The sequence below is a fragment of the Aulonocara stuartgranti genome (genome assembly GCF_965226115.1).
Source record: "Aulonocara stuartgranti genome assembly, chromosome: 8".
Lineage (NCBI taxonomy): Eukaryota > Metazoa > Chordata > Actinopteri > Cichliformes > Cichlidae > Aulonocara > Aulonocara stuartgranti.
The window spans coordinates 9,724,514-9,842,630 of NC_138959.1; the positions used below are offsets into that span (position 1 = coordinate 9,724,514).

The window sequence follows — 118,117 nt, forward strand, 5'->3', positions numbered from 1 at the left end:
GGGGGGGGGGGGTTCTTTGAATTGACAAGATAATATGTGTAAACATTTGATTTACTGTGCTTGGAAATTTTTACTTTTTGTTTGCTTCACTGCACCTGTTCAAAATAAATTTGGAAATTAAAACGTTTAAAAAAAAACATTTCCTTCTTTTCCTTATTTTCAGTCATACTTGTTATAAGTAATCTGCGAGGGTTAAAAGTGCAGGTTTCAGAGTGTTTTAGATACTCCAGATGGATTTTTCTGTCTGGATACAGAGAAGCTCCAACATCCTTCTCTCGAAATTTTTTGTATATGAGGGATACATGTTGACTTAATGGAAAAGGAGCTTCCATATAATGAAATTTCAAAACAACCAATAAAATTAAATTATAATGACAGCAGTTTAGAGGCTGGACTAAGAGCAGTGGCTTTTTGACTGGTTGTCTTCTGTCAATGGAAAATTGTACTTAGTAGTCAGTATAAGCTTTTAATGATATAAGTTTACATGTGATAGAATACTGCATGATGACCTTTTTATGACTTAGACTGTTGTCCACTACAAGACTTGTTTCTGTTTTATAAATTCTTTCCCACAGCGATAATAGCTGAACAAGCAGTTTCACTCCTACCAGGAAGAGGAGAGCTGGACACTTTTATCTGCGCTCCCTAACAAGAAGAGGGGCCGCGTCCTTCAGAATCACACACACACATACACCTGCATACACACATACATACGCACTAACATTCCTCTGTCTATGAATAGACGTATTCACTGTTGTATTATTTTTGTATCTGAATAAAGACAAGTGCAAGAACAGAGCGTGCACATCACAGGGCCCCCACTCTTGTGTGAGCGCTCTGTGACCGCCCTTGCAAGTAAAAACTACAGTGTGTTTCTACCTTTCAGACTCTCAGCTGAAGAAATGTCTTTTAGAATAAATTTCTTGACATCTTCTAATTTCTTAAACCAAACAAAGACACAATACTATTCAAATAATATATTTTTTTAATTTTAGGATACGGTGTTCTGGGAATCCATCCTACCCGTTGTTTCTGCGCATGCGCACGACACAAAATTAAGTGACAAATCATCCTACCTTTGTTAATAAGAGCTAGAAACATACTCTGATGGGTAAAATTAAGTGCCAAACCGTCCTGGCTTTATGAATATGAGCTACAAGCGTACTCTGATGGGTAAAGTTAAGTGGCAAACCGTCATACCTACTTACATTTGTGCTGGAATTACTCTGTGACAGCAGAAATGTGCATACTTATGGTAGGACGTTTTGCCAAAGTAGGATGGTTTGTTGGGGAGAAGCTTTATATAAGATGAAACAACAGGAAAGGCTGAAAGTTACAACTAAACTGTTTTCTGTAAAAGCTTAGAGTTTAGTAAAGTTTTTCTTTATTCTCAGCATGAACTGAAACAACCTGAAACATTTTCTGACACAAAAAACAGTTAAAGTTCAATTTATTTTGTACCAATAACAAGTGAAACTTACAATGAATTCTATTGGGTGGTGACGTCAAAGAATCATGAGCGGGACTCTAGAGCCTGAATTTGCCTGTGCAAGAAAAAAACACCAGGTACTTCCCCACATCACACACACACACACACACACACACACACACACACATGTAAGCATGTATCAGTTGCATAAAATTTCATATAAACAATGATTTTGTTTTATGCTTTACTTTTAGATGTCTGGTCATTGTTTTGACTACCCAAAAGCAACAACAGATGTGGAAAGGAAATGACTCAAACTGAAGCTATGAATGAAAATCCAAACGTTTTTGTTTTGGAGACAGCTGCAGAGCTGCTATAGAAAAGTTCACCCCAAATCCAAACCTACACAAATGGCCAACAAACTCAAACTTGGCAGCAACTTCATAAGGCCAACAAATAAAGTAAATCTCATCATCAAATTTAATACAAAAAGCAAACTAAATCATAATAGAGTTTTTTTGAGCTGGACATTTTATTAGATGAGAGCAATGACTTTGTAATTTTTTAATTTCGTTTGTAACTTATACTGACTGTGTGTGTCAAACTGTAATAACAAACAACAGCCCGGAGACTCTGGAGAAACTCTGAAACTGCTTTACTGGCATCACCATGTACCCCTGTGTGGGTAACACATTCCTGCCTTTTTCTGTCACTTTTTGAGATATTTAAAAGATCTGAAAAGAAGACGGACATTGTACTCTGGGTGTACAGAAGACATTTGGAAGGATTTGCATCTGAGCTGCCACGCCTTAGGAGAGCAGCGGAGACAATTATCTTAACTTACTGTTGTTCAAGGATTAAAGGGTAAAACAAAACTTGTCTCCAGACGTTTTCATTCATGCATTCATTCATCATGTGATATAAACCTAATCAATGTTATAAATAAGACTAGATAGAATAGAATAGAATAGAATAGAATAGAATAGAATAGAATAGAATAGAATAGAATAGAAAGTACTTAAACATGATCTGATAGAAAAAGGAAGTGCAGTAGAGCACTGTTCAGGCATGTTGTGTAATACAGGAAAGCACTGAATGTTCCAATAGGACGGAAAGTGTGAGTGTCTGTGTGTGTTGTGTTTGTGTGTGTCAAACTGTCCTAACAAAAACAGCCCAAAAACTGGAGAGACTCCAGAGTCTCTGGAAAAACTATACAAGAGACTGATTGACCCCTGTGTGGGTAACACAACCGTTGGACATTCCCTTTGTTTAACAGGAGTGTTTGAAGGAGTGGCTCTTCCGTTACTCAGGAAACAAAAGAGCAATTTTAGACTTACAGGAACTCAGAGTCTGAACCGACTACTGCGGGAGCTGTGTAAGGAAAATACACCTTTTCACCTAGAAGTTGAGTACATCTTGATTTAGAACAGAACAAGAAACATTGAAGGTACATGTATATCACCACATCACATCTACAGTTTATCAGTGGAACATGAAATTATGTAAAAATAATAATTGCTTTATGTTTTATAGATGCCTATTCGTCGTTTTCATAGTGAACCTCTGGAAAACCCAGAGGTTCTCTATGAAGACAGAAAACAAAATGGTGTAAGATGTAACCTCATTTTCTTCACCAACTCTGGAGCACACTACAAGGCTGCAATAGAAGAAGCTTACCCTCAATCCAACGCTATTCGAATGGAAAAAAACAAGAAATTCAAACTTGAGCTCTTTGATGGAGGCACTGTGTCTATATTTGACAGTGGAATCATTGTGATTCAAGGTACAGAAGAAATCCTTGATGCATTTGAGAACAGGTTTGACACAATTAAACAAAACGTAAACAGCAGAAGATAAGAACAGGTGTGGAAAACATTGGAGCAATTGAAAGTCAAAGAACCTGATTCTGAAACAGAAGATTAGGACAAACAGAAACAGTCTAAATAAAATGTGATACAAATAAGAAAAAGCAGGAAACAGCAGAAACAATACGGACATTAATAAGTGAATATTAAAGTTTTCGTTCCTTGTGTTTAAAAATTAGTAGATATTTTAGCCTGATTTTCAATACCTGTATAATCTTTATTCTCTTCTAAATTCTGCTGTTCATTTGATGTATCATTGTTTTTTATATCATATTTCATATTACAAATATGAATCTCTTTCAGTCTGTAGGTTTGAAGAATTATAGTTTTGTACCCACTGAGGTCCGTCTCATATCTGAAGGTCAGTTTTCCACAGAGATGAATGAGATTTAATCTTCAGCCACTGAAATTAAGATAATGTCACAGCATCAGCGTTCAGGTACATGTCCTGCAGATCAGTTAGGTTAAGATAAAACATGGGATATTATTTTAAATTTTATTGATTTTGCTTTGCCTTTGCTAAGTTATATAAATAAAATATCATGCATACAAAAGTCTAACCTGTGGACATTCCCTTTGTTTAAAACTTTTAAATAAGTATTACATCTGTTAATGGCTCTTACCAGTTCTTCTAGCTACTTACTGGTTGAGCCAAATGACACTGCTCAAACATGAATCTAAAGGCCTATATACAGTGGCTTGCAAAAGCATTCGGCCCCCTTGAACCTTTCCACATTTTGTCACATTACAACCACAAACATGAATCAATTTTATTGGAATTCCACGTGAAAGACCAACACAAAGTGGTGCACACGTGAGAAGTGGAACAAAAATCATACATGATTCCAAACATTTTTTTACAAATAAATAACTGAAAAGTGGGGTGTGTGTAATTATTCAGCCCCCTGAGTCAATACTTTGTAGAACCACCTTTTGCTGCAATTGCAGCTGCCAGTCTTTTAGGGTATGTCTCTACCAGCTTTGCACATCTAGAGACTGAAATCCTTGCCTGTTCTTCTTTGCAAAACAGCTCCACAACTGCCCTGTGATGGCCTCAGAAGTTAACTACAGAAGTTAGACAAAGCAGATTTCAGGTTTCTAAGTTTCAGTAATAAGTTGCAGGTTCCTTACTGGCCTGACTGGTTTTTCCTCTTCATCAGTTTAGTGTTGTTGCTCTACCACATGACAAACAGTAAAATCTCACATGCAAATGTACACGTTCACAAAAACTAAAAAGAAACACCTTCATTGGGCACACCCATGAACCACTCACAAATACTACATGCCATAATGGCACTGATCCATACTTTGAAGAAATGAGTGACAGCTGGAAGAAATAAGATCTTGGGTGTGTGAAGGCAGTTAGAGTTCTGCATTCTACTTGAACAATAACACAGTGTGGAAGGAAGACATATGGAAGTTACCTGTTAAGTAGTTAGAGTGGACTGCATGAACAGATGTGTAGAATGACTCTTAATGTGTTGTCAGGGTGGGGCTCCTGCTCTGGAATAATTGAGGCATGTACATCTTTTAGAGATAAAATTTTGTTTACATTAAAACTTTCACATTTTGCACATGTGGCCTATAGCGCAAGGATGTGATATTTGAAAATTCCATTAACTCTGCAAAATATATAATTACACAGTTTTTATTACAAATTCTACTACTCATGGTAATAGCATTTAATGACTATTAACCATTATACATGAAAATTCTTAATAAATGACACTAGAATAAGCACTAAACTGATTAAGAACTTAAATTTCACCCTAATTTTCCCGTCTGTCCTTCTCACGTCTCCAGTGGTTGTACATGTTGTCCAGGTTGATGGCCTCGTCTGCTTGCAGCTTTGACTTCATGCACATCAGCTGGTCCAAATGGTCCACTTCAAGACAATTTCTGGATGCTGTTTTGGTACGATTCATTAAACTAAAGCCTCTTCCACAATCTGCACTGGATGCTTGAAATGTAGCACAAATATCCACAAGCTGTGGGATGTGTTTTAGCTCCTCATATTTTACTGTTGCAGCAAATATATCTGAGAATGTACTGATTGACTCATGTTTAAGTTTTGCCTCATTATGTACTTGAATTCAGCATTTTCACTGTTAATGACCTCCACAGAATGTGAGTGATGGAAAATGGCCTCATACTTCTTTGCCAGCATGGCAATGTCTGCTGTTCCATACTCAAGCTGACGTCTGAGCTTAATGCCTCAATGTCAAATGCAGACCACTCCTTTAGTTTATCCTCTGGAAAACGAGCATCCAAGTGATCACACAGCTTACGAATAAAACGTGTAATCTCACCGGTATTTCTGCCATCAGCTTATCGCCTTATTGACACGGTCACTCCACATTAGGGATGCACCGATACCACTTTTTTGGAAACGAGTACTTGCATTTCAGTACTCGCCGATGCCGATACCGAGTACTTAATAAAAACATGATTTAAATTTACAGGTAACAGCTTTAGTCCTATAATTTAACAAAAATTTAAACAGTGACAGTGCAACTCAAGTATTTTTTTCAGTTTATTGTAAACTCTGCCGCTTTGGACAACACAAGGGGCATTAATAAACATCTTTGCTATTTAGTGCACAATATTTGAATAAACTAACAAAATCCACTGACATAGAACTGTGGCAGTCAGTGCAACTGAGGTAGTTATTAACATCAAGTCTAAGATGACTCACTTAATGGAGAGAAAAAGTGAATGGCAGGGTGTTTTTTTTTTTAAAGAAAAGTAGCTTTTCTGCATTATCAGCAGTCAGACTGTTTCTGTTTTCATCTATAATGTGTGACACTGAGCTAAAAAGCCTTTCACTTTCCACACTGCTACATGGGGCTGAGAGGTATTTTGTTGACACCCCAGTACTTCAGAGGACTGTCTTCACGAGGCTGAAGACAGAAGAAGGCTGAAGACATTTCAAACGTTAACATTTATCAGATGTCCATATCACAGCAAGCTGCTGCTTTTAAAATTCCAACATGTGTCTTTTGTTTTCACTGGAAGTGGTTGGCATTTTTTTAGTTGACAAAAAGAAAATCAACATTGTTTTAATTTCCAGCAAAATATAATCTTTTCAGTGAGTTTTTGTTTGGTGGGTAACAGCAGAGCTGTAAAGGTACAACTACCAACAGAGACCAGGTTCACAGATTGCATGTAATAGTTCTTTAAGATTTTGTAATTCCAGGAGTCATAACAGGTTAGAATAAGTTGAAGTAACTGTACAGGAAATAGTTTATATAGTGTTCAAATTAGATATTTACACATCGTATAAACTAGTCCTTTCTAGTCAAAGTCATCATGTACAAAGCAAATGAGTTTAGACTTCATCCCATCATAGACTAATAAAGCAGAATGAATATCAAATCAATGTTTAACACATACTGTTATAAAACAAAGGTTATTAAATTCATTGTAGGTCATAGAGCCTTTTTGGATTTGGTTACACAGTCTAAGTAAGATGAACTCTCCTGTGTTTACATTCCTGACACAGACACTCTCTACTTTTAAGATTAGGCTTCAAACTTTCCTTTTGAGTAAAGCTTATAGGTTGTGCTCAGTCAGTTATACTGTAATGGGCTCAGGGAACTTCCCATGATGCACTCAGCATTTCTTCTCCATTCCTTTTCCCTCTTGATGATCAGCCACTACTGCAAGTCACTGACATTTGTCTTCTGTCTCATACAGGTTGTTGTCTTGTCAGGCTTTTTGTCCTTTGCTCTCTCTCTTTCCTCTTTCTTTCTCTCTCCTCCCACCAATCACAGCAGATAGTCTGTTTTGCTAAAGGACTCTTCCTGTTAGTTTTCCTCCCACTATCACCAAGTCCTGTTCATGAAAGATCATCTGATCCTTGGGGCTCAGGAAAAAAAGGAAAAAACTCAGAGCCACAGGGAAGACAGACAGACAGACAGACGACTTTTACCCTATGATAGCCGGTATAGGCTCTGCGACCGTGACATAAATAAGCGGAGGAGAATGAATGGATGGAAGTTACTATACAATTTAAGATTTCTAGATACAAAAAATATGAAAGGCATAAATATTGAATTTTGGTATAAATCACATAAAGATATACAGATATAGATAAAACAACGTTTTGATAAACTGTTCATGGAATACATGTTTAGAAGTACCATTGCACAATCATCAGAATTGTCTCTTTTATTAGACTCAAAATGTAAAAGAACCCACCTGTCATGATCCTGGGTCTTTTGACCCAGCGTTTTAAGTTTGAGTTTATTTTGTTCATTAGGTTATCTAAGTTCATTTGTTTATTAGATTCCCCTTGTGTATCCAACCCCTGTTAAGTCTCCCTTGTCTTTCATGTGCTTCATGTCTGTGTTTCATATGTTGTCATGTTTGCGTTTCATTATGTTTCCCGTTGTTATGTTCATGTTGTGTCTACTGTGCCTTTCTGTTCCATGTTTCAGGTCCCTATGTTCTGTCTCCCCAGTCTGTTAAGTTGGAAGTCCTTACGTGGAAGCAAGATGGCGCCGGTGTGCATGGCTGACCGTCTCCGACCACGTCTTCGCCTTGGCGTTGTACTTCTCGTTGTTTTATCTTTGGTTTTATGTTCTCTAGGTGATTGTACACTAATAACTTATGACAGAGACACGCTCCTGAATCTTCGGTTTTCCTGTTCTCAACGACCTGACTGCCTTGGGACCGCCGGTGCCGCTATCCCCCTGATGCCTGTCTCCCCTACCTATGTGACCTATCCTCCTCTTCCCATGCTCCGTAGGAAACGCTTCAGGAAACGGGGTAGGAGGAGCGGCGTCCGTGTCCGCGTTAAGGCTTATATCAGAGCCATGGCTATGGACTTCCCTTCTACAAGCCGTGAGCTATCCTGTTTCTTCCACTATCTCAGCAGCCACTCTGCGGCTAGATTGCTAACCCACCGTTGGATTTGCTCCGTCGGCCTTCAAACCTACCCTGCTCGCCCAGTGGCTTACCACTCTGCCCGATTTTGGATAACACCGCCTGGCCGCGGTGTTCAACATAACAACCTTTGCTCCTTGCGACGGGTTACTACAAAGGTCCTGGCCCCCCGGATTCGGATGGCCTTATTTAATGTCAGGTCTCTTTCAAATAAGGCCTTCCTCCTAAATGACTTTTTTCGCACCTCGGGACTGGATGTCCTATTTCTAACGGAGACCTGGACTTCTCCAGGTGAGTTCATCCCCTTCTCTGAGCTTCTACCTCCTGACTGTGCCTTCTTTAGCTCACCTAGGCTAACTGGTAGAGGTGGTGGCTTAGCCTCGGTTTTCAATAATAAACATGATGCACGGCTGCTATCCTCTCCAACCTATTCCAGTTTTGAAGTTCAGCTATTGGAACTGACGGGCTCTCGGACCACTTTGTGTGTCGTGGTCTATCGTCCGCCTAAATATCATAAGATGTTTATCTCTGAATTTGCTGATTTTTTGGGATCCGTTCTTTTTAAATATGATTCTGTTATTGTTTCTGGAGATTTTAACATTCATGTCTGCTGTATGAATGACCAATTGGCTAAAGACTTTCTTGTGCTGACTGATTCTTTTAATCTTATTCAGTGGGTGAATGAGCCTACCCATGTTCAAGGCCACACCCTTGATTTGGTTTTTTCATTCAGTGTGGACATTTGCATTAAGGAAATCAGGAATACTGGTCTCTCTGATCATTCCCCGGTCATCTTCGATGTAGACCTGGGTGATACTGGACAATACCTAAACTCTCCTCTTTATCCTACGCGCACTATTAATGCCAATACTGTGGTCAACTTTACTACGTCTTTTGTTAACTCCCCATTTAGTATGCTGGATTGTTCTTCCCCACACACACTTGAGAACTCTACTAATACTCTTTTTACCACCTGTTCCTCGATTCTTAACATTGTTGCACCCATCAAAATGAAACGCCCTAGAACTTTCTCACAATGCTGGTTAAATGATTCTGTTCGTGCCCTACGACGTATATGTCGGCGTGATGAGAGGAAGTGGAGGAGTGATAGACTTCAGTCTTCTTATGATATTTTACGTATTAGCCGCTCGAAGTTCCAAACTGCTGCCAGAACGGCTAAAGCGGCTTTTCTCTCTAAAATTATTACCACTAATGGTGATAATCCACGAATTCTATTTAAAATTTTTAACTCTGTGGTGAACCCCCGTCCCTCTATGCCACTGCTGTCTTCCCCGGGTCTTTGTGGAAAATTCTCAAACTATTTTTTAGATAAAGTTTTATCCCTTAGATCTACTCTTCCTCTGGTGACTGATTGTATGTCTACTCCTGATTGTTCGGCCACCTTTTATCAATTTGAACCCGTTTCTCTCTCCACTCTGAAGCGTCTAATTGATAAACTGAACAATACTAACTGTGTACATGATGCTCTCCCATCCCGTATTGTTAAGGATTGTTTCAAGGTAATTGGACCTTGTTTATTGTCCATATTGAACTTCTCCTTGCTTTCTGGCTATGTACCTTCAGCTCTCAAGCATGCCATAATCCAACCTGTTCTAAAAAAAAAGGAACCTTGAGCTTAGTGATTTTGCCAATTTTAGGCCAATTTCTAAGCTTCCCTTTCTGGCTAAAATACTTGAGAAGGTGGTTCTGCTCCAACTGCAGACCTACCTTGATGAGAATAATATAAATGATAAATTTCAATCGGCCTTCAAACAACATCACAGCACAGAATCAGCATTGCTTCGTGTTTTCAATGATCTCCTACTAATGGCTGACAATGGACGCCCCTCAGTCTTAGTGCTTTTGGATCTATCATCGGCATTTGACATGGTTGACCATAATATCTTATTAGCGAGACTTGAGCACACTGTAGGCATCAAGGGCGCTGCCCTGGATTGGTTTAAATCCTATCTCTCCAATCGGCTCTCTACGGTACATCTGGCTACATCCTCTTCCTCGGCTGTACCTGTTTGCTGTGGTGTCCCCCAGGGATCTGTGCTGGGCCCTACCCTTTTCTCATTATACTTGCTTCCTTTAAGTGCCATCTTTGAGAAATACCATATTGCTTATCACTATTATGCAGATGATATCCAGCTCTATTTTGAGCTAAACGACGATCTTGCTCTGTCTCTGAATAGCCTCCGAGAATGCATGTCTGAGGCCAAGAAGTGGTTGTTGTCGAATTCTCTTATCCTTAATGAGAAGAAAACCGAGATTATGATTTTTGGTAGTAATGCCCTTCGTGCCAAACTCCGGGATGCCTTTGGTTTTCTTAGTTGTTCTCTCTCTGATACTGTCAGGATGTACATAACAACTGGACCCCAGAGGGTTAAACTTTTTTTAAAGTAACGCAATAGTTACTTTTCAAGTAATTAATTACTTTTAGAATCCTGTAACTCAGTTACTAACTCAGTTACTTTTTTGAAGAAGTAACTAGTAACTATAATTAATTACTTTTTCAAACTAACTTGCCCAACACTGGTCATGGTCCAGGTGAAGTCCAATGTTTTTTCCATGCCCACCCTGTGTTCATCTCATATCAGTCCTGGGGCAGAGCCCTCATCATGCCACCTGCTCAGTTCACCTATTCTTGATCCCCAAGCAATCAGGAGACATATTTTAGGTAAGCATCATCTTCTCTCCTTTGTCATTTCATCAGCTAACCTCACGTTGATAACAGTTCTCCTTGTTTCATGCTCATTAAAATCTCGTGTTTACTTGATCTACTCTGTGCTTCTAGTTGCTCCTGGACTCTGGTCTCCACGGCAATGTCCCCGTTTATCACGCACACTTCACTGCTCATGGTTGCATCATTCATCACTTCTTTTTTTCTTTTTTTTTTTCTAAATGACATCAGAAACAGCAGTATGCGACATTACGTGATGGCAGAGCTTCAGTTCATCCTTTGTCATTTTTTTTTTTTTTTTTTCATTCATCACTTCAACCTACTCACTCACCACTCTAGGAGCTCAGCTGGGCGTTCACCTCCCCCAGAGCAGTTTACACTCCACACACCAAGACCAGTCTAGCGTCCCCTGCATCATCTCTAACCTCCTTCCTCCCACAGTTTTGTCTAGATCACCTTTACGCCAGGAATCCCGCCTTTGTGTTGCCATTAATTCCTGTGTTTAAGCAAATAAATCTAGTTGAAATCTCATCACTTTCCCCTGTGCTTGAATCGGCTTTTGGGTCGTAGTTCTTACATTAGCCTCCAGGCTCCCGTGACACTGAGTGTTCAGAAACATCATCACACATATTATCTAATGGTTTTTCTTTATTTTCACGACTATTTACATTGTTTATTCTCACTGAAAGCATCAAAATACGAGTGAACACACTGAATTATGTAGTAAACATAAAAAGTGTGAAATAATTCAAAACATGTTTTATATTTTAGATTGTTCGAAATTGCCACCCTTGTTTTGCACACTCGTGGAATTCTCTCGATGAATTTAATGAGGTATTCACCTGAAATGGTTTTCCAACAGTCTTGATGGAGTTCCCAGAGATGCAGAGCACTTGTTGGTCCTTTTGCCTTCACCTTGTTTTCCCATCTCATCCCAAACCATCTAGACTGGGTTTAGGTTAGGTGATTGTGGAGGCCAGGCTATCTGGCGCAGCACTCCATCACTTTCCTTCTTGGTCAAATAGCCCTTGCACAGCCTGCAGGTGTGTTTGGGGTCATTGTCCTGTTGAAAAATAAATGATGGTCCAACTAAATGCAAACTGAATGGCATGTTGCTGCAAGATGCTGTGGTAGCCATGCTTGTTCAGTGTGTCTTCCAACACACCATAACACCTCCTCCTCCATGCTTCACAGTGTGAACTAGGCATGTAGAGACCATTTGTTCATCATTTCTGCATTGCACAAAGACACAGCAGGTGGAACCAAAGACCTCAAATTTGGACTTATCAGACCAAAGATTTCCACTGATCTAATGTCCATTCATTGTGTTTCTTGGTCTCACCTGCTTTTTACTTGTCTTTAGTAATGGTTTCTTAGCAGTTATTTGACCATAAAAGGCAATTCCCACAGTTCAAAGTTTTTGAAATTTTCCAGACTAACTGACCTTCAGTTTTTAAAGTAATAATGGACTCTGGTTCTTGTCATATGAATTTTAAGTTATCAGCTGTGTACCAACCTGACTTCTACACAACACAACTAATGGTCCCAATCCCATTAAGAAGGCAAGAAATTCCACAACTGAACCCTGACAAGGCACATCTGTGAAGTGAAAACCATTTCAGGAGACTACACGAAGCACACTGAGAGAAGGCCAAATGGCGACTTTGAGGGATCTCAAAGTGGGTTTGCTACATAATTCCATACATCGTGCTTCATATATTTGATGGCTTCAGTATGAATCCACAATGTAGAAAGTAGTAATAAATAAAAAGACATTAGATGAGAAGGTCCAAACTTTTGACTGGTAGTGTAGTCAAAAGTTACCATTCATTTAATTATTATTAACCCAACAGGGTGGCTGTGGAGCAAGTTGTCATGTAACTGAGAGGTTGGTGGTTCAATCCCTGGCCAAGATACTGAAGGCTTAGTTCCTCCCAACAGATCCGATGGAATGTCTATGAATTATTAAAAACGATTTTAAAAAACTCGACTGTTTGTGAATAAGGCTTGTACTATAAAGCACCATGAGCGTTCAAACATAGAAAGTGCTATATAAGTATTAGTCTACTTACCAACTCTTTAAAAACAATTCCAAAGAAAAAATAATTTAATAGGAAATTTTTAAATAACTTTCCTCAAGCCTGTTTTTTTCCCAGTAATACTGCTGATACCTCCTTCAGGTCTTATTAACAACTTTTATAAAGTTGCAGGAAAAACACCAGATGTTACAGGATGAGCTCACCAGAAAATAAACACTGATAACACATTTCTGTATCTGAACATTTTTATGATTTCCAAAAAAAAAAAAAAAAAAAAAAAATGAGTACAGTAAAAATAAAAATTTCCTCCAAAAATGCTGCAGTACTGAAACTGGACGGTTAAACTGAAGAATACTCAGGCAGGGATTGGCCGATCACAGTGACACCTCGGCCCATCCCTGCTCTTCTCTCTTGGCCAGTGGAAGAGTCGGGAAGAAGCTGCATTTACGATGAAAAAACAGGAAAGGGAGGAAAATAAAGGGGAACGGGAACATGAAAACACAACTATGAAGAACACTGAATCTCTGTTGTGAATTCTAAAACTTGGCAAAACCATCACTAACTTTTTACACCTTAAGAGTGACAAGACATACTCAAGGGTAATAAAATTACTTTTTTCTCTTATTCACATGAAGTTAAATCTAAATCTGTTTGAGTTAACATTAGATTGAAGTGGCCGTGTCCCTTTTAGAGCAGACCTCCTCCTAAAAATAAGGCATCTGTAGTGCTATCAACTGAAACAACTGCAACAGGAGGGTCACACATGCATTCAGCGATCACAAACACAGAGCTAAGAACATGGCTGCCATACAGCTGAATTATAAACACTTGTATGACGGCTGGGGGATTCTCTGTCTGTAACCTCAGGCAAAAAACAAGAACAGGACAATATTTAAAAAGAGTTGCAGAGATATAATGGCAGCACAAAGATCATGAAATAACTACGAGGCAAGCCACTGTGTCGCTACATGTGTGTGTGAAAGGAGCCAAGGAGCAGCGGTAAACAGTGATATGTTCTGAAGGCTGTTTTAGAGGTGGAGAAAGGCAGGAGAGGGGATTCAACAGCAGAAGGGTGGAGGAAGGGAGACTAGTGTGGACCATTGGTCAGCCATTTATGTGAAGGTGAGCCCAGCCTCGTTGTACACCTTGAAGACCTTCTCGATGGCGTTCACATAGGCAGCCGTCCGCAGGTCCAGACCGAGGTTGTACTTGCTCGCTGTTCGCATGATTTGCTACAAAAGAAGATGATGACACAGGTTTTACATGCTACACCACCAAGTTCAACATTTCAATGGATGCAGTTTCCTGGTTTAACCTGGTCAGTCAGACATTTAACGTTTAAATAGTGAAAAGTAAAAGGACGTCTTTCAGGACAATATAAAAACTTTAACTATCCTCTTCTTTTCTCAGTCCCTTCCCATCTCCTCCATCAAGAGACTGCATCTCTTGTTTAGGGGTCTAAATGGGTCCACATCAGGGTTGAAACCGGGTTAGATTTATCTCAAAGGTTAACATTTATCAGATGTCCACATCATAGCAAGCTGCTGTTCTGTTTTTATGTTTTGTTTGCTTTTTCAAAAACAGCCAATACCTTTTGATTAGCCTTGTCTCATGCTTTCTTTCTTTATGGTAGATTTTTGTTCTGTTTTCACTGTTTTTTTTTCACTGTTTTCACTGAGATTTGAATTTGAATGCTAATCAATAAAATCAAAATCAAATCAATCAAATCAAATCAGGAACTGGCTGGCATATATTTGGTTGAGAAAAACTAAATCTACTGTGTTTACACATCCAGCAAAGGAGTGTTCAAAGTCTTTTCAGTGAGTTTATACTAGATGGGTAACAGCAGTTCCAACAGTTTAGCCTTGACAGTAACAGTTGAAAAAGTTGAACTAATAACAGAGACCAGGTCGATAGACTGCATGTAATAGTTCCTTAAGATTCTGTCACTGCAGGAGTCAGAACAGGCTAGAGTAAGTTGAAGGAAATATAGAAAAGAGTTTATACAGTGTTCAAACTAGTACCTTCATAGAAAGGACTACAAAGAAAATGAGTTTAGACTTTATCCCATCAAAGTCTAATAAAACAGAACGAATATCAAATCAACGTTTAGCACATACTGTTATAAAATTTTGTTCCTGGAGGATCATCTGAACGTCAGCACTTTCCTTCCTAATATTGTTACCTCACAGTATAAAGTTCTCTGAGATGACTGTAAAATAAATAAAAGTGTCATCTCACTGGTTATGAAACATGGACTGGAGCACCATAACCACATTTACACCTGCCTCTCCATCACTTTGTTTAGTACATGCTTTCCGTCTCACATACCCACAGCCCATTTAAAAAAAATAAGGAGAAAACTCAGAGCCACAACGAGAACAAAACATCCACACAGACAGAAAGCTCCTCGTTTGAACCCCCAACATTTCTTCTGTGAATCGACACACAAACTGCTGCACCACCACCCCATCCTGGAGCTCCATTTCAGAAAGCAGGAAATGTGAGAGCTGTGGTTTAAGCACTGATGTCCAATTGACCATAAAACAAGCAAACCATAATTATGTTGTGTGTGTTGTTAAACAGGACTTAATGACACCTAACAGGATGCGCCTGCTTACAAGTGGAAGCATTGTGCCTGATATTTTGTCTACCTGAACCAGTTTTTCAAGGTGCAATTACAGTGATAAGAAGAAATAAAAAAAATGTTTGAGAACCACACCTCTGACCTTTCCTGCATGATCACTTACCCGAGCAGATCTCTCCATAGTGTAGGCCAATCCAGAGTGAACAATGTCCTTCTCTGAGGCACCCTGTAAAGGACGATTATGTGTTAACCCCACATCAGGCTGAGCGGGACACAATAGTAAAATAGTTCTTGGATTATTAATCAGTTGACAAAGAATAAACATTAGCTGGCCTGATCGCATTTATTGATTAGAATCAGTTTCATATGGAAGGAAATTCATCACACTGGTACGTGTGGTACTTTTACAACATTTAAACAAGAAATGCATGTGTATGACAGCAGCTGTTACTTACAGCAACTCTGGCCTGGAAGTCAGCAGTAGGTACGATGGGAATGGGTCCTCCCTGCTTGCCAAACTTCCTCTCTAAACTTTCCTGAACAGACACTAAAGGAGAAAACAGTAAAACAAAAATACAAATGAATCACAAATACTACAAATAGCAGTGATAACATGTCTGATTCATTGAGTGTATCATATAATTGGCTGTATGAGAGTGCCAATCAGAAAGTACATGAAGAAAGCAAAAGAGCGACACCAGAAGATAGGTGACCACAGAGTCAGTTGATTTTAAAAAAGGTAAGAAATTTAAGCATTTCTTCTCTAAATTCTTGCTGGCTACACGGTTTCACTCATTTTCTGTTTCTTTTGTTCTTTTTTTTTGTTGTTGCCCAACAGCAGCAAAAGATACTGCTTGTTTTAAAGAAGCTTATCTATGAGAGCCATCAGAACGTTGTTACTCAGAATGTTGTAAGTTGTTACTGTTGGGGGAAAGCAGCCTACCCTGGAACCACAAGAAATCAAATCGAGGACAAACTACATCTTAACCACGATGTAAAGGTGTTGTGTTTGTATTTCCTAGCGGAAAGATTTTGATTCAAGATTTAAAAAAAAAATTTTTTTTTAAAAAAGGGTACACAGGATGATTGTAAAGCATTTGAAGAAATTTTTCAGTCTATAAAACCTATTTACTACTCCAGAGAGGAATAAAAACTATAGAGATCTAATTCTGATCTGAATAAAATGTTTTGGGTCACATGTACGCACACACACAAAGAACTTGTACGAGTGATTTATTGCGTTTGTTTGTGTTTTATCATTATTTTTCATACCGATTTGCAGCATGTCTCTAACGAATAAAAGCTGTCAGACAATATAAATACAATCTGCGTCCAGACAAAAGCATGAACTGCAGGTTTGTACTCACTGAGGAGGTGGTAGTTTGAGTCCCTCTCATATTTGAAGGTTAGTCTTCCATAGCTGACATGGTTGAGATTCTTGAGCCACTCGAAATAAGATACCGTCACACCGCCAGCATTCAAGTACATGTCCTGCAAGTAGAAACAGTCTTCACTTCTCTGTATGGATAAGTGCACAGATGAAAAGGTCCTCTGTGTGGAAAATATGACTTTTAAAAATCTGATTATATATGTTAAAGGAGAAATTATTTAACAAGCACATATCGAAATTGTATTTTAAAGCAAGAACTAGAAACAACACTTAGTAATACATTCCATCATATTTCTAGTTAGAATTTATATTTACAAATGCATGTTTTCAGTCCCAGTCTATTTGAACATGAGGAAAATATTTTAATTTACAAAGAGTTTAACCCTCAGCAAATGAATGTGTTTTATCGAAACGTACGAGTGTGCTTTGATTAACCGTATTTGATGGATAGTAGTTTGTTTCTTGTGATCTGAGCTCAGAAGGATGGGACTTCGTGTCTTATTAACCAAGTCCTAACCAATTCAAATCTTAGACAAAAACATAATTACAAGAATATGTTTAAATAATAAAATAATATGCTATACTAATCTAGATCTAGCTTTTTGTATAAATTTGAAGATTTCATTTGCTGTGCTTTGCCCCTTTTTTCTGGAAAAATTTTTTTGAGGATGTAAACTGCTGAATGAGCAGAGCAGATTGTTTTTCCTGTTTATTTTTGCTTTTAGACTGTTTATTTCGTGTTACTGTTAAAAAAATAAATAAATGGAATGAAAAGATCAGCATGAAAATAAAATGAAATCGATGCTTTTATTCTGTGAACAAAACCTTGTTTAACCTGTCATGCTTAAATCTGTTCTACAGTTCAGCTTAATTAAGTCTGAATGTGTATGAATGTGCAATGTGTGCACATGTATTGTCATTCAGGGAATCAAAACACACAAAAAATAATTCACTTTAAACAAACCATAAAACTAGCTTGTATTTCCCTGTGTGTTTGGTGGTGTGTGTGCTTACAGGAATAACCATGACGTTGTTTTCCAGGAAGATTTTATCAGCACCTGGGGTGGTGGGACCATTGGCACCCTCAGCAATGATCTGACAAAAATAAACAAATATACTTAACCACTACCTGAACTGCTCAACCTTAATAATTTTAATCAAACTGACAGTTTAAATTACAGCAGCTTTTGTAATCAGACAAAGAGTTTACCTTGGCCTTGATCTTCGGAGCATTGTTACGTGTGAGCTGCTTTTCTCCAGCTGCAGGAATCAGGATGTGGCAGTCCGCTTCCAAAATGTTCCCCTCATAGGGTTTGGCTCCTGGGAAACCCACGATGGTGCCATGTTGCTGTAGAGATGGATGTTTCAGTGGAGAATGAATAAGTACAATTTAAAAAATAAAATTAATTAATTAATTAATTAAGAAACGACAGAAATGAGGGGAAGACAGCAGTGCTGATACCAGTTTATAATCCTCCAGCTGTTTGGGGTCGATACCATCTGGGTTGTAGATGGCTCCATCAATCTCTCCAATGCCCACACACTTGGCCCCAAACCTGTGCAGGTACCTCATTGAGTGGAGACCCACATTACCAAAGCCCTGTGAAAGTCACAGCACATAGTTACAAATAATTATTCCCCTTCCCAATCAACAAACAAAATGATGTTCATTTTTATAAGCTACATACTCTGCTGCCACCATGTGGCCAGATGAGGTTAAGAAGAAAAAAAAAATCATCAAATCATTATTTCATTTGACTATAAATGGGTGACAGCAGTACAGTATATATGAGATTTGAAATTTCTCTATGCATTCATCTGCACACACTACAAAACAGAACAAACATGTGAATATATATTACTAAAACCAGATGCAGCAAGGAAAAGAAAGATAATTAAACACTAATAACCAAGATTCTGTATATCCAACTCCAGAAATTGGGATGTAGAAAGAAGATGACATTGTGTATATAAGTTATAGATAAACCCCAAAGCAAGAGTCTCATAGTTTTAAAGCAACAATAAAGTTAATATCGCTAATATCGTTGCTGATATCGCCTTTTGGCCACTAACAGAGCTGTTGGATAAAGACAAGAACAGAGACAACTTTACAAATGATTTAAAAAAGAAAAAAAGAAGAAAAAAAAGAAAGAAAAAGCGAGTAAATATATACCCCTGCTTTCATCTTAATACCACATTAAAGATCTGCTCTGTCCTTTCTCACTAATAAATCTCTAAGAAAAATGTAATCTCAGCGCAGCACAGAGTAATCCCCAAACACAGACACGGATTAGCTTTTTGAACATCCACATCATGAATCAGCTGTCGTCACAGCTTCTTCACCTCCTCACCCTATCATCCCTCACTTTAAACCCACTCAGCAGTAATCATCAGCCTTCAAAATCTTTGTTTCTTTACAGTCACTGAATCTGAACTATCTGCCACTTTACAAATCTCAGTGAAGCCAGGACATTAAACTTCAAACATAATCTCAAGCAAATACAAGAAGATCCTTTAAAAAAATAAAATAAAAAATCTGAAATCTGCAAGTCTTGCAGCTAACTTCACGGAGATGGTTAACTAAATGAAATGGATGTAAACACACAGAGCTATTGATCGAGAGTATCAGACTGCACTGCTGTCATGAAGAGGGGAAATTACAGAAAGTATTCCAAGAAAACAGCAGACACCACTGCCGAGGGCTTTCCTGCTTAGTTTGCGTCAGTGACACGTGAGGAGCTGCCATGTGACTACTGGAAATGAAACTGCTAAGCAAAATGCTGCTCTTTGACTTTTTATCTCTGCAGGCACACTTCTGCTTTCACATGGTTACAGTTAAAATCAGCACAGCTTTAAAGAAAAGACAAGTTCCTTTTAATCAACACTGCAAATGATTCCAATACTGCATTTCATTGATGAGTTTTCATGCCTGATTCTAAAACATATTAGTTTAAACTCAAACTGTTTTTCACAAAACCAGCTGGAACTTGAGCAGCAGAGCAGCCCAGTTTCTTTAACTGGTTACTCTCGATGAATCATCCTTTTCCATAAACAAAGAAGGGAAAACTTGAGCTCGCTGCTGCCTGTGCGGTATGAGGAGATCAGGCAAAAACAGATGGCATGGCTCTGATTGAGGCACAGCTTTAAAACCCCTCATCACGACTTCAAATGAAAACTTAAGTCCTGTGACTATCAGGGAGAAAACAGCCGCACAAGAGTCTGCATCACTGAAGTCATTCTTCTTTGTTTCTCTTATCAAAGTGTACATGCGTCTGTGTACCTGGATAACAAAGGTCTTGTCCTGGAAGCCAGGAGTGAGGCCCAGCATGCTCATGTAAGAAGCCTCATTAATGAAGTTCTCAATGCCATGGAAAACTCCACGACCAGTGGCTGAGATACGCCCGTGGATTCCTCCTTGACTGATAGGTTTTCCTGTCACACATGCATGTGCGTTGATGTCCTGTAAGGAGAAAAAAAAGAAAAAAGAAATCAGACCACAGCTTAAAACACTACTATATACACAGCATCTTTGCACACAGATTATTGAAACCTCAGTTGGGCAGTGTTGGACGAGAAACCGACAAACACAAAAACTTCCAGCATTATAACGAATAATGTAAACCAAAGAAACCAAGATTTTTTTAATGAATCAGGTATCTGGTATGTGCCACATACAACCTTATTTAATCAGTAGGTAGGCTAGACCATTACAAGAATTTGCAATAATTTATGCTTAACCAAAAACACCTTGTAGTATTTAAAAAAAAAAAAAAACTAACAATATTTTAAATGTTTATGATTCAAAACACTTGCCTAGATTCAACTATATAATTCCACAAATTTAGACAAACTCTTTAAAGCTGGCACCACCAAAAATGAGCAACCATGCATGAGTAATTTTTTCACTGCAAAGTTCAGACAAAGCCATCCAGTAGGCCAAATATTTTGCCAAGCCAGAGCCAGTCTCCAGTGACCATGTCATAAAATGTCATGTGTGGCCCAGGTACCATGACACGTACTACACGTACTACCCAAGCTCCTCTTCCCTCAGATACCCAGAGTAGGAATTTGTGACCTACTCCATGGGGGTATCTGGAGCAGAGGTCACATGACTGTGTGAGGCGACCAGAGAGAAGAGTGGAACAGGACCAACACAGTTTTTAAATCATTGATATTCACACATGAATGAGCCAGAAGTGGTGACTGCTGGATATTGACCTTAACTGGAACATAGCACCCATCTCATGAATGTGAGCCAAAAAAAATGACTACAACACAACCAGCAGGCCAATTTGATAACGCTGGCATTACAACCTTTGTAGGGAATCTCCCAGTGTGAACTGGATCTATTTGTTTATAAACTAAACACTGATTACATTTAATTATCAGCATTCATTCTTGCACATCCTTTCTTAATTTATGAACATGCATAGCGTGCATCTGTATTATGTACCTGGCTATATTGTTTCATGTTTTTTGCACTTCTCTCAGATCCTGATCTCAATGACACAAACTGTTTTAAGAGTTTAATAATAACAAGAACAACAACAACAATAATTTAAAGTAGAAATATGTCTGTTACATGGTTTAAATCCTTAAGGTCTCAGTGTTTCTGGAACACCACTGTGTTCATCAATGTTGCTTGTCTCTTACCAACCAAGTATTAATAGGAAAAAATAAATGTCAAGAATAGACTGAGATATTACTTTTGTGTTTGCTTTTTGGATGTCTGAGGTTGTCCTTGAAAGGCATGGATACAAGAGTGTGCACCTAGGAGTGTTCCTGTGGTCAAAATGGCCTGCCATGTTGTGGTTAGTTGTAGATGCTTGCTGTGTGCCACAGTTGTGAGCTTTTTGTTTATTTGTTTGCTTTGTTTGTTTGTCGATTTAAAAATGAAAATAAATCTTATTTAAAAAAAAAAAAATAGACTGAGATGTGTACTATTAAGCACGATTAATGGGATAGCAAGAAATGTCGGTTTTCTGTGTCATAAAAGTGTTTTGTTTGTTTTTTTTAACTTGGCAAATCCCTATGGTGACTCATGTGCAGCACATAACCTGGTCTGCAGCAGGCTGTGCTCAAACTTTCGACTGAAAGCACCATGTTTTTTTTCGAATTCTTTTATTTAAAACAATTTTTCTAGTGCAATAATTGTTGGAGGAATACATTGTATATGTGCGAGTTGTATCTCACTGCTGCCAAGTCTCTCTTCCACAGCTGAAATATTTTAGCTATTCTTGACACAGATTAGAAAAATCGATCAGGCCATCACCAAGAATGCCTTCTCAATTATCAAAGTTCGTTCTACTTACTTGTAATAAGTGGCATTCATGAAAAGGCATATAATGCGTGAAATGCTCCTTTTCATGTGAGCATGCACAAAAGTGAGAAGCCCAGCTTATGTCATTAACTAATAACAGCAGTTATTAACTTGTCTGTCATCTGTGGGGGGATTTTCGATCCAGCTAATGCGCAGAGAGCCTGACTGTGTTGAACCTCCTTGGCAGTACAGCCCTCAGGATTATGCAATCAACACTGTTAATAATTTGAAAGGGATTATATTTTTTAACTTTGAAACAATAAGGTGTTGTAAGCAGAGAGAGGGTAAAAGATATGAGTAATATTATGGTCTTTTCTTGCTGCTAATAAGTAAAATATCAGTCAACAGAGTTCTCTGACAATTATAGTTTTTAGATCAAACCAGTTGTAAACAACACATGATCCCATGTGAAACAATAAACATGGGTAAATATTTTCCATGTTTAATCAAATAAGCCTTGTTTGACAGACTGAGATAGCACAATGATTAGCTGATAACACGAACAGAGGCCTCAGTCTGAAAAGACCCTTTTAAGACATGAGGAATGCTTCTGTGGTCAGCTGGAAAGGGCGAGGCAGGAAACCACTGTTCATGGTTTATGTATGACTCACTCCTTGTTTTTTTAACTTAGCCCATTTTAAAATTTGTGCCAAAACTGCAGCCAAGTCAGACAGACTGGCTATGCCGTCTACAAAATAATATATCCATTAAGTCTGAGAACTTACAGTATGTGCAATAGTGTTCGCATACGTGTCGGCAATCCAGGACATTTCCCTCTCGCCTGTGCTCATGTCAGGAGCAGGGACATCGATGCCAGGTCCTGTTGAGCAAAGACAGGAAGGAAAGGAAAGGGAGAGAGAGAGAGGTGAAGAGAGTTTAAAAAAGAAAAAAGAAAAAGAGTATAATATCACAAACTCTGAGCACCAGGCTTCACGTCCTTGTGTGACATAACCATGTGCCTCAAAGGGCCTCAAGATGTGAAAACAGCAGCAAGCATGCAGACAGAAAGTAACTGAATCTGTCCACTGACAGATAGACAGACAAGTGCTGCAGGCAGATGGTGGGTACCTTTTTACCTCCAAGCTCCACAAGCAGCAACTATTGTTGACTACAGACAGCGTCATATCCCTCAGTAGTAAAGTAAACACATTATGAACATTTTAAATGCATCCAGGTAAGGGTGAATAAACAGGTGGTATAGGGGCCCATTAACCCATGGAACCAGTGAACAAGTTTTCTGTGACTTTGCTCAACATACTAAACACATCTATGCCAGCTTCCTGGAGAAAGTAAATGAAATTACCATTTTATTCTCTGTGAGGTTGAGTTAAAAAATAAATTATTCTGCCAAATGAACAAGTAGTGACAAATATGCATACGTGTTCCCTTGTTTTGACCTTTTAAAAAAAAAAAAAAAAAAAAAGGTTCTTTAATGTGATCTTAAAAGGCTGATTTTGTCAAAAGGTTTTCCATCAGCTAAACTGGAACGACCTGTGCCAAACAAGAACAATTATGTACCCTCAAGAAACTAACCCAGTATTCTTTCCCCATATACTGCAATTAAGCAGAACATTTTATGTCAATTTGTACTTCCAAACTAAATTAGTTACTTTGCAGATTCTGATTAATAATACATAACCAAAGTTATGATTTACTATTAAAGTATACCTGGCAATATACCCAGCAGTATGTGAAGTTTATGAGCCCAAAAATTAGCCTCAACTTTGCCACCTACTGCCAAGCTTAGTATTTAAAGTATAAATCTAGAAAAAAAAAATCAATAAGACGGATTTTGAAATATATTAGTTTTACTTTTGTGACTTTTGATACTTTAGCACCCAAGTTTCAATTTTTAAAATGCCAACTTTTACTCTGTAGGTTATCCCTATGTACTTTAACTTAAGAAAAATATCAGTGTACCTGCATCTTGTCCTGACTATATACTGTAAATATGCATTAGCTAATTTTTTTATGATTTTTTGGCTTCTCCACCTTTATAAATATCAGAACTGAGTTTCCTTAACCATTATTAGTTGTCTGCCCTTTTACTTGACACAGACACACTCTGAAGGACCCCAACCTGAATAAACACCATTAGAAGACTGGAAATGTTTACCTTCATGGGTGCAAGTATTTACCTCTCACTTCTAAAGCCCATTAAACAGTTAAAACAACCAACCACACACTAGAAACTCACCAATGAAGCCCTTCTTGGCCAGCTCAATCGTGAATCTCCTGGTAATCTTCTCCAGCTCATTGTCCTGCAACAAAGTGTGGTTACATTACTTCCAGAAAACTAAACAGTTCATATAAACAAATTCCTATCAAATGTTAAGAAAGATGCGTAAGGCATCTGTGAGGTTTTGTGAGGGTTTTCTCTTCAGTTGACTATAAGCTTAGATGAACAGTTGATGACCTTTAAATAAATGACAGTGCCCTATAATTAAGCAATCAAAGACAACAACAAAAAAAGAAAAAAGAAAAAGGCTTGTCTCCTTTACCACCTCAAGTTTATTGAGTGATTGATCTCTTATGTTGTTGTTGTTACGAGGGTTTTATTAATTATGTGAGAATAGGCTTGCAATCAGAAGGCTTACAGAGTAATTCTTAGTATTGATCTTGACTCCAGCTTTGGCTCCCCCAAATGGCACATCTGGAAGATAATAATACAGCTTTATAACCACAAGAACATGCATACATTACTTTGCAAATACACATGAAGACATACAAGATAGAAGCAGGAAAAAAAGAAAACTATTTTTTGGCATTTCCACATAAGTACCAACCTCCTGTACAGTATTAATATGTGTACAGAGTTCAGGGATGACCTTCTGTAGACTTTGTGGAAGGCTAAGACTTTAATGCTTACCAACAACAGCACATTTGTAGGTCATCAGAGAGGCCAGGGCTTTCACCTCGTCCACAGACACATCTGTACTGTAACGGATACCTGAGGGAAACACACACAGAGGGAACAATTTGTAACAGGGCCTGTATAGAAAAGCTGAAAATAAAGATCTCAATGGTTTTCCATGCACAAAATGTAACCTTCCCCCATATTTTCCATGTTTTTATTAGCTCATTAATCAGTTCAAGTGTGTTATATATTGATAGAAGATTGTATATTCAGTCTGTAACCTGGATAAGTCCTTGACTTCAGTCAAACAACCACCTTTCCTTACAAAGGTTTTTCACTGAACTGCCCTTCAAGTATCTGTCTCCCAGCCATAATAATGAATTCTCTGAATTCTCTAAATACTAATGGAAGGCACTTCAGCATTTCCTTGATTATTTTCTTTAGCAGAGGATACATTGGACCTTTTTTTCCAAAGAAAGGGAGATCATGCCATCTTCCCAGTAAAGCACCAAAAAAACCCAAACAAACAAACAAACAAACAAACAAACAAACAAACAAACAAACAAACAAAAAGTCCCGACACATAATTAATATGTTAGTTAAGATTGAATTTGCCATTGCATGGCATGACTTGCTGTTTTGAAGCTTCAGTGGTAGGCTATTAAAGGCAGGGATGAAATTACTCTGCTGCAATAAACTATATTTCTTATCAAGCTGTTGCCATATGTGAAGACTGTAAAACAGCTAACAAGTAAGATTATGAGCTACATTAAAATGACAAGTGAATTTAGGGGTTACCATTTTCCATTAGTTATATTGCCAGCTTTTATAACCATCTTTAATTAGAGACTTCACAAAATTAGAAGTGGACTGGATCACATCTCAAGCATGAAGTGATAATGAGTGGACATGGACAGTATGGGCAACTAATCTCAACGCGATACCCATTTTATTTCACTTTATAGGGCATCCATTCCCCGTCTAAAACCACAGCCTCGGTGGGCATGAAGTCATATTGCTCACTGGTATTTTATTTTACTTTTTTTTTTTTTTTAACATGACCTCCATGAAACAACACGATAACAACAAGTTGGTGAAGGTATTTATAATGCACTTTTTATATTCCATTATCAGAACATTGCACTTTCACCACAGCAGCATCAGACCAATAACATCCACTGTCATATCATGAAGCAGCCAGAGTATTCTTGGTCTTAAAGTGTCTCCCCTGTCTGTAGAGGTTAGCAACAGCAAAAGAAAATGAATAACAGAAGGACTGTGAAAAACCAGACTAATAATGACTACAGAAGACCACATGAATGGGGTCAAAGATCGCCAAGTGTGTACGGCAGTCAGGGCAACATTAAAGGGTGGGTGGAGACCAAATGAACCAATCGTAGCCCCCCACTGTGACCCCAGCCCTTCAGCTGGAGTCATACCTTCCTGTTTTCTGGCGTTTACTAGCGTCACCGCAGCAACATGTGCAGCATTACATGAGATCATATAGCATGTCACGCTACCCCCGTCTCATTGGCACAGTGTGTGTGCGCACACGAGTTAGATGGCAATACCAAAAATAGTGCAGGGTCCAGGGTTAGCTTACACACACAAACCCAAGGACGAAGCGCACAAAGAGGAGACAGCAGCATGTTTTGTGTGTGCATATCTAGCTATGCTTGTTCAACTGAATACTGAAAACTACAGCACAAGTAAAAGCCCCTCCTACTATGGAATCATCTTACACAGAGGCCCTCCAGCACAGACAAACACCACCAAAGCAGTTTTAGCCAGAGTCAAAAGGGAACTCACTAGCATTTTAAGATTTCTCTTAACCAGGTTTGTTCATTTTTGCTTAACAGATGTTCTAAAATGTCAGGAAAATGCATACATTTCTGCCAAAGGCATCATATTCTCATTTTCTTTAGAGTGCATTTGTTACATACATAACAAATCCCACCAAATAATCATTAGGAAGCAGGAAACATCCTCGACTTCACTGGATTACGGAATTTTATCCGTACATACTAGTATTTTCATTACTGCAGTTAGAGCTTCTGCTTTCTTTTCTGTTCTGGCAATACTGCATTAAACTATAGTGAATGGAAAAAGGAGGTACTAAAAACATTTAAAAACAAAGCTCTGTGTTTCAGAGCATTGCCCCTGCTCTTATTTTCCATTCATCCAAAGATCAGCTGAATTCCCACAGCCAGCAAAGGACAATTGTATGTTTACTGATCAAATTAAAAAAAGGAAAAAAGGAGGGGAAAAAAAGCCTGACTACCAAACCATCCCCCATCCAACCATCTTTTCCCCACCCAACCAACAGAGACCCACAGCAACAAGTACCAAAACAGACTGTAAACACATTCCTCTAAAATGGGTGGGCAGATTTTTGAGTTTTCTCTCAAAGTTAAACTTCCTTCAGCACTCAAACTAATGGCTCTCTCTTGTCCAAACAAAAGTGCCAATTATCTAACATTAGATTTTTTTTAAATGTTATTTTTAGACTGCAAAATTCTTTGCCATAAATATATTTAAATAGTACTATAACCTGTACATTGGAATTCTTTTTTTAAAACCAGGTTGTTTTCTGTCTCAAACTGGGGAGAAACTGCACGTGTTTACATCATTAGTTCCCATACAGTGGAGATAAAGAGTTGGCGTTTCTTGATTTAATAAATGCATTTCCATGTTACTTTATTTGTTGACTGTAACTACTATTGAAAACTACTATTCATGGTGTTAAAAGCTCGGCTAATTATTTTTCAATTTTTCCTCAAGAAATATTAACAGACTTGAAATGATAAGGGACACACTTATTAACTTTCAGTCCTTCAAAAATCAGAACACTGAATAGACCCATTTAAAGGAATTTGGACAGCTGTAAGCAGATATTTTTATCAAGGTGTAATTCACAAGTCTTTTAGTGTTTGAAGTGTAAATTTGTCAGAGAAAGCCTCTGATTAGGAACGGAGGACTGTGACACCGTTTTGTGTTGTTAAATGTGCATTTTAATGAAACTGGTTCTACTTAATGTCTACAAGTTTTTATGCAGTATCAGATGTCCTCTGTATCTCCATTTTTTTCACAGTGTTGCACAGTTCACATGTGACATGAAATAACCTACAAATGTATTACACTTCTGCACAAAAAAGGAGAACAATGGTAATCACTATGCAGACTATACAAAATCTCAGTAGCCTTCTTCAGTTTTGCATGCACATTCACACAGACAACACTTCTTGCATTCACATATCCAGTTAAAGGCAGTGTGGTCCAGCCTGGCAGCTGTCAATCTATGTGGCTCTCAAAAGGGGGAAGATGAGCACAACATGCACACTCAGACAGCCTTTGCACTTTATAGTTTGATCTGAATACAGCAAAAGCTTCATACACTACATCAATGATTAAGCCATTGAAAGATAACAACTTCAAACCATATTCAGACCATTATCCATGGGACTGTCATGAAGGACCAATGCTTCAAGCTATTTCAAATCTGTAACAACTGCATATGACGGCTAAACCAATCTAAGATCATAAACTGGGCCTGATAAGAAATACGTTTAAATGATGTACTTTATTCTACTCATTTCATTTTTACTGGCTCAAAATGATAATTTCTGGACATTAGAAATTTAAATATGTATTTTATACTGAAGTTAATTAAACCCCACTTAAAAAACAGACAGGTGGGTTTCCCTTGTTAAAAACCCAGAACCAACCCAGTGGTAGGCCTTTAATAGCGTACCACTAAAAAGTGGGGAGACGCCCAGGCCCCTTTTTTGATATGCTGGGTGTAGAAATCACTCTTCTTCTCTTGAAAGTGAAACTAGGTGGTTGTTGCTTTGTGGTCATCAAAGTGCCAAATATGCATTTTAAAAACTCAGCAGCAATGCCACTTCCCAAACTCAGTTACTCCAAATTCCACAACTTTTGCTGTGAGCAACTTCATGTATCAACTGTTCTTTTTCTGTATACATCTGCCAACCAAAAGAAAAATGCAGCTAACCAAGTTACAGCTCAGCTGTAGGGGGCTGTTGCCATTAAACGTTTATAAGCTGTCACTACCATGTACCTCTTGTCAGTGGTACATGGAGACTTTCTTATATGCCTGAAAGGTGTAGTTGAATAGAAATAAATTGTTCCTACATAAAACTGCTCACAATAAGATCTGTATATTTTATTTTGATTAGTCATGTCATTATATTTGGGAAGAGATATTGCTGTTTTCATTTATTTTTTCTTTTAAATGGGACAGTTTGGTCGACAGGCAAATGCCATTTATTTCCACTCTTCGATTTTATGATACCTACAAAACTGGGTAACACACCAAATAAAGAAAAACCAAAAAAAATAAATAAATACATCTGATTTTGTGTCAGTTACACATTTTTATTACTACTATTGCGACTACACAAAACGTAATGAATAAGATTTAAATTTACTATATTACTAAATATCAAAGGGTGTAACTGTGTAATTTGAGTAGTTAAACAAGTAGTCGCAAGTAGCAAATAGTTAAACAGATTGGTTTCTTGTGTAGTGCAAACTACAATCAGCTAATTTGTAGGTGTTAATTATCTGGTTGGTTCTGTGGCTGCAAAAGTGCCTTACTGCAACAGTATATAATGAGAGATTAACGATATCTCACATGGATGAATAAAGTTTGTCTTACACAAAATTAAATACAAGTTGGCCTTGTCCACAAAAGACTAGAGATAGATCAATAGATGAATAAATATACTTTACACACATTCACGTGTACACCTTTGTGGTGAACTGTGCCCTGTTACTGTTACTGTAACCATAAGCTATTAGTCCAGCATGATCATGGCTTTAGATTTTCAGGAATAATGCTACTGTGAAGGGCAGTTCATGCAAGACTGTTCTGATTTGTCTTTGGATCGGGGAGATACTCGTGATGCTGGACAAGCTTATTGATTTTGAACGTCCCTATATTGCTTCTGAGTGCTGGTTACTGCCTGGACAGGCAGTAGTGCTATAAATTCATAAATGGGTTATATTACCGTTAAGTGGTTTGTCGGGTGGGTGGTGGTGGGTGAAACATATTTCATGTGGGTGCCACACTGACTCATCTAGGCAGATAGTTTACCAACCTTTTTTTTAACCAATTCTTTTGTACAGGGCTCAGTGGCAACATGCAATGACCATGTCTTGAACAGAAATAGGTCTCCCCTACGATGGGGCTGTGTTCACTAGACTAAGCAGCTGCTGTGGAAAGGTTTCACAGTGTCATTACCAGGCTAGTGTCTCTCCACACCACTGAAACTTGCCCTTTGTCTGGTCAGCAAATGAAATGCATGTCTTCTTTCTTCAGAGAATTCCTCTTCTCTATAACACCCTCCCCCATCTGTCACACTGACAAATAGGATGCCTAGAAACACAGCCACCCCCTCCTAAATTTTAATGCCTCATCTTTTCTTATGTACATTGAAACCTTCTGTTCACAGTTTACCCAGGGTGAGTCGCAGCAGTAGCCGATTGAGGCTTCTGGTTTTGAACCTTGAACTATATACTCAAGAGCAAATGCAATAGCATACCATGTTTTTGCAGTAGTTTTAGGTGGATCTTAATGTAGACTTTGTCCTGTTTTCCTGTGTTTTGTGCTGCACATGGGGAGATGTCAGCATAAAATTATGTATGACACCTGATGCCAGTAGGTCTGTTTTCTCCATAACATTTAGAGTGAGACTGTGCTTTAACTCTTGATCAAACCACAGGCTGACAAACTTAGTATGCATGCATAACTACCTTAAAAATTGAAGTTTTTTAAGACTGGACAAAGTATGGGTAACTGCTAGTTTGCAAGCTAACCAACTAGAGCAGATACAGGTGAGGAGGAAGGTCACTGTTGTTGTGACACATAATAAACAAACATAGGAAACATGATGCTAATTTAGCAGTAAAACGTCTAAGGTTCAATTACTGGAGTAATTCGTGTTTTTAGTTTATTTTATGCTTTTTCAAAGCAAGCTAGCATTGCTGCTAAATAGTGGTAAAAAGCTGGCTAAAGCTAGCTGTCAAACGGGTTGGTGGAGGTGGTTTGGCTCAGTTCTTACCCCCTTTGCACGGTGTCCTGTGCTGGCTGTGTTGGGCGCGGTAGCCCTCCACCACCTCCCACTCTCCGTTATCCCTCTTGATGGGGAAAGACACGCTCAGGACGTGATTACAGGGCTTGATGATGCGCAGGATGCCCCGCACACGGTTCCGCTTCTGCTCTGGGCTCTCCCTAGTCTTCAGATCCTCCACCAGCTTGTCCTCTACGATAGCGGCCCCGCGGTCGAAGAAGCCCTCGACCATCCTGAAGAAGTTAGGGTCGTCGGGCTGGTTTGCTGCGTCGGCATAGCGACGGACCCTCATCAGGGAAGAGGACGCCGGGAGAGCGGAATCCACGCACCCCGAGGCCAGGGCACTACCCGCAGAGCGGCTCAGCAGCTCCCCGAAATACCGATACATGACTGAAACTAGCTAACCGTGTGAACAAACTAAAGAAAAGGAAACTAAACAACAACAAGGACAATGGGGGTGACGACAGGAAAAGGGGTTAGAATGAGAGACACAAAAGCTCTTCACCGTGTCCCGTCCTCTGGCCGAGTGGGAAATGGCATGTCGTGTCAGTTTGCTTTAAAAGGCAGCGCGAGCCGACCACACCAACTGAGGCTCTCCCAGACGCACGCGGAAGAGGAGGGCCTACATGGGTACGCGCAATTGCCAAACCGTTAAGAGTGCGCGCTCCCGGGTTTGAACCGTTGTTTTATATTTCCAGTGAAAAGAAAAGGTCCGGGCACAAATAACCGGCACGAGCCTCCTCTTTCTCTCTTGAGTAATCAGGCATATAGATCGGTGCAAAATTATATCTAATATAAAACATAAACTGGTTTTCATCAGGATAATGCCATATTCAGTGCTGTCAGAAACTATTCTGCCGCTGCTTAATTTCTTTCTTGAAGTTAAAGACAGTGTTTATGATTCAGCAATAAGAAAGAGAGTGGGGAGAGTTAGCATCCATGGGGAGAATTCCAATGAGAAAGCCACCATTGACCAAAATAAACACAATCTGTCAAATGCCAGACGAGGGATTCTTGGCATCCTGATGATCCCCAGAACGATAGGGAAAATGTTCTGTCGAATGTCGAGAAAAAAGTTAAACTTTTTTGGAAGGTTTCAAGGGCAGCATTTCATGAAAGAACATATAGGCTGTCAACCATGGTGGTGGTAGTGTAATGGGGTGGGGCTGCTTTGCTGCTTTATGAGCTGGAAAACTGGCTGTTAATGGAACCATGAATTCTGCCCTTTCCTAGAAGGAGAACGGCCAGTCTGAAGCTCAAGTGCATTTGGGTTGTAACTGGTTATCTCAAACACTTTATTGCAGTTCTTGCTGCTGAGGTTGGCACAACCAGTTATTAGGTGTACAGGGTAATTAGTTTTTCCACATAGAGCCAGCTAGGTTTGGGTGGCTTTTTTGCTTCACAAATGAAATCATCCTATAAAAACAGCGTTTGTATTTACACTGTTTATCTTTGTCTTTTTTTAATGATGTAAAACATGTAAGTGTGACAAATATGCAAAAACCTGAGAAATCAGGAAGACCTACCAACACCTACACACTTTTGCTCCTCTTCTCTTCCTCTTTTTTAAAATTTCCATCTATCTAAGGATCTCAACATTTCCTCCTCCCTTTCCTAGTTCAATAACACTGTATTCTTCTCAGTTATCATCAAACCTTCTTGTGTGACATTTCAAGTGCTCTAGAGCCTCCAAGCAGCTGTTTAGTTTGCTTATGCCTCAGGTCGGTGCTGGATAAACCATAGAAAGAAAACCAAATGTTGTATAAAACTACAGCAGCTGAGCGTGTGTTTTAAGGAGCGGCACTGACTCTTCCATCCTGGTTTCTTCTGATTGGTAAAAGGCATCTACTTCTGCCTGGGAATCTCAGCAGCCTTATGTATTACTCAGGGGATGTATTTAACATGGTAAGAGACCACAAAGAGTGAGCAGTAAGACTGGAAATCAGTTCTAAAGTGATGTCTTGATACCGATTATTATGTGTATATTATTATGTTATTAAATGAATTGGAGTATTATTATAGAATGACTAGTACAGATATTTTAAAATGTTTACATGTATTTAATTATGTTTTTGTTTTTTTTGCTATCACAGTTCTCCCAGATTTTTCTGCTGCGGCTGATTTAGAAGAGATACAACTAAACTGCACCAGTCTGCAACTGTTTATCTTACACAAAGATCAGTGCTGGGGTTATAGTATTTGTGTAACGGCAACAAATCTTTTCCAAAAATCACTGATAACAGCAAGTTTGTCCACAGCCTGTCCTGCATGCATTTCAACATATTTCTGAACCTGGTTATAGGACTTTCAGCCATGGTTACCTTCAAAATGTTACAATGTAGTGATTATAAGTGCAAAATTACAATTGAATCAAATCTTATATATTGAAAAAAAAAACCAAAACAATTTGTAACAAACCCTGAAAGGTTGTAGAAGACGTAGACTGACAGCACTGTTAGAATCAAAAAATATTACAACAGTATATGAATATGTCATAAATGACCCCACCACTCCACTTTAAGGTTAAGAAGAACGCAGAATTAAATATTTCTGTCAGGAACGATTCAGATACGAAGACTGCAGAGATTTAAAGATCTGAAATGCCATATTGCAACTCCATTAGTTTCTGTAATAAATTCATGTTAGGCTGGAGGAAGCTGTAATATTTGAAGCCCATTTAGGTAACAAGTAAACAAGTTTATTTCTTGTTTATGGTTCAAATTATGAATGAGTCTTTGTTGTTTGTTTGTTTTTCTTCCCTTCTAAGTGAAACCTCAAGACATTAATCTTGACAGCAAGCTTGCAGCTACACGACGAGCACCAGCCTGGTCATTCATTAGCTTTTGTTCAGGGGCCACAGTGATATAGTTTTGTACTTTGTGGTTTGATCAAAGGATCTCTCTGCCTCGTCTGCTGTCATCAGCAGTTCCCTGATCTGCTGGGCGAGCGACACGCAGCCATGAGAGAAGCGAGAGGGTGAGTCAGACGCGAGATATTCAAAAGGCCCATTGTGCCTGAATCAGTCATTAACCTCAGTCACAGGCATCAATAATTAATGAGGGAAGTGATCTGGTCATTTCCAGTTTGTGACAGTTAGCACAAATAATTATTGTCAGATTCAGTTGAATAATGTGAAAAAGAAACTAAAGCCAATTTATCACTTCTGTTTGTTTTCATATTTAGCATGCTTTCATTTCAGAGTAAGAAATAATACAAAACAGAGTGAAAGTCTGGCTCACTAGGTTTAACAGGTGGCCAGTATGTCATAATGCCATATTGCCTTTGCAATATGGCATTATGACATAGCCTTTGTTTAAATCAAAAACATAAACATGTTTAAATAGCCTGGTTAAAATTTCCCCCCTTTTTCTCTCTCACCAGCTTTCCTGTCTTCTCACCGCTGTTGTCTCACAACAAAGGCTGTAAGCCCAAGAAATATATAAAGAAAGAACATAAAGCAAAGCTAAGGTTTATAGATATGGCCTAATTCGTGCCACCAGACATTAAATGCGATGCATCCACACCTTGCCCTCCCTTGACAAAGCTATAATAGGACTCCTGGTTCATGTTGTCCTCTTGCTCGACTGGAAGTCAGCATAAGCCCATGTTTAGTGGCACTAAATTGCTGGAGGACCACCAGAAATTTAGTTATTAATCTTGACCAAAGAGGTAGAGCAACATTGCAAACTGAGACATTCAGGTGAGATTCACCAGCGTGCTGAGAATAAAAGCTTAAAATTTGCAGTTTTGACAGCAAATGATTGGTTTTTGACAGTTTCAACACTGGATTTCAAGAGCTGATACAGGAAAAAAACTAAACTAAAACCTAATAATATAGCACCTGTAGACCTAGCAGTTTTGTTGATACGCCGTCGTCCCTACAAATGTCATTCTACAAGCAAAACGCCCACCTTTTATTTGTGATCTGTCTATGCATGAATGCTGTTCCTGCAAGTTTATCTGTGCAGCTGTTTGTGGTTAAAGTCATAATTTTGGGAACTCGTGGTTTGCACATGTGTGAATGACATTAGGTCGCAAATTCATCACGAATCCCTCCGGGATCCCCAGGTACATGTTTGTCTCCTCCGAGGACTTGAATTTTCCTCTTAATCCCATCCCCCACATAAAATGCTCCAATCTTCTCCATTTTCCACTATTTATTCATATTTTACCATGTGCTTAGTCCTTAAATGTGTAAGTTAATGTAATGCACTGAGATTTATACTGCTTATCTAATCTTATGACCACTCAGAGCGCTTTAGACGTGTCAAATTTTAACCATTCAGCACTCTGTTACATACTTACATCCATGGCCAAGTTAGAATCACAAGCATGTCTCTGGTCTGTGAGAGGATGTATTCAAAAGCATTCAGAGGAAACCCATGCAGGCAAAGGGACAACATGCAAACTCTACTCTAAACAGATACATGTAATAATTTTCCAAAATTACTCTTCTGTTCTTTTCTAATACAAATTTTGAGTGGGTTGAAAATTTATGGACCTATGAACAAAAGGAGTACAAAGGATCTGTTGTATTTTTAAATAGTACTTAATTTGTGTGTGTCTGTGGAGGTGAGGCTGTCCTGGTGTCCTGGTGTCCTCCACAGAGTTTGACGTCACTACCAGGTTGCTCAAGTTGTCTCTTGAGTCAGCAGAAGGGCAGGGGGGTATCACGGGAACAACCTGCTGATCTTCCGATCAGCGAAGCTTTTTCTGGTATTTTATGCATAAAACATAAAAAACAGTCAGACCCAATGGAGTGCGATTTAGAGATATATCTGCTGTAAATCTCTGTCTCACTTCACAGCAGTAGCCATTATATCAACATAAATTTATAAAAATGCTAATGCTCCACACTTTTACTCGTTAAACATGACACTCGATTCACTCCCATTGATAAAGCACAACCAAGATAGCGTGACGACCTTTCCTAACATGCTGACATAATTACACGCATACACACAAACATATGTGTGTGTAAATGATCCGCTACTCTACAAAGAACCAGTGCTGAGCTTGTCTGAACGACCTGTGCTTACACATGTGGACTCTGCACATAAGATAAGATTAGATTCACTTTCTGCGTGCATGTGCAAATGTATTCAATCCCATTCAGGTACAGAAAAAAATGAAAAAAGAAGATAAAGATTTTCCACATCATCAAATTTAAAGATACAAAATGCAAATCAGCAAGTCACATGATAGTAAATTCAAACCAAGCATCTGATTGGGAAGAAATGGGATTTAAGTGAGTTAGAACACGACATGATTGTTGGGTGTCAAACAGGTTGGTTTGAGTAATTCATCAGCATCTTTATTTATAAAGCACTTTAAAACCACCACAGATGATGCAAAGTGCTGTACCTTGGAACTAAATAATAAAAATACATAATGTGAATCTGGCTCAGGCCATTTGCTGTCTTCCCTTTACCCTCTAAAACAGGATAAAAAAAAAAATCCAGGCACATTCTCACCATCATACGGGGCACGTCTCAAATTAGCTTATTTATCGCCTCTAGCACCTTGTAACATTTTGAGCATACTTGCTCTTCTTCAGACAGTAAAACACATCTTAAATCACCTGTGACAGGTCACATGACTGTGACCAACAAGAACAATAAGAAACACATCTTAGATCTTACACAAACAGATGATAACTGAAGTAATACATGTTGCCGCATCATAAGCCTGAAAAACCAGACATATAAATTCTCAGGCAATATCTGTTGATTAGACAGATTGCAAACCTACTCACCATTTAACCACAGTGTGACATATACATAGTTCTTCTCTCCCAACTTTCCTGTCCATGCACAACTGTCATGTAACACAGTAACAAATCTTTGAAAAAATGACAAGCTGTTATTTTGTTTGTTTGTTTTGTAACAAGAGCTTTTACTCCACATACTGAATGAAGTAGCAAATTCCAACTTGCAGACAGTTTCTTCCATTAAGCACACAGTTGTCATCACTGCATAAGACTGCGTTGTGAGATTTAAGATACAAGTTTCTTCATTTTCTAACCAACTAAGCAAAACATATAAATGCAAAATGTAAGGAAGTCGTGGTTATTTCTTTGGCAGTGAATCCTGTTCTTTGGCTGACACGTAAAACCGAAATCAGTCCGAGAACTTTGAACAGACCACCAGAGGTCACTTTCATTCATATCTGTTTTCACGCACTTTTCCATCTAGATATGTTTTTATAATTCCACAATAAAATAATTACTAACAGTTACATGAAACTGTAGGTCTTCATTTCATTAGGATATTAGTGCAAAGTTCTTTCTCATCACTATAGCAATGCTTTCCAGTTTATCTTTAAGATCCTTCCCTCTGCCTGTTTTCCTCCCTCCAGTGACACAGATTGATTTATCGTGGCTTGTTCAAAGGGTATTCGCTGTAATGTCATTGGCTGAGGGCCTGACAACACCCACCCAACCATAGGGGTGTGTCGGGGGAGGAGAAGAGGGTAGGAAAAGGTAATGGGGGCTTGACGTAAACAGGGCTAGACCCAGAGGACTCATGTGTTGCTCTCCCAGGAAGCACATATGAGTTTAAACCTGGTCTTCCTGCCTTCCTGCGTGAGAACGTTGTGAAACTAGAATGTAAAATGGGATCTGACGAAACTGGACTCTGCCTCCTCCACCTCTTATCTCCACTCTGTGTGGCTGAACACTTGGTGAAACCGCAGTGAACAGGGCTCTGAAGCGATGTGCAAGGCAGCAACGGTCATCTGGGTCACCTTGACAACCAATATGGTTACAGTACACCTAATAAATCTGATGAACTATAGCATGTTGAAAAAGATTACAAAATATTATTTCCCCATGTTTTCTTTGATTATGGTGTTATGTCATGATGTTGTGATTGCTGCGTATGTTATGATATCCTTCATTAAAGAATCAATATTTATAAATATGGACTTATATTGGTTATTAATGTTACTGATCTTCAATTCCCTTTAATTTGTTTTTAAGTTGGCCTATTTCACTTTTCATTGGTTTCTGTATACATGCTTTTAAAAAAGGTGGATGGCCAAAACCTAATTAATAATAACAATAATAATAGTAAGATTTACAATTAACGTCTGTGAGTCTAAGGCTCAGGATTCAGACAACTCTGAGGGCTCTTGGATTTTTATGATGTCACTGAGAGCAGATATTCTTAATATGGTCATTTCAAGCACTGTAAGCACAGGGGGGTCCGCCCACCTGCTATTCAGACCTGTTTGTTCTCAGTCAGAAGAGAACAAAAACAACTTGTTTCAGGAAGTTGATAACCTGAGGGTCTTTACACATAATAGCATATGAAGAAACACTTTTTGCATTGCGAACAGGTAGTTATGTTCCATGCAAAATGTACTCAATGGATTCAAAGATTTTCTGGAGTGGGATTAATTTGTGATTTATTAGTCTAATAAGCTAAAGAAAACGTCAGATATCTTTCGTATTACTGTATATTTGAAAGGTCTTTGTAAAGACATGTATAGTAGCCCTGGGAGGTCGAACGCAATGCAACTTAATCACTTGGAAAAATGCACAACAGAAGTGATTTAAGGGAAACAATAATGTGGCAGAAAAGCTGCGGAAGTGTCAAAAACTAAAACGTGAAGGATTTCGCTGTGACATGCTTAAAAGACCTCTCAGGGCCACTGTAGTTATGATAAGAAATTTACAATTTAGCAAAATAATCCTCTCAGATTCTCTTCAAGAATCCAGAAAAGCTCTACCTCTGGTGACTCTTTCATTAAATCTATCCATAAGTTTCGGATAGTAAAAAGGTAAATACACATTAAAAGTAATATGAATGTTTTTTTATTGTGCTTTTTATGAGCACGTAAATAAAAACTATTGTTGTTGGATGCTTTCCAGAATCACAAGTCACATGAGATGGTTTTGATCCATGCAGAACATTAAGCTGTAGCCAAAACTAAAAAGACTGATGAAAGTTTCAACTAACACTGCGACTGGGTTTGCTTCAGTGACTAGCATTCAACACTAGATGGTGCAAACATTGTTCCCACATTCTGGTGTCACTGCATCAGTGTGAGGATGAGAATGCAAATCATTGCAGGCCTTCTACTTTGAAACTGCAATGAGCTTCCTGAGCCAAGAAAATGTGAAAGAAAATGTACAAATAACATTAAAACATAAATTTGGTTTCATATGTTTGGATAGTGGGACAATGAGATAAGATTAGTTAAAACATTAAATATTTGCTTGATTAATAATTTTACCTTCACATCTGCTGTGATATTGTGTTTCTGTTTATTCTGTTTCTGTTATTCTGTCATACCACTTAGTGACAAAGCTCTAAAAAAAATGACAAGCTGTTATTTTGTTTGTTTGTTTTGTAACAAGAGCTTTTACTCCACATACTGAATGAATTAGCAAATTCCAACTCGCAGACAGCGTTTGACTTTTACATTTCCTTGTTTTTACTTTCCCAGATTTAACAAGAACTACCTTTGCAAAGAAACCTTCCATTAAAAAAAAAAATCTAATGACCAGAGTTATCAGTTGGAGCCAGTATTTTCCAGTGCTAATTACCCAAAGCTAAATGGGCAGAATTTGAACAAAACTACAGGAAAAAGTTGTAAAATCTAAATTTATTCTGGTCATGTCAACAAACGTGCTTAATCAGAACCATTTTCGTGTATGTGCCACCTTTTTCCCTTTAGGCTATCAGCACTGGAGGCACTTGATTCTTTTAGCATCATAGATGAATATGCTGGGAGACTGCATCTTCTTCCAACACTGAGACAGCCAATGTCCTTTGCTGAGTTTTCCCCAAATAAGAGCATCATTTTTGAGATAGTCTCGATTATGTCAGTTTTTGCTTTCAAGTTCCCCCAAGTTATGAAATAAATTGTAAGTTTAATGAAAAATAAGTCTGGAAAGTTCTGTTTCCAATGTTATGACAAAGTCAACGGCCGTTAAGCCTCACAAAAGGTGAAAGCAACTGACATTTATTTACAGATGACTAAGATCCTTGGTGAAAAAACAGCCCATGTTTGTCATTCAATTTAAGCACAACTTAGCAGAGAGACTCCGATTGTACACCTATGATATCATCTTCTTGTTAATCTAATGTTATACGCAGTTATGGGGGTTCTTTTTCATCTCTCACATTTTTTTCTTTTCTGTTTTTGGTTTGAGGTTGCACTTGGTGGAAAAAGTATTTTAAGCTCAGGGTACATCGCTAAAAAAATGTTGAGAAACAATGGTTTGATGCGTAACAAAGCATTATAACTTCAAAGGGTTCAACATATGCTGAAATAAAGTCAGTGAAACACTAGTTTTATATATAACTATGGTGGCTAAAACGACTTTCAGCACAGTTATGTTTTACCAGAGAAGTCTAGACACCGTGAATAACCACATCAGTGCTTCCTGGATCACAGTTACAGCAGAGATGCAAAGGAGGAGCTGAAGAGCATGCTCATTCAGCAGGTGCTATGTTGGTATAACAACATATGTTTGTGAACAGCGGACACAGAGAAATAATTTGGGGTTTTCATAATTTTCTTATTAACAAAACTATATTCATCATGTGTTTTTTGTAAATTTTCGGACTGTTTTCATTTACAGAGAATGTTTTGATTCACTTTGATTCAATAGTAGTAAAACTAACTGAACTGAAACTCGAAACAGCCTGGTGTGTGTGTGTGTGTGTGTGTGTGTGTGTGTGTGTGTGTGTGTGTGTGTGTGTGTGTGTGTGTGTGTTGCGTGCATTTAGAGGCCAAGAGGTTAAAAGTTGACAGAGTTCCCATGAGAACTTTCCTATCGTGTGTTTCTATTCAGGAAGCTGTGGCTTTGACTTGCGTCTACTCACATCTCCACATCAGCACAATGCGTATCTCTCTCTATATAGCCTGTATGTGTGTGTATGTGCATGTCTGTGTGTCTGTGTGCGCGCTGCATTATGGCTGGCAGTCAGATGTCACCCCACGTGTCAGGTGGCTCAGAAGGAAACCCCAAAGGAAGTAAGGTCAGGCCCAGGGAGGTCAAGAAAAAGTCAAACTGCCTGCTTTCATCAACATATTTGAACTCTCAGAACACCCCGTCAACTGACTATCAACCACAGTCTACACCTAGGCTTTCAGTTTTTTGTTTTAGAGAATGAGAAGCTGTCATACTGCAGTAATTCTGCAAAAGTGTAAGACAGAAACTGTGAAGGGAAAAACTCCAAATACAACAACATATCTACCTGAACTAACAAAACATCCTTTTACAAGTTTGTGGATGTAATTAACAAACAACAGTCTAAATCCAAACACTCTTCATCAAATAATGCATACAATAATCTGCATCAAGACACAGAGTCAGCCACTCTGATTTTAAAAGTCAAAAATTTTATGAAATTTGATTAATAGAAATAATCGATGAGGGCTCCCAGAAGGACGGAGGGTTTCGCAGACATCTCTTCAGATCTCGATTTCAATTCAAATATCTGTGGATAGTCTGGTCCAGGGAGAGCTGCAGAGATGGCTGCTCCACACCACTGTGACACACACATGCACACAATATTAAACATCTGTAAATAACAGCACTCTGAGTTGTATTAAAACAGCAACGACAAAAAAACATTCTACCTTCAGAGTTTTCACTTTTATCTGAGTTTTTGCAAAGGAGATATTTTATATTTTATGAATTTCTTTAAAAGAAAGTTCCCAAGTGCTTTGGGAGACAAGATGGAGAAAAAAAACAGCTTATCTCAAAGAAAGATTGTCTCAAAGAATGGATCTCCTAACAGAAAAAGCCAGATCACCATTGACTCTCAACCGATGATTGTGGGTTGCCCAGCAGCTTTAAACCAGGCAAATATGTCAGATGCCAGCTGGCCTTAAAATTCAACAACAACATCAGTTCTAAAATTAACAGTTAACCAGTGAAGTGAAGCCGGAACGGGAGTGATGTGTTGTTTTTTTTATTTTAGTAAGAAGTTTCAGTTCTAATCAGCAATAGTTTGCGTATGAGTTTTACTTATCCAACCCAGAAATGTGCGATTTTCTCTAGATTTCCTTTGAATAAAACTGAGCTGATAAGTTTCCTAAGCTACTTTAACGAGACTGAAAAACTGAACTGAAAAGTTATTCAGTGTGACCTGGTTGTTAAAGCTGATGCCAAAGATTTTACAGTACTGGCCCAACTTTACAGACACGGAGTTCAGGTGCGTCCATGTGAGCGTGTCAGATTCACTGGGGCCAGTAACAATTACTTCAGTTTTAATTATCCATATTTTGTTCCAAGAACTTCTGTATCATCCAGCATTTAATATATTGGATGCAGTCACTCAATGATTTGATTTTAAGAGAATGTCACTGAGGTTAAAATAGACGCGCATCTGTGTGTCATCTGCATAAAAAGGAAAACTCACACCATTGCTGTGGATGACATGCCTCAGGGGTAACATGTATAAAGAAAACAGGAGGTCCAGGCCCAGACTACTGAGGAACCCTACAGGTCATCATACTACATTTCTCTATTAAGACATAATCAACAAATTAATTTTCAATAACTTATCATCCTTAGTTACAGCCTCAAAGATAATAATATGTTGCTTTAAGTTATTCGATTCATATTCTCCCCTTCACAAATAATAGATGCTATGGCGTACAAATCTACCTGCAAACACCTTTTTTAATCCCTTTCCATTAGCACGTTTCCATTTGGGACATCAGTGCTCCAGGTTGTGCAAACACCCTGGATGTTATAAAGACCTGTGGTAGGCATTTTTGTGGACTGGTTGAAATTGGTTGACCATTAATCACTGAAAGGATCGTTTATTGTCAGAGTCGCATGTTGGAAGTTAATGCATCACTGTAGTCTGGGTAAACCACCAGAAATGATTCTTAAAATTGATTTGGGTTAAGAGATAGGGCCTGGTCCTGGGTCAGGAGGTGACAATGGAGCTACCAATCTGGTTAGAAATAAAGCCAATAACATGTTTACTGTGATGGCCATGCTAAATCAAAGCGGTTTCAAAAATAATGCACACACCTGAGGACGTAGGTAACGCTGAGGATGCAGAGCGGCTGGGGGATGCCAGGTCTGGACCTGGAGGGTCGGACGCTGGGGATGACAGCACTGTGACTCTCCACCCAGACGTAACCTCCACCTTTCACCAGCATCCTGTACTGACCGCTGACTGACTGGTTCTTCAGACACACTGCGGGGAAATACGTTAAGTTAGTTAGTTAAGTATTTATAGGAGTGTAGTGTGTGCGCGTGCACGTCTGTGTCTGTGTGTCAGTGCTTACGGTTTAGATGATTTTTGTTCAAACAGCTTGTGTCCAGTGCGTGACAGAGATCATAGATGGAGCGGCCCAGCAGCTCCTCAGGTCTGTAGCCCAAAAGAGAAGTCACTCTGCACACACAGAAACACACACGAGGCAAAATGATTTTATTTTGCAAGTCAGCAACACTGAGGATTAAAATCATGTTAATAAACCAGTCACTGTTGCCTTTACAAACAACTGCACAGTTTTCATACAGTCACACATTATGCTGTGCACTCATTCTCAGCTGGCAAGGGTTTGCATTATAACCACAGAGTTGTTTATATAAACATAGGTCAGGCCCTGAAATGTGTTACACTGAAGGTTATTAACTACCAATCTGCTATAACTATGACATATCAGGATTTTCTAACCAGAATCATAATGAAACTTGTTTTAATGATTTCTACTTTAATGTTTGAACTGTATAGTGTAGCCGATTTTTTGGTTGAGCTTTCTTGGCTGAGGGTTCAGATAGAACACTTAATGCAGCACAGTTTTTAAATGAAATTGGCTCCGAATTGGCTTCGAAAATTGTCCCTTTTTGAAAAAATATAATTTCATAATATCCAGCACTGCATAATAAGATTACCAGACATGTTCCTGTTTTTCAACTTAACATCCTGCATTCATTTTAAATGTATTAAAGTAATATATATGGTGGTTAAAAATGCTTCTGCATGGGGGTTTTTTTGTTGGGGTTTTTTTCCCGTTGTTACTTATTTCCGCTTATTCACAAGCACTAATTAATCTAAGCTACTAGTTGAAGAGTAATTACAAAAAGACAATCCTTTTAATAAACAACAAATTCCACCTTTGGTTGAATGCATGTACACACCTCTGGTCACAATAGGTAAACCTCATGTCCATGCTGTGCTGGCTGGTGAAGGTGTATCTGCTGAGCAGGGTGTGTGAGAGAGGCAGAGGCCGACAGGTCAGGAGCAGACAGGAAACTGCAGACGGGTCCACGCACACCTTTGCTCGGCCCTGACAGTGCAGAACCTGAACTCACAGAGTTGGAAATGGGAGGTGTGATAAAAAATCATCATGATGTAGACCAGGGGGCCATTTTTAAAAAAGATATTTTTAAGCGATACTGTTTCTCACGAACCTTCCAAGTAGCCGACTTGAGGTTGGCGGTTCTTCCTCTGTGAGTCAGAGCACTTTTTATCCTCATGACAAAGTCCCTCTTCTCACCGTACCAAACTTCCTCTAAAAATAAGTAATTAATTTAGCCACATGGACAAAGCTGTATGATTATATACTCACTGGACACTTTGTTAGGTACAATATGCTAAACCACCTTTATGGCTTCAGAACTTCTTTAGTTGCCGGTTTATCAGCTACGCATCAATGATGGGAATCTCCCATTCCATTGAAGAGATGTGGTGACTGTCGAGACTATTTGAGTACAGTGAACTCATTTTCATGTTCAGGAAACCAGCTTGAGATGATTTGAGCTTTGAGACAAGAACCTGTCATCAGTACATGCTCAATGGAAATAGTCAGATAGGCTCTGGTGTTTAAAGTGCGTCATTTGGTTCAGTGGGTCATAAAGGGCCAAAAGTGTGACGAGAAAAGATCCCCCGCACTATTATACGTCCACCACCAGACTGAAATGTTGATTCAAGGCAGGATAGATCCATCCTTTAATGTTGTTTACACAAAATCATGACCATACCATGTGAATGTTGCAGCAGAAACTGACACTCATCAGAGCAGGTGATGTTTTTATAATCTTCCTTGTCCCATTTTGGTGAGTCCGGCAGAAGTGGCACCCAGTGTGGTCTTCTGCTGCTGTAAACCAGTTGCTTCAAATTAACATGTTGTGGATTTAGAGATGCTCTTCTGCGTGTCTTGGATGCTACGAGTGGGTATTTGAGTTGCTGTTTTAATGCTCAGTTTGAACTTCCGTGGGTCGCCTTGACAACATCTACATGCCTAAATGCACAGAGTTGCTGCCGTGTGATTGGCTGATTAGCTATTTGCTTTGAAATGGTGTCCAACATATATGAAAAACGTATATCCTTGATGTTCAAATACCCACCTGCTGTTAGACGCAGATTACTTCTGATTTCTTCATGGTCACAGGGATGAGTATATTCAAAAATGTTGTGTCCCATCAACTCAGTCTTTGAGAAAACATAGAAGAGTATTTCAGTCCTGAATCCTACTGGTTATTTAAAAGAATAGTAAGAATATATGTGGGTTTATTTACCTGAGTCAGGCCCATGTACTTGCTGACATTGTCAGACAGAAAGATCATGTCTCCCTCAGTGGACAAGACCATGACAAATCCCTCCAAGATCCCCAGGTACATGTTTGTCTCCTGCGAGGCTTCGAATTCCTCTGTGTCTTTCTCCTCTTCGTCCTGTGCTCCGTCACAGCCGCTCTGTTCATCTCCACCTTCCACCGCTTGCTGATATGTTATCATGTGCCTACTCCCGGCATTTATCCCATCATTTTCTAAGACAAACAGAGTGTTTTTTATATGACAAAGCTTTCTAGTCTACATTTTCAGTGGATAACAAAAGATGCGTTTCCTTTTTCATTTTGTGTGTTTGCTTCAGCTGTTAGTACTTGTGTTATCTTAGACTTCCTCTTTCTAAAACCAATCTGAATCTAAAACCCACAAGCCCGTTGAATTTTTTTTCTTCACTTTTTTTTTGCATCTCCACATTTTAACAATGTATTAATCTGAAAACCTTTTAAGTAAGCAGAAAAAACTACACGAGCCTGTTATCCTAACTTGTCTTTATTAGTCCAGTTCCTTTTTATGAATAGTGTAACCCTTGTTAATTTTTTGTATATACAATTGACAGATGTTTTCTAAATGCAGCACGTGCGGCAAAGCATCAAATTTTATAGGTGTCTAATTTTAAAGAGATGGCCAAGGTGTCTGCTCACAACACGGCTGTGCAGAACTGACAGATTGTGGTTTTTAGCTTTCTTGAGAACTGATGATCTAAACGGCACGACTGAGTGAAATTAACTCACACAGGAAACAAAAGAAAAAACAATTTGACAAAAACAAAAACAAAAGCAAAAACAAAAACGGGTGTGCTTCTCTGCTCTGTGAGAACCAGCTTGAGTTTTAGATTTTCAGAGTGACTAAATCATTTTGGTTTTTCACACATATTTAAATATCTGCCGTGCTAAGACTTGGTGTTGGGGTTAAGTTATGGTAGTGGTTTGTGGACACTGAGCCACTGGAAGTGGGGCACTGAAAACCACATAATAATAATAATATTAAAATATTAAATCAAGTTGAATTAACCCAATATTCTGGGATGAAGGGATGAAAACATGAATTTGCACATGGCCTTACATAACCCTTTCATACTGCTCATATTTCATGTCCAAGTGTGGAGCCAAGATTTGACTCAGAACTACAACTCTGTACAAATAGTCTCTGTGATGGTAATAAATAGAGGATTAATCTATTTATTAGATGTAAGAGAAAAAGAGAAAAAACACTGTAATCACCAAACCTCATGTCCTAAGACAGCCATAATGATTTAAATGTATTTTACTGAACGTGAACTGTCGAGCTTTATTATATAACCATTACAGCTGTTAACCATTTCCTCACTCTTACATCATTAAAACTGCCATTTATAATTATCAGTGTTAATTAGAGATTAATTGTTAGTTGAAACACACAAAATGCTTAAAAAAAGGATTAGTCTGCACATTAAAAGCATCAGTAGGAAATCTTGCATGTGGGACTCACACGTGTGTTTTCCACACTCACTGAACTGGCAGCTTGGTTAGCTTCATAATCTCAAATAGTTTCAACTCGAATCAGACTGATTTCAGACTTTAATTCTAACTTGTTTATTTTTAGATTATTTTGCTCCGTTGTGGGTGCTCACGTGATGTCCTTGCATTTGTGTTGTGCTTTTTTAGTTCTTCTGACCACACAAAGCACTTTTAGCTACAACTCACACTTTAACCACACATTAATACACCGCCTTATTCCATCTATTTCAAGCACTTTATTCTGCCTCACATCCACAACCAGTTTCGAATCACCAGTTAACCTAACATGGATGTCTTTGAACCGTGGGAGGAGACGAGGAGACGGGCCAAAAGGAAACTGAAGGAAACCCCTGAAGGCCCAGAGAGCACACGTACACTCCACACAGAAAATTTAAACCAGGAACTGTGAGGCAACTGTACTAACCACTCCACCGCCATGCCGAAAAATTTCAGATCTTGTGTTTGTGTCAACAGATCCTGTGACCCCTGTACGACTGCTCTTCCTTATGTGCTCCATATATGATCACTCTTATGCTGTTTTACTCTTACTCTGTTAGCAGATTTCTTTGGGTCAGGTGGTAGAGCTATGAGCTCCCCCTAATACTTCCATCAGAGTATGAATATGAGTGTGTGAATGTGTGGTTAACGGCAACTGGGTTTCGATAAAAGGCTTGTGTATGAATGTGTGAATGAGGCTTGGAGGAAGAAAACACTTTAAATGCTAAAACTGAGTAGAGAAACACCATATACAATTGTGTTGAGGTCCACCTTGAACTGTCACTACTGTCCCATATGAAATACACATAGACATGGCATGCACAGTTGCAGGATTCCCTAAAATTGATGTAAAATCCATTTGTAAAATATTTTTAGCACCTGTTAGTCATGTTAGTCATTTTCTGTGTGTTTCAGGTCACTTTAGAAACATTTAAAGCATTTGTGCTGCTATTAAATGTCAAAACAGGTCAAATTTAACCCAAACACAAGCTGAATTTAAAGCGGATGGATTGACTGTTGTGAGACAGGCGCAGAGCAAACACAAAGACTCCTGGGATTCTTGGCAGGATAATGGATTGATAAATAAATAGGCCAGACACACCTCAGCAAGAATTAAATAGTTTAAACAGCCCAATTGCATGTATTTATTTATGGATATCACCTTAATGGAAATCTGTTTGTATTATGAAACGCATTATTTTTGAACAGCACTGTTAACACTTCAGTTTTAGCTATTTTTGTGCTTGTTCTCTACACTTTGTGAGCTATTTGGGGGGGGGGGGGTTGTATGAATTTCCCAGATTTCAGGAGAAATAAAGGAAACAAAGCATTTACATCATTTGAAGGTTTTCTCTATATTTCACTATATTTTCTCTAAAGCCTGCAAACTAATATCAGTGCCGAGTACATAAATGGTGCCATAAATATGTAAATGCGTATATTTACTGACTTCAAGTGGTGTTTTTCTCCTTGTGATTCAGTTTGCTCTGAGTGTATCTCACACACAGAGGCCAGTGTTAAATGTCTTCACATGTGCGCTGTTACCTTTGAGCAGAGTGTGCATGCGTATGTAGCTGAGGGTCAGGCGAATGACGGAGGGCTTGTCCAGGTGAGCTCTGACGGAGGGCTGCAGCGGCAGGAGGCGAGACAAATCCCCAAACACGTCAGACTCCACTCGCCGTCTCCTTCGAGCAGCCTCACGGCTGATCGCTCTTCAGAAAGCAGAAGTCAGGAAATGCAAAGAAGGCTGAACTAAATTTCTCTCAATCAAACTTACATCAGATTTTACTACCTAAAATTAAGTTAGGTAAGTTTATAAACACCATTTTACTGCAAGTATGCTCTATGCTGCACACAACATAGATACATATAAACTAGAGAAAACTCACTCATTTAGTCACTAAAGTAAAAGTGAGATGATACTGGATGAAGTGCATTTTCTCAAAGACTATTTAAAATGTACTCTCTTTGATATCGGAAGATAATATTGTTCATTTTCTGCATTTTGCCTGCTAATGTTGTGACTCTGCAGACTTGGATTCTGTGTTCAAACTGATGTAAGGAAAAATAAAGAAATAAATAAAGTGACATTGTTCCTCAGCTTTACAGGAACTGTAAAAACAGTCATGTTTCAGCTTCATCACACTGTGAACTTTTGACATAATCTGTGTGAGTTTAGAGAATTTCTCAATATGTGACACTTCTTCAATCTCCATGCTTATTCCTACTTCACCTTCAGTGTTTTTACTGCTAACATTGCCTCATTTCTACTGAAAGATTTGATTCCAGAGCTTTACCTTGAAGTATTTGAATTCTATCTTTTGCAGTTTTTAGTGTCTTTGTTTTTTAATAGTTCCCCCACCACTGATGAAGAGATGTGGAAGGTCAACAGTGCACCGTGGTTAAGATCTGAGGCATCCAGAGTGGCCACAGCACTCTCTTTGACCTCACTTCTTTACCTCAGTTAGCTGGCAACTCACTTAAACTTGATCTATTAAGATTTATTGCTGCCAAATGAATGCCCCTATGAACAAAGCAACACGCTGCTTTACCTTCTCTTCTCCTTGTCAGCTGTCATCGTGCCTCGCAGATGTCTCGCATGGTGAATGACGGCTCAGGAAAGCAGGCGCGATGGCAGCAGGAGTTCACGGCACAACAGCGAATCTCTGCACTGCAATTTGCACCATCACAGGTAGACTAGTTCATCAGACAGGCAATTAGACCCACAGTGCTGCACAGATGACTTGAATGGATTCCAAACAGTCTCATCTCCCCTTGGCATGCAAATTACCTAGAGGGCTCCAAAAGTGATGATAGGTCAGCCTTGATGAGAAGCATCTCCCTCCCCTCTTCTTTCCTCCTCCCTCCACTCCACCCTCCCTCCCCTCTTCTTCTTCTCTTACATAAACTTTTGAGCATCCCACAGATTTGCCTCTGAACAGCAGCAGGTTAGAATCGATTAAAGCAAAGAAGGGGAAAAGAACAATAAGAAAAAGACACAATGTAGTCTGGGATTGATGTAGACAGCTCAGTGTTTTATTGGAATCAGACCAGACAGGACTAGCCCGGCTGTTGCACTACATTTTGGCACAGAGTAAGATAGTGTGACCAGGTGCACAAAGCTTCACTACACATCAACTCTACTGCACAGAGAGCAACCAGCTCATCTTCAGATCACTGTACAGTACGCAACAGTCCTTCTGTGTTTAGTGTGTGTGTGTCTGCACAATAGAAAGTGAGAAGAAGGGGGAGGTGGAAAAGGAGCTAGTCTGTATTGGTGCTTATTGTGTATGTGTGTGTGTGTGTGTGTGTGTGTGTGTGTGTGTGTGTGTGTGTGTGTGTGAAGTGAGAGGTAATTCAGCTGCTGGCTCTCAACACGTCTTATCAACCCGGCTGTAACAGACCTATAATAGTATAGTTATAGTATTATGCACAAAGGATTTCTCCAGATACACTTTACAATAATAATAATAATAATTCGATTTAGAATAAAAAAGAGAGAAAGAGCGAGCGAGAGAGAGCAATAAGAAAGAAAAAGCCATTCTTGAAAACATAAAGAGCAAAAGTCAGAAAAAATAAAGCGTGTGGTTTTGGCTGAAAGAGCTGCTGGATGTGGAAAAGGGGAATTGGTGCTTTGAAATAGAGTGCAAGGAAAGGGAAAACACTGACGGTTGCTATGGAAATGCTAAAAAACAGACAGAAAAGGGGAAAAAAGAAATTCACACATTCGCACGCATGAAAATATACATTCACAATAATAATAATAATAACAATAATATTAATAAAAAGGCCCACATTCACACAAAAAGGGCAGACCAAATCTCTGAACCTAACAGACGGATGAAATAGCTGGAAATGGGGCTTTTCACTGCTACACAGGCCGCCTCTAACACTCTGCTCGACATAATTAGTTCGATAGCCTGTAACTCGTAAGCTCGACATTCACTTTGTACACAAAGGACAGAGAATGAGTGAATACTTCAGTCATACCATAATCCAACAAAAACAATTTAAAAAACACATTTTGAGGAAGAAAAAAACCACATACACACACACACACGCGCACATGAACAAACAAACCATAAAATATATATAGTCAGGGTATTGCACAAAAGGGGATTTGGCCCTAACTGGTCCACAATAAGGACAGTAATAACACAGGTAGGGTGCTTGTCCATGCGCCACGACGCTCCTTTAATAGCAGACAACACCAGCACGATACAGCCACTCAACACAGGCTATATACAAGCCTCTGCATCCAGCACCCACAGTCCACATGTGTACAGGTGCCGGGGAGAGAAGCAGTGTAGGTGTGTGTATGTGTGTTTGGTTTTGTCTGAGCGTGTGCAGTGACCTTGTACTGTAGGAGTGCGCGAGGGCACGTAAAACTTGGGATTGTAGTGTTTGTACGCACGTGAGCGTGTCGATGTGTGCGTGCGTTTGTTTGTGAGAGCGTGTGCATATTCATATTTAAATTCATATTCATATTCATAATGAACCCAGGCAACAACAACAACACAATGCAAGTAAATTATATCTCAAAAGTAACAACAGCCAATAGCTTCAAAGTAAAGGACTGACCGTGTGTGTGTGTTTGTGTGCGTGTGTGATTTGTAAAGGGATTTTATGGATCTATGGAGTGTCAGCATGTGTGAGTGCGTGCATACCGAGTTTAGCGTGGCTGGATCTGTGTGTATTTGTGTATGTGTTAGGTATGCGTCTCCTCGGGGGCGCAGTAGGAGAAGTCCTTGAACTCCTCCTGGTTGATCTGTCGGATAATGGCCTCGTCCGTGGGCGTCAACACGGGGTCCTCCTTGGTGAAATCCTGGTCGAAGTTATTCACATCTCGTTTGGTCTTCTGCAGACGCATGCACACGAAAACACACACACAAAGGCACGGACGGAGGGAAGGATGTCAGAGAACGTTCAAAATTACATGACAGCGACACCTTCTGACCACTGTGACTTACTGTTCCTTGAAAGGTGCTCTCTTAGGGGGTCTTTAATTAACACGCCACAAACCTTTTAAATCTAGCATTAGCAAAATTGGGATTTCAAGCCTTTTAAGCTACTTTTAGAGACTAAATGGCACAGTCTTTCTTTCACAAACAAAATGAATAAACACATATTAAAATTAAAGTAATTCAGTACACCGAAAGACTTTTTAAAAACACATATTTACTTGTTTTTGAATGATTGACAGAGACAGAGTGCGCTTAAAGCCTGCCCATTCTGGAGGGGGAAGCAGGTCATGACTCTCAGTTGACCTCGTAGTATGTGAACTTCCCTTTTTCGATTCTGCCAGCAAACAACTGAATGGGTGACTGTGTCCAAACCTTTGACTGGTACTGTGAGAATTACTCAACATAACGAATTGAGATACTTTTTCAATCTCCGTGCTTATGCCTACTTTAACTTCAGGCTTTCTAGGCTTTAAAATTCCTGAAAGCTAACCTGAAGACTTTTGACAGCATAGTAATAAAGGTGTTGATGTTGAATTTTATATTTGAGACAAAAAGAGACGTACAGTATTAAAAAACAATCCCAGATGAAAGTCTACGATGCAACTTGACACCAGCAGAGATGGTGGTGAAAATATAACAGCCACCGCAGGGCTTTAAAACCTTATTTGACTGGTCCCACTTACCCTAATGTTTCAAATACTTTGCTAACATTAGCTTTTTAACAACTAACTGCAAATGGGGTGATAAAATAAACCTCAAAGTACAGGTACAAAGAACAAAGTACAAAGAACAGGTCCCCCAACTCGGCAGTAGAGGCAGGAATTACCAGAGAGGATGGCAGTGCATGAAATATGCCCTCATGTTTACAGTATTCATAGAATATTTTACTTTCACATGACACTCCTTACAAATCCATCTCCTTTGTCCCTTTCTTGTTAAAAAAGGCAACATCTCTGATTTAAACACACAGCACTTCTCTCAGGCCTCCATCTTTGTTTTACCAACTTCCAAATGAAACCCAAAACTCAACAGCACCACCTGGTGGACTAAGAAAAAGAAGCATTTTTTTTTTGGCTGTGTGCTGCTCTCTTTAGTTTAGCCATTGCCAGGTAATGTTAGCGAATATTACCTGAACATTGCAGCTTATGTTTCGTTCTGCTACAGTTGAGATTTTGGCTGAATGATAAATTAGTATTTTTTGAGTATTTTGCTAGTTTGCTGGTGTAGTTCCTGCTCAGTATATGTCATGTATATAGTCTTTCAGCATTCCAAGTAAATTTAAAACTAAAGAATAATAATTCGGATACCTATCCACAAGTTCACAAAACTACTGAGCCTTGAAAAATGTTTAGTATCAAATACACGATGCATTACTGAAGGTTTATGTGTGAAATAGCTGCATGTAAAACTGTGGCCTGTGTGAGTTCGTGCAGAGTGTGTGTCTCTTACAATCCGGGGTTTAAAGGGTGGTTTGACTTTTCTCTGCTCCAACAGTACCCAGTCGATCTCTCTGAAGAAGGCGTGGGTCTTGATGGCCTCCTCGCCACCCTGGCTCACGACGCAGCCCAGACGCTTGGCCGGGTTCTTTGTCATGAACTGCACAAATAAAACATTTGTATTTTTGGACTTATTCTTCCAGAAAAGCAGGACCTTGAAAACTATTAGCTGTGGTTTAATCCATAACAAAATACACTTCACATCTTTGTTTGCACAAGTAAAGACAAAGGATTCGGGATTGAGGAGATAAGGGGGGGAGCATTTTGGTGCTAATAATAGAGCTGAGGCATAAACGGCTCTTTGTTTTTAGCATCCACAGAGTCACTGGCAGAGTGATCAAACAGGTCAGCAGAGTGCCGGTGTTATTTACCGCGTTGCTTTTGTTCTACTGTCTGTTCGGCATTATAAGAGCACTTTGTGATTCACTGCAGTTTTATGACTGCATTTAACCTTTTTTTAATTCTCCTCAGTGTCCGAGGAAAGTGCAGCATGACACCTTTGCATCAAGTGCACTTTGAGTTTGATTTGCTCGTGTGACGCTCTGAGGATAGAAATCTGAATGAAAGTTAAAACGGTGACCACAAGACTGAATTCTTCTCTTGCAGGAACAGTTTTTGTTAATTGAGATGCTGTTGTGTTAAAGCTTGGCCAAGTCTGGGCTGGAATTGAGCCTTTTAGACATTGAAGTTTGTTTTTTGTTTAACTTAACTTCAACTTATCTGCATCGTTACACTCGTTACAGTGCTCATATAGCCGTTCTACATTTCTCTTCATAGCACGTTTAATAAATGTTGGTTGTCCATGTTAAAATACACAAGTACTTTATTAGTACATTCACTCCCAACCACTCATAGGAGGTGGCTGCTGCTCCCTGAGCCTGGTTCTGATGGAGAGTTTTTCCTTTCCACTGTTGCCAAGTGCTAGCTCATAGTGGGGTTATCTGATTGTTGGATTTTTTCTGTATTACTGTAGGGCCTTTACCTGACAGTATAAAGCACATTAATAAGGAGACTGTTATGATTTGGCACTATGTGAATAAAACTGAACTGATTTTAATTGATTTTGATCAAAATCTCCTAAATACAGTTAAAATAAACTAAGCTTTCCTTGTAGAATCAAAAGAAATTGGTGATGAGAGCGTCCCAAGAGCTTACCAGTCCTACAAAAATGTCAGATAATGTTGGGAGAGACAACACGTACCGCTCGGAGAATAGAAACAGCCTCTTTGCTGAGCCACACGGGGTAGAGGACATCGTCGTGGAGAATCGACTCAAACAAGTCGTCTTCATTATCGGCTTCGAACGGAGGCTGTCCGGCCATCATCTCATACATCAGCACCCCAAGGGCCCACCAGTCCACAGAGGCTCCGTACTCCAGCTCCTGCAGGATCTGAATTCAACCAAATGACACAGCTCAAGATGATTACGAGGAAATACATTTCTGCTTGCGTGACATCCTGCAAACAGATCCATTGAGGTGAAGAGCCTCAATAGGATGTACTTTATTCCACTTTAAGTGGTGTAGAAAAGCCAAAACAATGGATAGACCTAACTAATGTCATCAGCAGCAAGAGTGAAAGGGAAACTGAACTACTTAAAGATCATCTCCATACATGTTTAAGAGAGATAAAAAGTCTCTGCATTGAATAATAATTTATCTTTCATATGCGTTTTGACTTCTTAAAAGCATATCTACTTAAAAATTATGCAAATAAAAGTCCCTTGAAATGCTTTAACTGCTGCACACAAGTTTTCTTCAACTTCAGTGTCCACCTTCAGCTGATGTGCACAAACACAGACTTGTGTAATACCCATGATAAGTGATTGCACTCAGATGCGTCATGAACACTTGGCACTTCGGCCGGTGACATTTTTAGGCAATTTATCCAAAAAGTGTTTGATTGATTCCTTAACAAAGACTAAACATTATATTTGTAACCAAGGGGACTGAGAGTCCCCCAGAAGTTAATGACCCCACAGCAAGCACGGTGGTGGAGCCAATAAATGCTTGTGATGACAGCGAAGTCATATGACCCTGAAATGAATGAAGATTGTTCCCTTTCGCACTGAGCAACAGAGCCGGATGTTGATTGTTGTTAATATGATTGTTAGTCCTGACTAAAAGGGAGCTAAAGTTGGATAGACAGCATAAGATATGCACAACTTCTGGGTCTAAAATGTGGCCCAAAACTCTGCTGTGACCTAAACCTGTATTTTTTTTAATGGCCAGCAGGGGGCAGTGCAGCAGGCTGCAAAAAATGCTTACAGCTGCATAGAAATCGGCTCCCTTATTTTTGAATTCAGAAAACACTTTCTAATGAACTTATGGGCTCAACTTCAAATTCCAGTTCACACACGGTTAAAAAATGAAGCCATTTGGTAAATTATAGTCATTATTAGGACCAGACAAGTGGTTTGTGGGGTCCTCGGCTACAGTCTGTCCGTCACTCGTCATGAGGTTTTAAAACAGCAAGACAGCAAAAATGAAAAGCACTCAGCTCATGGGACTTCCATCTTTGATACATCAGTACAATACTGATAAGTCTGAATCTGTGATTTTAACTTAGCTCAGATTAATGTTATCAGGACAGATGTTCAAATATCCAGGTGAAATATAATGTTGTTAATAGCTAATAGCTACTTAACAATACAAGGGTAAGAATATCGACCATTATACCCTATCAACATAAAGAAGTGCAGGCCCTTGAGTTAATCTCACCTCAGGGGCAATGTAGTCCGGGGTGCCACAGAAGGTGGTGGTAGTGACTCCGTTAATGATGCCCTCTTTGCACATACCAAAGTCTGCCAGCTTACAGTGACCCTCAGCATCCAAGAGGATGTTATCCAGCTTCAGATCCCTGTAACAGAAAGACACAGATACGCTATTAGCACCATCTACTTTCTAGGAAAGTTTGGTTCACTGGGGGAGGTGCATGCAATGTAAACAGATAATAAGCACTGATGTTTTCTATGGCTTTTCGTACCAAAATAAAAAGCAAAATATAAATATATATTTTCTCTTTGACAGTTAAGAGTGACCTTGATAGAAAAACCAAACGAGGACAGCAGGGTGTTTACCTATAGATGACTCCGTTACGGTGCAGAAACATAAGGGCTGAGGTGACTTCGGCAGCGTAGAACCGAGAGCGAGGCTCATCGAACTTCCTGGATCGTTGAATCTGGAACATCAGATCTCCTCCATTCACATATTCCATTACAAAGAACAAACGGTCCTGCAGACAGAGGGAGGGACGGAGTGGTATTAGACAGGAGAAATGCAGTCAGCTGTTGAATCTGTACGTTTTGCTTCACACGTCAGCCTACCCGTGTCTGGAAACAGCAGTACAGCTGGGTGAGGTAGGGGTGTCGACGGGCGAGGGCCAGGATGCGCTTCTCGGTCATGGTGCAGTCCACGTCGTCGTCCTGCAGGATGACGTCCTTCTTCAGAACTTTAACGGCGTAAACGTCTTCTGTCCCCTTCAGCTCCGCCAGCATCACCTGGATAAGAGATGCGCAGTATGAAACGGCAAAAATTTGTTTATTCCGCGATCTCAGCGTTAACACCTTTTTCTTTTTACGGGGCATTCGTTATCTGTGGGTGTTTCGAATTGTAGGCATCTTGCATTACAACTGAGTACAACCCATAGTTGCACGGTGATGAAGTGAAGCATTTGTACCACATGTGATTTATGATACATCAGCTGAATTATAATTCAGAATGAATGCAAACATAGATCAGGAGGCATCTGCTTCCACGTATAAGCTATGACTTACATTAATTATTTATTATATACACTGTCTTATATAGGCAGTGTTTGTTTTGTGAGCACTTTACAAGCACTTTGGTTGCTGTATTGAAATGAGCTCTCGAAGTAAACTTAATCAGACTATCTGCCGACTCAACGTTGAGAGTGACGTGTAAAATCCAGGCTGATTTTGTTTACACCGACAAGCCAAAACCCAAAGCCATCACTTCTTGATATGCTGTCTGTCCTTCAAGTGCTCTGATCCAGTGAGGCATGGACTTCTAAAGGTGCCCTGGAGTTTTCTGGCACCAAAACAAAGATCCTGTAATTCCTGTAAGCTTCGGGCAGGCCTTGTTTGTCCATGCTTGGACCAACTTTATCCATCTGCAGCCTGCAAGACTGCAGGACGCACACAAGTAATGCAGTAATGCCTACTACAGGACGCTTCAAACGCTTGTTACTTAAGGTGAGGATTAGGCGTCCTGGTGCGCTGGCACAACTCGCACGCTTTGGTTCCAAGTTACGTCCCGCACGTGCTTTTCATACTAGGTTCAACCACAGTTAGTAGCCTAGGTAGATGAAGAGCAGATGCCCATTTCCTTAATCCTTAATTAGCCTTCTGCTTCTATTATTCACAAGTGTTTTATTTTTTTATACCTCTTTGCTTCTTTTTCACACCTTTTCTCATTGTCTCTGTTTTAAAGAGTCTTTCATATTTTTTTAATGTTTCTCTGTTTTGAATATCTTGTGATTTTCTCCCTTGTTTTTAATACACTACCTCACCAAAAAAACAAAAAGGTCACCATGTGGATTTACTAAGCAAATAGGTAAGAGTCTTCTACTAGATAATTACTGCAGTGAGTAATAGGCTTCAGGTCTGCAACAGTGAGTAACTTCTTCTTTCTCCAAATCGGAAGACATCTCCTCTGGTCCTGGAAAAGATGCTTCTTCGTTTCAGAAGGGTCAAGTTACTGCATCAAGCAAAGAACACAATAAAGAAGACTGCTGAAACCTCTAAAATTAGGTTAAGAAGTGCCAAAGGCATTACTGACAACCCGGAAGGATAGTGGTGAAACATCATCTTTGAGGAAGAAATGTAATCAGGAAGTAATCTTGAATAACTGCGATTGGACACCCCTTTAACATTTGCTGAACTCGAGCGCTAAAAGGAAAGGGAAATAAGAGCATTTCAACAAAGTGAGGAGAGCTTAATGGATCGGTGCCAAACGGCTGTGCCCGCCTAACAAAACCGCTTATCAATAAAGCAAATCAGAAAAAAGGCTTCGGTTTGCTGGGAAGCAAAGAGATTGGAAAAAGTGGAAAAAGGTGACATGGTCAGAGGAATCTGGATGTTTAATCTGTTTTCCAGAGCGATCAGTATATCTGAGTAAGAGGAGAGGTGGACGAAGCGATGAAGCCTGTGGGAGCAGTGTTATGACCTGGGTTTGTGTCAGCCGGTCAGGTTGAGCAATGTTATGCACCTGAAAACATCGGGTCAGCTGACTACCTGATTAGACTGAATCATTTTTCATCAACTGATTTTTTTCTCCTCGACGGCGCAGCCGCGTTCCAAGATTGCAACGACAGGAATCGTTAGGCTGAAACTGTGAAAGAGTCCGGAAAATCTACATGTTGGAGCAGACTTCATACAGCGGCCCCGACTCTCACATCTCCAAGAGAGGGAGCTCTGGGCTGAACAACTGATGCATATCTGAATGAAAATAAATGAAGTGACATTGCACAAGCTTTTCAAAACGATGCAACAATGCAACAAAGTTAAAGGTGGTCCAATGAAATGTAAGAGTCCTCCCACTGCGCCAGACAATGGGAAACTGGCTTGGCTCGTTACTCAGACTGGGTCGTCTGGCTTTGTCAATTTTGCTCAGATTCATCCTGTTCAATCACAGACTGCAATAGGTGTAAGATCATCAATATGAGTCACTCCAGTGAGTGGTCATAATGTTTTAGCTCATCGGTGTATTATAAAATGCAAGAGGGGGTTTACAGTGATAAAATTATGAATGGAACAATATTATATGATCTGTTTTTGGTCTCTAGCAGCTGGTGATTGAAACAAATGGCTCTTTATCTGCTCAGAGCCCCAATATATTTACCAGCTATTCTCTAACCTACCATCTGGTGTTGGGCAGGTAATCTGCAGTAACTATACAAAGGTTTTACAGTGACCTGCTGCTGGACATTGTATCAACATGGTACCAATTAATCCTGCAACCCATAAATAGAAAACAATAAGCAGAAAAATCTAAACTGCATACAAAACATTACATTTAAATTATAAATAAAAGCAGGTGCCTGAATCTAATGCAATGCACATGAGCGTCAGTCTATTCTGCTCCCCTGATATTATTCACTTCCCCTGATAATTCAGGTGTTATGAATAATGGGAACCCCGTGAACTGGTTGTTGATTTAAAAATAAAAACAGTTTAATTATAAACATAATGAGGAACAAACAAATAAACATCCCCCTCGCACGCCTCCTCCGAGCTCTCCCACCTTGCCGAAGCTGCCTTTGCCGAGAACCTTGATGAAGTTGAAATCCTTCAGGCTCCTCCTCTGGCTCTCTCCGTTCTGCCTGGCTGCCGAGGAGGACGAGGAAGAGGAGGTGGTGGAGGAGGAAGAGGAGGAAGAGTGCTGAGGTCCCTGCTGGTTGAGCGACAGCGCGTCCTGCAGGCGATCCAACTCTGCCAAGTCTGTGGGTGTCATCGGAAAAGCAGATCAGACATCAGCAAAAACAGGCTGGCTGACTTTTCTCTTTTTTCCTGTCAGCATTCAACTCAATTATACGGAAATAAGAGCTGTTTAGAAGCATTACACATTTGTTACTGATTGCTTTTCAATAAACTTTGAAAAAAACAAAACAAAACATGATCACATCCTCTGTTAAAACCTGGAATGATTCACTCCCCGGACCAGGGCGATTAAATAACAGCAGCGAGCGGCGCCGTTGTCATCGGCGTTTGGCTCGACGAGAACAAAAAAAAAAAATGGGACGACTTCCACAAAGAGAAAGTTAACTTTTTTATTTCTCAGCTTGCAAAGTGTGATAATGCGATGACTAACTGTGACAACCAAATGGTGGTGGGCGGTGGAGGGATAATTCAATTTTAGCTTGTTTTTAGAAAAAAGAAGAGAGAAAGAAAAAAACAATAACATTTAACTTATTTTTTAAAAACAGCAACAATATTATCGCTGAAATCGAATGACTACCCCTCACTGGTAGAATTACACATTAAACCGCCCCCCGCCGTACCCATCTCGAAGCGGGCTTTTAGACGTCTTTTTGTTGATGTTGCGTATGTGGTTTTTTTGGTGTGTGTGTGTGTGTGTCGTGTTACCCTGTTGTGAGGGGGAGGTGGGGACAGCTGGCTGGCTGAAGCTGTTCTCCTCAGTCTGAGAGTGCTCAGGAGGAGACTGGGGAGGGTCCTGCCCTGGAGTCAACTGAAGAAAGAGAGAAACACAGAGAGAGTCAACATGGCCGTGCCTTTGGGCTGTCCTCTAAAAATCTGTTTCCTGAATCACGAGTCACGGAGGTGAATCCAAGTTTCTCAGTTGAAAATCGGAGCTTTAAAGCTGCTTTTTACACGTCCAACGCAGGCCTGAACTTTTAAAGGCATTACTAAACACGGGAGCACGTGAGAATACAAATGCGCAACGCAGTCGCTCCCACACAAAGTCTGTGTGATGTCTGATTGACCCAGTGTAAGAATAAAGCAGGTAATAGCTCGGTGAATTCACAGCGAGCGAGTGGGCGTCATGTGTCCTGCCTCCTGTGTGCGCTCCCTAACCCAAACCACGCAGAGTATTTACAGGAGTGAGAACCCATCTGAAACCGACTCCTGCCGTTGTGTGCCGCGTGCGAGTGAGGACATCTTTGAACAACGTCCCGAACTGATACTCCAGAGTCTGAAAACAGCTTGTGCTTTTCATCCAACAGTAACAGAAATACATTCAGTTTGAAATGCGTAGTTGGACAAATAGATGGACACCCTTTGAGACGCCTTAGGAGTAAAATGCAAAGATGTGCACCACACAATGATGAAAAACAGACGGTTAGCTTAGCTGAGCTTCCCACAAACACTAGAAAAAAAGAAGGAACCAGTAAGCTCCTTAATTAATGAAGCTCCTTAATTAGCACATTATACGTGTGACTCCACAGGTTAACCTGCCGGCCTCAGGGAAGGTGCTACAGCCTGGGAAAAGTCCCAAATGCATTTTCTGTGCACATCTGAGGTGCTGGAGTTTATTTCCTCGGGTAGAACTCGAGCTCACCACCTGTACATACATGACAACGGTATTTCTCTCTATAAGGACTGAAACAAGTCTTTTCCCATATTATCTTCCTATTTCTCTTGCATTAACAAGGTGAGTTTTATGGAAACTGGACAAGTGGAGGACAACTTATGTGGTAGGCCTAAAGAAAATGCAGCAGATGAGCAGTATTTAGAAGTCACGTCCTTAAGAGAAAATCTAGTAAAGACCTGACACGGGCGGCTTGTTACCTTCCTCCTGCGCTGCGCAGTGTTGGAGATCTTGTCAGGTGTGACTCCCAGGTCAGACAGGACCTTGGCGATTCCTCGGGCGTCCACGCCGCAGTTAGGAGCTACATTGGTCTCGCACCGCCTGTGCACATTCATCTTACACACTGTAAAAAAAAGAAAGAAAGAAAATGTGAAATTTAAACACATAAACCATGTCTCCTGCTACTACAACCTAAGTGCTCATTAAAGGCATTTTACTTTAAAAATCCAGAAATGAGTCTGCAAACTAAAAATGTATATTCTTTAAAATACATTTAGTATAAAACATGAGTTAAGACCAAGGAAGCCATTTTTGCATGACAAAAAACAAGTGCAAGTGGTGGACTTTACTTGGGGATACTTCTGAAAATTAGATTAAAAAGAAATTCTATGTGAGTATGTAGAGTCTATAGCAAAAGCCTAACACTATTTTTACCAGAAATGTAATTAATCATGGGGGAAAAGCAATCATTTTTCATTCGTTATCATGTTTTAACAGATGTAATGAAAACGCTGTTCCTCGTGGCATCCCTGTTTACATCATGTGGCTTCAACATGCAAATATGAGCACCTGGGCTGCCATGATGTTTCCCCGTGGGCTCTCATGTGAATTCCCCACTGCTCATAAACTCACCTTTGCACTGCAGGCCCTGCCTCATGAGGCCCCACAGCAGGGAGCCGCAGTGGTCACAGAAAGTGGGGACCTTGTAGTTGTGGATACTGAACTTATGGGGCATATTAACACTGAACCGCTGTGAGCCCACCTGCAGAGGGAGACACACACAGAAGAACACACAGACACACACACGGGGGCATTAACGAGAGGTCAGGGTGGCATTATCAGAGGAGCGTTCTGACACACATTGCTTTAAGCAACAGATTTGTTCATCAGTGGCCTGAATGTTGAGCGTCTCTGTCCATATTCAGTATTTCTTTCATGATTCCTACTCTCTGAAACTGTGAGGATCAGCATTTAAAATAACAATACAATCAAGTTTAATTGAAAAAGAGGTAAAATAATGCTAATAAAGTCAAATCAAAGTGAGTTTTGGCGTATGTGTATTCTCACTGTAGCAAAAGTATTAAAAGATCATTTGTATTTCTATTGTTGGGGTTAAATTATGGAACAATGCTAACATAACCATTTAAACCTGTTTAATTTTCCTGGAAACAACAGCACAGGCAGCGCACAAAGTTCAACCAACTAGTATTAGCCACAGTGCACACCGCTTTCTATGCATAAGGGCCACAAGACTACTTGGTATATCTTTATATGTGCTCTTCTCACTGTCTAAGTTATGATTTCTGAATAAAAAACAATTAATAAACTTCAGTTGAGCCTTTAGTTAGCAAATAATGAACTGAGGTCCACTAAAAATCCTCTCATTCCTGCAAAGTCTCCGTGCAGCTGAGTGTTTGCAGACGTGTGTACCTCCTCAGGTGTGTCTTCCTGCTTCTTCATGCCGGCACACTTGGTGATGATCAGCTCATGGCAGCGTTTGTGGACAACACACGTGCACACTAAAAGGCATTCACACACAACCTTGGTCAAATAAACATATTTTCATTTTGAACAACAGATGTGTGAGAGGCAGAGGGACATCAGCTTCATCTCAAAGTGTGCTAATCTGATTTTTCCAGCTGCAAACAAACAGCAAGCTATAAGAAAGCCTTATCTGTTCTTATCATATCTCAGATCATATTTACACAAAATTAAGTATGAACTGGGAGGCAAGTGTAGTTCAACAAAGCACTGCAATGCAGCCGCACACTTCTTCATGCCACTGCCGACCAATCCTGAAAGATCTGGTTGACCCGCTCTGAATATCAATATGAAAAGGCTAACTAACTAAAATCACAAATAATTACAGTCTACAACAGAATGTTGGTGAGTGAGCATTACCACTGACAGCCACACATCCTCTGCACGGCTCTTCATTAATGAGAAAGACCTAATTAGGCCTACAAATCTAACACGAAAAAGACTTCGAAGAGTAGCTGAATAATGATTATTTAACAATATATTCCTTAACTTGTGTATATCTATCTATCCATATCTGTGCAGGTACTATTAGCCTGCTGACTGAGCTGCTTCCTAACTTAGCCGTAAGGGATTTTAATCGTGGGAGTTACATTTTCTCGGTTAAATGAATGAATGAAGGTTAAATGAATAAAAAGCACAAACGAAAGAATTTTCATAGGCAGCACAACTCACTAGGAGACATTAACAATGGATAATTCAGCAAAAAACAGAATTAGTTTCCATTTGTCTTTGTTAATATCCATTACTTTCATATTCACAAGCAACGATTAGTCTACACAGACTGTGCAGTATAAGCAACACGTCAACAGGAGCACATGAGCAGCTTCCGTTCCCTTCCTCTATCTTTACAGGATGCACTCAGGTGTACTGTTGTAGTGTCACAAAACAAAACAAAAACAACCCACATGAAACATAAAAAATATGCTTCGGTTCGAGTGAAATTCGAGCCCATATGCATCAATGAAAACTGCATAGCTCAACCACCTGCTGCGCAGAGAATCATTTTGACACCTAAACACCATTCTGTTATCAAAACATCTTTATTATGGTTGCATATTTAAACCAGGGGAAAGAAGAAATGCACCGCGTTTAACCACAGACAGCTGTGTTGATAGAGGCATGCTGTTTAAACTACAGGTGAGACAATAAAATATGATCCAGGAAGTCCAGTTGGCGTACCAGATGAATGGATTTAAGGCTTATTTATCAAAGGCCAAATTACTTCAGCACAGGCCTCGGTAGGGTTGCAGATGGAGGGGCTGAACTGTTGAACTCATTCTTCATTCTTCATTAATGACTCAGTTAAGTAATGTTTTGACTGTTAGTTGCTCCCATCTGACCAAATTCTCATTGGTTGAACGACCGACAGTATAAGTAATACGAATATGGTGAATATCATTCGAGTTTTAAAATAAAACTGGGTTAAAATGATGCGAAATGCTGAAAATATACACAAGTATTTAATGTTTAATGTATAAGCCTGGCAGGAAGAGTACTCACAGACTCTGAGGATTTTTAAAACTCTTTAAAGTTGCCACAAATGTGAGGTTAACAGCAGGTAAACTGCATTCGCATTAAAGCAAAGGTAAGAGAGGCACAACTTTTGCTGGCTGCACAGTTTCAACCACTCCACCTTCACCTTTTCCACCGCTAAGCTGCATAACATCTTCCACCCGCACCTCCACAGGCTGCATTATGAAGTGAAGTAATGAAGTACCCTAAAGAGTCTGTTAAATAACACTACGAGTTCAAGCTGAATTTTTAGGATATTTGCAAGCACAGAGAAGAAAAAAAAAGCCTGTGCATGTAATTTTTAATATTATAATATTATGCTTCATTTTGTTTTCTGCTCGTGTAATGCTGTAAATGCGTGGCTCTGGGGTGATGGCGTGGGACCAAATCACAGTTGTCACTCAGCAACATGTAATCCCTCTTGTGTTCTCATGCTTGAATAATAAATGATACGCAATGTTACTTCAGAAATTGGAGTCTGCCGGAGAAAAGTACTCACCCTGACACTGGTATCCCTGCTTCCCCAGCACGCCCCTATCAGATCACACACAGAGGAGTCAACATTTCAGCAGCATCACAGCAAGCAAAAGGGGTCAGATACATGCGATAGATGTTTCACCCACCAGATGAAATCTCTGCAGTGTGAGCAGTAGGTCGGCTGTCTAAGATAGGTGGCCATGAACTTGTGTCCATTGACTTGATGGACGCGCCTACGGACGGCGCCCTGTCGCCGGCGAGGGCCGATCCTCTCGCGAAACACGCGCTCCTCATTCTCGTTGGTTCCTGAAGCTGCAGAGGAAAGGAAAAACAGTCAAGGTTATGATGGTTAGCAAACAGCGATGCGCTGCAGAGCACTGATTTGGACTGTCGCCTCACAGCCTGTGTGGGTTCTCTCACCTACTTCCTCCCACAGTCCTAAGACATGCATGTTAGGTTAACTGGTGATTTTGAAATGGCCATAGGTGTGGATGGAAGCTAGATAAGGCTCTTAAGTGCTGAGAATAAAACGTCGTGTGAAAATGTGGGAAAAGGCAAACAGTTCTTGTGATGTCATGGCGTGATCATTATGATCAGACTAGAAACTTACTATACAAAGACCAGTCCTTTCCATATAACTAGTTTAAAACAATTATAGAAAATGTCTTTAGCTCTTTAGTTTAAGTCTTTTTCAATTTTGTCAACAGAGCAGGCACTAGAGGGATTTTGTGTGCTATGTTTACTTATGTCCACATGACTTAATCAGCCAATTTCCAGTGTTTTCCACCATGACCAGTGACCAGCCGGTCAGCCTTCCATATGACTGATTGTGAGTTGGCCAATTTCGTGCATGTGGAACACACACACACCGGCACAGGTAAGTAAACGGTGTGAAAATGTGTACAACAGCAAACCTAGTGAGACTCTTAATCGTTTTAAAGAAGCTAACAAAGGTGGCTAAAGCTAACCAGCGCTCAGAGTGAGCTACCAGCCGTGAGCCTCGGTATGAGCAACTAATCAAAGCAGGAAAATTAAGGGGATGAGGAAAAAAGAGGAACTTATAAATTTATATTGTTATCTGGTTCATTTATAAACATACTGGAAAATTATAATAGTACCTGAATTTTGTTTTGTTATATAAATCTGCTGCAGCTGATTTTGTTTGTGAAAAAAAATATGAAACTAAAAGAAAACATAATGCTACAATAACTCTAGTCACAAGTACATGAGCAACATGTACTCTTAATGATGCAACAGTCTGATGTTAAAGAGCTGGATCAGCGACAACGTGCCAATCTATTCAGTGTTTTCCTGTGTATACCGTCCACAGGTCAGCAGCAGGTAGCAGCAGAGCTCGTAGGAAGTTAACAGCAAAGGGTTGGCAGTTTGGAGCGTTTTCCACGCTCGCTATGTCAACAGCTTGTCTTTGTTTGTTTATAAACCATTTAACTTAACTGCAAACTGTGAGTCAAGTGAGTCGACATGACTGAGAAGCGCTGACGCGACATTGTTTTTGTTTCTCTTTCTCGCTCGTTCACTTTCGCCGGTTATGTTCGGTCAGAGACACATTACACAAAGCAGAAACTACAAGCAGGCTGGTCCAGTGTAACACCTGCTGGAAACCTTTCAGTGCATTTATGATAACCTAACATCCCGGCATGTTCAAATTATTATTTAACTTTGGTTGTCTCTTGTCAGGTCCACGTGCGACGTGTGCAGGAGCAGGAAAAACAGCAAGCAGGAGCTTAATGACTCCTACACTGAGCTGAAAAGAGACTAGTGTGAGTAAATTAGATGAATGCAATTTTTTTTATTGTTTAATTTGTTTGTTTTGGGCCTGTTGTTATATGCATATGTATTTATTTGTTAGGAAAACAAAGTAGCCTGACATTGTGTTACAGATCAAGAATTATTCCCAGTATTTTCCTCACAGATATGAACACAGTTTATTGATTCAGCGCTGGTATCAGGTCATCGCCAGCAGACTGCTGTAGTGAAGGTATCGGTATCATACTCGAAGTAGAAAAAGTTGGCCTCACAGTTAAATGTGCAAAAAACTGTCTTGAGTTTTATGGTTTTCTGAGTCAGTCTTGGCTCAGAGTATTCACACACATCACTGAGCTGCTTCGATTGTACAAATAAGGATCATTTGCATCGTGTTGCCGAGGACGTTTAATCATTCAGCGGCCTCTCATCTTCCTCTGTCACCCCCCCACCCCTTCTTTCTCACACAACACCCCACACCTACCAGCGGCCTATGCATACGTACGTGTGCGGGCTATTTATACTTTCATGTGTGGGCACTAAAACGAAGGATAGCATATTAAAATACTCCTCCTCAGCCAGTGCCATCCAATCAGTTGTTCACTTCCTCTCTGCATCTCCCCTGGAAGATAAATGCTTTCCGAGGGCAACCTTAAGACAAGAGAACCACCTCCACTCTCCCTCCCACACGCGCTCCTTCTCTCCGCGCTCCTGTCCTAGTTTGCCTTTCTTTTCACTCGCCCAGCATCTCTCTCCAGGGTGCGTTATAGATGTGGTTACCGCTGAGCCTCTCCAGAGTTCGATTACAGACAGGCTGTCTAGGGACTCTGTGTATGTGTGTGTAAGTGTGAGTTTTTGTGTGTAACTGTGTGTGTGTGAGATGCTGGTGTTGGTCAGGGTGGCAGCTAAACAGGCCATTACTGGGATCACTTTGTTTTACATAATACATCATCCATCTGTCTAGGACACACAAAGTCACACACAAAGTCACACACACACACACACACACACACACACACACACACACACACACACACACACACACACAAGCATGTTAACAAGAAGAGTTGAGGAGGCATAACAACAGGTAAGAGTTATCACCGTAGAGACAAGCGTACTCTGGACAAGCCGGGTGGTCACCCAATAAATGTACACGTCACCACACACACATACACAAATGCACAGACACACACATGCACAGGCAAGCAGGCGATTCGCTTTTGAAGAAGGATCCGAAAGCATGAAATCGTATCTAAATATAAATTTAAATTAAATTAAGAACAAAACAAAAAAATTAAGCTGCATTTCCGGAAAAGAAGAAATAGCCGTGGAGACGGTCCCTCTAATGCCGAAGCCGTTTATCGATATGTTTGTGGAAGTAAAGCTGAGCTGCTCAGAGAAAATGAAGTGAAAGCACTGAAAAAAAAAATGAAAGCGACACTTTGAACATCTTAAATAAATTTGCAGATTAGTGGGCGATGCACCACATCGCTTTCTTTTGTGGTATTTAACAAATGTCAGCAGTTTCATTAAAATACTGAGGAATTTTAAACCCATTCCCCTGCAATTACTGCTTAATTGCTGGCATCGTGGAAAGACACACCAGAAACCTCAATGTGCATGCTTTCACCCCCCAAAAAAACATTGATGTCAGGTGTGTCAGCTTCTTTTTAAATCCTAAATTAGACTGTAGACTCATGTGTGTAAACCTTTTTCTGTTATTGTATTAATTTAGTGTTATTACTACTATATTACTGTTACTCATATAGTAATTGATATTAATGATATGCTGATCTGTCTATCCACCTCTTGTGAATAAGGAAGCAGTTAAAGGAAGCTTCTTTTTCCCTCATAGTATCGAGCTTGAAACTCTAGCATCGCGCCACCGTACTCGTTATACCTCCCAACATGCAGCAGGTCTTCAGTGACCTGGTTAGGGTAAGGTTGCACACACGATGGGTCACATACTAGTCGGTGTTACCTTTGAAACCACCTCTCTGCACTTCTTCAGTTACAAGAATTACATTTGCCAAAGAAGGGAAATTTCCATCTGAATCTTTGGTTAACCATAACCTGGTCATCACCGGCTCGCTGGATGTGAAGTGCCTGAATTAGCAATTGGACAGAAACCAGATCAAATTCAACAAATTTAACTGCAAAGTTCAAATTTGCTTATATTCTATTAACACAAATGGAAAGTGCAACACGGCATCGTAGACCTTTAAATGTCTGGTGTTTCTCCTCTTAATGTAATGAATTTAAAATATTTCACATTGATATATATGCTTATATATTTTAGTATATCTAATCTTCCCTTGACTACCAAAATGCAGCTAAACGTTTACACTAAAAAGTACTCAAAACAGAAAGAGAAAGGAAAGCCTGTGACTCTGAAGTTTTCTAGGAAAACAGGAAGGACTTCGGGTTTGGAGTTTGGTTTGTTTTACATTTCAAAGGAGGGAACTGGCAAGGATGCACACAGAGAAAAGGTTTTCTATCCAAAATACCTGGAACTTCTTCTCTCAGAAATCCTTTTCATAGTGCTGTTTGTCTGATTTCTGCTCTCTGCTTATAAAACATCTGCTCTTCCACCAAAGGAAAACCATCAGGACTGTGATTAAAAAGATATGTAACAAGTTTTTATTTATTTAAAATGTGATCTATTTTACACAATACTGAAATACATTTGTGTTTAACAAATGGGCCAGAATATCAGGAAAATACATAAAAATCTGTTAACCAATGTTGAGTCTTAAATATTTATGGAACAACAGGACTTCTGTGTGTGAGGTCGCCGCCCACATCCTGCCACAGCCTTGCCACTCTGGTGAAGGCTCACGAAGATGCAGATGCCTCCTCTAAGTTCCTCCTATTATCAACATATCACTGAGTTAGCACTGAATTTGTTTGCCCTCAAATCTACTATATATCAATATCAGAAGTTAATAAGCATGTTTGTGTATGTTTTTGTGTGTTAAAGCCCTGACTTCAGTTTAGGAGACGAAGCCTGAGGTGAGGAAATAGTGCAGGGGGAGGCATAATGAGAAAGAGATCATTAAATTATACATGTAAAAATGCTAACTAATAGAATTTGAAAAAGCTATTTCTGATCTTTACATTAACGGTAAGTTATAAGGCCTATTACACATGTGGCCGGTCTCTAGTCACATAGATAAAGTGCAATTAGGCGGAACAGCGATGTCCACCTTGGCCACTGTATTCAAGATGGCGGGCAACATGGTGGCCTCCACATCTATTTTTAATGGATTAACACTTAAGTTTAATTAAAATGCATCAGTGTTGTATCAGGCTGTTTTAGTTGATTCATTATGGGAACGTCCATGAATAATAAGCTCATGTGCTCTTTCCCATCCAGTACACACAGCATCGATGCTTACTGGTCTTAAAAGTACTTGCGACTGCCTTTGTTACCCCTCAGGTTTCTAGTCGGCACACCTATGGTACCAATTTGAAAATCCAACATCACCTCATTCAAGAGTTATCACCTTCATAAGATTTTCAAAAAACTTGACCTCTGATCTCTGACCTTGAGGTTAAGGTCACCAGCATTCAAACCCGTCCGAGGTTTTTAGTAGACACATACCCCCATCAGCCTTTTTTTTTTTGACTGAACTAAACTAAATCTTACTGCAGAGAACAGACAGAAATTCAAAATAACACTAGATTTTATTGAAAAACCTAAAGTAGAAAAAGTCTTTATAGAGTTGAGGAAAATTATTTGTATTATTTCTTCATTGCACTGAAAATGTTCTGTTAACTATCTGATTAATTTGGATAAACAAAGGCTGCACTGAAAAACAATAAGCCTTTCTTGGAAAAAGTTTAGCCTGAAATTCTCCTGTTGTAGATGCAAGTACGCAATTACCACGAAGGTTATGACTTAAGCTTTAAAGGAAATCGGCTTTATTTGACAAAATGGCGCTGGGGTGGGGTGGTGGAGGGACTCAAAAAGGAAGACAATCTGCTGAAGAACATGAAAGCAGCGATCGAGAAATACCGATGGAGAGTCTACAGATGGACAGATTAGGTCAGATTATTGTTATTTGCTTCCTGAGAACAACAGATGCAGGAGGATGGAGAGGAGAGACGAGAATTAAAGAGGAAGAAAAAAAAAGGAGAGGAACACATCCTTCCAGCCTCCGAAGCTGCAGAGAACAGATTGCAGCAAGGGGAAAAAAATAAATCTGCTAAAAATACCACCTCATCCTCTATTTCTCACCCTCCATCTCTCCATCCCTCCTATCAGGACGCACACACACACACACACCATTTGTTTTTATCAGCATACATTAGCTCGAGCACTCAAGCCAGCTGAACTCAGGAAGTTCAGGAGTGGGAGGAGAGTGGGTCGTGAGGTCACAGCCGAGTGTCCAATCGTCGATGAGGAGGGCTTGACATGGACGCCTGAGACTGTGCATGTGTGTGAGTGTGCGCGTGTGTTTGTATGTAATCTGTGGCTCAATCTCACCTACTATTTTAAGAATCCACTCCCTCTATCTCCACTCTCTACTGCTCTCTGCGTTACACCGCTGCACCCTCCCCTGCTCAGGCTATCCCACCACCCTCACACAAGCGCGCTCGCAGACGGATATATACATGCACAATTTCACCGGAGGGCACAGAGCTGCTTCTATTTATAACCAGGTGCGAGGATACACAGGTGCAGGTGAAAATCACTCTTATCAGGCAGCATGTGAGTGAGAGAATGTGTGCGGAGAGACCGACTCGATAAAGATCTTCTAGATGTTTCCGTGTTTAATCGACGTAAACAAACAGAGGAGACGGGAAAACGGAGAAGGAGAGAGAAGGGTCTGTGAGCTCTTAAGCTTTCTAGGAAAACAGGAAGGGCTTTGGATTCAGTTTTTTTCTTACATTTCAAAGCAAGGAACTGGCAAGGATGCACACAGAGAAAAGACGATTTTTTTCTTTACAAAATACCTGGAACGTCTCTCAGAAACTCTTTTCACACAGCTGTTTGTCTGATTTCCACTCAAGGTTTTTCCTGCTAATAGAAAATCATCAGAACTTTCATTAAAAACCACAAAAATTAGCAAGTTATAATTTAAAATGTGAGTTATTTTATTGAACATTGAGCCCTGCCACTCCGGTGAAGGCCGATAAAGATTATATTTAATTCTCTGTGCAGATTTTCTTAGAAAACACGTAGCAGCATCGGTTCACCGAAGACTTTATATAAATGGTGTGCAAAATCCCAATGAGAAGCCTGAAGACAGTGATTTCGAAGTTGCACTCCTGGTGTTTTGCACCAACTCATTCTTTCCGTTTGTATCCGGGGGAAAAGGTGCACAAATATGCAAATTCCTCCCAGGTGACTTGAAATGACTGGAGGTGGCGACTGAGTATTATTACCCTTCTTTCTTCCTCAAGACAATGACTTACTCTAATGTTTTAGGTCTCCATGGCGATGACGTTAATGCTAGGGCTGCCACGATTAGTCGACTAGTCACGATTACGTAGACTATCAGAATCGTCGACGACTGATTTAACAGTCGATGCGTCGTTTGAAGCTTTGTAAGATCACAAAAGACGCAGGAATAAGTAGTAGGATTTAAGAGTGTAATAACGGACTGAAACAGAAGATGGCAGCACTGCATGTACAAGGATGCCAGCAGCCGTTAAACCCCGAAGAAGGAGAAGTAGCTCTGTCCCACAATTCATAGCGCAGCCCAGCTCAGTTTCCAACAATGGCGGAAGCTAGTTAGTTTTACTATTATTATTCTTTCTGGGTCACAAAATAAACGTTTAACATATTTTCAGGCGAGAATGTAGCTGTGTAAACCTCAAATATCTGCTCAGTTTATCAAGACACCACATATTTTCAAAAGCGCTCCAACGTTTTCAGAGACGTCTGTTACCCACTAGCTCGATAGCTAGCCAGGGGCAAGGCTCACTAGGGCCCGTGAGACTCCCAGCAAATCGTTTTCAAACCCACCGCTGTCTTTCGCTACTCAGGTTAAACATATATAAGTCACTTAGATAACTTAAAAATGTTATTGTTTGGCTTTTTGTAGTATTTTATTTGTTCCTGAGTAAATCGGTTTGGCTGAGATTAAAGTTATAGTTTTTACACAGCTGAATAAACGTCAAGCAGACAGCTGATTATCAGAAGTGTGAGATGCTCGAGAATATACTCCGGTGTCCTGTTATATTTTAGATAGCAAGGAGTTTATTGAACTTCACCGAAACAATCTGCAAATTTCATTAAAATTTAATAAACTATCATCTTGTCTTTATTTTTAGTTAGCACATATCTTAAACACTTAAAGCTGTAAGCTAATGATAGTTATGTAAGAGCAGATGCTGCTGGTGCAATAAGCTGTACGCTGTACGTCCAATGGATGCACGATCTGATTAGTCGACTAATCGCAAAAATAATCGGTGACTAGTCAACTATCAAAATAATCGTTTGTGGCAGCCCTAGTTAATACATTTGGTTGTTTTCGTATTTAATGTCAAGTACACTAGTGTATTTGTTTCCAGTGTGCATTATATGTGTGCTGAGTGGCAAATCTGTCCATGATACTGTCTATTTCCTGATTTCGTCAATTAGCTAAAAAGCATTTCTAAATTTTATTTATTTATATATTTTCATTGTCTTCAACTTTCTTCTGCTGCGTGGTTAAAAATGGTGTTCCTCCTGATATAACGTAACACTGAGTCCTAGAACCAAGAAATTCTGGCTTTTTTGTAACCGCTGCAAATCCCTTGAGATCCCCGGCTAAATATAGATCCCTTTAAGCCGGAGCAGCTTGATTATAATTTATAAATATTCAGTATTCACACTTAAGTCCTAATATTTTGCTAAAATAACATAAAATGTCATGATAAAACCCAATTTCAGCCCAAAGATTGTTAAGTAATGGTATAGACTATTAAATGCCAGAGTCAGTCAGTGAGATTCTGGGCTACCCGAGAGCTATCTAAATATCTACATGCTGCATTTTGAATTATTAATAAAACTGTGTCTCTTTTCATTTGATTAACATTTTACATTCTAAAATTATGTTTACATTTGATGATGTTAATGACTAGATGAGTTAGAAAACACTCAGAAAACTGAGCACAATGTAATGGGAGAGAATAATCTTTGTGATGTTGCATGTATATACAACAGCTATTAAAAACATGAATCAGTCCTTTGGTAATCAAACTGTATTTTATGCTTCAAGGCTAGAAAAGAAGAACAACGCTATACTAACTTGCTTGCATCATATGATAGCATGTTAGGTGTAATGATACAAGGCAGTGCCATAAAAACAGAAGAAACTGCTCAAATCCAAGTCTGAGGTTTCAGTATTGCTTAATCTGAAACTCCCGTGACCAAGTTTGGTTTGTAGGGTTGTCAACCAGCCATCATCATATCTCTGAACCTCTGAGTTACCTCACGGCCGGCCCTCTGTCCCTTCTATAAGCAGTCTAAGACCATGGCGTGTCGTTTTCTCATTCAGCATTTGAGTCGCTCGGTACTTTAAGTGCTGATGTAGCAAAGATAAGATTACAGGTGCAATTCCAGCTTGTAAGTACAATTTCAGCCCAGTTATGTACCATTTCTTTTGGACATCTAATCAACGGAAAATCGCTCAGTGTGCTGACGTGCTTATTTACACGGTCGCCAGTCACAGAGCAACATTATCATTTATTTTGAGTTGTGTGTCTTCGCACCTGGCAGATGTGAGTGCAACATTCACTCAAAACCCCTAAGGGAAATATCTTTCTGTTTACCTGCTAAAATATCCACGATGTTTACCAGCTACTCACACGGGTAGAGGGTTTTTAGAGCTTTTTACGCACACACACACAAAAAAAAGAAACACCCGCCCGCTGCAGCTGAAAACAATGCTGTTAAAACAGCAAGCTGAGTGCTAGAAAGCTAAACAATGAGCTGATGATGAAATAAAATTGATGACTGATTTATTATTAATATGTTGCATTAATCTTTTATGATTCAGTACTTACTGATAGACCTTTTCACATATAAAATGCATTATGTGGGCGGAATTCGGGACGGCTGAACATTACACGTGTCACATTATTGCAAATTATCGGCTGCTTTCCATGCAGAAAAATATAATGAGCCCAGCCAATAACACAATTAACATTAAGGATAGATGCTTTTTATGCACACCAAAACTAAACTGGCAAGAAGCTTCAGTAATCAATAGATTCATGCAGACCTTATTCAGATGTTCCTGTTAGGGTCGTCACAGCGCATCGCCTGTTTCCATCTCTTCCTGTGCTCTGCACATTCGTCTGTCACACCATCTATCTGCATGTCCTCTCGCTCCATCCACAAACCTCATCTTTGGCCATTTTTCCTTCTGCCTGGTAGCTCCATGTTCTACACTCTTCTCCCATTTTAACAAGTATCTCTCCACCGCACAACCCAGTTCAATCTCACCTCTCTTACTTTGTCCCTGAAGTATCTGACTCCCTCTGAATCCTGTCGACTAACATCGCTACCACCTTGTAAACACTCTTTTCTTCACCTCCACACCAGTTAGCATGCTCGTGTCAAAAATTGGTCAACCGTCGGTATGCATGCAGTTCTCTCAACTCTAAGGAACATTTTAGTGGCAGCGAGCTACGGTTTTTAATCATACACCGAACCGCTTTACTGTTTTGGATCACTAGTATCACTCCCTTTGTTTCCACTGAGAAAACAAAGCTGTTTTTCACACACAGCTAAAAGCCTCTCTATGCTACCTGCTCGGGATCTAAGACCCAACATTTAGCAATACTTATAAACACCTGAACATATCAGTCATATCAGAGAGAAAAAAACAGAGCTAAATGCAGAATAAAAGAAAATATTCGATGCTATTTTAATGCTAAGGGTAAGGAAAATACTTACTGGCATGTTTGCCCTATTACACAATCATTCAGCCATGTGAGGTCTAAGTCATCGCAGGTAGTCCTACCCTTATCTTTTGGAGAAGGGCAAAACAGACAGTGAACACTGAATAGTTCTTGAGCATCAGTTACAATTAATATTTCCTGGGTTCCCTGACTGCCACTCTTAAACAAAAATATCCTGATTGCCTAAGGTTAGCGTAAAGGTGTTTACATACCAGACATTTCATGTATAATATTTACCAATTTTTCAGATGTGAATGAGAAGATCTGACCATTCAGATGACTGCATTTGGAAGCACTGTCATCAAAGTGCTTGCTCATAAGGGGGTCATTTGATTGCTGGGGTTTGCTCTGTATCATTGTGTTGTTGTCTTTACCTTATAATATAAAGCACCTTGAGGCAACTGTTGTTGTGATTTAGTGCTATATAAATAAAAGTGAGTGCCGCTGTTTTACAATGCACTCGGTGTGTAAGGGCTTTTAGGGTTGGCACTAATGTTAAGCACTATACTATACAAAACTACATTTGTATTAAAAGACGGTTATAAATTCTTCCTTTTCATGTTTGTTACTGCCAGCTTTGCACATGTGTGCGTGCATGCGTGCATATTTTTGTGCATTTCTCTCTCCCTCTTTGTATAATGGTGCTTCGTGGTGATCTTACCTTCAGTGGAGGATCCGGACAGATCAATGACCACGTACACCTTCCCTTCCGGCTCCAAGTCAATCTGTGTAGAGGAAGAAAGAAAGAAACGGAGAGTAAATCAGCAAGAAATAACACGACTGAACAGTGAGTGCGGCACGGGGGCAGTCCTCCAGCACAAACAAACACACCAGTGCACATGCAAGAGGTCATTATCTTGACTAGATTACACTCCGCCCCGACACTCCATATTATTATGGTTACACTCTTTTAGCCCCCATGTACTCCTGGTATTAAATGCAATTATGCATAAAGATTATATGTAAGCAATTATCTGCATTTTCAGATATATTGTAAACAACATATAATAAATGCAAAGGCACCACTATCTTTATTCGTCCTTCAGCTAGGTAAGTAGGTAAGTAGAGCAGCAAATTTCACACAGAAGGTGATACAGCTGTACTGGCTCAACCTTTTTTGCCTTTGGCGAGGTGAGTTTGTCTCCATCACTTTGCAGCGTTTGTGTAGAACAAAAATAAATAAATAAATAAATAAATTCAAGGACGGCATCCAGACAGCATTCACTTTTTCACTTTATAACGTGGCTGCTTTAACAACCACATTCAAGCAGGATGTAAAAGTACAGAACGCATGTTAATAGCTGGTGTAAAATGAAATAGAGCTTAGCATAATACAAAGCTTCAGCATTTCTGCTGAGGTCTTTGGGGGTGATTAGAGAATCCTTCCATCCTTCCATTTTACTCCATTTATCCAATTCAGGGGTTTTTGACATTAATCTGAAGTCAAACATGACATAAGTTTGACTTAGGTAGTGCATTTCTTATGATGCTTGTGATACTATGCATGTACTCGCTAACTCAACCAGAAAACTAAACATTCCCATCGTTGCTGAATTGTACTAAAACTAATTAATCATCTTTTACACACCTTCTTACAATTATAATTCTTTTGAGTAATTTTGAGTAACAACAAAAAAAAGTAAAATCAAAGGTTTATTTATTCAAATAATTAATCATTAAGGAGAATGCACTTGGTAAAAATTAAATGTATACCAATCAAATCAATTTAATTTGACCCTAATCTGTTAAATTTAATGTTTTACCATATGCTCATATAACAAAAATGCATGGTACTTTGGGCATAAATCTTTTTTTATCGTATTGTGTTGCACAGACATGAGTCGTTTATTTGATTTATTTATTTGATACACCCTGTTTGTGATCATGTACAATGTTTGACATCGACCATTAAATTAGGCTCAATTTTAAGTATTTTCTTATTTTTACGTTTGTTTGAATATTCTCTATAGCTCCCGTTCAACTACATATCAAATATCAGTCGACTCAGATCTCCAAAATCTGGTAAGCTTGCGTGAACCTTTCACGCTATTCCCAGTCGTGGTGCGCCCATTCATACCCAGGTGCGGCTGGATGGTAGATGAATTGGGCACACTTAGGCGCTTTACACATCAAGTATGAAAGGAATTCAGCCATCGATGAAGATGTAACCTCAACACCGCTCGTCTGTCATTCCCCTTTCCAAACACCTGTCTCATGAGAAATGTGTGTATGCGAGCAGATTTCAGCACTCACATCTGCTTCCCGAGCATGACAGATGAGGTTTGAAGACAGGCGAGACAGAAAACAGGAGCTGCAGCGGCATGAAAGGATTCTCCATTGGAAAGTTTTCTGTGTATACAAGTGTCACATGCATGTGTTCTCTAGTACAAAAATATTAATAAGAGCGTCGGCCAGTGAGAAGATGGGAGTAAAGTATTCGGTCTGGGTAAATCTAATTGAGAGGTTTGGTTGTTTTTAAGTGATTGAAACTGGATATCTTTGGTCTTTGGTCATGACTGTGTCTTCAGGAAGTGTAACGGATATGTTTTGCTATTCTCTGAGACTATCTAAAAGACAGGACAGCCATTTCCTGCCTTCTCTTCATGCCCCTCACCACGTTCCCCAGTGTGATCGGTATTCTCACACCGTCATCATTATCATCACCTTTACCACCACCTTCACTTCAACACAGTCTACAGTATCACAGCTTGATTACTGCTGACATTTGATTGTGTTTTCTTGTCAATTTTAACTCAACTGCACTGATAAACTGCACACAATCAAGATACGTACCTGCAAAATGTACTCAAGTCACATTTTTCACTGCTGTGTTTTTATAAAAGAGACTGAGATTGAGTTTTTGGACCTTTTGGAGAATTACTTAACAAATTACTGTGTCATACAGACAATCGAAGAACTTTCTGCATTCGTTTTCATGACTGAAATTCTAGTATGTTAGTACTAATTAGTAGATATGAGTGTTTCTGTGTTGCCTATGTGCTATGTGTGTATGCAGCTTGCTATCGTTACCTTTCAAGCTCGAGGCTTAAAAACACGAGGTCCTATATCTGGACGAGTGGTTGACTGGGTCCTCAGTCAACTTTGCTGATCTAAAAAATACCTCAGAAAAACCAAACTCAAAACTTTAGGAAAATAAAGGCATCAAAATAGAAAAAAAATGGGTTAAAGGCAACTCACTAGTAACGCAAATAAAGGAACAGACATTGTATGGAATACAGTCAGATTTCGTATAAACTTCAGCTTATCAATGGTTAAAAAATGAGCAGGTTGTCATCTGTGTTTGCAGCATACTGTTTGCAATGACTTGTTAGGCTAAACCAAATAGCAAGTGTCCCTTCCTGCTAAATAACACTGCTCATCCAGTGTGTGCAGCACAAGATCATTTACATACGGCGATTATTAAGCTCTAATATTAACTTCCTGCATTTTAACGTAAGGGAAATTGCTGTTATTATAGAGAGCAGCAATCAAAATGTTTATGGCTGCATAATGCAATTTAAATAAATATAGTAGAGAATTTCTTGATAGTAAAAAGCTCAGCCCAGTAAAACCTTCCTCAGCACAGAGTCCAATGAGCACCTTGGCAAAACATTCTCTTGTGTGAGTTTATGGCGAACAAATTTGCAGCACTGGCATCTTGGACAAGTCACATCGCATCCAAGTCTCATCCAAACCTTTTATTTTTAGATCACCAGCAAGCCCAATTCTGAAGGTATCTACACATTATAAATGTGGTAAGATATTAGTGTCTATTCTTATACTCAAAGATATTTAGAGTTGCCAAAACAGCGACTAGTTGATAGAGGACGTCTGGAATGAAGGCAGTATGAGATGTATGTACAGTACAGTTATAATCCATTCATCCTCTATATAAAATGAATAAATTAAAGTCAGTGTAATTAAATGAATTAATCAAAACCGCAGCTGATTAAATCACCACATCAATCATTATTTTTATTAAAAACAAAAAAAATTACATGTTATAATGAATTAAGCCAGCCATCAAAAAGGGAGGCAGTTTCAAACTTTTAAATATTAATGGGTAAGGGCGATCTGCATACGCACAGAGACTTATTCAACACCAGCCGCCCACAACACACGCAGTCACAGAGATGGGAGAAAGTGCAACAGAGCGAGCTGGAGAGGCAGACGACCCAGGAAGAGAGAGTGAGGAAGAGAGAGTGAGGAAGAGAGGTTTAAATCCTTAGTTAAGCTCTGGGACAGCAGCAGATCCTCTTATGCAACAGTCAGACTTGCACACAGGAGGCAGCAGCGCACATGCACACACACGCACACACGGACTCCATGCATTGCTGAACATGAGACACAAAGAACACAAACAAATAGGGGGTCCATACCTCCACACATCACAAATCCTATCCCACAGCAATCAGGCACAGTGCGTGGAGAAACACACACAGAGCTACATGGACAGAAACTAACAGTCCTGCTGCCTCCAGTTGGACTAATATGACATAAACAAACAAACATGACACATTTTTTTAACCTACATATTTCCTGTCCCCTTAAAAATATCACAAAAATGCTGCTTGCTTAGATTTTTATGGTTCACAGAGTTAAAAGATACCCATGCAAATAAATTCATTAATGTGTTACATTTTCTTTTGATTCACTCTCAAGCTCATATTTTCTTCATCTGTATGACTTTCATCAAAGACCTGTCAGCTTTTCTGTCATTTTATGGTACTACTGATGTCAAGTAAAGATGGAACAATACATAAAAAGGCCAGCTTGCGTGCATTTTAGTTGTTCTTACAGCAAGAAATGTGAAAAATGCCACACATTTGGTGTCATATCAGGGGATCTGCTGCATTTCTTTGACATATATTTTATTTTTAATTGAAAATCCCAATGTAAAGGAAACTGTCCCAAGCTAAAAACGCTAAAAGACTCGAAAGATGTACTACATATGAGAGTGCAAGTATTATCCTTTTGTTTTGTGTGTCTAACACATAGCAACTGCGGGGGATTTGTGACCTATAAACGCCATTGGATTCTTCATGTCTACCCTTGAAAATGATGTGCTAATCCCCAAACGTAACCTCTTGCATAACAGCGCATCTCAGCGGGGATTTCAGCCAAAAGATGGACGCAGAGTGATTTGGAACAGAGTGGAGCAAATGGACAGCACCATCACTGATTTAGCGCTCGGATGGCACGCCATCCTGCAAAACGGCACTCTTTCCACATCGCCAGTTACTGGCCACTTGAGCCATGCTGTGCCTTCGAGCTCGTTTTTCATATCCAAAATCAATTAAAATACAAAAAATACATCTGCTGCACAGATATGAGTTTTGGAGGATGAATTAGACCATATATGCACTCACATGTATCTTTAAAAATGAAAAAAGAAGAGTTTATTGCAGTTATAAAGCAATAAATAAAAGCCATGACAGATACAGTATTCTATGCACAATGGTTAATTAGGCATCCAGAATTATACCAGCTTTGTTATATACGACCATTTTTACCATAAATCCAAACCTCAGAGTTTGGCCAAATCACCACATTACTTGTAGATTGTAGAGTCATCTAAACGCTTCCCACAGATCGTCATGACATTGATTGTTACGGTAAAGTTAAACATCCATGTAATCTGAAGGAATTAGAAATATTTATAGGTCAATGGAGTTAAACATAATAGTGGATTCTTACATGAAGCATGGCCAAAGTTTCAAACAAAGAAGTTTCAGGCTGCAGGGTGCTCTAAACACTCTGATTAAAACGGGTTTTTTCTACTCCTGGATCTGCATGACCTAAATGAATATCTCTAATATGGTCGTTTAAGGTCAGGATAACACTTCATCGCAACCCTTGCAAGCCTGGGGACAGCCACACAGAGCAAAGTAGGCTGACAATTAAGCTGAACCAAGGCTGAGTGAAGCTGCTCCCTCATTCACAATGGGTCACCACAGCAGGTAGCACCACATGTTTGATTTGGCAGTTTTACACCAGATGACCTCCCCCAAAGGTATTCGTGTCTCCTCCTTCCTCACTTCATAGTTGAATGTGTAAATCAGTACATTATGGGGCCACTGAACCAAGGCCCATTATAAGATTTTTAAAAATGCATTATTTTGGTCCTCGAGTCATGCAAAGCTACCATCAAAGGGTCCACCAATTAATAAATAGCTCGCTGTTTGTAGTAGATGAATGTGACTTGTAGTCTAAAAAGCACTTTGGGCATTACCCTTAGAACGATCACCTAACATTCAATTTCTAAAGCAGGTTTTTCCCACAGCGACCACTGTAGCAAGGAATATGCACTTGAATTGTGAGAATGATTTTCCACACTGTACCTTTAACAACACAATATTTCCTGGTTCAAAATACTGTACAGTGATAAGTCCAATCCCCAACCCCCCTTCGCTGTCGTTTTTACACTTTGCAAAACCATCGAGACGGCCAGACTGGAGCTTATGATGGGCCAGTTCTGGCTTAAGCAGGGTTTATGCTTTCCATGTTCGTATGCCTGCTTTTTTTGGGACCACACGGACTTGTCTGCATAGAATTTACATTACCAATGTACCAACCACACATGCACCCAGGCAGCGAATTTCAAACGGACTTGAAAGAAGTATAACAGGAATGACTACTCGGCTGTCGGGTTTCTAGCTGTCCACATCCGTGATGAGTATAATTGAGGCTTTATGAGGCTTCTGGCTTTTAACACATCTGTTACTGACCTTTTTTACACTCATATTAAAAACAGTCTCAGTCAAATCAGGTGACTTAGTAGGGATCCACCGATTCCCATCCTCAAAAAGTGGATCAGGTGAAAACAGGACAATTCAATTCAGTTTATCTCGTTCTGCTGGGGAGTGAGCGTAGGTAGCATGGAGAAAGCTAAAAGTATGAGTTGCAACAGTCTGGATGCATTTCATGCTTTCTCTGCCAACAGTTTCTTTGTTTGCAAAACTTTTTGAGGTAATCACAAACCACAAGTGAGTCAACACAACTCAACATCGTTCTTGAACGTAGCCAATATTTTGGTATCACGTGACCGCCCAAAAAAGTTGCATTCCCATATCCCAGTAAGACAAACCAGTGATTCAGTATCTGCATATGAACAATACACACACCACAAACTGCCTAATAATACTCATCATGGACGCTGTGAATGCTGGCTTTGCTTCAAACTGAAGGAGAATAGATCAGTACGGCTTTTGCTGCTTTTACTGCTTTAGCAAGCAAACACACCTGTCTCAATAAAACATGAGAGTTAACCACTTCTTGTTTTCTATGATTATAACCTCACCTCTATTTGAATTGTCATGGTAAATGGACTGGTTCTTATATAGTGCTTTTCTACTCTTCTGAGCACTCAAAGCGCTTTACACAACTTGTGCATTCACCCATTCACACAAGCACATTGTTCTAGGTGCTGTCTAAGTAACATTCACACACATTCATACTCCAATGGATGCATCGGAGAGCAATTTGGGATGCAGACTAGGGGAAGCCAGGAATCAAACCACCAACCTTCCAATCAGTAGATGACCTGCTCTACTGCCTGAGCTACAGCCACCCCAAATGTGTCATGCCGAAACGCCCAGCAGTCCATTCATGACTAAACAAACGTAACACGAGTCTGCTATTCTGAACCATGAAAGATCCCTCGAGCTATTCACGAAGCCACAAGAGCATTGTACTGCATCAATAGGCTTATCAGTGAGTTTAATCATGCAGTATCTCAGAAATAATTTGGTCAGGTTTGGGTTGTTATACCAACCTGAGCTCTGACAACATCAGGAGGAAAAATAATAACTTGCTCTTTTTTGACTTGGTATTACCTCATTAATTTTGTTGCTAGAAAAAAAATTAAATAAATAAAATACAAATTTAAAGCTGCAACATGTTGTAGGCTTACTCACTACCATCAGGTTGAATAATTCAGAATCTACTGAAAACTGAGCCTTTAATGTAAAAGTGAGGCCAGAAAAATGGGAACATTTTGACACCAAGTGTGCCTTTGTGTGCTACAAGCATTCTTTCACACATCCAAATTCTGTAATGTAGTTGTAACAGAATTGTACTAGTATTATTGAGGTTTCTCACATGGCATCACACACTCTTTGCTTGAGAGTTGTCTGCCGCTGTTGTCTAGGATGTGACGCCACCATGTGCTAGGGAAACAACAGGTTGGCAATGGTAGCTAGCATATTTCCACAGTTGCATTTAGTTTTTTCTTTTATGATCCTGTGCAAATAATTGCTAACTGCTAGCCGAGGCGTAAGACAACTTGAAATAATGTGACTCCAACCGAAAAGCTAAGGCTCTCCTTCTAAGTAAAAAGTTTTGCCAACATGTTTTATAAGGTGCAACTACAGAGAGTAGCTAGCTTGTTTCCAGACAAGTCCTTCTCTTCCATTCAACATGCTAGCAACCAAAACAATCATAAGAAGGCTTTGGCTAACTGACTGGGGAATACACATGTTTTCCCCTAGCAACATGTGATTGCCAGAGGGTCACTGACATGTGTGAACGGGGCTTTACTTATTTGAGCCTACACTGTCAACATAGCTGTCACAAGTCCAAAATGGCAGACAAGCAAAGGTCACATGACTGAAAAACCTCATTAGTTCAGAAAGCTGAGTAACGTTATGTTTGTAAACATCTCATTAACTACAGAGGCTTGCATTACCCTTCTAAAGGCTACCTAGAGGCTAGCATGTTAAAAAAAATCCTCTAATAAAGCAAAATCTAATATTTTTTTGCCACTAAAATGTTGTTTTTGCCAGTTATGCTGGTTGTTTTCAGAATATAACGCCCTGCTCTGTTTCTGATGATGTTTTTATATCAACAGTGACTCAAATGACGAGTGTCATGGGTGAAGAATCATCCCAGATTGTGTCTTTCCTTCCTTATTGTCTCTTTTTTTAATCATATTGTCTTCATAATAGATGATAAACAAAGCTGGAAAAGTTGGCTGATTATGTAGCGATGGATCAGATCACATTAAGGCTATAATGAGATAAGAGGTGACAGTATCCTATCCTAGGCAATAGGCCATATGTTTCTTTAATGTAGCTTAATTTCTACTTTTTTACTTGTTAATTACAGGTAATACCAATCATCTGTATCTTTATTTTTATTTTTTTAAGGACATACCTTGATTATTTGAGTTTAATTGACAAGTTAGGCCAAAACTGACATTTGTATTAGGTTATTTATGAATAAGCTTGTCTCTTCACAAACTTTATTATATTATGGCTCAAGTAATTATCACCGGCTATTTTCCTGGTTACATCATTAACTGTTCAGCCGATTAAGCGTCAAAGCGTGGAGAGAACAATCTGTTTATTAATTTTCTCCAACTGATTAATCGACTGACCACTTAAGCACTAATAACTTTACATTACTGTGACAGGAGATTGCATCCACATCACCAGCCCTGTTAAATGAATTGTAATGTGACTTGGATTTAACCTCCTGCGTGCACAACCACACACCAACACCGAGGTTCCCCGCCTCACCAACAAAAGATGGGAGGAGGGAGAGCCGGAGAATCTAGTTCGCCTCATTAATCTTGTTAGTCCAATTAGGACACTGATACAGCCAGAGAGATAGATAGCTTCACAAGCCCTCTCTCTCTCTCTCTCTCTCTCACACACACACACACACACACACACACACACACACACACACACACACACACACACACACACACACTCACACATACAGGAAGCAGAGTGTGGTTGAGCTCTCAAGGCGTCTGGGGATTTTAAAATGGACTTCAGAGAGACGTTAGCGTTAAACACACGTACAGTCTTAACTCTCTCGCATCGGTTCCATCTCCTCGCTCTCCAAACACAAAAATACACTGCTACAATAAAAGACACACACCATATGCAGCAGCACCGACAAGCACTCAACCAGGCAGACAGGGCACTCAAAGCTTGCATTATATCAATACTGTGGAGCTAACCCCCTCCCACTCTCCATCCAGCTAGCTCACTATCTCTGTCCAGCCAGACGGCTCTCTGTGTCTCTCTCAGGAGCATTTAGTCTCAGTGACAGCCTCCCACATCCATCTGTCAAATAACAAATTTCGGCTTTGAGAGAGCTCGACCGCATTCACACGATAACATGTGTGTGTCTGTGCGTGTCTGTGTGTTTGGCCCTCTTTCTAACAGCAACTCAACTCACACAGGAGGCCCCCGCTGAGTGAGACAGCATGAGAGTCATGCATCTTTAATGTAACATCACAGACGGCTAATAATGTAAGAAGAGCCGAGCTGTGGCGGCGGCGGAGCGAAGGTAAAGCTGGAGGACGGGAGAGATTCTCATTCTGCGTTCAGACTGCAACAAAACCCGCCCCTCACCACAACCCAACGCTCCAACAATCCCGTAGCGTCAGGCAGGAGGCCAATTAGATTTACAACAGTTGATGTTCCCCATCAAATCATCCAGCCCGTTCAGTCATCTTAAGAGATCACAACCACTCCAGATATGTGCGTGATATCCAGACAGTCTGATGAGCAGTCCCCGTAGATCAGACAGCCGTCACCGTTGGATGAAAACACACTTCATAAAAATTCAAGCCGCACGAGGTGGCTGCACGATTGGGGAGAAATATCCAATTAAATATAAGACATCGCTCTTTTTGAAGGTCCTCCTCTTTTAAACCAGCTCCTGAAAAGGCAGCTTTCATGTAAACACTACATTTGTTCTTTAAACCTTTGTTTAGACTCTCACATATGATAAACGAGGTGTCATCAATTGAGGTGTAAGATTTTTTGATAACACCTTCATGCTCTTAAGCAATAGTTATGATAGGAAAATTGGCAAACTAACAGCTTCACAACATGTCCATAATTTATTTATTTTTTTTTTTTTTAAATTTACTTCCTGGCACAGCTAAACGAGAACCTTGATGCCAATTTATATATTTGTCTGATAAAGGAGGATAAGGAGCTGGCGAAATTTTGCTCCATACAAACCAAAATAAAATCCACCGAGTGGAATTTCTAGCACTCAGTAATTCAAATGTTATAGTTAGAATATTAAATTTAAAAACTGAGTAAAAAAATAATAACTTGCTGCCGTACAAGAGTCGTCTGTGTGTGAGTACTCAAAAGTATAAAACTGCCAGACCTTTTTTTTTAATTGATTACACAACCGTGTGAGTAGTTTCATTTGTGACCTTACTCTCCCCTGTTAATCAGATAATTCCCAAAAAGTGGAAGTACTGGGCCTCTGGGGAACGACACACACATATAATCACTGTGTTACCTTACTTAACTTAAGTCTATACTTTTTCCTGTTATTTTTCAGGACATTTTTTATTAAATACCAATGAGTTCATAAACTCTGTGCTAACTACTTTTATTATAATAACTGAAAAAAAAGCCTGCTTATTATTGATAAGATTAGAATTCTTAAATGGAGAAAAATAGCAATATAACTTTTTTTTTATTTGTGTAACTACAGTTCTCAGAGGTCCACCCATGGCGAGACATTGAAACGCAACTCCGCCTAGTGTCTCCAGAGTGTAGTGGTTTATAAATTCACCTTACATGTAAAAGATGTAAGAAGGCTCCCAGTTTGGGACCAGAAGGAAACACAAATGAATGTGCTGCTTGTGTAAGGAAGGGGTTTACTACCAAAGCAATAGTTTCAGAGACATTTAACAACCAAAACTGTGGTTAAAGTCATACATAACATAGAAAAACTGGCTAAAACAGGCAGAGAAATACAGGTGCACTCCTGGTTTCACACAGAAAGAGGAGACAAGGAGTGTGCATTTCACCGTCCCATTTCTTCCCTTTCACTGGAAACATAAATTAAACACCCTCAGCAAACATACACCCTACACATACACACTAAAGGTTGTCCTGATTTGGCTTTAGTGGGCAGTGCACCATATTTCTCTTTGTGTGTGAGCGTATATCTTAAATCCAGACTGTCCTACTTAACCAGCAGGTCACCGAGGGGTGGGGCCCATGATGTCATTGTCCACAAACAGCGATTGTGAGGGAATGGGAGTCTGGGGGTCAGGAGTAAAGAAAGGCATAATGACAATGTGGCTGTGGCTGTGACGATAATCGTGTCTTGAAAGAGACAAAGTGGAAAGGCGGGGAACAAGGTGACGGTGTCATGATGCTGCCTCTGTGACTATAGGATTATGTTAGTGCTCAAGGATATTTTTAACTTTGGATGTTTTTTTGTTTTTTTTAAGGCAACAAAATATATAAAGTCAAAAAGGTGGATCTCAGTTGTTTTCATCTTATAACTTTCTGCAAACTGCATCTTTTTTGGGAGGTAGCAGCAGATGGCGCAAAAGAGGCTAGCAAGACTTGTTAGTGTTTTCTATTTTTAACCCTCCGGCAGTTCATTCCCTCAAAGTGGCACCGGTTCTTAACCTTTTTACGACTCTGACATCCACTAAAGGACAAAAATATTTTTTGGCCCTCCTCCCCATCTAAGGAAATGTCAAATTTAGATGTGCCAAATACCATACTCGGTAATTACAAGCTGTCTTTAACATACTTGTTGGTTACCCTAACGTTGGTTGCAGAAATGGGAGACAATATTGACACCAACCTTCCCGGTGTAACGCTGAACTTTGGAAAACTAAAACTTTCATGTTTGTCCTTGATTTCGTTCAGAGAGAATTGCATCCCCCAGTTCGCAGCAACGTGGTTACCAGTGAGCACAGAAAATCAAATTCTGCAACTTTAAACGACAGTGAAGAAAACGGAGGCGATGCCCAGGACTAAACGTCAAGGCGAGTGACTGAAGCAACTACCAATGACCGTGAAATACTGATGACTGACATATTACAAGGTGCTAAATTAATTACCAAAAGGTTACCTAGGCAACCTGGGCCTGAAACTCTAACTGGAGCAAACAACCATTAGCAACAAAGCAGGGCTACCTATGTGGACGCCCCTTCAGGGTAACAGACTTCATGGCTCTGTTCTGCTTTGCTACCTACTGCAGCTACAGCTCATCTAGACTTTTTATGGCTATCTAATGTTGAAAGCAGGCACATGGGGCAAATTCACGCACACACTGAAAAAGATTTACTACTAACTAACAACCCATTAGTCAACCAACTTAATTAGCATTTTCCTGTCTTCTTTTGATGCAGCTCCTCCCCCGCTTATCTGCTAGCTCCTGCGGGAGACTGCCTTACTGTACCCCGCGCCTTGTCTTCAATGGATTTACTGAGTCACTGCACTTTTGTGGGGTTTTTTTTAGCTTTGTGATATTTTGTGCAACTGAATACCACATATATCCGTGACATTTGCACGCCGACTAACACATTTGCAATACAACCTCACTTTGGCACAACTGGATTTAAAATCTGTGGAAAGAACTATGTATACAGCCAAAAATCTTTTGTTCTTCTGTGGCTACACAGTCACCATTTGTGTCTACGTTTTTTGAGAGTAAGTCAAATTCCTTCTGTGGATTAACACGCTTGATTCTGATAGCATACACAACATAAGTTGTAGCCAAAGCTTGACTTATGTTGCTGCAAAAAAGTGGCAAATTATGAAATTATGATGTTTTGTCCACATTTGTGCAATCGATACATTTTTGATTTACAAACTGGGTGTAATTCTGTAAGTAAGTAAGTAAAATTTTATTTATATAGCACCTCTCAAGATAAAAATCACAAAGTGCTTCACAGAAGCTAAAACCTAAAAATAAAAATCAACCAAAAGCAAGTTTAAAAAGATGAGTTTTTAGCTGTTTTTTAAAAGCGACCACGGAGTCCACAGATCTCAGGCTCAAAGGGAGAGAGTTCCACAATCTGGGGGCCACAGTTACAAAAGCTTTGTCGCCTTTTGTTTTCAGCCTCGTGTGTTGGACAACCAGCAAGCTCTGGTGACATGACCTCAGGGACCTGCTGGGAATGTATGGATGTAAAAGTTCACTTATATATGTTGGTGTTTGTCTATGCAGAGCCCTGAAAGTCAAGGTCAAAACCTTAAAGTGGATTCTGAATTTAACGGGGAGCCAGTGCAGCTGAATCAGCAGGGGTGTGACATGGGAGTACTTGGAGGACTTGGTCAGAAGCTTTGCAGCAGCGTTCTGTACAACTTGCAGATGCTCCAAAGATGCTCCAAGTAAACAAAGAATTCCAATAATCCAGACGAGATGAAACAAATGCATGAATGACAACTTCCAATTCAGAGCGCGATACAATGGGACTCAGCTTAGCAATGTTTCTCAAGTGATAAAAACAGGAGCGAACCAGAGATTTTACATGAGCATCCAAAGTCAGAGCTGAGTCAATAGTAACACCAAGCTTCCTGATAGACGGTTTGGCAAATGTAGCAAGTGGACCCAAGTTTTCCATAACACTAGGTACAAAATTTTTAGGAGCACAAACAAGGACTTCAGTCTTCTCCTCATTTAGTTGAAGAAAGTTTCCAGCCATCCAACCTCTAATGGAGTCTATGCACTCATGCAAAATCTGTAGCTTGGAAACATCATGGGGCTTAAAGGAGATATATAACTGAATATCATCTGCATAGCAGTGATACAAAATGTCCTTAAAAGTGCTGAATAAGTGTTGAAGAGGAAGTAAATACAGCAAGAACAATAAAGGCCCCAAAACTGAACCTTGTGGCACACCATAGGCAAAAAAAAGTAGAAGAGGAACTGTACTTAGAGGTAGCCACAGAAAAGGATCGTTCATGCAAATAGGATTCCCTGTCACAGCCAAGATATATATTCTTCTCCCTGACCTGCGACATTAACATTTTGATCAGATCGCCTTAGAGTCAATTGTGAAGAAATTTCCTGACAGGCGCTCTTGAGATTGAGATGAAAAAACAACTGCAAAGCCGTCGCTGCTGACATAAAATGGTTATAAATTCAATATTTACACTAATATAACAAATTCTGAAACTCTACACCGTCTGAATTTGTCACTTGTTTAAGATTTCTTAGAAATATGCAATGCAATAAATTCTGGCAGGCATAAACGGAGCCTATAAAACATGTTGTACTAAAATATTTGGCTTCGTAGTTGTAAAACAAAAAAGAATTTAAACTGGTTAAACCATCTTTTAAACGGATGTTGGTCGGTCTCCAATTGTAGCCCTTCAGTCTTTAATCCCGGCTGCCGTGTTGGAGCATGTGAGTGTATCTGTGCTGAAGCCAAGTGTCAAACAGTGGCTGGCTGACATCTGACGTGGCCCGTGTCCCAGCGAGGAAACGTTACACTGTGTGGTCATCACGTCTCAGAAGCTTCCAGCAGCCTCGCAGCTTCGCCCTCCAGCCTGACATGTTTACATGTACACAGAGCTTACTTCCACGCCTCATCTCCTGTCCTCTCTCAGTCATCACCACTGTTTTCCCCCTCCTCAGACTCGTCTTGCTACCTTTGCACCAACTCTGTTTTCTCTGTCAACTGAGAACTTTTTTTAAAAAACACTACCAGGAGCTATTTTTTTTTAATTGCTAAGGAAGCGATAAGCTGGTGGTAATAATCCGGTCGTTAAGTGATGACGTGACGAATCCTACTTCCGGGCCTAAAGTAGTCTGTGTTATTATGGCTTTTGTGTTGTTTGATGTTTAATGTTATGTATTTTCTTGTATTTAATCTCAAAAAGCTCCTTCATGCTTCATGCCCTGGAGGACGGGGCTGTGGCCCCCCACACCCTCTAGCAGATCATTACATGAAGGAACCTTTTAAAAAACAAAAAACAAGCGCGTCCATGCTCACAGGTGTACACACGGGTGATCACACCCACAAACTACACCCTTTTTGGCTCCTACCTCAAAGCACACTGTGTTCTGTTGCTCTTATGTGCTGCACAATAATGTTTAATATTTAGTATTTACTGTCATATTCCCATATATCATTGTGATGTTGTTTATTCTATTTGTTCTCTTCTGCTTGTTTTCTTTTTTCTTTCTCAGCAGGTGACCCAGGTGATTGATATATGCATTTTTTTTCTTTTTTTCTTCTTTTTTTTTTTCTGCTCATTCTGTTGGTTTTTGGTTTTTGCCCTTCTCCCCCATCCCTCTTCTCAGCTGTTTCTCTTTCCCTCTTTCTTTCTCCCCTTCTTTCCCCCAGTCAAGTCTGTCCCATATTCAGTAAGTGAAAATAAAATAAACAATAAAAGGTGAATCAAATGGACCATTACGGCAAGGCTGGGATGGTCAATTTGGTAAAGTAAATCCGTTGGGCATCTTTCTTTGCCTTTAGACAACAATTCTGATGGCAAAAGAGCCAAACGGGACAGGCAAAAAAAAAAAAAAAAAAAAAAAAAAGCTCCTAAAACAGTCAGTGATCACTGACCTCCCTCGGCTTTAATTACCGCTAATCATTTATTTAAGCTCAGTTTTTAAAACCTTACGATGTAACTACAGCCCAGCCCATGCAGCAGTATATGAATGACTAACCTCGTATTGTGGATGGATTATCTCAGTTGTTCTCCTGGCTGAAGTTTGGTCCTTTTACAGCATCCTGCCATGCGATTACATTTGTTCCTGACCACCGAGAACACTCACATTAACTTTTATCGAGTGGAAAAAAAAGTTAGCTTGTTTATATTATGCTAACACAGCTGTGTCGCTAACGGTCACGTAGCACATCATTATATACCAGCTAGCCAAACTTCAGTGACCCTACAAACGTCACTGCTGTTTAGTTTTCTGTCTTCATTTATGTTGGAAGTGATAACAGAGCTGTACATTTTAATTTGTTTCCAAAACCCCGCAGTCAGGACATGCTATATTGTATTTAGATAGAAGCTAGCGAGCTAACTTCCTGCTAACTTCTAACTCTGTTAAATAAATTCCGTTTTCATGGATGCCTGGATGTTAAACTCAATTGTTACACCTGGTAGAGCAGAACGCTGATCATTTTATTAAAGATGAAAGACTTTAGACAGTTTTTCAACTCTCAGTAATGCCATAGTGATCGTTTGATATATGGACCTGCAGCGGAGTTTAGGCCCAGACACGGCTAGTGACGTCAGACTTAACGACCGGATAGCCAGCCTGACTTGAATATTACAGCCTGCAACTGTGCACACTCACTCCTTGTTGTTATTAGAATTAAATACAATAATATAAAACCACAATTAATAATCCACAACTATTGAATAAATATAATAAAAAATAATACCAGATAATCTTATGAAGAATTTAAAGCATCATTACAAAAAAAACAATCACTAAATGGATCTTGTAGGATCTGAAATGTTACCTCTTGAGATTGTTTCAGAAAAAAACATAATTAAAGTAAAAATGAGCAATTTTTAGTTTGACTATTCCAAAAAAAAAGCACTGACTGCATTGTTATGAAAGTCCAGTCACAGACTGAGCACCACCAATAGATAAATCAAATGTTGCTGACCAGACCTTTGAGAATATATGGACGCCCTTCATCATCCTTCATGTCGAGAATTTGAATATATAACAAACTGAGGATGTTTCCCTCCGCTCTTCTTTTCTTTTTTTGTTTTGTGAAGCTGCAAAACAGAAGCCTCGCCCTTCTGTGTGTGTGTGTTTTCCTTTTCTTTTTCTTTTTCTGGCAAAAAAGCTTGAATATACTTTAAACGTACAAGATGTTCTGATTTATGGCTGTATTGTGTTAAAATTTAATAAAAACGCTGCTGCAAAAAAAATAAAAAATAAAATAATGCACAACAATCATAAGGGCAAAACGTCACGGTAAAAAATAATCTGTCAAACATAAACAGCTTGTAACATTAATAAAGTGAAAGGCATGCTGGGTAACAGGCTGTTAACAGCTGGGAGACAGTGAGGAGAGGTGGAGGTTTAGAAGAACAGAGCCAAAGTAACTTTCAACCAATAGCAGAGCTGTTTCTGCAGTCTGGACGCCTTTCAGGCTTCAAGAAAATGAGGCTCTTTTTTCACCATTTCTAAGTGTGAGCAGGGCCAGAACAGCAGGAAACAAGGTGATGGTAACGTGTTACTCGAAAGTACCTGGAGTTTTTACCTGGAGATAGAATCGCTTTGGTGGAGAAATTTTGGAAGAATGAGTGCAAGTGGAAACCATTCTGAAACCTTACAACGTAACCTGAGCTGTAAGCTATTGTGCACCTCCCTGTGAATGTAAGTAACTTACTAAATGTAAGTATTTGTTCTCTGCACATTGCTTTGCAATAACGGTCAATCGCTAACGGTAATTCAAGCTTCTGGTTGCCTAGGTAATCTCTAATTACCTAAGCAACTGTTGGCGTGTCCACCACCCCGCTGGACACGAATCTACAATATCCTTCACTGTCATTGGTATTTGTTTAATTCAATTGAGAAACATATCAGCAGTGGTTATTTTGCCCATCATCGCTTGGTCTCTGCTCACATCACTGTGAATTATTTCCTGTGCGTACACCCCTTGACTCTAAACCTCTGCCACAAATATGTAAGCGCCTCAGAGTAAATTATTTTACAGAATAAGATTTCCATGGTATCATTTTTTGTAGACATTATTTCTTTGTTCTTTGTTCACAGGGGCAGCACAGGGGCACCACAGGGGACTGTCCTCTCCCCCTTCCTCTTCACCCTCTACACCACAGACTTCAGCCACTGCACAGAGACCTGCCATCTTCAGAAGTTTTCTGATGACTCTGCGGTGGTTGGATGCATCAGCAGGGATGATGAGACAGAGTACCGGGCTGTGGTCGACTCCTTTGTCACGTGGTGTGAGCAGAATCATCTGCAGCTCAACGTGGCAAAGACCAAGGAACTGATCGTGGACTTCAGGAAGACCAGGAAACACTTGACCCCTGTTTCAATTCAGGGGGTCAGTGTTGACATTGTGGAGGACTATAAATACCTTGGAGTACACATTGACAATAAACTGGACTGGGCTAAAAACACCACAGCACTTTACAGGAAGGGCCATAGTCGTCTCTATTTTTTGAGGCGACTGAGGTCCTTCAACATCTGCCAGAAAATGCTGAGGATTTTCTATGAGTCTGTTGTGGCCAGTGTGATCCTCTATGCTGTTGCATGCTGGGGGAGCAGGCTGAGGGTCGCAGATGCCAACAGACTTAATAAACTAATCCGTAAGGCCAGCAATGTTGTGGGGCTGGAGCTGGACTCCCTCAAGGTGGTGTCGGAGAGGCGGATGCTGTCCAAGATAAAGACAATGTTGGATAACACCTCCCACCCACTCCATGACATGCTGGTCAGTCACAGGAGCACGTTCAGTGAGAGACTGAGATTACCGAAAAGCACCACTGAACGACACAGGAAATCATTCCTGCCTGTGGCCATCTCCCTGTACAACGCATCCACTTAACACACTGTTTGCTGCTACAACTACACATGTTTCTTTTCCAACTATTTATTTATGAGTGACTTATGTATGTATGTATGTATGTATATGTATATATTGTACTATTCTTAGTTAGTGTATTGTCTGTCTTGTCTTAATGTTGGTTTAAAATGGAGCACTGTAACAAAAAATAATTTCCCCCAGGGATCAATAAAGTATTCTGATTCTGATTCTGATTATTTCTTTTTTCTTCTGTTAAAAAAAAGCAACCCACCCTAAATCTATATATGAGCTTACAGTCAATACTGTAATAATTGCTAATAATGGAGAAAGCAACAGAATTTCCTCTGCAGTGTATGTGAAGTAAAACCACCAAACTGCAGGGCTGAAAAAACTGCAGATCCTCTAATGGCCACTTGGGGCGAGTCAATCCCACTGACAGATTTTGAATTTTCAAACATATTCCAGTGAAGCATTTCAGTCACGAAATAATAAACACAGCTGCTATACTGAACAGAAAACAATACATAAATGGCGGTGTAACTAACCTGTGTGTCCTAAACGGTACATTACGCCGTTGACGATCTAAACAGCAACTCTATTTTGTGACGAATGATTAATTACTGTTTTGTTACTGAGTAAAACTTGTCCAAACCTGCCTGAGGCTTGATTTACAGAGCCCAGTGGTTGATGCTGTAATGTCGTGTCTCACCGACTACCTGAATACATCATCGGCATAATTATGCTGGTGAGTAAAGTGGAATTTCCCTTGAAGAGTGGGCACGCAGCACAAGGGAACCCTTTAAGTCTCTCCACCTTTGAAGGCCTTGAGTTTGAATCACTCTTCCTTCTAAAAGAACTAAAACGCTGCTTTTCTTGCTTTTTTCTCTGCCCTTTCTTACCCCCTGACCCCCCCCCCCCCCCCCACCAAAAGAAAAAAGCTCCTACCTACCCATCTCTCTCTCTCTATCTCTGATGTGTCTGTGGGTGAGTGACTGTCACCAAGGGGACGGGGCTGTCACTGTCACCATGGGGATGGGCTCCGTAGAGCATCTCAATTACTGAGTGGGACAATTAATAAGCATCAAAGTCCTGGTTAATATTTCACCAGCAGCACAAAGCAGGAACCAGCGCTTGGGTCCCGGGGAGATGGAGAGGTGGTGGAAGACAAAAGAGAACAGGAAGCAGAGGGGATGCGGATAACAGCGCACATACGACAGAGATGGAGCGATGACGAGATGGGATGAGAGAGGCAGCAGAAGGGCGGAGGAAGTGAGAAAGATGGAGCTGAGGTACACATGCCTCAGTGTTCTTCTGAACAGCAGGAAGTATGCCATTTGGCTGTACTCTGTGCTGGGTCTCACTGTGTATTACTGTACACTTCGGTTTTTGTCACTGATCTGCTCTAAGTACTGCAAACTCTGCCGAGGTTTCAATAATTCGTACACACTAAAGTGGTCTATTTTGCTTATTTTCTTGAAAGCGACCAAATAATGTCAATATATGTGCAAATAATTCCTATGATGCAAAATCTCAGGCTTCAGACTGCTGAACCCTGGGCTGTGAGCACAGAAGCTCCACCCACCCACATTGGGAGGGGCAGCCAATCACAAGAAAGACGGGTTAAATGGAGAGCAGAGGAAGCTAAAACGTTTGATTCAGACAGAGAATGGATGGATGAAAGGTCCAATGTAAGAGAAAAAGAATATATTTTAATTAATGATTTAGGTGATCTTCTTCATAATCCAGTTGCCCTCTCTTCCCCCTATTAGATTGCCAATTACTGATATTATTGCTGCTTAGAAGGGCAGTGGTTAATATACAATGATAGGGGTAGCGTGATCCAGGATCCATTATGCAAACTGTATTAAGTCACAGATTTTGTGGAGCTCTATACTGTTTTTTTTCCTTCAGACCTGGCGTTCTACTGACTTGTTCAATGGCCCTCTTTGCACACAGCAGACTTAATGATCATAGTCCAAGAACAAAAACATGGCACTGCAACTGAGCACAAAAGATTTCTTTTAGCTAGGCTTAACTGAATATTAAATTATTTTTGTGTCTTATGGAAAATCTTTTGCAAACTCAAAAAACACGATGTCTACAGAATGGATGAGCTACTGGATGAATATAGTGGCTATGAGAGACTGGACTGGCTGAGTTCACAACTGCTAATTTAATGTTGTGCCTTGAGAATTCAACTTGGTAAATAATTACCTGCAAAGCACAAATGTAATCTAATCTAAGACTAGTATTTGGCTCAAATCACTGCTTGTTCCCCTAATTTCTGTCTCCTTTTTTTTTTTTTCAAAAAAGGAGGAGGTTGCCGACCCCTGGCCTAGGCTGACAAGCAATGTCAATTCAGAAATCATATTTGACACTGGATAACATATATCTGTACCTGCTTTTCATTTGGAGGCTGCAAGCGGTAACATCCTTCATCTCCCTGCTTTGTTTAAGTCCTTCAGTTCACTGATGTAACCTGGTTTAAAACCAAAATAATCCCAGATGGGTGATTCTGCATTTGCTGAAAATGGGACGGGGAGTGGGGGGATCTATCTGTTTACTTAGTTTAGTCTTAAGCCCTTTTTCCATTAGTACCTACTTGGATCAACTCAGCACGGTTCGCCACGGTTTTCAGCGTTTTCCATTAGGTCATAGTAGCTGGTACCAGATACTTTTTTAGTACCCGCTCAACTGGGGTTCCAAGCGATCCCAGCAGGCACTAAAGTGTGACATCATCAGACTGCATGCCACTGACTGGCTGGTCAGTAGCATCACTCGATGAGTCAAGAAAGCCTCTCGTTCATGAAAATTAAAACAGCCACTTTTGAAACCCAGCAACTAAGGAAATGGTTAAAACAACGCCATGGTCCCCCAGTCAGACAAAAAGTCACAGACCGAGCAGCAGGTTTCATTTGACGTCCACCTTTTTTGTAGAGTTCGTGTGCCATATTAATAACATTGTGGGACGCTCGGACATGTTTCTGTCACGACAACCACGCACATTCGCTAGTACCAGATTGTAGTGGAAAACCAGTCAATCCAAATCAAGTCATGGCGATCCGTGGCGAATGGCAAAGGGGCTTTAGTTATCTATCTCCAACTACAACATATAGCTAATGTTCATTCAAAAGTCAATATTAATATTTAGCCAATGAACCAAAGTAAAAGACTGACTGTTTAAATTGATGACGGCTAAATTTGGCTAAACTTTTCGGTCAATGACAGAGATTAATGTTTGGTCGGTGTGCATCCTGAGGGAGGAATGAATGCACGGTACGGTAATCCGTTAGAAAGAATCTTCTTTAGGATTCTAGGTTTTTAGGATTCATCCTCTGGGGATAAACTTTTCCAAATTCTGACCAGAACTTTGAAGTTACATAATTAGTTGACCAAAAGACAATCTGTCATCATTTTTGATTGTCATTAACTGTTGAAGCTATTTAAAAAGCCAGAATACCTAAAGAGCATTTCATTCCACCTTAATAAGATGCAAGCAGAGAGATTTATACAGAGGGTTTGCATCCACCACCGAGCAGAAAAGGTTGAAAAGATCTGATTCCAGAAGTCATTCTTGTGTTAACAGTATTCTCTGTTTATCCCTAATAATGTATTTTTTGTGAAACATACAGCGAGTAGTGATAAATCAGTGTGTGAGAGGCAGGCTGGCCTATTTTATTTTTATTTTTTGTATAAATGAGTTTAAAAAAAAACTGAAGAGAAAACCCTGTCTGATCTGAGTCAGACAACCTATTAACGAGTATACTATATTTCCCACCGCTACCTCCTTGTTGAGACTGAACATCACATCCTTCCTTCCTCGCTTAAGACAGAGGCGCACGAGAAGGTAAGAGCATCAGGAGGAAGCAGATAAAAGAGGAGTTTAAGGTGCACAAGCGAGGCAGGAAGAGGAAGATGATGGGTAAACGAAGGGTGGGCGGGAGAGTGGGGGTGTTCTTAAAGCTGAAAGATGAGCTCGCTGCTGAAGAGGGGAGGATGAGAAAGACTCGGGAGGCAGAAATGGTGAGTAATGGAATAATGGGGGGGGGGGGGGGGGGGGGGGTGAGAGGGACTGTGTCGCTCTGAGGCAGATGTACTGACGAGCCGGCTGGCTGATCGATGGGATGTGGTCAATCAGCACATTGATCCATATGCTCTGACCTCACTTTGGATGGCTGAGGGGCAAAGTGGGTGCCTGTGTGTGTGCTGGTTTATATACAAGTGCGTGTGCTGACATAGCATAAGGTTATGTAACTGCACATCAATTAACCCCCACCCCCCGTTAAGGAAACCTACAGTTTGGCAAGCATGAAATCATATACACTTTCACATTCGACACTCATTAACAGAGCTCACACTGACATTTTTTGCAGCATTGCATCATGAAAATAAGCTTCCTAAGACTTTAGATTTGCGATTAATTCACCACAATGAGCATTTTGTTGCCCCTCTTTTTTTTTTTTAAGATTACATCACGGTCATATGTTAATCCAGCTGAGAGCAGGGCCTCTATTAAATACTCTTACTTCAAAGAGGAAAATGACATTTCACAAAATAAACTGTAATAATATTGTAATAAGTGGGTGCTGTGATTTCATATCCTCTTCCAAAGGCCTGACAGTGGATTTTCATTGTGTGTGTGTGTGTGTGTGTCTTGCCTGAAACAGTTGCCTGAAAGGTAGAAAATTATCAGAGTATTTCACAATGTGCTTTGGAGAACAGTCTGCCGTTATCCTCTCCCCCTCCCAACTCTGTCCTGAAATCACCTTCATTAGCCTTTCGTCTAACATAAGGCAAGTTGACACAAAATGAGGGGAAGCAGTGGAACGAGATCACATGTTATAACTGGAGACAAAACTTGCAGACCTAAAACAAACAGCTCTTTATTCCCTTACATACAAATCTATGTGTAGCAATCCAACATCACAGTCTTAACGTTAAATGATGGGAAACCATAGTATAGTTTTCTCCTCTGCATAGCTGAGTACATCTCTGAAAGGACAGTAAAACTAATAAATAAGTAAAAAAACAAACTTATCTTGAGCTGCAATGCTGCGTTTTCGGAGGGGGGTTAAAGAAAACAACAGCTCCTGTTTCTGCGAGTGCAAAGAGACAGGAGGAATGCAATGAACTGTGAAAGGGCGACTGCAAGTCGAACCTGAGATGCCCAAACCAGATGCAATGCAAGTCCGAACAGCTCCTGTGTCACAGATAACGAGGGTAAAGCTGCATGATAATAGAATGGAAAACAAGTCGCCCCTACATGGTCTCATTTCACATTAGAAAAAGACGACTCCATGACTTTGGTTGGAGGTTGATATTGGCATTTATAGAAAGTATAAGAGTAACGGAGACAGAAGAAACACCCTTCAACCATGTTATGAGTGTTGATGTTGCATAGTTCAGCCACTAGAGGGCACTCTGCAAATTCCCCGTTGGAAACACTTTCTTGTAAGGCCACGAACACAACAAACAGCTAATCTGAGCAGAGTGCAAATAACTTAAAAATGACCACACGTAACAAGTGTTAGGGAAATCCGTTTCTCATGAAAGAAAAACCATATCGGCCGATATGCTGGAATATTGGATTCTTAAATGACCAAATATCGGTATCGGCTTTTATAATGTGGTATCAGTCAGACTCCAGCTGTTATATCCATACACACCTGCAGTGTGACAACGACAGACTGCAGAACAGCTAAGGAATATGAATAACAGAAGTGGAGGCTCTGACGAAGAGCTCAGTGCAAATGTTTGACACTGGAAGAGAGCATTTAATAATAAACATAAGGTAAACATCTTCTTCTTCCTTCTTGATCCTATCCCTAGCATCTTCCTCCGCATGTTCTCCTTCACAACATCCACGAATCTTCTCTATGGTCTTCCTCTTTTCCTCCTGCCTGGCAGCTCCATATTTAACATCCTTTGTTCAGTATATCCACTATCCCTCCTCTGCACATGTCCAAACCATCTCCGCCTTGCCTCACTAACGTTGTCATAAATATGAAGGCCCACTTCATTGTAAAAGGCTCTGAACTGAAACCAGAGGTTTCACTGGATAGGGATGGTGTCAGTCTTGATACTGAATGAAACTAGAGTTAAACATATATTTGTTACCGATTAAAGTGGACATATTGTGTAGCTGTTAAGTGTAGTTATATTTCTGTGAAGGAAAAAATCAGTGCTGCAGACTTTTAAGTCGAGCATTACACTGGACCTTGGTGCAGGCCCTTGGTTTATCTACCTTCTGAAACAACCTTTTTCCCCTTTAAATCAACTAGCCTCTCACTGGCTACAATTCACAAACAGACGGTTTGAACATCAGGTTACAACAAGAGAGGAAACTTCAGTGTGAAATGGAGCCTTTAGGAGATAGATGCTGGTATTGTAACATGAAACTGGTGGTTTAGAAAAGTCTTGTTCTGAAGCAATCACACTCTTATCATTTTTCATGTTTTTTAAACTGACTATACGGAAAGAGGGGCAGATTTGATTGTGAAACCAGCTAACAACTTGTCAAACGTTAGCCGACTGATCAAAATCTTCCAAAATGGACTCTAGTAGGTCCGTAACCATGAGTATCACCCCCTGGTGGATATTACAAAGAATCTTGGTTGAAGGTACTGTCATGTTAGTTTCACTTTTCAGACCTGGAAGCCACCACCATCTTTTATACTGTCTGTAATAGGAACCTGAAGCTGGAGGGGAGGGCGGACCTCTTGTGAGCAGAAAACAAGCATAATAAGGTCCTAAAGTCCTCGCCATCATATTGTAGTCTTTTTCAGTTTCACCCACTGGTGTGGCAAAGGCTCACGTTTGAATTTTGGGAATAGAAGACCAACAGTATTGATTCCTTACGCAATAATAACCGACAGGTGAAACCTGGGAATACTTTTTCCTAGCTGTTCACTGTGAACAGGAACATGAAACAAGCAGTCAAGCAATGGCATGCATACCACAGCCTAATAGACCACATAAAATACACTATGCAGATACAGTGTTTAGGATTTCCTTCCACCTGCACATGCAAAACTGTGGCTTTCACCTACAGACACGCACACCTACACACACGCATACACAGCTACAGATCAAACGCATACCCAGTCTTCGTAGTGCCTGGTTCCGTTCTGCAGCAGGTCCTCCAGCTGGATGGTGCAGTTGGCCACAAAGTCATCATACCCGATGGGTGCATCGTGGAATACTGACAGCTCCAGGCTCCTTCCCTCACGCACCTCGGTGCAGAACTCCTGGTGCCAAACGGGACTGTTGGTCTTGGTTCTGGTGGCGGTCTGGCCTAGTCGGGTCTGATCCAGATTCAGAGCCAGGTAGGGGTCCAGCAGGAAGGAACCGCTCTTCCCCACTGCGTGACGCAGCGCCCATGGAGTGGGCTTTAGGTCCACCGCCTCACAAACCCGCACCTTCAACAGACCACTGAACACAGGCATGGCTGCTGGGAAGTGTGTGTGCGTAAAAGGATGAGTGTGTGTGTGTGTGTGTGTGTGTGTGTGTGTGTGTGTTTAGGCTAGTCTGCCTGTTCCTGCTCCTGTACACAGAGTGTTTCCTTCCAATGAGCGGGGTCACTGCACAGTCCTGCTACATCCCATAATGCCGCTGGCTCCTTGGACTCTCAGTCTAGTACAGCCATATCAGAACAGCTCGTTATCCACACACGCGCGCAGAGACGCCAACAGGGCAGCTGACTGATCCCCAGCAGACTGAAAAACGCAGAAATAACGCGGACTCACACCCTTCAGGGGTCTCCTGGTGGACGCTCTCCCACCGAGGCGGCTGCCTTGTTTGTTTACGATCGGTCTCGTGAGCCACACAAAATTCCTGTTACCGCGGAAACAGAACGGGGTATGAATGTCTCTGATCAGAAACGCAGGTTGACTGGCTCACGTTCACGTGAAGTCCCGGAGCTTCCCCGCGGTCCTCGTGTGTCTCTCCCGGGTCAGGGTGGAAGAGAGCGCGACCAGCCGCGCCTAGCCATCCGGGATTGGTTCTCCTCTTCCAGCCCGTCTCGGCTCACTCGCTCCTCTCCTGGATAATCTTCTTCCTAAGACCTCACGGCACCGCGATATTTGCGCGTAACCCTCGGAAAGCAGTGCCTTTTATTGCCCCCCCACCCCCCCAAATGACGGTTTTTTGGGGGGTTCACGAGCACCCCAAACACATCCCAGTGCTCCGCTCCCGTTTCGCTTTTTTTTTCTCCTTTCGCTCTCTGCGCGCTCCCCTCGCTTCCCGTCCCCTCGCTCCTGAATCTGTGAGTGAGCGCGAGCTGCAGGAAATGCGCAAAACGCGTCACCCGCGTTGCCGGGCTTCTGCGCCGGATGAGAGAAAAGAAAGACAGAGAGAATCTGTGTGCGCGTGCGTGCGTGCATACATACGTGTGTGCGTGTGTGTGTGTGCTCAGCTGGAAGAGGTGTTTTTAAAAGAGGGGCGATGGAATTCACCCGCAGGCGTGGAGTAATGTGTATGTGTGAACGCGCGTGTCATGGCCAGACAGCCCACAGAGCCCATCAGTCCTCATGCATGACCACAGACAGCCTCACGCACAGTTAGAGAGTCTGAAGAGACAGGGCTGATATTGTTGAGTAAATCTGGTGGCAGCACTTTATAATACAGCCCGCGTTTTACCACACCCTGAATATAGGATGTGATTTTCAGGTTCCTAAAATACTACAGATTCCCAATGATACTTAAAAAATGAGTCATAGTCAACAGTTGTTTGTTGTTTTTAAGATTAAATCATTTTAACACTAAACATTTTTAAGTAATAAAGCTTTATTAAAGAGTATCCCAACTGCCTTTTACACAATTTTTATTTCATTGTTTGCAAGCTTTGATGGTTTCACAGGGAAAATTGAAAAGTTATGACACTGTCCGCGTCGATTTTCTGTCAGACTTTCTGCCCTTGTCATCTGCTCTGTGCAGATTGACATGTCTTCCTAAAAAGAGAGACAGACAGACAGACAGAGAAAAAACAGACTAGGCCTATTTTAAGCAACGTGGAGCAGAGAGCCGCTTGGACACTTGTGGTACGTCTGGTAGAATTACAAGCATTGTCTTGAGCAGGTGCAGTCGGCTCCAGTGGTGATGAAAAGCCGGAACCATGTCTGTTGTATTCCTGGGGTTAGGCTTTATTATAAAGGGTTTCAACCCTGCTTTGTATTTAATTAGGGTTCCAGGATGCCTTTTACAGTAATCTAAGCATCCCTTCTTACATTGTAGATACTAACAGAGCTACAGTCTGTATTATAAAGTGTTCCAGGCTTCATTATATTATGGAGTATCCCAAAGAGCACTTCTTATTTTGTAATTACACATTAATAGGTGTCTAGGCTGTATTTTAGAGTAGTCTAATATGCTTCAAGATACAATACATACTAATAGAGCTTCAGGCTGCATTACTTCCCTATATCCTGAAGCTCCTAAATCCCTTCTTCTTTTGTAATCAGACATTACTACTAGGGTTGAAGGCTGTATAATAGATTATCCTAAAGACCCTGTCTTATTTTTGTAATTACATGTTACTATTAGGGGTCCAGGCTGCCTTTTAGACTAGGCTAACCTTCTCTTCTTACATTGTAATTACACCACAATAATAGGGCTCCAGGCTATATTGTAGAGTAATCCAATGAGCCCTTCTTATTATTTTATAATCAACCATTACTTTTATAGGGGTTTAGGTTCAATTTTAGAGTACCCTATCCCCTTCTTACCTTAAAGCAAACAGTTACCAGTTCTTCGAAAAAATAGTTATATTCTGGGTTTTTTCTCTTGTCCCTTAAAAACTGCAAATTGCTACTCTTTTTTTCCACTGTACTTACGGAATTTAACTAGCCTAAATTCAGCATATTTACATAATAAATGTTCTGAAATGTCATCATCAAATCATCACCAAATAACTTCATTTAACTAGATTTAGAGATTAATTCAAATTTTAACAGACTATAAAAAGGGTTGGTGGGTTTTATCCACATATACAGGGAGGAGGTAGAGCCTCCTTAAAAATTCATATTCTTTCATTACATTTCATGTGATAATAAAAAAACATTACATTTAATTATATTTTTTTAATAAATTGCCCATTTTACATGAAAATGCTCCAGAACCTCTGTTTTCACATTTCTTCTCACATGAAAGAGCCCTGAAAGTAAGAAACCATCTACACTTTTTCAAATTGCTGGAATAGTATTTTAGTATCTTATAAAGTACTACAGTAATACTGGCTACTCCTATAAGAGTATAATAGATGTTTGACTGGTTTTTAAATCAGCAGTGAGTGATGCAATTTCAGAAATGTCCCAAGACATGCCAGTACTCAAAACAATCAAATTTAGATATATATTCATTACTTATGCTGTTCTAAACTTTATTTAAAACTACACCACAAGCATAGCGCTGTTTTTGTCATAAATCTTCTGGACTCTATGTTAGTGAAGCCCTGACCTCCTGTGCACTCGCTCAAGCAACATACACATCCTGGAACTTATAACTGCAAAGTATCTGCTAAAACTCCAGCTTTTCCCTGCTGTCTGCCTCCACTAGTCCTTAAACAGAGCGAAACCATAATCAAACGTCATCATTTCTTCTCCTCCGAACGTGCTGCTTGTTTATTCCTTTGTTGGTTTGGAATTGAAATATAACTCTTACAATTACAGCTGCTGAAAACATAACAAACACATCTTCACAAAGAGCCTCTTGGCCATGTCTTTTTTCATATTTTTTCCCTATGGAGGAATCTGAGCATCTTAACCATGGAGCCAGTGGTAGAAGAGGTACCCAGGTCTTATCACAAGCAAAAGTCTTCTTTTGGATACTCACTTAGGCCACAGTGGCCTCTATCGTGTCCTATGCCTAGTATCCTTGTTTGTCACACCAACCCTCTGTGTGTCCTCCTACTTCCATTACTGTGGCCTGTCTGGCAGCTCCATTTTCTATACCCTTTACCCAATATATCCACCATCCCTCCTCTTCACATGTCCAAACTCTCTCAAGCTTACCTCTATACTTTGTCTCTAAAGGTGTCACCCTGACATACTCATTTCTAATTCTGTCCAGTGAAAACAGTAGCATCTTCCACTCCGCTACATCCAGCTGGGTCTCCTGTCTGAAATAATGTATTATTTATTTATTTAGATATCAAATTATGATCTAGTAAATTAAATAGAATGATGAGTAAAATGTCATCATATCATCAGAGACTGTTTATTAACGCCTATGCAGTTTATGATCAGGCCTGTCCAACTGCGCCACCTGCTGGTGCAAGAAAAGTATCACCGGAAGGATGACGCTATCAGTCGTGATGTCACTGAACGCTGTGTTCAAGTGCAGCTCGGAGATCGTTGCCATTTTGCAATGGTCAGGAGGAAAAAGGTCGTCCAGTCGTCTGTGCTGGAAAACCATTGCATGTTAAAACAAAATGCTATTCTGATCTTCTCGCGCTTCACAGGATAGTGTGACTCACGCCGAACCAAGATAAATGCCAAGAAATATGAGTCAGTTGTCTCAGAAATACTACCCAAGTGGTGGAGCCAGACTAATGTTGGAGATGATGGTTTAAAAATATATAGACATGTGGCACATTAGAATTAAAAGTCTCTCTCTCTCTGTTTCTTTCTTCTTCTTCTTTTTTTTTAACTTAAAATGTACAATACATTAAAAACCCCAATAAAGGCAGTAGTGGTGCAGTAAAGTCCGGTTATATTACTGTAGAGTGGGTGAATCACTATTGAAGTATTGTATCAACTACTGCATAGTTTCAGCTTTAACAGATTGGACTTACATAAACGGGTATAAACCAATGACTGTAGAAAACAGTCGTTGGTTTTCTACAGAAATTGAATTTAATGTTACCACTAGGTGGAGCCGGTGTGCATTTACTTTGTTAAATAGCGTTTCCAGAAAGTGAGAGTATTTAAATAATATCTATCCATATATGTAGGCGTAGTTTGCATGTATACAGGTGTATAAAAATATTTGGCATACAAAAAAGGTCACTGTGTGGACCGGAATCGAGGCCATTTTGCGGGAAAGTCAGGTTAAACATACTGATCGCAAAAGTAGGCAAAAATAAACGAATACTTACGGAAAATCCAACACGATTATTAAACGTATTCTGCACGGTTTTAATACTCAACTGGTTGAAAAAAGGGATAGTTTGAGTTTATTTAAGCAAAGTTTTTATTTGCAATTCTATATGTATGTTTTTCCCTTATTTGGGGTTTTGGATCAATCAGAAAACAACAAAGCTTTGATAAGCTTTATATGCTTTGATAAATCCCTTTAGGTCACCCCTTAAGAACACATTTTAGGCTGAAGCCACATGCGAGTCATTTGCAATCAATACTAGTAAATACTAGTATTTACTGTAATCATAAATTGTGTTTTTTTTGTGTGTGTTAACCGTTTACATGACAGGTTTTTGGTTACGGATCATTACAAAAGTATTCATAACAGTGATATAATAAATAACTTTATTTCTATAAAATACCAAAAAACATTTATTCAGCATTAAAATGAACATCAAGTAGACAGAACATGGCTACACAGTAAATTTTAAATAACGAAAAGATGGCAAGTTGACAAAAAACGGTTATTAAAATACAAACAGACAGGGAGCAGGCAAAATTCAGTGGTGCTGACTGATTGTCTACAGTAAACATTTAGGAGTCCACCTTGAGCCTCTAAAGGAACAACTAGACTGATTTTTTATGACACATAATTTGAGAAAATGAGTGAGAATGAAAGTGATTCGCTCACTGGCAGTTTTCAGTCTTCTCTTTGGGGGGTCCCTGGGTTTAAAGTCCAACAGGAGTGCATTGCTTGATGCGTGTTTAATTATGCTCATGACAAACTGGGTCAGCAGATGTGCACTCACCCTCCAATAACGCAGTTTAAATAAAATCGGTGGTTACAATTCAAAATTTGTACCTGAAGACCACCAAAAACCAAAAAGAAAGAAAAACACCCAGAAAAAGTTAACGTAAGCTTCGCCTGTGGAATAATATTGCGTTTTATACGCCGAATTTATTGCAGAGCAAATCCTGACCAGCGTTTGTCCACACACATTCTCCTCACAGTTGACCAACGGCAGAGCCTAAATGTTTATTTCACTTTTAAAAGTGTCAGACGTCCAAGTCGGAGTCACTGTCCGTTACTGAGAGCAGAGTTTCTCCATCCGCGCGCTCTGTGCTCCCGTCTGGACTACAGCCTCCTCTGCTTAGTGCACGCGCTCTGTCGGAACACATGTGGTGGTGCTGCAACCTATTACTGAAGAGGGGAAAAAAGTAAATTTTATCAACTTAGGTAAAGTAGAACACAAAACTTATAACTAAAACTGAAATTAAATTCAGCCTATGAACTAAATTAATGCCATCTCCGTCCCTGTCAAACTGGAGTCTATCCTTGCATGATGAGCAATTTGTGCCCATTCATGCATGCCTTGCTTTGCCTTCATCAGCACGGTGCTTGACCCGCACACTGACCCTGAAGTAAATTGTAGTGACAGAAAGGTGAAGAAAGACCGACTGTGCAACTGGAAAACGAAAACCTACAAGCTGCAGGGCGTGCGCTTTTACGCATGAATGGCCTTTTTGCGCACCCTTAGCTAGAGTACTTCCCAACTGAATAGTAAGTATGAACAGTAGTCTCATCACACTGTTGTTTTGATTTGATACATAAATAAAACTGAATGAAACTGAACTGAAATGTGATATAGATACGGTAACTTGATACGAAAAAAATCTCCAAATGCACTCGTGCATTTATTTAAAAACAAAAACAAAAGACAGACAAACAAACCTCAGTGCACCTTCCAAGGGCACAGCCTAGTCAAATCTACTGACCTGTTTTTGGCTGCTGCCGCCCTGTCTCTCTGTCTGCGGTTTTTGAACCAGTTCCCTACTTGGGTCGGTGTCAGTCCGGTGGCGTGTGCCAGCTCCCGCTTCTTGCCCGGATTAGGGTACGGATCCTGCAGGTACCACTCTCTCAGCAGGCCCCTGGTGCGCTCTTTAAAGCAATGTGTCTTCTGCTCTCCGTCCCAGATGGTCCTGGGTAACGGGAACTTCTTCCTCACGCGGTACTTGTCCACGGGTCCGAGTGGCCGCCCGCGTAGCTTTTCTGCTTCCCGGTAGTGCGCTTCGAGCCATATCGCCTGCAATTTACCGTGCGAGGCGCGCGTGAAGCGGTGAGTCTCCAGGATGTGATAAAGCTCTCGGAAACTTCCCGTGTGGAAGGCTACTACAGCGCGAGCCCGCTGCACAGATTCGTGTTCAGAAATAGAGTCGCGGCCGTCCGAGGTCACCGGGAGCGACCAGAGGAAGCGGGCCAGCCGCTCGATGTCTCCTGTCTCCTCCAGGGTCTCGCACACGCTGGCGATCTGTGCAGCAGAGAAACACAGTCCCGGGAGGGCAACGGGAGCGCAAGCCACGGAAGAGTCATCCGGGGACTGAGAGCGAGCCAGGACAGGGGACCCGTCCGCAAAGTGCGGCAGGAGGAGGCGGGAGGCTGAGAAAAAGTCGAGGGGAGACCTGAAAACCATCTGGCTCGCAGACTGAAGCCAAAAAGGAGGCGGAAAGCGTTCCGTGAACCATCTGACAGAAATCTGCTTAAATCTGATTTTTAAACTCACCTGGGAGTCAGGGAGGGACACTGACTCTGACTTCTCATTGGACACCCGGGAGCTGATGCGGGGTTGTCATGGCGCCCCTGTCAATCAAACACAGCTGGGTGATCTCTGGCACTAGCTGTACAGATGAATTCACTTCGGTTGCATTTCTAATGTGGACAGTTGATTCTGTTTTCCCCCTGTAGATGGAGGCTGCAGTGCAAAAACAAAAACAGCATCAATTTTTTAATCTGTCAGTGTCAACAGAAGAAGAAGAATAGTCCTGTCACTGTACATGTACAACAAAATTATGGGTACTCCACACCAACTGTGCAAGCGTAAAATAAATAAACAAATAAATATAAATAGCATTCTACAGTTTTCAGTGCTTTTGAATTTCTTTGTACTGTTGCAATGTGAAGGCTTTGTGTGTGCAAGCTGTGTGCCAACATAGTAAATATAACAGTTTATAAAGAAAGAGGGAAACGCATAGCTCTGACGGCAGAAGGCAGAAGAACTAAAAGCAAAGTCCTGGTGGTGAGTATATAGTGCACTGTAATTCTAAATTTCCATGGTGATTATGTTGAAAACTGCAATCAACACCTATCACCTCAGTCTCATAACCTCTCTCTTCCTTGCAGTAAGCTGCTTGCATCATTAATAGCAGTAATGCGTAGCGTCCTGTTGTGATTGGGAACAACATCAGAACCTGAAAGCGTATGTTTCTCTAAGTGGTCTCCCTCCACTCTAATCACTTTTCTAATCATTTTCCAATATCCATGAGTTTAGAGATAAGCTGCTCCATCTCCATTCTCTTACCTTGGATTAGCATCGGGTCTATGCAGCCTGCTAACATTAGTGTAATGGAGCAGTTTATTCAATCAACATTAACACATTTTAGCTGCCCTGGGCCATATGCTTTGAAGTGTGGCAACTTTTGCCCCTCTGTGTATGTTTGTGCTTGTATTCTTTAAGGTATGAGCACATAAAACTGTTTAAACTGTCATACTGTGTTGATTTTCCTCCTTTTTTAGGACAATAAACAAAATTGCTGCAGTGGAGAACATTATATTTTAGCATGCAATGCAAGGCTAGAGTTAAGTTTGGGGTTGATCACGATGGTCAGAGTCCAGTAAACGAGTGTAAATAAGTGGAACGTCCTCTTGTATGTGCAAGCTAAAGTACTTGATCGAAACAACAAAAACTATCTTTTATATCTTTGCTGGACACCTTCTTGCACTGTTCTGTCACATAGAAACACCCTCTAAATACCCCCATGCAGATGTGTGGGCTGTAAAAAAAAAAATGGTGTCACTCGGCTTAAAAGGGTTAATGCCAATTACCCAAACAGACAGATGTCCCTGCACTGTGATGTGAGGGGTTGTGTGCCAGTTTTTCCACCCTGAGTGACACATATGGTTCTGGTTAATCCCTAAATCAAATCAAGTAAGCCTAAAATAATAAATAATCCCAAATATTTTATACATATTAAAGAATCTAATGCAAAACAACAAGGAAACAATAGAGGAAGGGCTGTGAAAAATATACATATGTTCAAATTTAAATTAATCCAACAAATAAACTGTATGCAAGACATTTCGACATAATGGGTTTTGATACTGATTTTACTGAGATCACCAGGGTGGTCATTCAAGCCTCGAAGTTCTCTAACAGCAGACGTTAAAGAGGACATGAAACACTAAACAGGTAATCACCAATTTAAGAAAGAAGTGCTTAAAGTTTACATTTTGAGAACATGTACGGAGCCATCTTCTGTCAGCACGGAACGTGACGTCATGTGGTTGGTTGTAGATAATAGACTTACATTAGTTTATGCTAGCTAACCAGGGACAGAACTGATTACACTGAGGAAAATAATAACAGAAAAACTAAAAATCAGTTTAAAAGAATCATTTTTGTGCTGCAGTGAGTTTTATGTTGAGAAACCAATTGACTGTTCACAAAGTAGAGATTAATAGCAATATTTTGTAGAAATGTTAAATGAATAGAACATAAGAATAAAATACATTAAGTACAACATAAACGAATTACAATAGCTCAACAGGGTAAGAAGTACACAAAAGAAAGGGCCTTGATTAAAAAGAAGCATAAAAAATAAAGTTAAAATCCAATTAAAATACAAGACAACACAATAAAATGACCATATAAAGTATAGAGTAAAATTAAATAAAGCAAACTTTATCAGTAAAAATGGCTTCTAAATTAAGTAAAAGCATGAAATAGATAGCATCCAAGTGGCTCAGAGTGCAAATAGTGTAAAGTGTAGTGACAGTGCAAGGTTGAAATAGCATGTTAACACAAGAGAACAGATAATAATCTGTTAGACAGATGTGCTGCATTGTCCCGCGCTATTGCACAATGTATCACAGATTTCCTGCATCTGTCCTTGTGGCAGTCTGCTGGAGACAGTGTCCAGGAAGTGCTGCAGTTTATCATTTCTAACCAATTTAATTAAAAATATGAACATTTCCCGACAATTTATGTGATGTTGTGCCAGGTAGCATTTTTTTTTTTTATCTTTCTTTTTATTTTTTTCCCCTATGGAACACATTTCTCCCTTAATTTTGTAACATTCAGGAAAGCCTCATTTCCTACAGTGAAAGGACGGGGACAAAATGAAAAAATGTTTCATTCACTTTCAGCTAGTTGCACAATGAACGATCAATATGTTTTGTGATCACTTTTTTGTAAGCATGTATTCAGTGAAACCATGTAGCACTGCAAAGATTATGCAAACAAAGAACCCACGGGAATCAGAAGAAGAGGAGAAAAAAAACAGAAGAGAGAACTAGACAAGGAGAAAGTTCAGTAAGCTTTTAAGATCTTAGACTGCTTGGGCCTCCATTTTTCTTTTGCCCTGTAGATACCTGCTCTGGACAGCTGAGGGTAAGCAGCGTCAACAAAAGTAATGGTCCACAGTGGTGGACATAAAATCCTGGTTGGAAAAAAAGACAAAGCCAATGTGGTAGTGCATTAAACCTACTTCTATCTGAAGGCCACCAGATGATGATAGGTGTGGTTGCAAAAAGATATCTGGTCCTATAGAAGTCTTTGGGAATAGGCTTTCTTTCTTGACCTTTCCTGCTGAGTTCAAGGACTAAGTCGCTCATGTTGGGTCATTTTGGAAAAAAAAAAGTTTCATAAATGAGGAATAGCCATGCTATGTCCTGCTCACTCATTGGCGAAGTACTTTTCAAGTCATTAGCCAATGAGCAAGTGGTTTTACTATCAGAACCACCCCTCCTTGTCACATTGGTATATCTTGAGGCTTTGCTACAGGACTTCACAAGCCGAGTGACAGCACGCTATCTTAGTCTTTTATATCGTCTTTGGTGGCATCCAATGTCTTATCAGCCTTCAAGGCAGGTAAAGGTGCATATTTCTGGGCTTTATGCAGCTGCAGGTATAGAATGGAAATGTGTAACATCACAGACAGATTGTCTCTAACCATTCTCCAGCACATTCCTGCAAAATGTAGTAAAAGGTTTTACCAGAGGGGCATCAAACATAAGGTTCGAGGACCAGAATTGGTCTAGCAAAGACTTCAATCCAGCCTACTGGACATCTTCTGGAAACTGTAAAGGAGGGGAAATGTTTTGGACTTTTAAATGCATTTTCATGTATTTTACAGCTTGTCCTACTGACAAGACCTCTCCCACAGCCAATACTGCACCAAAGTAATGCAATAACAGATAAAGAATTAAATGACGGAAAAGTTGTTGTTTTTTCACTACAATTGATTTTTTTTCCCACAAAATGCCCACAGTAAAATAAATAAATAAAACAACATTTTCTGTGAATTAACAAAAATGTCATCTTATAATTACAGGACTGATTGGGCAATGGGCTGCTAAAAGTTTTTGCGTAATTTTGAACAATAGTATTTTACAATTAAAGCCCAAAGAATCGTGCTGACAGATTTATTTCATTAACTACAGCAACATTTCTTTATCATGTGAAGAAAACTGAGACGTACTGCTGAAATTGCACTTCTTTTTGCTTATACTGATATTCCAGAGATTCAATGTGCAGTTAAACAACTTTACACAGACCACGATCATTCAAATATAGCTGAATACGAGCTCCAGTTACATAAAACTCCACATGATTTTTCGGCCAACATCCACTTAGGTTAGACACAGAAGGGCTAAAACAAAAAATTGCATTTAATCCAAACAGTGTTAGGGAATGTAACTCCATGCAATTTAAATGGAACAAGATTCTCCTCTAAAGCATCATTACTTTTATTCAAACATGCAGGTGCTCCAGTCAGATTTCCCCACCTGTATTTCACGACACCTTGAGGTGAAGATTCCCAAAATTAACGAGTAAAGTAAACATAAGTTATCGAACTGGCAGAAGAAGCAGAAATGGCAGACAGGAAGGGATTGCTAATTAGGGATTTAATAAAATAAACTTAGGCATTATTAAATTAAAATAATAATTATATATACACACACACACTCGCAGTCATTTCAAAGCACTGAATAAATACATAATTCCCGTTTAATTCCTGGCCCTCTTTCTATTCTTCAGTTACACACATATATTGCAGAGGATGTCTTGCAATCATCTGTGACTATTTTTGTGGTGATAACATCAGCTTGTCAATTATTGCCTAATTTCTAAATGCACTTAATGCACAGTTTAAGACACAATGAAAGTGGTGTAAAAGTTTTGGCCAAGAAAGCTGTCAGTTCTGTTTACTCGTCTTCACAGACACGCACTCATCATGTGGACTCACTCATTCTGCTCGACTCGAGCTCGAGTCTGTGGATGCTTCTGTTTGCAGACCGTTTTATCTGTGTTGTAACAGCAGAACAATGGACTCACACAACCGGCTTTGAGCGACAGTCACGACCAGAGCTCCTCCAAGTTGAAAAAACGTTCTTCTGTGGAAGCAGGAAGGACATGCCAAACATACTTGAGGAAAGATACTCAAAGTGTATGTGTGCATGCATGATGAGGAAGGAAGTGTGTTATAACGGAGACAATCATATTAATTCAGCTGCACCTCCACCAAGCTGCAGGGTAATTATCAGGGGTGGGGGGAGGAGGAGGGAAAGCAGAGGTGGCTAAAACCGGGTGGATGACACTTCCAGGGTGGCTGGAGAAACACTATGAGGAGACAAAGTGAATCTCCTTTGCATCTCCTTATCCCCTCATAAACAAAAGCCGTGCTCCTAATTAACCTCTCCACTGACCTCTTAAGCCCCAAAACGCTAACCCCCTCACCCGTGGCCATACAGGCCCCAAACTCCCACCAAAACCTCCTCCTCATTAAGCCACTAATCACTTCCCGAGTCTTTGTCGTGCTTTTGTGCCATTACAGGTTTCCAGGAGAATCTGGAGCACAATTGTACACAGAAAACGAGGGTAAATTGTTGCACAGCAAGACTGTGCAACAATTTACAAACTGTTATAAACTTATAAACTGTTGATTAAGTGATCAGAAAAAGAAATAGCAATAATTATAGTGATGATTCTTTAATTTAAAAGAATACTTTAACATTTTGGGTAAGTGCATTTTCAAACTGTGGCTTTTTCAGTGAGAGTAAATCGATAACATTTGAGTTCTAGTTCAGTTCCTGGCTGAACAAACAGTATTGTGTTTGTTATATTTCCCCAAAAGGAAAAATAAATTCAACAAGCTGCGCTAGAAGGAGAAAGCTAAGTTAACAGTTCTCTGTCTGTACTGTGCATTAAAACGCTGCTTAGATGGTTCACCTTCCTAAGTTGGATGTCTGATGTTATAATTGCTATGTGCATTAAAACAATGTATAGAGTCTGTAGTGCATAATAAAAAAAAAGCTGCTTTACCAGACTTGCTATCAGTTTTACTGCTAATAACTCATTACACTTTTTTAGGTCACGTTACATGAAGAGAAATTAACAGAGCCTGTAACAAATGAAACATTAGCAAAAACTTAATATGCAATATGATTTTTCACCATTACTCTTTATCATCTTGACCACCCATCTCCCATGCTACAGTTAGCAAACTGCTTGCTAAGTTTCGTGAAACTGGTTCAGTGTTGGATTTGCCAAAATGTGGACGCAAGAAAACTGTCACTAATGAAGAAACATCAGTGGCTGTCCTAGCTTCATTCAGCAAGAGCCCACAGCGTAGCACTCGCCGCATGTCACTGGAGAGTGGCATTAGTCGAACATCCCTTCGGCGGATATTAGCTACTCACAAATGGCACCCTTACAAACTCCAGCTACTGCAGCATCTCAACGAGGATGACCCAGATCGGCGCACAGAATTTGCAGAATGGGCAAAACAAAAATTGGAACAGGACCCTCAGTTCACGCAGAAGATTTTGTTCAGTGATGAGACAAACTTTTATGTGAATGGTGAAGTTAACAAACAAAACCACCGCTATTGGTCTGACACTAACCCACATTGGATGGATCCCTCCAAGACTGTTGGAACAACAAAAGTGATGGTTTGGTGTGGTATATGGGGTACAACGATAGTGGGTCCATTCTTCATCAATGGAAACCTCAAGGCCACTGGATAGTTGAAATTGCTACATGATGATGTGTTTCCCCTCTTTATGCACTGAAGCTGGCACGTTCCCTGAGTTTTTCCAGCAAGATGGTGCACCACCACATTATGGGTGCCAGGTCCGAGCATTCCTAGATGAACAGTTTCCTGGAAAGTGGATTGGTCGTCGTGGGCCGGTTGAATGGCCCCCAAGGTCTCCCGATCTGACCCCCTTAGACTTTTATCTTTGGGGTCATCTGAAGGCAATTGTCTATGGTGTGAAGATACGAGATGTGCAGCACCTGAAACTACGGATACTGGATGCCTGTGCTGGCATTTCTCCTGCGGTGTTGCTATCAGTGTGTGAAGAGTGGGAGAAGAGGGTTGCATTGACAATCCAACACAATGGGCAGCACATTGAACACATTTTATAGGTTGTCAGAAACTTGTATAACTCATGAAACAATAAAGTTACGTTGAAACCAAGCACACCATTGTTTTTCTTGTGACATTACCAATAAGTTTGATGTGTCACATGGCCCTCTTCCTATTGAAAAAACAAAAGTTGTATCCAAGATGGCTGACTTCTAAATGGCCACCATGGTCACCACCCATTTTGAGGAGTTTGCCCCCTCACATATACTAATGTGCCACAAACAGGACTTTAATATCACCAACCACTCCCATTTTATTACGGTGTATCCATATAAATGGCCCACCCTGTATTTTACAATTCCAACATCACACATAGCACCAAGAGCTTCAAACAGCATAAAACCTTCACATATTGTTTTTTTTATTTGTGTAACAATAATCATTTTTGTTTGTTAGCATTTCTTGTCTATATGTATTAAAGAGCTTGTCTGTTCTTTTGTAGTAATACCAGAGCATTATATTAAAGACCCTAGTAATTAATCATTTCCATACACTTTTCTTTTTATCTTTCTTCTAATCAGCTAAATGTTAAAATAATAATAATAATAATAATAAAAAAAAAAAACCTAACAGGTTGGTGGGATTCCCCATCATCATCACACAAATATGAGTGTAGGGGAAGGAAAGCTTCCTGCACATTTGGGCATATTGTGTTACACATTGTTGTGTGTGGTCGCCATTTGACCACAAATTAACTTCTGTCACACAAAGCTGAGGAGGAAAGGTACTTAAGTAACTGTACCTGAGCTACTAATCCCATCACCTGATTGGATGGTAACCCAATCCCAGTGTTGTAATTGGTGAGGCATTAGTCCAACTACACTAAAGTCCATAAATATTTAGACAGAGACAAATTTATTCCAATTTTGGTTCTGTACATTACCAAAATGAAGTGCAGATTTTCAACTTTAATTCAATGGGCTGAAGAAAAAGATTGCATATAAATGTGAGGAACTAAAACATTTTTAAACACAATCCCTTTATTTCAGGGGCTCAAAAGTAATTAGACAAATTAAATAAATCAAAATAAAATGTCTAATAATTGGTTGAAAACTTTTTGCTGACAATGACAGCCTGAAGTCTTGAACTCATGGACATAATCACATGCTGGGTTTCTGCCAGGTCTTTACTACAGCAGCTTTCAGTTGCTGCTTGTTTGTGGG

The 118,117-nt window shown here is 40.0% G+C and overlaps 4 protein-coding genes across 4 annotated transcripts; all 4 read right to left on the reverse strand.

Moving 5' to 3' along the window:
* Window positions 1–12,655: 12,655 nt before the first annotated feature.
* glud1b (glutamate dehydrogenase 1b) lies at window positions 12,656–31,773 on the reverse strand. The gene is made up of 13 exons (XM_082543806.1): window positions 31,144–31,773; window positions 25,073–25,153; window positions 24,801–24,856; window positions 24,401–24,464; window positions 22,929–23,023; window positions 20,164–20,343; window positions 18,346–18,483; window positions 18,094–18,231; window positions 17,898–17,978; window positions 16,861–16,984; window positions 15,949–16,040; window positions 15,657–15,719; window positions 12,656–14,138 (listed from the first exon to the last, which is right to left on the reverse strand). The coding sequence occupies exons 1-13, from the start codon at window positions 31,538–31,540 to the stop codon at window positions 14,019–14,021; spliced, it is 1,629 nt and encodes a 542-aa protein (XP_082399932.1). The 5' UTR covers window positions 31,541–31,773; the 3' UTR covers window positions 12,656–14,018.
* A 7,249-nt stretch (window positions 31,774–39,022) lies between these two features.
* LOC309713443 (endothelial PAS domain-containing protein 1-like) lies at window positions 39,023–50,004 on the reverse strand. Its single transcript, XM_082545082.1, has 9 exons — window positions 49,746–50,004; window positions 48,739–48,905; window positions 45,653–45,900; window positions 45,482–45,566; window positions 44,546–44,646; window positions 44,273–44,436; window positions 43,417–43,523; window positions 43,157–43,325; window positions 39,023–41,657 (listed from the first exon to the last, which is right to left on the reverse strand). The coding sequence occupies exons 1-9, from the start codon at window positions 49,769–49,771 to the stop codon at window positions 41,594–41,596; spliced, it is 1,131 nt and encodes a 376-aa protein (XP_082401208.1). The 5' UTR covers window positions 49,772–50,004; the 3' UTR covers window positions 39,023–41,593.
* A 203-nt stretch (window positions 50,005–50,207) lies between these two features.
* Window positions 50,208–103,721, reverse strand: LOC309712490 (protein kinase C epsilon type-like). Its single transcript, XM_082543307.1, has 15 exons — window positions 102,498–103,721; window positions 76,795–76,858; window positions 65,618–65,783; window positions 65,494–65,528; window positions 63,372–63,460; window positions 62,574–62,703; window positions 61,922–62,064; window positions 60,758–60,860; window positions 59,916–60,112; window positions 56,978–57,151; window positions 56,732–56,886; window positions 56,373–56,511; window positions 54,855–55,043; window positions 53,607–53,753; window positions 50,208–52,051 (listed from the first exon to the last, which is right to left on the reverse strand). The coding sequence occupies exons 1-15, from the start codon at window positions 102,840–102,842 to the stop codon at window positions 51,902–51,904; spliced, it is 2,226 nt and encodes a 741-aa protein (XP_082399433.1). The 5' UTR covers window positions 102,843–103,721; the 3' UTR covers window positions 50,208–51,901.
* Window positions 103,722–107,862: 4,141 nt separating this feature from the next.
* LOC309712943 (homeobox protein SIX3-like) lies at window positions 107,863–110,313 on the reverse strand. The gene is made up of 2 exons (XM_082544163.1): window positions 109,248–110,313; window positions 107,863–108,672 (listed from the first exon to the last, which is right to left on the reverse strand). Exons 1-2 carry the CDS (start codon window positions 109,940–109,942, stop codon window positions 108,528–108,530), a joined length of 840 nt encoding a protein of 279 aa, XP_082400289.1. The 5' UTR covers window positions 109,943–110,313; the 3' UTR covers window positions 107,863–108,527.
* Window positions 110,314–118,117: the final 7,804 nt, after the last annotated feature.

Bases quoted from the DNA above. Each gene is read 5' to 3' on its own strand.
- LOC309713443 (XM_082545082.1), bottom strand. From the start codon at position 49,771: ATGACAGCTGACAAGGAGAAGAGAAG. The intron at 43,524-44,272 runs GTGTGTACATGC...CTGTGTGTGCAG, and splicing joins TTTACCTATTGTGACCAGAG to AGTGACTTCTCTTTTGGGCT. The intron at 43,326-43,416 runs GTAAGCACTGAC...ATTTCCCCGCAG, and splicing joins GAACAAAAATCATCTAAACC to TGTGTCTGAAGAACCAGTCA.
- glud1b (XM_082543806.1), bottom strand. From the start codon at position 31,540: ATGTATCGGTATTTCGGGGAGCTGCTGAGCCGCTCTGCGGGTAGTGCC. The intron at 24,465-24,800 runs GTAAGCCTTCTG...ACTTTGTTGCAG, and splicing joins TCAATACTAAGAATTACTCT to GACAATGAGCTGGAGAAGAT. The intron at 15,720-15,948 runs GTAAGTAACAGC...CGTCCTTTACAG, and splicing joins ACTTCCAGGCCAGAGTTGCT to GGTGCCTCAGAGAAGGACAT.
- LOC309712490 (XM_082543307.1), bottom strand. From the start codon at position 102,842: ATGCCTGTGTTCAGTGGTCTGTTGAAGGTGCGGGTTTGTGAGGCGGTG. The intron at 76,859-102,497 runs GTATGCGTTTGA...TCCTCTACACAG, and splicing joins CCAGGCACTACGAAGACTGG to ATTGACTTGGAGCCGGAAGG. The intron at 52,052-53,606 runs GTAAGAGACACA...ATGCGTCTGCAG, and splicing joins CACCCTTTAAACCCCGGATT to AAGACCAAACGAGATGTGAA.
- LOC309712943 (XM_082544163.1), bottom strand. From the start codon at position 109,942: ATGGTTTTCAGGTCTCCCCTCGACTTTTTCTCAGCCTCCCGCCTCCTC. The intron at 108,673-109,247 runs GTCAGTAGATTT...TCCCCTCTTCAG, and splicing joins GCGGCAGCAGCCAAAAACAG to TAATAGGTTGCAGCACCACC.